A 144,179-nucleotide genomic window follows, 5' to 3' on the forward strand; every position below is an offset into this window, starting at 1 on the left:
CAGAGCCAAACACTTGGCCCCTATTCATCAGATGTGTACTCCATGTTGCATATCAACATACCAGGTAGAAAATATTTTGTACAATGTATCAGGCACTGATATGATTTTTTTTTTTTGTTAAGAAGTTAGAAAAAAATAGGTCTTTCCAAATTTCTTTAGTGACATAAGATTTGTATACCAGCAACTAAGGCAGCAGCTTAATGTCTAAAATGACTTCTGTGACCACGTTCATTTCTACGATGAAAACACTGCACACGTAAACAAAACGGACGTACATTAAGACAAAAAGCTAGGTTTAATGTTGACCATAGACATGAACAACTACCAAATGTTTCTCACTCAGCTGTATGTATTCCCTGAGGGCGGTGGTTTTTTGCAACAATATCATTATTTTGAGTCGTAATGAAGTCATTACCAACTGGGCGTGTCTATTGACAAGTCACGAATTACCTTTTCTCATGGTCTCCCATGCCCTAACTAAAAGTAAATAAACGTCTGTTCCAAAACAATCAATCAAGTTTTAAAAAAATGTTAACTTTCTCAAATAACTCCAACGTACTAATATCAGACTTAACAGAATTTACGAGGGGTAAATGTTTCAGCTGTACCATTTGTTTTTTTAAAAGCACTTTTTTTTAAAACAAAAAGTGTACATAGCTTCACATCGAACATCATATTCTGTAAAATGTTAAAATGTCATTAGTTCCCTACACTGGCTGCAATATAGCATAAACTACTGCAGCACTGTTAGCAAACCTTAATTCTTTCCTTTTATTTTTTTGTTCATCTGCAGTTAAGTTTTCAGTTTTCCATTCCTTCTATAAAGTTAGTTGTGCTAGACGTGCTAGTTTGTGTGGTCAGTTCATTCCTTTGGACTCTTGGCATGCGTCTCGCTTGCAGGTCGGTGCAGCCCCCTCTGTATGTGCGTGGTGAAGTCGTACTTGTCTACGCAGGTGTGCAGGCAGAGGCTGCACTGGAACGGGCCACTGTCGCCATGGCAGCTCATGTGCAGGGCATACATGACCTCGTCCAGGAAGACAATGCCACAGTGAGCACACTTGCTCGACAGCTCGTCCTGAGTGCCCCTCTCCACGTTCTGGGGTGGGGGACTAGCTGCTGCGGCTGTGGGCTCCACGCTGACTGCCTCCTCCTCCTCCTCCTCTTCCTCTCCCTTCTCTGCCATCGGCGGTGTTCGCTTCACAACAGGTGGGCTTTCCTTGGCAGCAGCCCCATTGGTAGTGGGGCCCGGTTTGGAATGTTTGATGGCCAGGTCCAGGGGAATATCGCTGTCTGGGCCTGGGGGAGGGAAATGCGGAGGCAGGCCGAAGGTAGGGTAAGGCACAAAGCTTTGGCAAGGATTGGGCAGGCCGGGAACGTGGCTAAGGTAGTGTGGGTTCCCTGGCACAGACATCTTGTACTTAGTCCAGAAGCGCAGCCAATCAGCTTCGCTTTGCAGGTCATTATGAAAGAAGGGAAGGCTAAAAAATGGATACTGGTACTTCTCGATGGGGCTGCCGGGTGGGGAGTAGCTGGACTGCTTGGATGGGCGCATGTACTTTTCTATCGGACTGCCCCGCTCCGAATTGCTCTTCCCTTCACTCGTCACAGCGACGCCCATCCCAACACCATTCCCTTCTGTCCCGCTGTCTTGGGGGCTCTTGTGCAAAGGAGGCATGCGCTTGTGGATCTCCAGCGTCTGGCTGACCAGGAAAGCATGGGTGGAGCGGGGGCTGGGGTGGCCTTTGCCTCCAGAAGAGCTGTAAGCCTCAAACTTGCCCATCGTTGGTTGGACGTCCCCCCGTGGCTGGGACTCAGGGCCAGGCTCTTCTGGTCGTCGCTCCAGTGGGCTACCGTTGACCTGCTCCTCAGCACTGACTCGCTGCTGTTTCGAGCTCACAGGCTCAGGCGGGATGGAATCTGGGTTGAGGCGCTTGCGTGTGCGTCTGCGTATGATCTGCTCCCCGTTGTTCTGCTTGATGATGTTCAGGGGCCTTGGAGTCTGGTGAAAAACAAAAGTTAGATTTTCAAACTGATCAGTCAAATTCTGAATGATTTACTTCATTTTACAAATAATGAATAAAATGTTTGCATAATTTGTCATCACAAATGGTTCTTCATTTATGATATTATTTGTTAAATAGGAAAATATTAAATATTGGTCCCTTTAAATGACATTGACATTTAAATACTGCAGTATGGACAGAAAAAAAACAAACGCAAATGCAAAATGAACCAACCGGAGATGCATCATTCAATGAAATGGAAAATAAAGAATGATCCGTAGCTCTATTCTTTTGGCCAAGTCCCCAGCAGAAGCAATCACAGACTGGCAGGCAGGGGTCAACTCTGATGGCTTGACCCACAGCTCTAGAAGCAAATGTGTTTGTCCTACTTCATCTCTGCTTGGATTCCAATACACGATAAGTGCAAGGTGTCAATGTCACAGCTAAACAGCAGATGCATAACAGTGAGACTTAGTGGATGCCCAGTATTCCAAGGACTTCTGCAACTGGTACCGAAGGATAAGACACTACCATAAACAAAATTTAATCAGAGACCTGATGAACCTCAGGACCTCAAGCAGAGGAACTGGGACTGCCCATTGACCTCCGTGAATACAGCGTATAAAATGTCAACACATCCATAGCATACTTTTCTAAGATTGTGAACCAATTTATTCATGATTCTCTTTATGATGCTTTAATAAACTGACTACATTGCCATATGACCTGCTAAATGCCGGAAAGATGGGGATGCAATTCACAGATTCAACCCCTGGACTGATTGCTTTCTTAATGCATTACAAATCAAATGGTTCCATAAGGACAGAAAGTCATAAATTACATAGCTTTTACTGTAGATGATTACATTATCTGATCAATTTAAACCTAGTTGTAAAGAAACATTGTAATATTGTTGAGAAACTTCAGAACACCTGGTTCATGTTGGTAAACAGGTTCTCTCTGACCTATTTGAAAGAAATTACACTGCTCAAAAGAAATATAAACTTTACTAGTGAAATTTTAGTGATTTGTATATACTAGCAACTTTGTTTTTACATCATTTAGGGAAAACACCTCAAAACAGCATCTGTACAACGAAGTACTGTGGTGGCAGCATCATGCTGTGGGGTTTCATATCATCAATAAGGACTGAGCATGTTGCTAAAACAGAACGAAGAACGGATGAAGCAAAGAAAATGAGGCCTTGGAGAAAGTTTACCTTTCAGCAGGACAATGATTCCAAGAAGAAGACCATAGTAATGCTGGAATGGCTCAAAATCAAAAAGGTTAATGTCCTTCAGTGGCCCAGTCAAAGTCCTCCCATCAAAAATCCCTATTTAGTATTTGACAACTGCAGTTCAGAAGCATCATACAACCAATCTAAACAACCTAGAGAAAAAACGAGCCAAAAATCCAGCTCAAATAGTGCGAAAACTTGGTTCATATTTACTCTAAAACATTTAAAACTGTTAATGCAGAAACAGGTTGCTCTAAAATGTTTGTGTGGGGTTTCAATATAAATGTAAACAGCATATTTCTTTTTTTTTTATCAATTTTTCTTAATTTACAAGACAAAATCAATCACCTCAGAGTTTCAGTGCATTGAAATAAAATATCACAAAGAAAAAAAAATTCAATTTACTCTTTGTGATCTGGTAAAATAAAGGAATTGGTCCAAATAATTTAGCAAAGCACTGCATACACACATGCATGTATGTGCACCTCTACCTATTCGCGATCTATCAGATATGAATAGGAAAAACAGACACCCTGCCCCTAACTCAGTTCGACGTGGGAAGAAACCCTCAGGAACCAATCTCCTTTGCAATGTAGGATCCTCCCAGACATATTTTCAAGGAAGGAAAACCAATCATTTTAAGAATTTAAAAAAAAAAAAAAAAAAAAAAAAAAAAAAAAAAAAAAAACAGAGCTCAGGTTGATAGGATTGAGGAGGAAAAAGCTTTGCAGTACAGAAGAGAAAGGCTTTTCAATACTACAGAGGGATTTATACAGAGTAGCACAGCAGTACAACAGCTAGCTCAACTGCCTCATCCACCCCCACCACCTTCTTTTGTTCTTCACCATCAGCGTCACAGGAGAAATAAAGAAAAGGGGGGGGGAAAAAAAAAAAAAAAAAAAAAAAAACTCTGGAAGGGAAAAAAAAAATGATGGTCCGATTCATATTCATCAACTGAGGGTTTAGAAATAAAGTTTTAGAAAGATCAATCTTACATTGTATTATTGGAACACTCAATTTTCTTTAATGAATACAGTGAAAATTACTCCTTAGCTGAGACCTTTGGGGAAGCAGCCAGAGTGGTCTTCCGAATGGAAGGAGGGTTGTTCTGGTGAAAATGGGACCAAAAAGTACGAGTGCCCTCTACTGCTGAATTCCTCCATTCCGAGGCTAACGGCTGTTGGATGCCTGTTCTAGTTGACGTCTCCTCGCAGGCCTCACCCGACCTCAGTCCACCTCCTCCACAGGCTCAGCCCAATACAGAGGAACGAACCAGAGACTTCACTCATTACAGAGACAACCACTCCATGAAGTGCAGCTAAGCTCTAGCACTAACTGCTCCAGCTGACAAAACAGCCTGGTATTCTTCAAAACATGCTACACAAACATCTTGAAAACAAGTAACGGCACCTGAGGGATCAGTATTAAAGCACACGGAGACCACGTTTATGTACCTGTGACACAGATAAACAGGAAACAAGAAGAAAAACAGGTTGAGAAATTGTATGCACTTTCCTTTTTGGCGTGAAAGCAGATATCACCAGTTCAGTTTCATAATCTGCACCACAGAGTGTAACTAAATCAACTGAGAAGCACTGAAGGCAACCAGTCATTAGATAAAACAAAAATCATCAAACAAACTGAGGCCAGTCCTCTACAGTGTCACATTCTTTGTCACTAACTCACCACATGTGAAGGTAATAACAGTAATTTTGCCACAGATGCAGCCTGTAAGAGGAACAAATTAGTGCCACCGAGGTGTGCGGAACTTACAAGACCAAGAGAACCACATAATGATTACTGCTACTTTTTTAAACTTACAGGTTGTGGATAAAAGGAATTTTAGAAGGTTAAGTAACACACCACAGTTGTCTTTCAAATATTAGCCTTTACATTCGGTGGAACATAAGGATGGCCTTTTTCATGGTACACGTAAATGTAACCTATGCTATGCAGTGCAGCATGGAGCAAAGCCCAAGTAGCAGAAACCCCAAGACAGTGGTATAGCACTGCAATACTGCAAGCAACGCTGCAAATTCATGCTGCACGCCAGCGGATGAGAGACACCGCCGAAAGAAAACCAGCTACTACTCGTGTTGTTCATAAACAGGATCTGACATTACTGCACAACAATTAACATTAAAATAAACTTTCTGCAGATTTTCTTCAGCAGATAATTGTCGACTACCGCCATAAACATTAACAATTCAAAAATTACAGAGCAAAAACTACAATAATGATTAGTGTTTTTGTTTGCAAAATGAAGGGAATTCATTCATTTGCTCTGGAAATAATGCACTCTCTGTTTATAGTACTTACTTGCATTAATGTGGTTACAGGGTTAGTAACCTTCCCTAAGGGTACAACAGCTACGCGTGACGTCTCAGAATCACTACACACATTTGTCTTGGCATTACTCATGTTCTTCAATGTTTACATAACAGTGCTCTCAGACAAACAGACAACAATTAAAAACTAAAAACTTTCAGTATTATGGCTTAGAATCTATTTTATAACTTATTGTATAATGATTTTACTACCATTACTGGTGTTCAGCTGATAAATGTAATGGTTAGAGCTGCCACCTTCTACTCAAAGGGCCTGGGTTCAAATCCTACCTCCTAGAATTGTAAGGCAAGGTATGTACTCTGTGTTGCTTGTATAAAATTATCCAGCTGTCTGAAGGGGTAAATCATGGCATGTACCTTAGCATTTCGAGGCATTTAGCTATGAATTTATAATCCACGTTGTACATTGCTTTGGAGAAGAGCATCTGCTAAATGAATAAATGTACTAAAAGATAATTACTACTTAACGGGTGCCTTTACTGAAGGCGACAATCTTTTGTGACCACACAACAACCAAACAAAGCAGCCCTGCACTACATGTAGCTGTATACCACAGTACAGAAGTGGCTACATTCACTATTGTACAGCACCGCAAGTAACAACAAAGCCCTCTCTATATTGTACTACCCTGGACTTGTAGGTCTGTACATTATTGATAATTACACTTCTATTAACACCTATACAAGACTATAAAATCTGATTAAGCAACTTGCTTGCTTTCATTTTATGGATGAACTTTCCATTTTTTGCAGTCGTCGATTTCCAGGATTCATTCACCTGAAGTCGCTCCCTACAGAGTATTCAGATGACAGGACACCTTACTGTCAACACTGTATAAACAGCACTTTGTAAAACTATAAAATAATTAGAAGTATAAAAATTAAAATGGCAAGACATATGTAGTATTGTAACGTCTGATGTCGAATGTTACAAAAAGGATCCCCAAGTTTACTTCTGAAGATAGGTATATTGAAGGCACTGGAAGTGTAGCAATGTCATTCTATTGATCAGAAAACACGGTATGGATATGTTCACATGTTGGCCATATGTCTGTCAACTCCTGCTTCTATGAGACAAAATCTGAGGGACATTTATTGCTGTACTGTGTTCTGGCATGAAAAATACAGGTCCTCACATAATGGACCAAACTCCATCAGTGTTTTTATGAGGTGCTATTATGAAAAGACTGTTTGTACAGCTTATAAGAACTACCCTTATAAGAAGTACAGGCATACAATATACTATCCTACAGACAAGGTATGAAGGATGAAGATCATTAGTCCACTTTTTGTGTAAAGTAGGTGAAAATTGCGCAAAAAAAGAATAAAAACTTGCAAAATCCAGTGATATCCCAAGTCTTACTGCTGCAACAGCAGTATCTTCTCCAGGAAGAGAAAACAAGAATAAGTGAATACTGTCAGAGACATGGCCATCATCAAAAAGAAATATTGTAAGTAAATAAATGAACTCTTTCTCCAAGACCTCTGTGACCCAGGAATCCACGTTTTTGTCTCAATTGTTAGCTGCTAGTAAAGCATGAAGTGTGTACAACCTGATGGTCTACTGCAGACACTCAAAAAACAAGACAAATGTACAAAAACCAAAAAGCGTAATGAGGTCAAGAAAATTACATTTCAAAAGTTAAAAAAAAAAAAAAAAAAAAATCTGTCCTAGTAGTTACTTGCACAGCATACCTGAGTGTTAACAGAATTTTACTGAAAAGATTAGAATTAATTGTGCGCGCATGAAGGAATAAAATAAGGATGTCCCTTTAATTCCTTTCTCCTGGATTTCCAGTATATTTAGTACACATTTTGGTCAGTTTTACCAGAACGCTTTATTGATCACAACTTCAGCCATGAACCACCTCAGTCTTTCCTTTCTTAGCAGAAGGAAATGAAAGTACTTTTTGCTCTTCGTTGCGGCCTATCTCTGTTCTCCAGGTGGTTTGAATGCTGAAAAGGGATCCTGTGGTTGAGCTGTCCGCAGCCCAGCTTGCCAGCCCGGCCACCCGGCTGCCCTTCGACCACACTGACTCAGGGAACCTCCTGTGTCATGTCTTTGCCACCCAAGCAGCGAGTTGGCCGCCACCCCTCCTCACCCAGCTTCCACGTTCCAAGGGGAGGGGGATTAGCAACTAAATCAAACAAACCCAATAAAAACTCAATGTAAGGATGCCATACGAACAAGATTACAATATTTACTCAAGACAGATAACGAAACAATGAAACTCTTTTGGTCTCCTAAGGTAATTCCTCACACATTGTTTTGCCTTTTCTATTTCACAGAACCTCAAATGAAAAGTGAGATGTCTTGGACAGATGTTTAAAGTGCCAACTTGGCAAATTCTACATAAATTTTCTAACTGAAATCTGAATTCAATTCTGAATGGTATATACAATAATAGCAGCCAATTTAAAAAAGGTAGGATTTCAGCTTTAAAAGGACACGGTCAAAATATTAATGCAAAATATCTTCAGATTTATGAATTTAATTCAATTTAAGAAAGAGCATATGTTTTTAGTCTTTTGCAGAGTTTAAAACAATTTAAAATAAAACTGCCCATTTACTCAACCCCGCTGTACTTTTAGTACAGCTAATATGGACTCACTGTACTTTTAGCTTTGCTGCAATGTTTTTCTCATGCCTAGACCACCGCCTAGAGGTTGCATGATATTACACATGGGACTTAAAAGCTTTAAAAACTAGGACTGGGGGTTGCTGTGTATATTGACGATAAAATTTTCTACTGAAACACTACAAAAGGCACTTTAGACAGACACTGTCTGGGACTCTGTGGACAGTCTGAGCTCCTGATTGGTGGGAAATCACCCAAACATGGGCAGCTATCCAGAGGGGGAGAGGGTAAGAGAGCAAGAGAGCTGGGCCACTAAATATCTGAAGACCGGAGCAAAGAACACGAGGGGTAATGAAACACACTCAAGCACCTCCACAACCTCACCTCCGTTATAAAATCAAGGGGGGAAAAATGAGAAAAGCATGGGGAATAACAGCCAAAGCCCCTTGTTTTTCGCTTACCGAGTGAAGCTTCTGGTACAGGCCACACGCATTGCATACATATCCACCGTTGGCGTTCTTCCTCCAGAGTGAAGTCTTTGTGGTGAGGCAGTTGGCACAGAACACTCCTGAGCCTCGACGTCTCTGAAACCGAGGAAGAAAGGGGTGGTGGAAGAGAGGGGGTGGGGAACAGGGCAAGACAGATTTCAAGATGAGCCATGTGTTCTTATCCAGGACTTCAGGAATAATTAACTGTTGGAAGCTGGCAGGCCCAGCAGTACCAGACCACTCTGTCCAGTAAGAAGGTCAGGTTCAAAGCTGATTTATAGAATCCTGCTGATTTTCATTATAATTAACCTAAGAGTGATTAATGAGCCTTGTAAGGTACCACTGAGTTTGAGATGACTCTGACTTCAGCCGTCCAGCTCAAACTTAAAGGTTTTCACCACTGGAAGGCAGGGGCGGCTGGCATTGCTGAAGGAACAAAAAAGTTGCTTTTTTTTTTTTCGCAACAGATTATATACTATACAACTGTTATGAACAAAACCGCAGATACAATTCTTGTATTTTAAAAAGCTTAAGAATAGATCTGAAGCATCAAGAACTTGAAGAACATTTAAACCTCCCCTCCCCCCAGTAGAGTGGCAACCTTAAGGCAGACCAACAAGTGAATTTTAAACAAACCATTCTTGACTTGGAGGGCTAAAACACTGAAGTGATCTAGATTATGGGTTGTAAAACGTTTGCCGTTATAGAATTTGCCTGATTTATTTAACTTCAGACGTCTGTGTACGAGCATGTTCTCCGTGCCAGAAAAATACAATGCTTATAATTGTACTCTGATACATTTAGAATGGAAAGCTTTCTGCAGACATAATTTTGGCTTCAAGGCCAGAACGCTTTCTTGGCAGGGAAAGGGCATTTGATTCATCGGGTGTTTCACAATGTATCAGTAAAAAGTTCTGGTGAGCAGCCAGTTCCCTATAGGGTAATTTTTCCATCCAGATGCAAGTAGTATCGGAGGCCACTCGTCAGCTAAACTAATTATGATCTTGCATTTGCTGATGCCTGCTCACTCTAACATTCGACATTGGCCATTAATCATTGATACAAGGAAAATGAAAGAATTGAAAAGAAATAAGAGACGGTAGCCTGCGCAGCCATAAAAACTCAAAATGACGGCAATAATTTAATGAGATTGGAGAAATGTTTTTAGTGAACTATCAGCAAGTGCAAAGTCGCTCTGACAATTGGCCTTTTCAGCTGCGAGCGCAATTGCACTCTGCACGGCTGATTGTGTCCCAGTCACCAGTGGGATAAACTCCAGGCTTTCCCTCACACAGCGTCCTGTCAGTCCTGCCGTTAAGAAACTGCCTCTCCACAGGTTTGTTTATTTACGAAAGTAATAATCCCTCTTCCAAAAGAAAAACACGAACAGTTTTCGTACTTCTTCCTTTAGTAAAACAAGCCGGTCTGAAAGCTATGCAGCTCAGCTCCCACTACAATAAATTAAAATAAAATTAATTACAAAACTCAGTGGTTCCTGTACATGTGCAAAAAAAAAAAGCATAGAGGAATATAGCTTGCTATGCTTGCTATGTAAGACTGTTTTTCCATCAACAGTCATAAAATGTGAAAATTGAAAATGTCCTATGGCTAATTGCAAATCACAGACACATTGAGGATGTTGAATGAAGTTCTTGGTGCAAACTTCTGTGAATCAGTCCATGCTGTGTTCAAAGCGACAAAGATGCAATGAGACAGATTCAGAGAAAGCATCTATCAGCAATATTTACTATTTACTAAAAGATGAGACTCCTCCCTTTGACTCCAGAGGCAAATCATTAACATATGTTTCAATAAATCACTGAAGTGATGCACACACTTTACAATACACACAAACAGCTGGAGACTGTAAAGGCTTAAAGGCTGAACACAATGGAATTAAGTTGTATTTGCCCCATTAAACAACCATTACATTATTAATATAGCTTGGAGAAATGCACTCTAGGTGTGCTGCGCTGCAAATAAGAGCTGTCTTAAGCAATATCTGTGCTTGAACTAAAAATAAAAAGAGGAAAAAGTGCACCTAGCATTCAGCTGGGGATTCACAAATAACCAAGAACAAACCTGCCACCACATGACTGTCTCTTTTGAAGTTAGATATTAATTTTACCCGGGAGGTTTTTTACCTTTTTCCTGTTGAAGCCAAAAAAACAGAAGCCAGAACTATTTGTAATAAAATATTATAGCTGCAGAACTGCTTGGCTAACTAATAACTAGCAGCACTCCTGTATTGTATAAGCCAGTGGGAGATAGAAACCTTTTCAAAAACAAATAGAGGTCCAATTATGGAACAATAAAACGAGGCTTATGGGCAAAAGGAAAGACCAGAATCAAAAAGCAAAAGCATTTTTATTCTTGCACACCAAATATACATCTTTTTTTCTATAACTGGGGGCCGCAGGTGGCTTAGTGGTTGGAGCTGCGGAATCGCCATCAAAGGTGCTGGGTTCAAATCAAGCTGCAGAAGCCTTGGTCAAGGTACACATCCCAAATTAAGCCAACTGATATTACCCAACTGAATAAATGGATACATCATGACAATTATCACCTCCTGTTGATATAACGCACACTCTCCATTGTTCTGAGAGATGTACGTCGCTTTGGAGAAAAGCGTCTGGTAAATTTACATTTACATTTATTCATTCAGCAAATGCTTTTTTCCAAAGCGACGTACGACTCAGAGAAAATACAATGTGTGCATTACATTAGGAGAAAGAGACATAGCTGCAGACATATGATTCTTAAGCAAACCTAGTACGTTTCTTTCCACTTTATGCACCGATGCTCATTGCACGACTAGGTGCAAAAACTCCGGATAGACTAATCCTGATCACACATATATAATAATAAATGAACAAATGTAAATTTTAAGCAGCTTACGATACAAGCCCAACACTAAGTTGTCTCTGACAAACATGTCGACTACAGATATATTTAATGGCCACATAATGTCAGAGTTTTACCTCACTATGTAATATGTATATTTATACATTTGTACACATTTGCCTCTATACATATGTAATCCAAAAGATTGGGATCTTCGGTTCTGCAGTATGGATCGAGGTAATCTTAGATCTACATGAAGCACTGAAACAAGCTGAGTGGAGAGGGGCTTGCTGAGTCCGTCTGCTTTTTTCTCCACTTAGTTCAAGTGTCAATTACACAGGAAGGCAAAGAAACAGTCCATTCCCGTCAAACAGCTCACATTCCCCGACTTCCTTTTCAATTATCAACTGGTCTGCTTTGCCATCTGTAAAAACTAATACATACCTTGCCAGGTTCTGGTTTTTTCAGCTCCATTAAAAGAGAGAGACAGAGAAGGAGGAAAATGTAACAAGCTGCCGGCTGCAGCTGCTCTTGGAAGCGGGGGGGGGGAGAGCAAAGAAAGCTCTGATTGTCTTTGTTTTCCCTAAGTGCAGCCCGATTTTTCTCCCCTGCCACGTATGTGTCAGCTCCAAGGTGATGTATCGTCTTTGCCAGAGTACAGGCCACTGCCAGACTGGGCCCCGCTCGTTCGCTGACCCGATTCAGTTCATCACTGTATCTCGTCCCTAAGTCGCTGCTACTGCAATCTAATATCCGTCACTATCCCGGCTAAGCGCGATGCATTATCCGCACAGGTCTGCGCAGCCACCGCAGCTGCCACGGCCGCCTCGCCCATCAGCTTTTCAACCACAAGGCCGTAGCTGAAACTGCCCAGCTTGGTGGGCTTCGTCATGCCCTGCCCCTCATCGTCACTGCCACCACAAGCCTGACCAACCAAATAAAACAAAGCGAGTCATGATGTACATAAATATTTCAAATTTCATCTCTCCGTGTACGACTTGTCAAATATCTCTTCTCCAGATTACTTCGTAAAGACCTTTGAGGCTCCGTTTCATTCCGACAGGATACTCGGTGAAGAGACTCAGAAACATGACTACAGGTACGTGGATAAAAATGAAACAGGTAAATGAACAGTTTAAGGAGCGAACAAGGCGCTGGCGTTTCCTGCAGCTTCAAGCAAAGTTCAGCAGTCCTGTGCACTACAAGCACGTTTTCCACGGATCCTCACTTTGTTTATGATACATTATTAATAGCTGTATTTGAGTGTGTGGGGAATCCTATTCATTCCATACTACTGTGAAAAAGCTAAGGTAATTAGAACAAGGACCTAATTACCTCTGTTTAACAAGTGGGTTCCCATGTTCTCCTAAACCCTTTAATTAGACCCGCTATTCCCAAGTGAGGGAGGTGTGTGATGCCATTATGACAGACCCCTCCCCAGCCCAATCTTCCCCATCTAAACACACAATTTGACTCTTTAAACAATGTGTGAGGTGTGCATATTTAAGGTCCTACACAACTGCTCTAAGCAAATACTAAATATTAATGCAGTTACTAAACCCCACTTTCTATGAAAGCTAAAATGGCAAAAGTCATGACCACATCAATAATGAAGAATATTCTCTTCTTGAGTGTGAAATCTGGATCAAGGTAGAGTGCGTCATGCAGTTTACCGTCTGCATGATGATCTGCATGATGATGATAAAAAGGTTAAGAGTATAAGAGCAGAAGCCAAGTCACTGAGCCTTTCAGCGAGAAGCTGCACTGACTGTCACATCCAAGACGACATTATTTTCAACACTTCTCTATCATACCCATGTGATTTGCCTAATGTACAACAGACCTCTAAACCACTGGTATTTTATCTACAACTGTGAGCTAAATTTTCTCTGTGTGCATCTATAGTAATATAAAAGTATATTTAAATTAAGCCTAAAAGAGGCATTTTTGTTAAACATCAACGTGGATTTAATATTTCATGAACAGATTAATTCTGGAACAGTTACTTGTCCAACTGGCAAAGTACAAATTCTTTTTTTATTGTTCTCCAGCTGCCACTTCTTGTTATCTGTGTAGCTATGGCAACAGCAATCTGCAGGATATATGACTCCGGGTCTTATTTTGTAAATTAAGGAGCATAAAATTAACTAGCTAAACCTTAGAAAACTTATAATCAGAATTTAACAAGGATTACAGAAAGCCATAACCTTTTCTGCAACGAGTAGCCAAATTAAAAAGGAAAGGGTGCCTTTGTGTATTTGTGCCTAAAGCTAACTTAAGATTTTAAATAAAAAATAAAAAAAAAAGACCATAACTAGGCAGAGTTGCAATAAAAGATCTGTAAAAGGTCCTTGAATGTGCTGATGTGTCCACAAGGACAAAGATGACAATTGTTCAAGCAACTATATTTTCTATAACACTATATGGAAGGGAAATCTGGACAATGAAGCAAGTACAATGAGAGTGAGGTTATCGCACTTCAGACACATCATGTCAAGTCTGGATTCTTTCAAAATGACAGTAACGCTTGGGAAGGCTGAAGGAAAAATGATGATGAACAGCAACCAGATGGACGGGCTTAATCACAGTAACAACGGACAGACCCCCTTCGACACTAAGGACACAAGTAGAGGACAGAAGTTTCTAGTTTTCTGCTTATGCGCTCACATTGACTCAACGGCATTTGTAAGCTCCTTGATGGTAATGTAAACTAGATGAGTCACCATATTTATTAGGCTGATCTATGCATTCATTAAACAACAGATTTATTTTATTCTTAAATGCTTGCTCAGTGTTATGGTACCTAGGAGGTCAGCAATGAGGTCATTATTATTATGATTATCATCCTCGATGGCAAAGTCAGCCAGCTTCTACCTCAATTGTGCCCATAAAGTTTTGAACAATGGCTTAAATGTGCCCTGTATGGCTCTTGCTAGCGAATTGCGAAAACACAACAGTAACACATTCTAAGTCGCTGAGGTGTACTCTTATTCGCCAACTTGCGTTGAATACATCTCCGCCGGACAACATGATTACATTCTTGGCTGGTAAATTATATGCTATTATATACACACATTGAACTAATCACATTAGTGCACCTATTAATACAAGAAAAATGGATAGGTTCAGGAGTTACAGAAGAAATGTAGTGGAGAAAATATACCACCTATATTTTAAGAATTTTACAGCTTCTCTGACATCACTGCAGAGCTGAAACGCCCGTTGTAAACTGCTGAAATTTATTTCAAGTGACCTCTCTACATGGTACAAATCACAAATGAGAGTTCAATTTCTAATCTATCTGGGATAAACCATCAAAAAGTTTTGCAGGTTGAAGTAACAGGATTACAGTTAATCTTTTTCCTGCTGAACTAGCGAATTTCCCTCACTTGTTAAATCTTGTCCACTCTCAGGTCCTCTGCCTTCCTTGCTTTGCGTTACTTTCCTAGGCCTGACGCTTGGGCCGCAGGGCACAACTCGGGCAAGAGCTCAACGGCCTGGGTGAAGGCACAACACCCCTTATGACATGAGGCTTGCGAAATGCGTCCATGCTGCAAGCTGAGGGGACCGGGGACCGCTGCACACTCAGCGGAGAGGCTTCAACACACAACACGCAGCTGGGAATCTGGGCCTGACCAAGTCTTTCTACGAAAACTGCAACATTAAGAAGTTGCACAGCAAACACATTCCAAAAGACTAAATCATTATACAGTTTTTTTTTTTTTTTAATGTAATTTTGAATAAGCTACAGTGACACAGAGTTACAAAAAGCGATCCGAACATGACAGAGTTTAATATAGTTTAACAAATGAATATTTAACTCTACTTTGCTTGCTATAATTGTGGGCTAAGCTAAAAGCAAGTAGTTCATCATTTGTAGTAATAAACATAGCCACTGAAATGAAATTACATTTAATTCATTTAATCAATCTACAAGCGCCCTTAAAATAAACAAACACATTTAATCAGCAACAGGGAAATTAGGTGAATCCCCGCTGACAAACTCAGTGTCGGAAATCCTTCTTCATCATTCAGGGTTCAACTCCTAAAATCTCTCAGTCCTCAGAAAACATCTGGTTACAATTCCAGACATATCGAACCATCAAGTCCCATCTTACGCCGAGGTTATCCTGGGTTTTCTTGAATCCAGTGCTTCTCAGTAAATTGCTGCTCTAATTGTATAATTTTGTTTGAAGAGTTTAATCCACTCTTCCAAGATTTATATTCTTCTCATTCTAAAATAGAAAACTTCAGAAGTCAAAACACATTATATAAAAGAGGAACAGTGCAAATCTGCATTGGCTCTCTGTAATTTGCTACTAACACAGTGTGTGGCGGTTCAGACCAGCACACAAAGCGCAGAACACAGCGATGCCAATCACAGTTCACAAAGTCCATGTTCAAAGCGACTGACGTGAAATTGCAGGACTAGAGAAGCTGCAATCCAACCTAAACACAGAACCGGACAACTTATTCTTATTGAAAGCGTTCTGGTGAACATGTTTTTACATTTGTTTGTGCTGCATTACCAGCATTTTCCCATGCCATTTCCCATCTTCAGATGACAGATGCAGTAAATGTTGCAAATCGATAATGCGTTCGCCTCGGCAGCTATGAATTAACTAAATACAGGGTGGATCAGAGCATTCCTGCTGCAGATTATGCAAAAGCTATTTCCCCACATCAGCAGTGTTTCACTGGGTTTAGGATTTAATGACCTTATTTGCAAGTAACTGAAGAAGTCTGGGCCACTTTATTCAGCAGGCCACACACTGAGAGCGTATTGTGAAAAAGTATTCAAATATTCTATTGCATCCAGGATAAAATGTTACTTGCAAAGTCTATTGATAAAATTAACTATTAATTAAGAGCACGGGTGAAAATTTTAAATAAATAAAAAAAAACGTACACAAATGCATTTCAAGTTGACTAAAAGCAGTTCCACACATTGGTCAAAAGAAAGACCATTACCACCACAGAGATGGGAATACCATGTTAATTGATAGGTACACTCCCGTTTTGACCGGTATCACAGAATTCAGTGCTCTTATTTTAGTTGGTAACTCTTTCGTTCAAAGTGTCTCTCGGTCTCAGTGTTTGTGATGTATGGAACAGTACAATTAGCTTTCGGATGATCAGCGACCCAGTTACGTACTGCTCTACTTCTAACCTAGAGATTCTCCCAAAAACAGCGGCAGAGCTTTGCGATGGCTCGTGTGGGTGTGCCTGCACATCTGTGTGTCTTGTGGGTCGCAGCACAGCTACCGCTCACCGTAAAACCGATTTTGTGACGAAAAGAGCGAGCCCTCCATGGGGGTTTGTGTCTCTGTCACTGGCGGGTTGCCTTGTGTTTCAACACTCTTGCAGCTAGCAGATCACACAAGGGGAAGGTAGGAGTGACGCAGGAGAGCACCTTGCAGGCAAAATAAAGACGTAACAGAGGGATCTCTCTCTGTCTCTTTCTCTGTCTTTCTCTGTCTCTCTCTCTCACACACACACACACACACACACACACACGAGTAAATGCAAAAAGCAATTTCCTTGATTTCTCCACACTACAGCTCTGCAAAGAAAAAGCACACTGCCCTAGCTGTGGGCACAACATGACCAACAAGAGTGCCACCATTTGCAGCACTGCATGCCACCCCCGAGGGTCCTGTCCATGGTAGTTTCCAGTTAGCCGGTCCCCAGGGAATCACCGCCAACAGGCCTGCTTTTGAACCAGTGCACAGCTGCTCAAAGCAGACAGCACAGAGCTCCTGGGGCTACGCAGAGGGACCCACCCGTGGTCCCAGACTGCACCACAGCATCAGCCTTTCAGTGCCAAAGCCAGCCTGGGTGCTCGCCTGTCGACAGATACCTCAGTTTGCCAAGTCTGGTCTGGTCTGTGGAGCAGGCGGGACATTTTTCCTCTAGCTGCTCTTGATGCGCTTTTAGACATAAACGGTGGGATGTACAAGCAGGGAATTCCTCATCACTCTGATTCTGAAACCATTCCTGAAAGTCCACACAATGCAGTATGAGCTCTTTATGCTTGCAGTTAGTTATCAGCAAGAGGAGAAAAAAGTTTGTGTCAAATCAGGGCTTTGCAATATTTTTATGATCCATTACCCCATGGCAAGTGAAGTAATTTGTCAACAGAAGCAAAATGCTCCTCTAAACTACATCAGGAGACCCAGAGAATCGCCAAAAGGTACACTGTAACATACTTTCATTTAATAGTCTCTGTTGTAATGTGCTGTGGAAAGGAGGACACAGAAATCTCAATTCAGTTCAGCCTGAAGGGAAAGGTACAGTTCCTACTTTTAAAATGTTTTCTTTTTCAATATACCTTATATGCTGCAGCAGCATTTGCTCACAGTATATACACAAACATACAAGGTGGTCCTCGACAATGAAAGGTACTGTGATAATCTTTCCATCTAGAAAAAAGTGCCTTTGAAATAATGTAAATATGGAATTTTTGTTCACACTTTAAACCTTAACTGCTTTAGCAGAAACACACCAATCACAAGTATTTCAAAAAGTTACAGTATTAGCACTATTAAATATGTGTGTAATTGTAATAATGCCATTTTTAATTACATAGGAATTTGACAGAGGTCACAATAAAGTGGACGTGCTGGAACAATGTTCTGGGTAGAGCTATTATCTAAACCTGAGAAATTCACAAACTGAGGACTGCAGTGGAACAAAACCACACAAATTTGTCTCGCTGGTCTCTCCAACAACAGTAAGGCTGTCGATGTCTTTCAGCAAACGAATCAAACCCACTGGGATCAATTCAGATTGATTGTTACATTACACAGAATAAATATGCAAGGAATCATAATACAAGCCCATTTGATACATGCAGTATTAGCCCTTCTATAGAACTGAGCCCTTCCAATAGGGGATCTCATTAAAAATACAAGGTGTTAAGGTTTTTAATAAATATTTTTTGATCAAATGGCATATAGATTGTTAGGAAATGAAAACAACATCTTGGCAAGTTAATAGTGAAGTGCCTGCATATTTTTTAGGTGCTGATGCTTTCTTGTGCAACTATTCCGCTTGTGAAGGTTAACAGTCTCGCTGGAACCACTTGAACCTCAGAATGCTGATGCTGGAAATCCTACCATGTTGCATTTAGCGGAATTACATATGAAACTCTAAGTAATTTGCACAAAGCCGGATATGAAACATTATTTGAACATTTCATCAGAGGCACAGAGAATTTCTTCTTTGTAGCCCCTTCTCACCCTGAAAGATGACAAGATGCCTTTAATGAGACCTCTGTCGATGGTGTTGGCTTCACACAGACAAAGCTGGCTCTCGACAGACACTGATCTTCCTTGCTTGAACTAAACCAAGCCTCTTAGAAGAAAAATGGACCTGTGGCCTGATGATCAGACTTCAGACCACAATTCAGGTCACACAAAAAGCATATGAAGAAAAGGCATTCAACAGTCTATAATGCTGTGAAAGTCTGAAGGACTCTGCATTGCTGCAGTGAAACTTACAAAATTGTAAGTTTTCTACAGCTGTAGCAAAGTTAAATACACAAAACTGTGGAGATGATTACAAACTGAGGCTAAAAAAATAGGTGTTTTAAAGTAGAAAAAGGCAAAAGATGATTTACATTACATTTACATATATTCATTTAGGAGACGCTTTTCTCCAAAGCGACGTACACCTAATAGAAAATACAACTGGTGTGTTACCTAAGCTGAGAGATAGACTTAGATGCAGACGTGTGATTAAGTTCTAAGATTTGTTGAGATCACACGGAAAACAAGTTGCACAAATTACATTTAAAGCTTTTTAATTAAAGGAGTATCAATCAAGAAAAATATGAGCACATTTTGCTGCCTGTTCCAATAAGACGGGAGATTCAGTTTACAGGGAGACCTGACCTAAACTCTATACTCATGGGGAAATTTTCACCTGAAAAGATTTACAAAGTGCTAAATTTGATAATAGGCTGTTCTTTATGTAACATGAAAAAAATACACACAAGCCTTAATCATTTCTGAAAAAACTGCCATATTAACATTACTTTGGACATACTACGGTACTAAGAAATTCGTTTTAATATGACCATGAATCTGTTTCAAAAATCTGCTGTTGCATTTCCGTGAGCCGTGTAAGCCCATAACACGATCTACAAAGGCTCTCCGTTCCGTATTCCTCCCCCGTGATCCTTAACCCTCCTTAAAGGATTGAGCACCAAGATAATCCAGAATTTACCTCCATCTATCTTTAGCGATTAACCGATTCGGTATTAACCTGGTGTGTTCTTGCTTGGACTGAAGCAAGCCTGAAAGTTTAATCTGCTTGGGAAGTTTGCCTAGGTAAAAAGCATCCCGGGGACACAGACAAACTGTTTGTTTAAAAAAACACACTATGGAATGCCTTACCTATGAATAAACAATTTGACTGCTACTGAACAGTTTTAATATTAAGAAAATTATTTCACTCACATCAAATTACACATTTACAATAAAAAGGCTGCATTGGCAGAAAACCAGAAACAGCAGGCAGCACCCAGCCTTGACCACTGAACTACAGCAGAAAGTTTGTCCTTCAAAGTAGAGGGTGGCAAGACTGGAATTTCTCCCGTATCAGGCTAATTTCTCATTGTACTTAATTTGCTTGATTATCTGGGTTTTCAGACAGATGGGTAATGAATGCCACTTTATTGTATTAAATCCTCAGTAAATGACTGCCATATGGAAAGAGCACTCGAGCTACAAAGCCATCGTTTCCAATATGAAAGACAAAGTGATGTATAACTTTAGTTCTGCATGACTTGTGCGCTGCCAAATGGCAAGCACACCCAATTAGATAAAATAAAAACACACAAAATCCATCCTGGAGGTGAACAAGTTGCTGAGCAGCATAAGTGAGACTGAGCTGTAGGACAGAACCATCGGGGCGACTCCGCCCGGGGAAGAGGAAGGAGCTGTGCGGCCGGCCGGGGTAAGGGAAACAGGCCGGGTTTCCGAAGCTGGTCCCAGGGCCTGCTCCGCAGTCATGCTCACCTCCGCCCCATTGACCTCCTCTACATGAATTTTCATGCCACTCGCCCCGCAGCTGTGCTAATGCAGGCATGCAGGCCAGGGAGACTCATCAGGAACAACAGGGAGGAAGGAAAGGTGATCTGCTCGAGGACTTCCCAAAAGTGTACGGAGGCTACAAAGTCAGCAGCTGCACGGGGGTATCACCCTGGAGTTTCAGACCACTAAAAAAAGCGATGTGTGAAGAAAACGGTAGATAAGATTTTGATTTATGTATATCAGTCTTCGCTAATAGTCTGTACAATTTTGGACAACCAGTTCCATCAAGGCTGTGGGTAGAACATTAGCTTAGACTAAATGTATACTTCATAGACCTCACAAAAACTACTGGTCATTACAGTGAATGTAACACTCATGTGACCATGATGTACTTTATTTCGCCATTTATTTCACAGTACTTGTAATCAAAGAATTGAAGCACATGCTTATGCTTCTGCGCTACATTTAAAAATCCCCACTGACCCTGCAAATCAAGGTATACACGAGCACCTAACATTTTTAAAATGCTTCACAATACAGTAATGAACGGAAGTCCACGAAGGCTACAACAGAGAGCAAACGGAGAAGCGGACGACACGGACTGATGAATGACTCACCCCTGCAGCATTAGTAATTAAGGGAATAAATTTTCAACAGCCGAAGTGCAGGGGAAAATGGCTGCCCTACAGCACGGTAAGACACACAATGCACGGCAGTTTTACACTGCCTTGTTAGTAGCTGCAGCAGCCCAATACCTTGTCTAAACACACAAACGCCACTGGTGCTTGCCATATGTGGCATGAGTATCAGTTGGGTGCAATAAGCAGTTAAAAGGAAGTGCTCATTTAAAGACCGCTTTTCCGTTGACTGCTGGACCCGACGAGCACCGCGGTAAGGCCTCGAGTGGAACGGGACTTAGGTGCAACAGGGTGGCGTCGCTCTTGGAAGCGCTATATTAGCGTGTTAACAGCATATATATGCAGAGAAAGCAGGAGGGCTGACTGGGATGTTCTGTACAAAAAAAAAAAAAAAAAAAAACGAGCATTAATAGAACATGTAGTACAGAGGCTTATTATGGATTCAATTTTGAGGTACGGTGAACTGGCTGGCCCTCCGTCTGCCCTCGGGCAAACTGAACAACCAGACTGTTTTCAATTTTCACAAACTAACATTTAAGGATACCCCCCTCAGTACAAGTTAAGCCTTGACCCCTTCAGCAGCCAAAAAACATGTTTTCTGCTGCCCTCCCCCTTTCCGACACAGTAGCTCCTTATTGACCCACGGTTCAAGAGCATGGTCTCGAGCCATTGTTAATTACAATCGACGACATTTAATTAAAGGTCCACACACAGGGCAACGAGCAGCAATAAACTGCACCGATGGCCAATGACGCTCAAAGAACACACTAAGTACTTCTTGCACAGGAAAGATGTGTGCAGTAATTTACTATTTGTGTGTGCGCACACACAAGGTACCTCTCTATATCTTCATTAGGGATTTGGGCTACATATTCTTCCATGCTAAACGCATCTTGTACAAAAGAGCCACCTCACTGAAGCAGTTCACCGAGTTGTGATAAATTCAACTACATTTTCAACTTGGTTTCTTAATACAGACCAATTATTTTTGTTAAAATTTGTACCTTATTTTCCATCAGCTGCAAACCACAATTCCAATTAGGAGGTCGTGTGAAAATTTCAATGAGACGCATGGAAACGTCCTGAAACGGCAACAACAGCTTGAAGTAACACAATATTTTGACATTTCAAAGTTAAACTAAGTAAACTACCAGCTTTACATTTAAGTAATTCAGAAAAGCTTTTGCATAAGCCTACCCAACTTAGAGAAAAAAATAATAAAACGCTTCCAAACAATGAGCTACGAACACAGAAGTGGAACACACGGATTTCTTCAAATAAGGTTTTTTAAAAAAAAAACTCCCAAGTATGGCGGCACTTCTTGCTGGCCGTTTGCGCCGGTTTCCAATAAGTAGATGAAAGACAGTCGTGTTCTGATGGTGTCTGACCTATGACCGCGGCCAGAACAGAAACATGCATTTCAAAGGAAAAATTGATCATACCGAGAGACTGGCAAAGTCATCCAGGTCTGACGGCACTAAAAGCGTATGCGGAAGGGCAAGTCACGTCGCTATTTCATTAGTACTCATACAATGGAAATTAATTGATGCTGGTGTATGTGCCTATTAAAATGCTTACCAATATGTAGAGGGGGGTTAAACGAATTAGAGGCAATCCATTAAATAAAACCAATTGCTTATTCATTCCCCTAAGTTAAATTAGGTTTGATTTCAGTGTCGCACAATATTAGCGTGTGTTAACAGAGTATCTTTTAAAGCTGTTTCAGTACTGGACAGCTGCACAATGTGAACCAACTGTGCTATCTGCTAATTCATTAAAGCCCTGTCTTTTCAAACTGTGTGCCATGCTTATCAGGAGAGAGACGGTAAAATGTACAGTATTTCACTACGGAATACTTTAAGGAATCGGGCAAAAGAACGGAGTCAATGATCGCCCATTTTCAAAATTTACCGGTTACATACATAACACTTCAAAATATTAAAGTTTTTGTAGCAAAGCCCACGAGAGAATCAACGGTCAGTTTTACGCTTCCTTTTAAAAAAAAGGAAAAAAAAGGAAAAAAAAAAAAAACCCGTGAGGATTTGGTGAACTTGCCGTGAAATACGAATAGAAGCACAGTGTGACAGGTGAACCAGTCTGGAACACGGAGACACCTGGGTGGACACGGCCACCAGAACTGACAGGCGTTTTACTGACACTCCCCTGGGAGAAACACGTGCAGCGAGGCACACACCGCTCTTCAAGTATCAGGCCTAATTCGAACGACAGAGCAAACCACGCTGATTTTGATGAAACGTAACACGTTACACTTTATGCAAGCTCCGGCCCTCCAGTTCTTCTGGTTGATGCAAACTCAAAGTCATTCCTGCAATTCTGATATGTCTGATTACAAGCAGATGATCAAAAGAACCACTGGTTTCACATTGGAAAGGATAAAAACCACTAACACACTAGACACTAGAGAAGCTGCAAGAACAGAAACCTCAGCAGCACTCCGGCACCTTAAGTTTAAGGCATTGAGAGTGTAGCCTTCATCTGAAGAGTATAATCCAACCGAGGGACATCACAGTCAGTCACTTTGGAGCCTGTTTCACAATTTACCTCAATGGTAGCAGTCATTCCATCTTCTTGCACCATGTTTACATTGATTTCTCAAACACAATACCCCACAACCCTGCCAATCTCATGACAATATTTCTTGTGGTGAAAATATTATCTATAATCTGCAGAATTGCATCCTGCTGTAATGCAACAGATTTATCAACATTTCAGTTAAACACTTGGTCAGTCAATACTGCTCCTTCTCCCATTTATTGGCAGTTTCTCCATATGGTGACAGTACCCCTTTATTCACTGCTTTCAATCTGCACAGCAGGAGGAAAAACATTGCAAGGAGGAAAGAAAAGGCTGCAAATCACACAAGGCTGTTACATGCTGCACAGGTTGTACACAGCAGGCCTGCTCAGTGTGACAATGAACCTCAAGACAATGACAATGAGCCTCACGGAACAAGAAAGGAGTTAGTTACTTAATGCTACGGCAATCTATTTGCATATATTTACTGATGATTTGTCCTATGGACCTTTTTTTAAGCAAACTAACACTTTTTACAGCTGTAGATGCAACCTGTAAAAAATTAAATACACTGGTCAACAATGAGCGGAGTGCTGTGAAAATTCATAATGCCTGCAATGTAGGTCATATTGGAAGCATAATGTGTCAAAAGGCATTATGAAGTGAGATATTATAAAACAGATATTCAACAGGTGGGGAGCTATTAAGTGTCCCAATTTCCTGCCCTCAGTGGCTTTCAGGCGCTATGCAAATTGAACCAAGCGGCCAACTCCACAAAGGCCCCAGCACAGACGACGATATCTCCGGACTTCGCGGCACACTATTCGATGTGGCCAGCAGAACAGAGCTTCGCAGAAGTAGCTTCGACCAACTACAACTCACACTCAGAAAAACAAAGCGAAGAGGCCCCTCGAGCCAAATCGACAACAAAGCAACACAAAAACAAACAAGAGTGTTAAAATGACCATGACTACAATATCTCAAAGAAACCCCACAATATTGGGACCTGAAGACCCCCTGCAGTCCTTCCCTGTTCTCTCAGCGCTCTCTCCCAATCTTCACACAAGCTGCCTCACACAAGTCAACTGTCTCCTTAAACAGAGGCAGCTGGTCCTCATTTTGTACGGGCACAGGGCTGTTACCCCTTACATGAGCCCTTGATGAAAACACAGCCTGCCTGTCACACTCCAAATCATTGTTACAACATGACATTATATGACTCTTGTCCCCAGTGGATATTTAATATGATGCCTGCAATGTCCCTGACCACACAAATGCCATCACAACCATAGCTGGTCATTGGATGGTATTCACACAAGACTTGCACCAGAGAAATGATTCAGCATAGACATTTTGACCAGGAGTATCGCCTATGATGCCTCTGTTGATCAACATGTGTAAAGTGGGCTCCGCCTTTGATGTACAGCACCTGCAAATCAATGTGGAAACTGCATGAAGCCTAATGCTTGTATTGTAAAATGAGGCAAGATCCTTTGACCTGCTGAGGTTTCACTTTGCTGTGTGTGTACCTCTGTGTACATCTGTGTGTACGTGTGTGAGCGTGCACCCAGCTCTGTGTTATAATAAACTCTTGACACCCACAGCTTCACAGTAGGGCCGCAAGGCAGATTTTTTACTCTTCCCTTATGCGCTGCCCATCAGCAAACTAACATAAAGGCAAAATTACTGAGCATTTCATGGGATTCTTAACTGTGCTGAGAAAAACAGGGATCTAATAAATGGAAGAAAAATGCAACGGAATCAACAAGCTTAATCTTGTTGACAAATTCTTCTTCTGCCATTGGTGCACAATGTTCTCGGACTCTGACGCAGAAAGGATGAAATCAATTTTCAATTGCCGGAGGCCACTGTCTTCATTGTGGAGATACAAGGGAAAAGATTTTTTAATTTTTTTTTTTTAAATCTGATTTACAGCAGTGACTGGACATTTATAACAACCCTAAAATGCCCCAAAGGTCTACATATTTATGAAATATCAAACAAATATAAACCTTCTGTAAAGTTCACAACACATACCAATTCTCTCACTCTAACAACTTTTAGATATTCAGGAGAATCTCAGTGCCTGAAATAAGCGTGACCCTAAATGCAAACCCGACATATTCCTACTCGACAAAAAAAAAAAAAAAAAAGAGGAAAAAGACTATAAAAGGGACAGGCAACAAAATGAAAAGATGGGTTATTGCTGCTACAACCAATGGGTTAGATGGAAGCTTGACAGCAGCTGGTCTACCCTGTATCAAACAGGGTAAAAACAAGTTGGAATTAATGCTACATTAATACAGCTCTGAGCTTGCAAGGAACAAGAAATACAGATCTGCGGCCCAAAAACCCAATATGTTTGTATTTCTCCCCTTTCAATGACCCTGAACAGTGTTGCTAGCACCCTATGCAATGAATGTGGAGTACACAAAGCTCTTCTGACACCATTGTCAAAACACTACACAAGCAGAGCTGTGTAAATCTCTTAAATGAGAATGAAAACAACAATTAGAGGCAGCTCATAAAATTAAATTTTTTGCCCAAATTCCATGCATGTAAAACTCCTTAAACAAAATGCCTAACATGTTGCAATCGTGCCCACAAGTGAACTAAAGGTTACTGACATTATGCGTGAAAGATAAATCAGATAAAAGAACTTATGATACACAAGGAGGTACACAATGAGAAGCAGAGCTGTAACAGAAACAGATAAGCAAGAGTTCAAGGGATTGTAGGAGGCTATTTTGGGACACGTAGCCTTCGTGAGCCGCGCTTCGTTCACAGCGACGTCTTTCAGAATGAAAAGTGCAGAAGAGTGGAGCAGGAGGGGAAATCCCTGGTAATTTTTTTTGTTTACTGTGTTTGTTTTTATTCCATGATTGCATCATGAGTCATTTATGAGGGTCTGTATTCTAAACCAACAGTTGCCTAAGTCCGGCTCTACTCTTGGAAACAAACAAACACCAACACAGCCGACAAGATGCTGATCTCCAGATCTTTCAACAGCTTTCATCACATTGTACAGCAGCCATGGAAATGGACTGCTGTTTACCAATTGAAAATCAAAGTTAAACTGTGTAACCATAATGTATCTGGTGAACAGGTACAATAAAATCTGTGCAGCGTTTTCCAAACCACCGCAAAGGAGTATTTTTTTTTTTCTTCAGGCTTTACACATAAAAAACCATGTACTTAGCCATATATGACGGTCACAAGCTTGTTAATAAGTATCCTTTAGTATGAATTTGTCTTTATTATTTTATAGTGCATGATTGCTTAATTGCCAATTCATTTAGCGAACTCTTCCCTTTGTCACAAACTAAGACCTTAAAAGGAATTCACAAGAGTAGCGAATTATCTAGAGTCATAAAAATGTAAAGGTGTATATTACCATAAATCTGTGTCTCAATGACATAACTCAACGGCTATCACATTGATTACTTTTATAAACTGAACCAGATGTCTTGGAGCTCATCTTTCCTGCACAGTCTATCATTCAACTACAACAAATCTATCCGTGTGTGTTATATTAGTGCAGACTTAAGGCATAAAATGATTATATTTCAGATTGTGCAATGCATATTTAACGGGCCACGGGCCAAAGGCAGGGCCGTGTGTGAATCTGTCTCTGTCTGGTGGAAGCCCAGCGTCTGGGGCTGTGGGCCAACACTTGACCAGAGAGCGGTCAATGCAAGCCAGGAAGAGGTAGGGGAAAGACACGCTCTGAAGGCCAGGCTGAAAGAAAGGCCCTTTTTTCTCTTGTCTGGGGACTGTATCTTACACAGGAAATGAACACAAGCTTTCTGTACACCATCCAGCTTCTGAATCAGCTGTTCCTCACACCCGGCACAGCTTCTCCATTTCGGCTTCTTAAAACCAGTAGTTTAAACCAAAAAATAAAAGATCTCACACTGCGGCCATCCCATTTCGGCCCCCATCTGACTGGCGCCCTGTGATCTCACTGTAGCTCAAGGAACAAAACAAAGTTGGACCATTGGGAAACATTTTGAGAACTAGTCTGCATTATGGAGCTTGCAGAGAATAAGGGGTTCCCTTCGCCTCACATCTCCAACATGGAAGGGGGCCAGAATTAGTAATAAAGTGCTAAGCAGAAGACAGGAAATACTGGAGAAGTCAAACTATGTTTTGACAATACTTATAACTTTTACAGTCAGGCCTGGCTGCACATCTGCACAGCATCAGGCCTTCCCCAGTCCTGGGAGAGGAAGCCATTTTAATCCTGGCACACAGCAGCTCCCACCAGATGTTATCACTTTGCCAACATCTTTTTTTCTCCGAAAGAACATAGCCCATATATGTATATATGTTCCATAACGTGTGTGCGTGTGAATGTACACACATACAGTGTTTTTTAAGGGAGGAAAAAAGGTAAGTGGGAGATTCTTACTTGCTAGGAGTAGTACTATAAATTAACAATATAAGTGTAATTGATTTAGCACGATGGGATGTGAGCAGAGTCCCACCCATGAAGCAAGACTCTGCCCTTTGGAAGCAGCAAACTGGACCGCAACTTTTGAGTCCAAAGCTTGAGAGGAAGCAGCCACGTCGGGTGGGCCGCAGAACACCGTGTTAAGCGTATTGATAATGCTGCATCTATGCGTACATGGATGACACCCAGCTGTCTGTGAAAATGCACAACCGTCCCCCAGGGGCCTTTGAAAAGAATGGAAACTCTTGCCTTACACATGGTCCTTTTTATACTTTTTAAAAAAAAAAAAAAAAAAAACATAAAGCAGATTCCAAATAACTACATAATGATTTGATTGAAGAAATGTCAATTTCAACCAAAAATTTACCTAATTAAAGCACTGTCTGTGCAACAATATCACAGGGTACCAAGGTATTTAGACAAATTTACACTACAGGTGTAAACTTAAACTCTGGTTATGATATAATGACAAAACAGAGGAAATATTTTTGCACCTATTAGACTATTAAAGCAACAGAAAGAAAAAAAGTTAATTAGATACAATTATCCGCAGGCTATGAAAGTAAAATGCATTGTTTTCGGCTCACAAGAAAAAGCACTTGTTAGTGTTCTGTGATAATAAGCTTTTATTAGCTAAGCGTGCCTAATTGTGGTAGACACAGTAGTACTGTTTAAGAATCTTTTGTTTATCCTTTTGAGCCATTATTCTCCATGCTACAGTAGATTTTAATCACAGTCCTACTTTAATTATAATAACATGCTGAATAGATTTTTTTTTGTTTTATCACATATAGATCAAGCCTACATTCACCTGGGAGTGATGTCAATTGTACTCAAGTATCGGCTGACTGATCTTGAATGCTCCTTCCACAAGGCAAACATCACCAATCTAAATTAACTCATGAAATATCAATATATAAGCAGTTGTTAGTTCAGTTGAAATGTTCCTTCCAACACCAAAGTGGGTCCTGGTCTGCAAAGACACACCGCAGTCATATAAGAGAGTCTACTGATGATCTCCCTCTACGACTCATGAGTAAGCAAAACGTTGAAAAAGGCTCAGGGTCAGTCACTGGTCGACCGTGGTGCAGGCACACTCCTCAAACCCCACTATGGTACGGCCATGGAGCCTCCAGGAAGTGAAGAACCTTTGCCTATGCACAAAGACTTAGTCGCACCAGACAAAAAGCAGGGCTTCCCCAGCGAGCGCCTGTGACGTGCTGTAAGATGAGCTGAAAGGAGACGGCGCGTTGCTGCCGAACAGTAGCATGAGCACTGCGAAATCAAAAGAGCCAAGACCTTTCCCTTATTTTTCCTGCATAGTTTCATAGAGTACTCACAAACCCTTCCTTTCCACTTTCTGGGCAGGCTCCCTTTTTTGTTGAGCCAGCTTGCACGTCATTTTTTTTTTTTTATTGATCATTTTCAACACTAACTTCTGCCTTTTCCTGACCATATGCACCATGTCACCGTTTCATTAAATGCCATACATTTTGTAGATCAATTTACCAGAGAACAAGTGTTTCATTACGTGAAAATGGAAAGCAGAAGCTCTGCCTGCCTTTGTGAGTGAGCCGTCAGCTAAACATGGCTAAACAAGTAGGAGTACTTGGGGTGGGGGGGGCTTTGAATAATGAAGGTTCCAGCATCCTGTATGCATTTGATCTTTTTCCATCAATGGGGTATGGGTATTTTTATTTAAAACAAAAAAAAAAAAAAAAAACTAAGTTGCATACAAGTTGACTGATCAATTGTTTTATAGAAGTAACGCGTCCCTGACTTTCCCCATATTAGCTTTAAAAGGGGGTACCATCCATAGCCTGTCCAGAACAGAAAAGCTGTTGACTGGCAGGGCTTTTCTCAGAAGCTGACTCGATGCTGAGTAACGGCACTACAGGCACACATGGGTCTTAGTGCCTCATTGCTTTACCAGTTTGCCCTCTCTGGAGGCATGCGATAAGGTGGACCACACAGTGATCCAGTAATCATCTGCAGCACTACTATTCCAGTCGGAGCGCAGCGGTGGCAGCATTTTCGCTGCTCACAGCCCCGGGATGCAATGCATTCTCAATGTAAATAAGAACGGAAGGGAAGAGAAAGGGAAGACAACGTCAAGTCACACATCCCCTTTATGAAACGATGCAGCTGTCAGACAGCCGCTCTACGCTACGACTTACAGCTGTGTACACGACTCCTGATAACTTACAACTATGTCGCACAGCTGTCCATAGCAAAGGTTCTAACCACATGTAGAACAAAGAGGGCCACCCACACATGGCACCAGTGCTCACAATTTACCTATTAAACATCATTTAAAGACATTCACCATTCTCTGCTGCTCCTTGGGCTGCCAGACCCATGTGAAAAGGCACAAAAAAGGAGTAATATTTGCATCTTGTACTTTGATAGAGACCAACAAAAGGAAGTGCATGAATCCATTTGCCTTCACTGACCTACAGGATTTACATCAGTCGCATTTATTTTGCAAGTAATGGAAAAAGTTGCATAAATCTGAGCTTCATCTTGGACATTCACCGGGTAGGTGGTTGTTTCCTAGACATTATGTATTTCCCCTCCTCCACCCACACAGTTAAGAAAAAGACACATGCTTCAAATATGGTCAAGCAGATCTAATTGCATACATAAATAATTCATATCTGATAACGATTTCCAAAGCATTCCAGAGCATCTGAATCCAGATGGAATGTGATAAGCTACAATTTAAAAAAAAAAAAAAATGTTCAAAATGTTTTTCCTTTGTTTTAACCTGCTCATTTCAGAAATACAACACTGGTTACAGGGATTTGCCGTGACGCTTTACACAAAACACATGTTGAATGCTGAATATAAAGGAACAGCTTTATCATCCCATCAATCTGGATGCTCCACGCTGTTCATATTTGGGAAGACCAGGACCAGGTGTGGGACATGGCATGCAAGTACATGCAGTAGATGTTAGACGTCCATTCATAATATATTTTAGTATTTCACTATGACTATATACCTATGCTCCTATAAAATCATAGCTAAACACACTAATCCAGATTAAAACTCCTGAACACAGGAAACTGATACCGCACAGCAATAAACTTCTGTTCTAGAGATATTTCATTAGTTTCTCTAGTAAACTGAGAAAAGATGCATAACTTTTACAACAAATAAGAATAGAATACAATGAATTTCAGCATAAATCAAGTGAACAGGTAACTGCTTTTGAATGTTTTGCATTCAATGACAATTAATGGCCTGATTGAAAGCATGCATGCAGATAAAAACCCAGAACTATATTTGAAATCAGCATTTTGCCTGAATTCAATTAATGTGCCATAGAGCATCACTGATCACTAAATTTGCAGCATTAAAGGATTTGCACATTCATACAAAACAATGGCTATTAAACTAGCCATATAAAATTAACAGTGGTCACAATCTACATTTCTTCCAAGTGCATTGAGAGAGAGACTGTCCACCCCCAGAGTGTAAAAACAAAGACACTGGGAGTAAAGAAAAAGTTCTAGGCAATACTGCTTTCTTGTAACACTACTTATACAGTTCTCCTTTCTAACATGTTCTCACAAGAAACTTGTGAAAGAACAGGCACCTCAGTGTGAAGATACAGGTTGCATTATGGAAGGGGAAATAATATTCATGTTTGTGGCTCCTTAGAGTGTAAATTCTTGTTGTTGTAGTCCTCTTTTCAAAGTGAAGAACTTTACAAAATGGTATAGATAATTGCTTAGAGGGAATGGTATCTCTTGACAGTAATGAATTCTTGGGGAGGTGGGTGTAAATGCTTCCACATTACGAAAAAAAAAAAAAGGCATGACCACTAGCTTCCCATTTCCTCTATTAACAATCTGAATGTTCGATTTTATTATTTTTTTTAGTGCATTAAGTCTGTGGCTTAAGAATAAAGCTGTAGTAGAGGAAGACAACTGGACCGCAGCTGGAGACCTTTCATGTACTGCACACTTAAATAACCTCCATTGTTCACCCTTTATCATGAAACCCCCAGCCTATAGAAGTGTTTTTTTTTTGCCATTTCAACCTCAGATTATATAAAACACTTAATATTAGCAGACTGGAAGTAATGCAGAAACTGTGTTATTCAATTACCACCTATGTGGATGCAGGTACACACATTTACTGTAAGAACATTAAGGCTCTCCTTGTAAAACTGTAATGTAGCCCAGAGCAGGGAAAGCTGTGTTTACAAATCTGAAAACTGCTGAACATTCCGGTCTGTGCTGCCGTAAAAAAGCGACAGTGAGTTTTATAAATGGCACATCCAGAACGCCCTACTTCATTCTCCTTTAACACCTCAGGATTGTCCTCCTGAACGGAATGGGCAGATTTTTGATTGAAGAGCTAAAAGAAACATGAGGGGGGGAAGTCAGCGCAAAGCTTTGTCTGGTAACCATTATCTGTGCTCTGTGACCACAGGCCCTTTCGACATTAATAAATTCCCCTGCAACTTAATGTCATCTGTGCACCAACCACTATTAGAGGGAAGCAGAAACACGTTTCCCAAGCTAATTGGACACAGGTAACCAAGCGTATGGCTGCGAGAGCAGAAGAGTACAATCTCACCGTAATGAATACGGCTTCAGCTTTTTGCTCAGCCATTACAGCAGGAGACTACAGTGAGATTGTGTTCCAGTGTCTGATAATCCGGCCTGTTGCCATGGAGCCTGCACAAAGCCAGGGGCAGCCTTGACAGCACCCATTACCTCGAGTTCCCTTATGTACACACAGGGGTTCAGAAAAATACACAAGATATTCTTTCATGTATCATCTATTCCATACAACGTACATACACAGAAAATGCATGTAGAGCGTATTTACACATATGCGTGCAGTTGTGTACTGTATGTACATGTATTTGTACAGTATGAACCTGCGCTGACCACAAAGAGCAGGAGGAGCAAAGGCTGCAGGAAGATGTGTGTGAGCTGGTGGGGAGGAGCAGGGGCAAGAGCTGCACACACCTCAAAGACAACTGTTGCTGCGAGTGCCAGTGGAAGTATGCCTGCTGACTCAGAGACTATGGTACAGAGGGAGACAATTTGGTATCGATTTGTCTGCTTATTTCAGGACTGCAATCACAGTTCACCCCCACCCCAGAGGAGGTCGGTACAAGGGGACAAAGTGGGCCAAGCCTGGGAAGCAGCTGTCTGAGGGGCATTAGTTAAACAAGGCCTCATGCACAGTAGCCTCATCAAATCCTGATCCAGTGGAAGCTAATCTCGATCCGCCTCTAACCCTGGGCACACTCGACCTGCCAAAGGATGACTCACTGACCTGAGGGGTATGGCAGGCACCTCATTAGAATTAATGAAACCCAATTCCCATCATTTCCAGCTAAATAATGCCTCTCGTCCTCTAGGTAAATGAGATGGCAATGAACGTTCGGCAGTACTATGATCAGCAGTGGCTCCCGTCCAGCTGTCGTAATGCTACAGATGTCATTATTAAATCGCATAAAACCTTTGTTTCTTGTACTGATTGTTATTTTTTTGTCAAGGAGAAACATCTCATAACTACAACTGTATAACGGTAGCACATACTTCAGTGAAATGCCTTTAGTTCCTTGGAAAGTAGAAATACATTTGTTGCTTTTGTCTGGTCTTTTCATTAAGTTCAGGAGGCATCTTTTAAATTCAGTCTTAGCAAGTGTTATTTACTGTTATGAGGACTAAGGTGAACACAGAATATTCTGTTTTTTTTTTTTTTTTAAATCATTTACTCATTTCAAGCAGGCCATGGCAACAAAGTACATTTAAAAAACACAGCTTAGATAAAGGCATAGATAAGGCACCTCTCTTGACTTGTCATGAGTGCAACTATCCATCCATAGTTTGCTCCAAGCGAAAGCAACAGGTGTGTAAGCCGCTGAGCATGGGGCAGAGACTTCTGTGTTCAGAAAGCTGACAAAGGGTAGCATGACTTCTAACTAATATCAAGGGACTTGTAAAAGTCTTACAGTCCCCTTTTCAGCTAGCATGACTGCTGCCAAAATTACTAATCAACCTGTAAGAGGGGAGTGCAGTCTTGTTCCATGAAGTCACGACTTAGTGTCAAGGGACATACCCACCAGTGAAAACTTCATTCCTTAGTGAGCCTAAGACTACAGCATTGCTTAATTTCCTTTATTTATTCATCTGACCATGTGGTCTTTCCCACATATTCTCAGACCATCCGTAATCTTTACTTCTGCACAGATTTCCTGCTCGAAAGCACATAATATAATTGAATTTTTAGTTATATCCCAGAGGATCCTTAGGAACTAAGAACCAAGGCACGTCAAATAATTATGAAATACAAATGCAGCATTAAACCAGACTTGATGAATAAATGAAAGCCATAACAGAACAGTATGTTTTAATATTTAAAAAAAACTCATACAGGAGAGATGGAGGGGGGAGTCAATCCTTATGTAGCATGGTTTGCTCCTTCTTAACAGAATTCATTATCGGGGCTTCCTTTATTGATTCTGGACTAAAGTCTTGAAAGAAAAAGAAACCTGGCAGACCACCACGGTTGATTCCCCCCACTACTACCCGCCAACACAAACAATGCTTATTCTGGGAGAAGCCCAATTCCTCCACTTTTTAGTCCACTCCATTTTTTTTTTTCCCCTGCTGGAATTACCACAGTTCCATTAACTTAAAATCCTTATGCACATCTGTGCCCTTGGATTTCTAGCACCATCGTACTCTAATCTTTGACGCACAAGCATTGCTCGGCCAAGAGGAGCAGCACCCAGGGCCCTGGCTCACATAGCCAAGTGCGCATGCATCCAGTGCCACCTTGGCAGAGAAAAGCACCGCACTTCTCCTAAAGTAATTTGCCTCTTCTGGCCCACTAAGCCATGGAGATATGAATTATTTCTTCCGGAGGAGGGGGAGAGATAATGAAACATAGATGCATCTTAAATAAAGTCCGAATGCAATCTAGATCGGATTAGATATAATCTCTTAATTTACTTGGCCTCTTTAAGAAAATATGCATTTCTTGATATCGACAGACAGATATAGCAAACATGCAGTGAAACCCCCGGGTTAATGCCCCAGTCTGCCGTTGACGTCAGCATCCGACCCCATTTGTTTTCCTATGGAAAACTCCTTATTAGCAAATCATTGCTCTGGTGGACAGGACAGGACGCCCTCAGATGGAGGTCCAAATCAAAGATCACATGGTTTTCCCCTGTTGTCATGACTTCCATTATTTATCTGGCATACATTTTAATCCTGGGGCATTAGGGAGCAATGTAATCTGTGCTGCTAAAAGATTTGAACAACAACAACCTGTTAGCTGTAGTAAGGGATTCCAAACTGGGACCTGGTCAGAACAGCATGCAGGATGTACGGTTGGCAAGAGTGTAAGTAGCTGAAAGACGTGACCAGAAAATGACAGCAACTCACAGACAGTAGGGAGCTTCCTAATCTTCAATCCTTTTTTGATTTAAAAAAAAAAAAAAAAAATGTATCCAAAACCATTTTTTATTTAGTCATGTTACGTTTTTCCTTTTCAGTAAGTCTATAACTGTTTAACATTTCCAATTAAACATTACGTATCAACTGCTTACTGAACACGATTAATATTTTTCCTTTAAAAATATAAGAGACTATGAAAGGGGGAACTGGGGTTTTACTAGTGTAAAAAAAAGCCAATGAGTAACCAGAAACGAGCAACCAGAAACTTGAACGATTGTTCCACCCACTTGGCGTACACACTGTTTGCAGTAGCCCTGACCTGTAAGTCAAACGTTATGAATAACGAGAAAGCACAACATCTGCTGCGATTAATAACCTGTTTGTAAAAACATACATGTGCCGAAATAGGATTTAATAAAAATGAAAATTAGTACCATGTTTAGAACCTTTGCACTCTCCAAGTCAACATGACAGCCTAAAAGAATGTAGAGGAATCAGTGCCCATTTGTTTGGGAATGACTTTTACAAGCTTTTCAAAACTTCTGGTTTTGGCTAGACATGGCAGCGCGACGTCGGTCATTCCAACATATTGTTTTTCTCTGGATTTCACAATACCTCTACCATAGGGTATGACCAATGAAACCACATTCATTATCACTGCTTTATTCTGTCAGCAGACCTTTAATCTGTTTGTTGGAGAGCAATTGGCACCACATGGTCTACATCCCTGCTGTTTCTCAGCCCCCCCACAATTCTTCAATTTTCACGAGGCAGAGTAATGTAACCAAACGGCACAATTTCAATGAAACCTACAAATTACCCTATCAGGTAATAAACATCACTAAATTACACATACTAATGTCATTTATGACTCAAAAACTGTCTCTCTATAATACATGCTGACACTGACTACCTATTTAAAATTTGCATTTCACTTCTCTTTGGAAAAGGAACAACACTGACGGCTACTGCCACACAATAGGTAGGTTTACACATTTAGGAATACAACTGAAAACTGACCATTCTTGACCATAAAAACTCATATCAGCCAAATAAAGCAACGAGAAACCGCAAAGTGACAAATGAGTCGTTTTCTCCAGCAGACGCTCAATGAGCTGTGTGGCTGTTGAGGACACAAGTAGATGCATCTGAACAAAACTTCTCTGTCAGTGTAAAGCTCACATTTAATGCGTTTAACATGCCATGTTTCAGACACAATAAAACGTTGTGTAAAAAATGTCAAACTTTCTTTTATGTGCAGCAAATCACAAACACATGCCATGTGCGTCTCGTTTGCTCCTGCTTATTCTCGTTATTTGCTTCAGACAAAGAGCTGGAAGGCGCATCTCGAGGCTGCTAGCGGCGTGGGTAACGAAGCCCAGGTGCCCCTCGTGTCGCGGCGACGCGGCCTCACTCACAGGGACGGCAGTGTCACGGACGGCCTAGGTTTCTATGGCAGCACCAATAAATTCCCTCGTCCCTGTATGGACGCCTCTTCTCCCATGGAGTTACAAAACAAAACACTGGGTTCGGATCAGCTGGGAGCCAATCGCCTCACAGCTAAGCCGCTAAATAGGACATAGTCTACGGCTAATGCACACATTCCTCCTCAAAAAACATCTTTTCATAACAATAACAAAGCTGCTTTTCCTTCTTTTTCAAGGCTCCGTGCCAAAAAAAGCAGAAAGTGAACAATACACGCAAATTTAGAGATGCTGAACCAAAAGACATGAGCCATAGCAGACCAAAAAATTAAAGAGGGGGGAAGAAAAAAAAAAAAAAAAAAAAAAAAAAAAACATGTATACACTTGGGGGTGAGGGAAATCAAGGATGAAGGTTGTGGACGAAGGTGTGGCCTAGAACAGCAAAGGATAAAAGGCTTAAACTTTTAGCAAAAAGAGAAATGTCAAAGCAGTGCAGCATTTTCCAAAAAAGTGATGTCAGGCTTCTTCAGGCATGGTGCCAATCTGCACAGACCAAAGGTCAATAACTGATCATCAACAACAACTTCTGAGCTTACTCGACAATCTGTAGCAGCCAAGTTCAGACAGCAGTCAGCACGGCAGTCAAAATGCCTTAAACAGAACGGCAAACATTGCAGTCTGCAAACCTTGAGCAGAACTGCACTATTCACTCTTGGCCAGCTGCAAATTAGAAACCAGCATTACACTCCTCCAACACAGGCTTGATATCGCCAATGGTTAACACTACAGCCTTTGAGTAGCGAGACCACCCACTGTCTGTCGTTGCAAATACTACACTGCTACTTGTGAAATCTGTGGACGAAAGGACTTTTTTTCTATTCGTCTTATGACAAATTTATGAGCAAAATCATATTTCACCCTCAATAAGGACCAACTGCCAAGAGAAGCCAGGCTAATTCTATGCTAACATCAGCACATACATTCAGAGCAGGCAATTATTCTTTCCATCAACAGTGTGGACTTAAACATCATACATTCAGCTAGAAAAGAGCAAGCCCTTTCAAAATAGATAGGTGTTTATATTAATGTCTGTTCCGTGCCCCTTGAAAAACACATACTGAAAACATTGGCCTTGTCAATTCCTGAAATCGCATTTAATCAGCATTCTGAAACCACAGTAAACTGTTTTGGGGTTTGCTTCCTCTCAAGCGGCAGAAAAACCTTGCAAACTGAACTGGGTTTCAAGCAGGAACAGTTGTTCCACTGTCTGCCTGTGAATAAATCTCCTCAGTAAATAGCTCCAAGGCTCTGCTAAGGAATATTGTATGGATCAAAGAATTCATGTCTTCCTGTATAAAACGACTAGGCCACAAGCTTGCTTGTTTGTCTAAAACAATTAAGCCTGGTATAAGAGGAGGTCCTGACAAATAGCTTGCAGCTGATATTGCTTTACAAAGTATCTGGATGGGGGGGGGGTAAAAGGGGGAGGGAGGTCCAAATTAATGATTGGTCAAGGTCCGAGACTCGTCTAATCTCGGCCAACTGCTCCCTAATTATGTAAGGTGCTGCCAATTTCAGCTGTCTAACAAATCAAGACCAGTGTGCATTACTCCTATGTTAAGGCCTGATTGAATCTGGTCATTATTTGGGCTGATCTCATTTTCACACATGGAACCAATATGCCGTCCAGATGTTCATTTGCAATTGGGCACTGAATACAACTACTCATCTACACGCAAGCCTGTTTTCTGGTCTGCGGAACTATAGACTCACACTCCACCTACTTGACAGCAGAAAGTAAGAAGTTAAATACAAGCCCGACAAACGTGAAGGAGGAAGCGGGGGGAAAAAAAGGAAAAAAAACACGATGGGCTGGTTATATTGCAGTCAGGGCAATGACTTGTGCAGCGTGGAATAGAAGGAGGACTTTCACAGCTAACTGCAGCAGCCGCTGTACTTTTACCATAGAGCAAACAGTCTTTGTTAGAGGAAAGAAAAATAATTTTCTTTAAAATAAATGCTTAAGTTGCAAGGGGAAAATGATTTTCCTCCTAAAATTTCCAACTCAAATAACTAAGTTTGGGTTAGTTAGCTCCAATTTTTAGGGCCACCAGTCTGTTTATGGAAGGGGCAAATGTAACTGCCAACAAAACAAACTTTTTCAAAAGAAGCTTTCAAAAGTGAGACTGTGCAACCACAGCTCAAGCACCACCTACCCACTGCACTCATTCAATTATTAACATCTACACGGAATCATTTAACAAATGGGGCTTCATCGAGAAAATGAGAAAGCCATGAAAACAGGATTTTTCAACCTTGTTAAAAGAGCTAAAAACTTCCAGCTCCACCATTTTAATCCATTAGGGAAGATGAATTGACTGCGTGAATGACACATTGCTCTTTGAAGAGCTGGAAACGACACGGTTTGGGAGTGACCAAGCCTCAGGCACTGGGAACGTGGGACACGGTGACTACAGACCACTGGGCCATTCAGTCGTTCTGTCCCGACAGGAAACAAAGCAAGCAGTGTGCATAACTCAGACCCATAATGCCAAAACATTGACCAATATTTACATTTCCATAATCTCCTAAGTTTCAACACAATTAACATTGAGCCACGTCAACAAGAGGACATGAATGAAAGAGGCCTAAATAATTGCACACTAAGGGCAGCAATGTTGTGCCAATTAAATTGGAAGAATTTCATTCCCCTCAAAACAGTGACGTGTAATTACAGTACATAAATAACCACAGTTCAAAAGAACCAGAAATTAGAACAAAGTCTGGAACACTAAGGTCATAGCTCTTATTCTGCTATGGCATCTTGTGACCCAAAGCATGCCTTACTTTAATTGTCCTTAGAAAGCTGCCCAACTTTAGACACAATGCAAAGTTTAATATCAGTGTCACCTATGTGCCTGGAACCATTTTTTATACAGTAATTTGGTGCTGGATTTGAAGCTAATTGAATTTAAATGAAAATCTTGCAAGCCGCAAGTAGACTCAATTAGAGACGGAACGAGGAATAGACAAAGAGACGGGTGTGCCAAGGTACGGTTTATTACCTCCAACCACTCATTGGGATTTTAAGCACATAACAGAGCATTACGAGTTTGGGCAGAACCAGGACTGGTCACAGGAAACGGGCCCAAGCTCAAGCAGGGCTAAGTCACCACCTGACAAAGAGTCCTTGTGAAGGATCTTTTCCATCCCGCCACCCATGCAGCCCTCTAACGCTGCGCCCTTGGCAGGCTGTCCGCCACAGCGGCCGTCATTTGCCAGCCGGTCATGGGTGTTGGTCGGCGACTGCACCAGTCACATTTCCCATCATTTAACAGACAAAAATAAACAAACATGTCCAGGAAATATTTTAAAACTGCTCACTGTACAGAACCTCCTCCTCAGTCAAACCAGCCAGTGAGGTCACTGTCGTCGTCCCAAGGCAAAGCAGCAGACAGGGGTGGCTACTGAACATTTTTTTCCCCTCTTTTTTTTGCTGCCCATAAAATGTGGCACTTTGTTATGAAATTCAGCTGCAGGTTGCGGAGGAAAGTTTTCCATCCTGTCTCCGCTCTTCAGCAGCAGGTCCATCAGTTTCACATGGACAAGTCCATGTGACTCCTCCACTTTTTCTACACTGAAGCCCTTCAGAAGTACCGCCCCACAGAAGACAGATGCTTTGCTGACAGACTCAAGCAGGTCTGCAGGATGCACCAAAACGGACAATAGCAAGCATACCCCCTACATCAGCTCACCGCTTGCCACTGTTCACTTCAAGACCAAAGGCCACGATTTTCCCATTATGACCAGCACAACTACACTGGCATATTAATGCATGTAGTAAAACAAAACCAAATTTTAGATTCTCTTCCTCACTGGCAGAATTGTTGTACCAGAGAGGGGATGGTACTGCTTAGGAAAAAAGAGCATGTAGCAGCCTGCTAGCCTTAATCCATTTATTCAAGTACAGACATATTACTAAGGAATGGTATGCGTAGAGTTCTGCCACCAGTCGGAATTTAAGCTGTGGGCCGATCTGGCCTCTTGGTGCTTTCATACTCAAGGAGAATTGATCAACTTAAATGAGATCTGCTCAAACCAGAGGGAGATGGGCACACCGATGGCTGATCAAAGAGTCCTGGAGGAGAAAGGGCACGGTAAGAGGTACGCCACCATCGCACCTATATTCACTGTTATGAGGGGACCAATTTGACCACTTCTGGCAAACCACCCTCCCCCACTTTATTTTAAATGCTGTTTAGCACCTCTTTAAATGGTGACTCAGTTCCTGAATGGAGGGAAGAGTACCACACAGGACTTTAAGCCATTGTGCGACATCAGCACAAAACATCGGAAAAGGCAGTGGGTCAAAAAGATTAACTTAAGGCCAAGTCTTCTTCCATGTACATCTTATTAAACCTGACTTTGGCGCTAAAGAAAAACAGTCCATCCAGATTTGGATGGACATTAAAAATAGCAGTCCTCAGTGATTAAGAGACATGGCTATCCTGGGAAAAGGCTAAGCCCAGAGGCTTAAATTTGTGTTTGCCAATGTCAGCTTCCTTCTAAGATTCAACAATTCAACAGTTCCCTAAGCCTTCACAACTCGGCACCCAAATGAACAAATCAAACCTCAGGCATCCACTTTATTACAATGACCACCCATCCAAAAAACCAATTCCTATTGGGTTCCTTTGTGTCTTTTGGTTCTATTTCATTGTTTCCCCTGAAAATTATACAAAGGCTTTATTGATCAAAAAGGGGGAAAAAAAAAAAAGAACGATATCAAACAAAGCAAGTCTGCTGAATTTTGCTAGCCGGGTGGGGGTAATCAGGGAAGAACAAATTAAAACCATCACAGTATGTGGTAAAAACGATCAAATGAAAACATTTTTTTTGGAGTCCACTGTCATTTGCACACAGGAATGCAGCTTGAGGCTTAAGCAGTCGAGGCTCATCGAGTTCAGCTGTGTAAGAGCCGTGCCGAACATAGCCGCGTGTACTCCAGGAGGCCGCATCACCACACAGAGGCCTGCTGAGAGAGGCCCGCACAGGAAACAAAGTCCTGCTGGGCAGGAGCTAGGTACAAGGCCAACCAGGTTCGCATGATATTACAAATGTCGAGGTAATTAGATCCAGCCACGGTAGACGTTTAGAATCTTCTGATCTGTATTGATGCCGTTTAATTATCATAGGTGGGGGGAACAAAAACTTGCAGGAGCTGGGTAATGAAAAATAAAAACCTGACAGATGCAGGAAACCAGTTACTAATATAAACATCCATATGCATATAGTTACGCAGCGACATAGACATTCTAAACATATTTCAATAGCAAAAGCCAAACGGCTCAAAATGCGTGTGCGTCTGTGCGCGAGCAATCTAGACCTTAAAATACTAAATTGACCCCATTTGTGTTTGTACACCAGGCTAAAAGGAGGAGCAATGAAAAACATTTTCAAAAGCAGCTCGACCAACTTACACTAAGGAAAACCTGTGACAGGTCTTACAGCGAACCGCTGAAAACTGTTCATGATGTGAATCTCTTAAGAGCGATGTGATTGGATCCAAAATTCTCAAAGCAGAAATTTCATTCAACTAAAGTTTTTGAAAAACAAAACTTTATTCGGTGGAATTAGTTAAAGACATTAAGTTAATGATTGTCAAAATGGTACAAGGATCCTTCTAGAACAAGGGTCGGCAGGCCTGGTCCTTACGTGCTACATAGTACATTGGTGCACAGTCTCGCTGAGCTTGTGACTCACGGCTGACTGATATTTTGACTGAATGTGTCACACGATTCAGTCATGTTCGACAACAAAATATTTAAGAAAAAAAATCCTGTAAATTACTATAAATCTATGAATAACTACACTAGTAGCGAAAAGGAGGCATTTTATGTGTTCCCTCCATAATACAACTTTAATGAATCATTTAATTTTTTATCTTTCTTAGAAGTATAACAATTGAGAACTGGGGCAGAGATCTAAACTCAAAACAATGTATCCCCAAACTGTTCAGATTATTTGCTTTAAGGCAATTAAACAATGACGACAAGTTCTCAAAACATTTTAAACAGCATGACAGCTTCAATCAAAATCTAAATAAAATGTAAATAATTAATAACTCACTCTGAACAAAGGCTCATCAGCACCTTAGGATTTCCAACAATGCAGCAGATAAAGGGAACACCAAGAGGAGAAAAAAAATGAAGCTGGAGTTACTAGGACCTCCTCGCAGTCAAGCTGGTGAATTTCTGCGTGCCTCAAAGCAAGTATGTGGCTCCCTATTCCCACCATGCCACCCTGGCCATCTGCAGCGTGGAAGCTAGGGAACTCAACTTACCCAAATTCCTCACTGGGAAGATGACTAGGGTTAATTAACCTACCTTTGGTTAATTAACCTTTCTGCTCATGATGACACCTATGGGGCATATACGTATATCGCGAAAAAAACACTACCAGCCGAAATGCCTGTCTGTCTTGGCTCCTCCTGAGACAGTCTGTGCGAAAAAACAATATATTCAACTGGATACATATGCTTTTTTTTTTTGCAAAATTTGTCATATGTGGTATGCTGTTTTGCATCTAGAAAGGGGAACCGCAGTTACTATCACTTGATGCACTAAGAAAAATGAACCTTGTAAGTTGCGTTGCGTTTAATTGCAGCAAATCCTACTGAGGAACACTGTTTATGACCTCGGCAGCAACGGTGGCTAGAAAAGCCACTAGGTTTACACACCAAAAGCAGCTACAATGCAACACTACTTAGACAAAGCAAGACAGCTATTCAAAATTCACAGTTTGCATTATTAAACATAACTAGAAGCTGCATGCTGAAGTGTAAACTATGGCAAATTCCACAAATGTAATTTCAGACCAGCCTAGAGCAGACATGTTGTTTGCTGCAGTCTTACTGAGGCGTAATTCATTTACATTATTTTATATATATATAAAAAAAAAAAAAATCCCCATATTCCTCACTTAGGTAAACTGACCAAAGAATAGTGAACAGTTATCTTGGTAAAAAAACTCTAATCACACAACATGCGTGTATTCAACCTCCTTTTGATGAACAAAATGGGATGATTGGATGAATGATTAATATATGGCAAAGATGTTTAGATGTCATTGAAAACAATTCTGAAATGGCGGCCTAGGTGTCATCAGGTGAAGAGAGACGGCGAAGCCCCTTACAGTGTCATTGTCCCCCCGCAAAAAAAAAAAAAAAAAGGGGGGGGGGGGGGCAATGCTAATTTAACTCAAGTACCAACTCATTGAAGGGCCTTGGAGCTAATCTCAAAATTGCAGGATCTAGCCCACCACTGTGTACCTCTTTGTTGACCCTTTTTTACACTCAAGTTCTCACCCGCTGGCAGGAACATTTTGTTCAACATATAATAAAACAAACGTGCTGGCGTTCCGTTCATACCCCTCGAATGGAAGTTTGCCGAGACCCAGGTTACAGTTTGCCAGCATGGGATGGGCCATCTCGCACCACTTTGTTGAACTGCGTGTGCCGTTGCCAAGGTGCTCCACTTTCAGACGCTTGTCTATTGATTTCCACACTCAACAATAGGGAGAGGGGGGGCACGGTGGTGCAGTGGGTTGGACTGGGTCCTGCTTTCCAGTGGGTCTGGGGTTCGAGACCCGCTTGGGGTGCCTTGCGGCGGACTGGCGTCCCGTCCTGGGTGTGTCCCCTCCCCCTCTAGCCTTACGCCCTGTGTTGCTGGGTTAGACTCCGGCTCCCCACGACCCCGTATTGGACAAGAGGTTTCAGATGATGATGACGACAATAGGGAGCATCAAAAAAATCAAAAAATACAGGATATACAAGTACACCATTATTTGATGGACTAAGCATGCCTGAAATACCTCAATGTAAAATGTGTAATTATATTTTTGTGATACAGACAGAAAATGGAAAGTAACATTTGTATACATTATTCCTAAAACTCATGAAACACCAATATTTTTATACATTAGCTTCATATGTTATTTAGCATATAGTCAGTAGCAAATAACCAGAAAAGCAGATACTGAAACAGGATACATCTTCCCCACTATGACTGACGGTGTGAACATGTAGATCCACCTTTACATATGTACAGTCACATATATTTACTAAGTTACATTTACTCTTATTCTTCTTGACAGAGTTTGAAAAATCTCACATTCTGGGAATATTAAGAAGTGTTAAATCCAAAGAGCATCCCCTCGGTCATTTGGTCATGAAACCGACCACAGCTTCACAAACTTCAGGGTAAGTATTGCTTCACAACTACCAATTACTGTCAACCAAATTACAAAAATAAACAAATACAGTTCTACCTAATAATCATAAAATGTCTGACAATCATTTTTGGGCTCTCCTTGTTGTTAGCGACAGAAAGGAAGAAATATCCTTCCTCCAAAACGCAAACTAGGGTACCACACCCTAGCAAGTGGAAAAAGGCTGACAGTAAAATTAAAAAAAAAAAAAAAAAAAAAAACCTGGCTGCCCGCAGAGGACTGCTTATGTGGTCACTGTTAGGCGGTAGAGGTCCAGACAGATAGGCCCTTTCTCAGCCACTGTAATAAATATGCAGGAACATCTACTTTAAAAAAGCAAAATCTCTTTTCCATATGGGTAACATCGAATGTTCCAACTCAGCAGTCCATCTTGAAAGGCGTATCGTATTATCAAAAGGCATGGTTGTATTCAAATGATATTTGTTTACATTAACAATACATGCATTTAAATGTTTTCACTTTCTTCCTATTATCTATGTATTTATAAAATCTTTAGATCTGTATTCATAATTTGTTTTCCAATTGTTGTTTTTACTACTCTCAAAATGCTGGTGGAACTGAAACTGGATTAAACTGGTACTTGGAAAGGCAATCCATCAGGAGGAGGTATGGAAAAAGTTACAAGGGTGAGGATGGTTAGAAAGGTGCAGACTGCCTTTCCTTACCATTCTGAGTGTGTGAGCAAACAGCTGGGCTTTGGTGGGGTCCGCCATCCCCCACAGGGAAAGCCAGCTGTGTCCCAGGAGACCTGGGTCCACAGACATGTGATGGGTGGAAGGGAGGAAAGCCACACTTTCACACCTGTCCCTTTGCATTCTCGCAATTTCCACAACTGTGTGGCAACAACAGGCCCCGGTCCATTCTAAAAGCATGTTAGTGAAGGTTTAAAAAAATTAATAAATAAATAAATAAAAGATGGGGGAGCAAGGTGGCACAGCAAGTAGCGCTGCGGTCTCACAGCTCCTGGGTGGTGCGAGAGGACGTGGGTTCAATCCCCGCTCAGTCTGTGTGAAGTTTGTATGTTCTCCCCGTGTCTGCGTGGGTTTCCTCCCACAGTCCAAAGACATGCTGTGCAGGTTCACCAATAGTGTATAAGTGACAGAGAGAGAGTGTGTTCCACTGATGTATGGATGAGTGAGCCAGTGTAAGTAGTGTATCTAGCAGTGTAAGTCACTGCGGTGAATAAAGCGTGTGAGCTCATAACACTACATAGAGTTCATTGGAAGTCGCTTTGGAGAAAAATGTCTGCAAAATAATTAAATGTTAATGTAAAAGGCCAGAATGTCACCCAAATCACCAAGCTGTGTACCTCCCCAGCATCATTCCTTGTGTAACACGAAGAACAAGCTAATTCAATTGTCACACTGTAAATCTGACAAAAAGTTATTTTTTTTACCAATCATTCAGTTACCAAAATTCAAGTTTAAAGGGTCACATGTTCCTGGAGTACAACTATATACCTGCCCTCCTATCATCAATATTTAAATCCAGCCATGAGAAAATTTGGTCTAGATACAAAAGCGGACCTCTGCAGCAGGCAGCTGCGTGCGTTGAATGGCGAGTAACAGGTTCTTGTTTATTTGCTCAAAATCCCCATTTCCTCTCGCAAAATAAGCACAATATAAGCCCGTCTTTTCATCACCTGACAGCAGGCGCCACACACATTGCTCGATCTCATTACAGGCTTTTTGTTAGGCCATTAAATTAAATATCAGTGTTGAACTCCTTTTGGCAATGTCAAAAAACAAGGTGCTGCACGCCTCCAAATCCCTCTCGCTACACTGCAGCTCTCAGACTAACAAGCGAGCAGCTTCTTCATTATCTCCTGCAGGAGAAAAGCCCAGCAGTCTCGCCTTTGCTCAGCAGCATGCTGTCTGCATGTGGACTCGAGTGAACTCAGGGAAGCACTGAGACATATGCGCTTGGACCATGAACTGATGAATACTGAAGGCGTGCATTCTACATCTGGGTCTTTTTCCATTGCAATGTGTCTGTTTTTTTTTTTTTTCTTTTTTCTTTTTAAAAAAATAAAAAAAAAAAAAAAGTGAAATCAGAACAATATTAAAATAAATATTTGCTTATTTTCCTGCCCCAATTATGGTATGAACTGTGACACGCTCAAAGCACAGCATGCGGCGCATGACATGCTGGAGGTCCTGGGGCGATGCAACCATTTTGCAGCAGACAATGTCCAAACCACTGACCCAGCAGAATGAAGGCAACAGAGCAGCTGTAACAAAAGCAGAAGCAACAAAACAATTACACGGCGAACAAAGTGATTTTTTTTCCCCCCTTTATTTTTACATTAGTAACACAAGCAAAAATGAGGACATTTTCAGAAAGCAGCAAAAGAACAAGTAGCTGCTAGGAGTAGGTGTTAAAGAGAGTTTGATAGCATTGACAGAAACACAGAGGCTGAACCCTGGCCAAGGGCACTGCCACCCAGCAGACTAGTGCACTTTATCAAGATTTCCAATGGGTCCCCAGACCACCACCACTGGGGAGGAAGCTTCGTCGGGGTATCTAAATGAACAGTTTGCATCAAGAGCGGTGGTGGTGATGGTGCTGTTGCAGGGCGGAGGGAGGGAAAACCCTCTTGTATACAAAGGTGATCAAATATACTGCTACTGGGGACTACTGTCAAACCTTGGGAATCATCCATGTTTAACTCTACAGTAGTCTGTGGGGGGCAACTCTCCATCAGGGACATGGGTCACAACCAGGAGAACAAGGCGGCAGAAGGTAAGAAACACAGGGTATGAAGTGAGTAATGGAGGTTTGCTTCCAAGCTGTTCCCAACAAACACGTTCAGAGGTCGTCCCTGACTTATGACGGCCATCCCATAAACCCGATTATGTTTGATTCGGTCATAACATCTACCTGCAAACGTTTCATCTGACGTACGACATCAGCAAGCTGTGCTGCTGCAGAGCAGTCATACTCAGTTTAGTGTGTCTATAAAATAGAACACAATTTCTGATTCACAAAATGTTTTGTTGTAATTCCTATCATTTTTGTTTAATAATGGATAGTAAGTCAAAAAAGTGAGTATATTGCAAATATAACACTCAACTGTATTTATGCATAATTATTCTACAGCAATATTTAAGCATAAAAACGGTGTAAAATTTTGAAAAGTGAGAAAATATAGCAAATCCTTACTATATAAGGGAGCACTGACGTCTCTTTATCTTTTTTTATATACCCTTATGGTTTACATAATATAGTACAAGGCTACGTATCTGTGACTCTTGATAAACATGACTTGCAAAGTGGTTGCCAGAACAGAACCCTGTTACAAGTTCAGGACCACCTGAAACATAAGGTTGGTTGGAAGGCAAACAAAATCAATTCTAGTTCATCTCACTCCGCTCTCAAACATCCAGACATGGGTGCTCACAGTAACATTAGCATATCTGTGCAAATAATCCTTGGTGTCGGTGCTAAGCGCAGCTGACCTCGAGAAAGAAAGCTACACCTACACTCGGCGGCAGAACCATCTTTCAGGTGAGTAGGTGGAGCGAGAGCCGAGTGATTACGATGCCTCCTGTCTGTGAGCTGCACTTTCATTGCAAGTTTCTCCCCTCTGGATTATCCTTATTTTACAGAGGAATTATTTATCACAAATGACAGTTCAGATATTTTCCTTTATGCTTGCAGGAAATTGTCTGGAGAATCCAACAAAAATGTGTGCAGAATGGCCTGGAGCAGGATTCTGTTAAAGGTTCAAAAACATTTGCATCGCCTCCCTGCTTCATTCCTGAAAGTTCAGCGTTGCACACCGCATCCCCTAATCCCCAACTTCTGCTAAAGTTTCAAAAGTGAACACAAGCACAATTGAAACAAAGCACCCGAACACATTTTAGGTGTGTTTTCAAGGCACTCACAGCATTAAATGTCTGATCAATTTCAGACAAACAAGAGGTCCAAAAATAAGACAGACACACGTGCATGCATGCATGCATGCGTGCGCACGCACACACACACGCACACAACTACTGAAGCAGCCTGTTTTACGAACCCAAAGGATGTCTCTATGGGCAGGGAGCATTCCTGATGATAAACACAGTGAAACGCTCACTTTAATAAGGCCTGAAACCAAATAATTTGGAGAGCTGCCATGTGTCCACTGATCCAGAGAGAAGATACAGCACCCCGGATGAGACAAAGCTATGACAAAGACATGTTCTTAATAACAAAGATAAACACCCGTCTCTACGACCGATTTGAACATGTTCAGGAAAGAAAAATGACCTAAAGTTGACTTAAACTTTGAGCACAAAAGGCAGCAGCCAACAGGATTCCAGATGTACAGGTGTCATTTTGCAATTACCAACTGCATGGATTCCAAGTAACAATGGTGTCTGTGCCCGAACTGACATCGCACCGGGTCTATTCTCCAGAAGGACCAGGAACGCGAGAACGACGGAAGGTGAGCCACACACAGGATGCCCTGGAGGAACCTACTCATCTGGCAATGAGAAGGTCACGCCTTAATCCAACAGCAACAGGATTTTTACAGCAGTCTTCACTAAACATGTGATCAGTGGGGGTGCCCTGACCCAGGGACTTCTGACATCTGTACACAGTGTCACAGAGGCCCAGACCCCCAACCCCCAATGCTTTGCTTCTGGAATACCTATTACCGTAAAATCAGCATTAAGGGAAAGGATTTTTTTTTTTTTTTTTCTTTTTTAAATCACTGAAGTGCACTGAAAATAAAAAAAGTCCATAAATTATTCTTTTAAAGAACTCTCCTCAGGGGGTGTGTGAAACTTTTCTTGTGCCCAGAAGTAGAATTTGTTACATTATATGAGGAACTCTCTGTGCGCTTGAGGAGACAGGCCCCAGAGAATCCACTGACTCACGGCAAATTCAAACCACAACCTTTAAAACGTTAGACAGGAACACCAAAAAAAAAAAAAAAAAAAAACCAACGCAGAAAGGCGTGCTGACGTTTAGTAGCCTGAAACTGAGAAATAGCTTTGCATGAAGAATCCAAAAGCCGCAGATTGCACACTGGACTTTCATGTTTATCTGTAGACCTCTCCCCTGCTTTGCCTACTTTTTATTTATTTATTATTTTCTCACCGTGACTCACAGGCTGAGTCTTGGAAACTTCAAAAATATTGTGACGAAGGACATAGAAACCATCAGAATCCGCCTGTATCTTAATAAGCTGCAGTGTCTCAGAGTCTGATTCAACATTTCCTGAAGGTTATAATACAACCTCCACCCCCACCCAAACGTCACACACTGGCTGACACGCCTTAGATAATGACTAAACCACACACTTGACCACGCCTGTCCCCGAAGCTTGCCAGTGTCTCCCTAAAATGCCTGGGAACCAGAAAGAAAAAATGCCTACAACAACTTTAGAACTCAGATGCACAGAAAATGCACGCAAGCGACTTCTTTGATAGACACACACTGACTTTGACTGTGGCATATTGCACAAAAAAAACCTGCTGCTCTCAGACGACTTGGCTTTAACACACAGAAGTGTACTTTGAGAAAAGAAAGGTCCAAGCGCTCACGGTCTTGTGTTTCCAGTCTAATTTCAGCATTACTATGATTTACATTGAAGACATAAAGGGAAATTGTTACTGATGCTTTGTATGGGGAACCAACATAGATTTTCCATAAGAAGGAAACACTGAAATTGTATAAATCTCCAAATCAGCAGCTTGTCAGAGAATACATAAGCACTACTAAATAATTTCAAAATGGCCATTTCAAAGTTAAACTTTTCAAAATAAGCCATTGGAATTAAAACCATGAGTTGTTGTGAAGCATTTCCTTTTCCTTCCCAAATTCTGACATTAGAATTCAAAAACTGAATATTTGTCTCTCCATCATAAATACAAACAGAAAGAAGCACAAATACAAACAGAAAGAAGCACAAATGCAAGTGCAAATAAAAATGCACCTGAAACCACCAGCAAATCCCAAACCCTAATCTGATGACCCCTTGCACGTGATCCGTATGAACACTCCCTCCCATCTGATTGAGAACACAAATATTCATTTCTGTTGACCCCTTTGTACCTCCTCCCACTCAAACTTTGGCAGCTAACCTGTACGTCCATGACCTATTAAAATAAAAAAAGGGAAAATAAAAACGGAGACCTTGGTGCTCTTTCGCTGCAGGTGAAAGGTGCATACCAGAAGATCCTATAAATGTAAAGGCAAACTGAGGTCAAGCAACAGCCTGAGTGATCTGATGGAGCTGACAGATATGGTTGGTTTAATTTTTTCCCAGTGATGCAATCCAGTCCCATACACTGCAAAACCATCAACGCAACATTCACGACTCTAAATATAACCAATAGGCACCTGGCAAACAGTTTCGTTTACTGTTACTCTACAGTATAATATCCGCATTAACAAGGATTGTGGCTGACTGTCGCAGCCTAAGTCCAGGGAGTCCAAATTCCTAATGGACTTTGACAGGACACCTGCAAGAATGGTCCTGCTATATCTAAAGGAAGCTCAAACTATCAGACATCCAGGTGTCAACATCACAGAAGGGTCATCGATCTTTTAATAGGGCTTCCTGACAAAATAAAGACAAAAGCTTTCAAAATACAGTGATTCACATAACGCAAGGATTCTCCATTGAGCGTGGCTATAACCAGTGAAATGTGAAAATTCGTGCCTTCAGCTCCAGGAACACTGGGAATAATACCACAAAACCTGGTTTAGACTGGCAAAGTCCTCAACAACCCATGTCCACAGCACAGCTGAGCCTCATTAAGGCAATGCTGGGGACATGCTGAGTGCAGGTAGGAAAGACCATTTGAGAGGGCTCTCTCCCAAAGACTACAGTGAACATGAGTTTGAAAAGACCATATTCTTTTGGATATGCTAAATGCTGATGGTGTTTGAAATGCTCATCTCTCAGCTAATAAGGTGAACACTAGTGGGAAAGGCTTGCGTGTTACTCAAGTTACCTTCAGATACGACATCTTCCATAAAAAAACAGTACTTCTACTCACCAAAACAAATTGCCATCAAAAGATAAAGTAAATAGCACATAAATAGTAAACAATGTGCCCGTCTTCAATGGACTGGTGCAATGTTAAACTCGAGGAACAAAATGGCACTGACAGCTCCTTACCCGTAGAAGCGACTGAGACTCTTCCTTGTTGGACTTGCTGTCCGTGTTGGAGGAATACTGCTGTGCCAGCTGGTTGGACTTGTCTGCTGCGCTGGGATGTGCCCCTTGCAGGAAGCCCTTAGTGTCTGCACCCAAGCCAAACACCAGGCTGGGGGAATCCCTGAGCATGGTGGTCTTCTGCTGCTGAGGCTCCTGAGAGGCCGCCACAGCGTTGAGCAGGCCCAGCGCACCCTGGCTGTACTGTGATGGACTGCCCCTCAGGATATCCACCGCACGGTCTTTAGGGACCCACACTAAGCCCCCTGTCGCTTCCCCCCAGCACTTCTCCCTGAGCACCTCTTTCTCATCAAGCGCCTCCCGTTTTACACCCTCTGCCCCGACACTCAGCTCCGCCGGTCTGGCTTCGGGGGGTACCAGACTGTACAGCTTCAGGTCACCTTTGCTCTCCTCTTTGACGGTGACATTGGAGGGGGCAGCACATCCATTGGCAGGGGAGGGGGAGGAGTCGGGAGGGTCCTGGCAGTGCGCGGAGTTGAAGTGCTCCAGCAGGGCCGCGGTGTCGGTGGCAGTGAAGCTACAGTGGCGACACAGGCAGCAGCTGTGGACCCTCCTGTTGGGGGGGGAGAAAAAGTGGGCGGTTACTTCTGTGGTCTGTCTTCCAGTCTTAAAACAGGTAAATGTGTTCCACACACACATGCGTGACACACTTATGAAGTACACCAATTTTGTGCACACGATAGGTATAGAATTCAGTACATCAAAGCCTTACTTCACACTCAACTTGAGGAGCACACAGACATTTTTAGCGATTTTCCTTAAACAACCTAACAGGTACACTGAGCTGAGAAATCCATCATATTATTTGACTTAGAAATTCACTTATTACAGTTCAGGTCAACTACCAAAACAAAAAGAAAAATAAATGACTAATGGATTGAATAAGGATGCTAAGAGAGCTGTCCCAGGAAACAAAGGATTGTGTTTTTTTTTTTTTTTTTTTGTAAAGCAACTGTCATGTCACCTTGAAGAGGCCTCTGCAACCAAAAAGCCCTGTCTGGCCACCAGTCCCTCTTGAGGACACAGTTGACAGACGCTTGAAATCAGATGTAGTAAATGCCAGCAGAATGCATTAGTAAAGCAGACATATGAAGGACTTTCACAAACACAGCTCTTTTACTGGTACCAGCAGCACTGCTCAGATATGTGACATGACGTGTGTGTAACCACAAGAATAAGGGCCTTGAGTATTCTGCCATGGCAGGGGTTTGCGTCATTTTCTCTTCCACATTGCTAAACGAGCAAAGACAACTTCCACATTTTAATTATAACCCTAAGACTATCAATGCTAGGTTTGAGACACTCAGCATGAAGGACAAATGTCCATTGCATGTAACTTAGTACTTTTATGAAAAACTGGAGTTTGACATTTTTTCAAAATGTCAATATTAAAAATATTTTAGCTACACCTACACTATAACGAGATTTTACATAGTGTGTAAATAAACATCTTCTAGGGCCTCAATATGACTGACATTGCTTACCGCTAATCTTGGAGACATGCCTTGCATAACTAACAGGAGAAGAAAAATATTCTTCTGAAATAAACATATATCAGTGAGCATAATGTGCTTTTTCAAACTAATTCTAGCTACACGATAGTGTAGAGAACGCAGTATTAGTGTCTTTGTATGCATGGAAACCTGCACAGGACCGAAGCTAGAATTTTCTCCCATTTACATCTCATGCAAGAGGCTAGAAGACTGGAGATTTGCTTTAGACGGATAGACTTAAGACAATTACAGAAGGTGGGTCGGACAATGCCACCCAAATTCCACTGAATTAAAGAATAATTTCCACGGCAGAGGGGCTGCTGTTCCAATTCAACTCTAAAAAATGTCTCATTCAGAAATCACTGTGAAATCAAAATCCCAAAGGTCAGGAGAGTTTGGCTGAGCACTGCTAAATACAGATGTGCTGCACATCTTATAAATCTAAAGTCATCAATATTCCTCATGTCATGCAGACAACCTTAAAAATTCAAGTCCTATTAATGATTTTAACACATTTTTAAATGCATCTAAACATGTAGGCACAAGTGCATTTTCAGAAGCAAGAAAACTTCATACTGTGATGTTGTAAAGTCACAGCCATGAAAGATGATTCCTGTGACATGCACGCAGGGAACACAATCCACCCTGGGAACACTCAAGCAGTCAGGTACTAATGGAATTGATCGATTAACTTTATTTAATGCTGTACACAAGGGTGCTGGTCAGATATCTAATATATTTATTAGCTTAGAGGCCTTTTTTAGTTTTGAAAAAAGAAACTGTTCACCAGAACAACCAGACTGAAGTCTTGATTGATGTTTCATAGACAGAGAACTCCACTTTGTGAATGCGATGTAGAGCTTGTTCAGCAGACAAGCCTGTTACTTTCTTCAGCTGTCTTACAAAGTGCTGACCTATGAGATGCAATATGTCACTGTCCCTTTTCAATGGGCAAGCTTGTGGTGACCCAGGTGCGAGGTGGTACAACAGGCATAATGGAGCAGCTCCGCAATTTGACTGCAATTACTCTGCAACTCCTATTTCTTTACAGGAGGAAGAAATTACTTTTCACTAGTTAACAGTGTTCTCCTAAATCCGTAAGAACCAGGGCTTGGGACCGCAAGCCAAGGAGGAAACAGCATCAAAGCAACCTCCTTGGAGAAGCGAGATGTGCAGCACTGCTGTAGGCAGCCAGTGTGCGCCTCCAAACGGGTTTCTCAGCAACGCACAAGTCGAAGCAGCGACGTGCACATTTTGTTCACAAAGCAGCGTCCAGCTCAAATCCCTCCTAGCAGTTCCACAATGTGCTGCAACCAGCTGACAGATCGCCATCCACACTGAGTCCACCTACAGGCATGCCTGAGCACACACATATACAAACACACATGCCATCAAGTCTCCAGCCCTGGACATATCAGCATCGGTTTCATCACTCACCACGCAGATGGCTCGTCGGTTACATTTGGACCGACCCTCTGTGTGTACACGCCATTCCACTTACAGACATAATACATTAAAACTCTGCTTTGGCCTGAAAACAGACATCATTACATACAAATTCAATTACAACTCCATGAGAAGGAGTGGAAACTGAGCAACTTGAGACAGAGCAGTTATTTTTAGTGGTGTATTGCACAGTTACTGCGAGCGATGCGGACCTGGGCTTCCTGGAAGGGGCAAGTCACGGCATCTCTGCAGTCTTTCACTTATCATTAGTGTTATAGACCAGCAGACAAACAGGGCCTTTCTTTTCCCTCCAATATCAGAGCAGAGAATGCAAAAAAAAAGCTTCCCAACTTCAGCTGACCTCACAAATGGGAAGGCAAATATTTCTGCAGAAGCTGCAATTGTGGAACCATTATTTTTACAATAAGGCCTCATCCATATGTAAACTGATCAGTACATTCACACAAGCACATGTACAGTATATATACACAATTCTTTTTTGTGCACATGTATTTCAAAACTGAATTTCACTACCTTAGAACAGGAAAAAGGAGTAGCCAACAGCAAAAACGTTTCGGCAAAAAGGTTAAATGGTCTTAATTCTGCAATCGTCAGGACAGGGATATAAAAAATTTAAGATGCAGCAGATGTTAGAAGCTTTTTTTTTTTTTTTTTTTTATTTGTTCCATGCATCTGTTTTCTTCAGGAGACAACTTAAAAGCAATTTTCTAACAGCACAATGAATTTTTGATGTGCCTAATTTAAACGTTTATTTTGAACATAAAAGTGGGCCACGGCCGTTTTCAGGATCTGTCATTCACACTGGTTTCACTGCCGTGGCTCGGAGATGGACGTGGGTGGGGATCAAGCCACGCTCATTCTGCCGGAGGCTTCTCCTTCATATCAACACTGACTGGATGAAGCCACAAGTTCAGAGATTTCATGTTCAAAAAAAAAAAAAAAACAAAAAAAAAACAAGAAAACTGCAAGAGGAGTATCCACAGTATAGAAAACAACTTTTGACATGTAATCAAAACTGAAACATCAAAGAAAGAAGAAATTACATATTAGCATGGTATTTAACTGAAAATGAGAGTCCCAGAAACAGTGGACTTTGGCCAAGTGCCACGACAAAAAGTTACATGCAACAATCTGTGCTATTAATTCCCTCACATGCGGATGTCAGGTGGCACACACTTTGACACACGCGCACATCCATCCACCTACAGGGCTGCCAATCGAGTGGAACAATTCCACAATGTCCAAGGTGAGACGGAGCGTCGCCAGCCAGCTAACATCTGCCCTGATCGGCGCCTTTTTCCGCAGTAATGAATGCTGGGCGGTTAGTGGAAGACCAAGCGCGAGCTCTGTCGTCGTGGAGGGAAGCTGGCGAGTAGCGGAGGAGACGTGCTAAGGAGGAACACAGACTTGGAGGAGAACCAGCCGGGAGCAATACGCTGCAGACCTGCCTTGAACCGCGTTCATCGATCCGCCCACTGTCTGGTCACCAGAGGTTCTTCCAGTAAATTAGGTGGCTGTGTGTCTGTTAACGGGAGCTGCTGTGAGCGCTTAAACACACCATCAGAACAAGCTCCATCTTTTTCCCCTCCAACATACAGAATAGTCATTACAATGCTGGAGATCACATTTAAGACTTTCACACAATCCTGATAATTTCTTCCAGGTGATTATATTCATACTTTCATGTTGATGGTAAATATTGATGTTTGGAAACGCGTCCTGCGTTTGACCCATACGTATGTCAACGACAGTACTGAACAGTTCAAATCAGTAGTCTGAAGCAGAATTCCTCATGCGCTGCTAAATGTGCTCAGCACCAATATTTACCGACAGGCCACCATCCTCGAGCCCCGTGAATTGCCTCAGCAAGTCAAACGTGTCCATTTTACGTCAGGGAAGAAATGGAAATCACAGCACATCGCGAAACAGTAACAAAGAGGTCCCGCGTGAGGGCAGGCAATGGTCTGGTCATGTGCCTGTTTGTCCCGTCTTTGAGGTGTAGGCAAGCGAGGACGCTGAACAGCTGGGAGAAAGTGGAAGGGCAGCTCTGAATCAGTGCAGTGACAGTAAATGGCACGCACACTGTGAAACCACCTCAGGCCAAAATGTCACCTGGCTTTGAGGACCCTGACAGCAAAAACCTGCAGGACAACGGCAGTGGATGAGCCACCTTATACAAACAGGGCATTCCCCCCTTGTCCCTGCAGGCTGCACCAGTTATGGACACCTGCAACCCAACACCCTGCGTCTGATTTATTGCGACCATTCAGCAACCTGAAAGAGAAGCGGGTAGACTGGCTGGGGGGGAGGGTTAGTCAACCAGCACAGCAAAGCAGGAGGTAACGACGACACTGTCGGGGCCCGTTCACATCCAGGGGGCCCGCAGACAATCCCATAAATCCATCCCCATGCAATCCTATTACTCTGCTTCAAATCGGAGCGGTTTGTGTCCAGGCTCCCAGGAGCTGCCACCGCCCCCAGGAAGGCTGCTTCCTCAGGGGCCAACGGCAGCTCTCAGTTTCTAGTCTCTCGCCCCTCCGTGCGTCGGTGCATGGTGCCAGAACATAAAAAGTTCCTTATTCAGCAGTCAGCGTGATAACAGGGCTGGAAACAGACCCGCTCGGATTCCACCACCTGTGTAAATAAAAGCTCCCGGGCGGGACCGATGAAGGACGTTGAGCATTACATCCTTCCGTGTGTATGCTTGTGTGTTGTGCGCACGCGTAACGTTACATCGTGCAGACCCCGCCCTGCTTTTCATGTGCTTCTGCGCAACACAGGGTACAATGTTATACAAATGAAGCAGCAGCCAGATGCCTTCCTGAGTGACATCAGGAAACACGAAACACCGCAGACTCATTTGCGTAACAATGGGGGAAAAAACCTCAGACGCACTAAGGTGGCACACATTCCTGAAGGAGAATCAAGCACAGAAACGCCCTCATCGCTCTCAGTAGAAAAGAAGAAACACAGTAAAGCTGATATGACGAAGACGCAGGGCTGCATAATATTTGACTGTTACATGTGAAAGCGCCTTATATCCTTTTCACCCATTTCTGACTGCATACAGTGACAGCTGAGACAAAATCAAGTCAGAAACGGCATGGCAACACCCCTTAAACAAGGAAGTTACGCTGTTTCGGTATTTAGAACCTGTGCACTGCCAATTTTCAAAAAAATAACAGCAAAACAAACAAGATGGGGTCTGACTCTTGACCGTGTTGTAAGCAAGCCCGCTTTATATCGATGTAAAGTGCACTCACTGACTGAACCACGTATGTGGGGAAAAGTTGAGATATTAACTCGGACTAAGGTGCATTAAGACACAGTACGATGCATCACATATAAAAGTCAACTCAACTTGACTCTTCTGTTCTATTTCTTGGTCATTTAAGTAAAAATGTGCTCCAAAAAGAACGCAAGCACAACAGAGACACTTCAGCTACTGAGTATTTTGGTCAACACTTACATCATTCATAAAGTTTAGAATACAAACAAGCTGTTGCCATGGAACAAGTCAAGACATTGCTGAAACCGGAACTTTGGTGCCTAAAATAAATACCTTTTTTCCTGAATTCTGACAGGTAACATCATTCACCCTACATTTATTCACTGAAAAGTCCTCAACTTCTCCGGAGTCCATTTTACATTTTTTTTATGCAAAGTGAGCCTCTTATTAACATTAAGCTGAGTCAGTTTCACATCTTATGCTGAACCTTCTGCCAAACTCAGACAGGGGGCTCTTGATCTGCCATCAATATTAAACCACCCCCAGACCTCACATTTCCCAAAGCTAAAAAAAAAGAAACATACAAATGCCCTTTACGTTACACCTTTTTTTAATCATTCTGTACTTTATTCCACAGAGCCCAAATACATTTCTTTTGATGAAACATGCTATATGATCAAGAGGGTCTGATGTCACTATACACTGCCTTCTTTATTCAAACTGGCCGCTACAGTAAAGCAGACTTTTTCTACTATTAAAGCATCAGAGCTATAACTGTAATCAAGTCATATTATCCTAGTCATTACAAAGGCCACTTGGCCAGGATATCAGGCACAAAGCCATTGTGCTACATAAGCAATTCACTTGATAATGTAGGTAAGCTTGAGAAAGAATTTTGTGATAGACCAAGCAAACAGTACTAAACATTGTATATGACTTAATTGTGAATTTACAGGAAGTTATTCGAGTAATATATACTTCCAAAAAACTGTGGTATCAACCTAACTGTGCTTCAAAAATCGTGTAGCTGTATGTAAAGCTCTTTGTGGTGAAATGCACTTCTGCTTTGTACATTGCTTTGGAAAAAAAAGGCCTACCAAATTTACATGCTGAAAATGTTCACATTATGGCTCAAACTGTCCGTACATAAGAACACGCTAGGGATTTTCTAGGGATCGTTACCTGTAGTGACGAAAGATCTCCTCTTCCACCTCAGTGACAAAGTCACACTTTCTACACGCATGCTCCCTGTGCTCCCTGGTTTGGGTGGCACTCGCCTCCGCTTCAGCTCCTGCAGCATCTTCCTCTGGTTTCGCTTCAAGCACCACATGGGAGCTGTGAGCGCTGTCGTAGTGCTGGAGGAGAGCGTCAATGTCAACGTCGGCGAAGGGGCACTGGTCACACAGGTGCTGGACCGCGGGCCTGGCCGCAGGGGGAAGCTGCAGCTGCAGCAGGGCACAGTGTGAGCAGCTGCCCTTGCGGCAAGCGAAGGGGAAAGAGATCTCCCCCAAGTGCTTCTCTGGGCTGCAAAGGCCACGTGGGCAGAAGGGGCAATGCTTGATGGTGCACTTGTGGATGCTGTGAGCCTGCTGGTAGTGGCGCAGCAGGGGTCCCACCACGATCACATCTGCCCCGTGGCTCATGGAATAACGGAAGTCACAGAACTGACAGTTGTAGCTGGTGACCACCGTCTCCAGGTCGCTCACACCAGCTTTGCTCAGGAGGTCTTTCCTCTTTGAGGCCAGATCCTCATCACCGTGGCCAGGGCTCTCCACACCATCACTGATGCCTGCCTGGCTATGCTTCTTCCCATAATGCTCTAGAAGAGAGAGCGAGCTGGATGCCTCGCAGCTGAAGCTGCAGTACTTACACCAGTAGTACCCCGTGCTGCCAGTGGCCGTCCCGCCACCGTTATCTCCAGAGTTTTGACCAGGAGAATCCAGAGGCTGGATGATGACCGAGTAACCTGCAATGGAGTCATCCTCTGCTCGGACGGCCACACGGTCGGGCCACTTCCCCAGCTCAACCACATGAGCAGGCCCACGAGAGAGGAAGCTCACCCTGCCAGGAGTCCCATTCTTGTCCAAAACCTTTGCGTCTGGGGTTGCTGAGGGAGGGTGTGTCTTCATCTTGTTGGGATGCGTGGCCAGGAAGTGTTGCTCAAGCTCAGAGGAAGAGCTGCCAATGTAAGTGAAGTTGCAGAACTTGCAGCGGAAGTACTTTGTGTTCCCTTGACAATCCGGTGTTTTCCGCCCAATACCAATGAAGGTGCCACCCAGCGTGACCTGCCACAAACGGACATAACAAGAAGTTTCATCATCTGTCACTGAGGTGCCAGGAAAATACCTTGAAGCATGCTTTAAAATTTATTTGCAATGACACTTTAACAAAAGAAATCTACATTAGAGCAAATTAGGTTCACTTCACAACATAAATTCCAGACTCAATATTTCAAATTCATCTAATGAATCTGTGAAGTTGGGAGTGTGGGGAATTCTCTTCAAGAGACAAGCAGAAAAGGCAATAAATGCTTAAACAAAGCAGACAATAACAATGTACTGCATGCAGAAGATGTACTGTCAGAAATTAATGAACAACAGAAGCACAAAATTAAAGTGTTTTACTACTGAAGTCTTTTTTATATATATATATAAATAAATAAAGTGATACCAAGGGACCTAGGTAAAGACAACACCCATAACAGTTAAGAGTCAGCTTTTCAACTTTAACGGAGCAGTAAAACGTCTGTTAGAAGTCCAAACAGCTTAAAAGAAAAGGGGTAATCTTTGGGTGCCATCTTATAAATACGATGGGAACATGTTCACCTCTCTCTCAGACGTGTTTACGTAAGGAACTAAATCAATCCACCTGTGCAAACAGTGTAAATCCCAGCTGTATCTGAGTGCTTCTCAAACACCAAGGGATGAGGAGTCTTCACCCACAGTTACCTGACAAATGAGCACAAGCAAGGTGCGAGGGCCTTGGATATCGGTGAACTGTATACATTTGACGGATCAAAGTCAGGACCACATTTGACTGAAAGTGGAATCCAGAATCGTTCACATCAGAACAAACGCAACTTGGAAAAACTTGCTTTTCAAAGATTTTTTTTCTTTTTTTTAAATAACTCATATGCTGCTTTCTGCTGTTCTTAAAGCAGCCAACAAAGTTTCAAGGAAAAAAAATAGAATTAAAAGACCACTAAAAGACATTGTGGAAGAGTGTCAGTCACCTAGTTAGTAAGTGAAAGCAACTATTTTTCTTAAAGAAAATGGCAACTCAACAAAAAAGCTGAAAAATTTAACTGAAGAGAAATAATATAGCATTAAAAATTTTGAGTGCCATCAAACTGATGTTTAATTTTGGCGACCACATTGGCAGAGCACTTTGAGAAAGGTCTGTCCTCCATTTGTGCCCTTAGTATTGAAAGATAAGCACAGTCATCTGGTTGCTGGACATCATCCTTTTCCTTAAACTTTCATAAGCATTATAGTTAAGAATATCTCAGCTCTGCCCGCTGCTCATCTTCAGTATACAGTATCTCCTGACTGCAGGACACCTTACTATGGATCACTGATGAAAACACAAAAGTTGTCAAATTCTTTTATTATCAATACTAAAATTTGCTGCTGTGCCAGTTGTCATGATTTTTATTTTCTTCAGACTTAATCCTCTTTCTTTCTCTGCTTTAAATTCTGAGGATTTTAAGGTCTTTACCCACTGTTAGTGTGGTATCATTGTGTCAAGCTATAAATATCCAGAGCAAAAATTCATCTTAACATTTTTACGGATGCATTTTTACAACATAAGCAAGTACATTAGAAATTACATAAAAATGTTTAAAAAAAAAACTTTCTTGGAATTAGTGTTTTAAAAACTGCTTTCAATGTGTGTGACAAACAGGTTTCAAATTTAATATGTATTTTACAGTACAACATATTACTGATCAAATGAACAGTGCTGAAAATGCTCAAAATGTACTCACATTTATGCGAAAAAAAAATGCTGTCTTATTAGTGAAGAGTTCTGAATCTTATTAAACTGATGACCTGCACATTGTAGCTCAAATCCTAGATGTTGACCTGAGTGACCTAAAGAGCATATGAGGCGATAACCCATCACAGTTCCCTTGTTATAATATCTCCTTATCAGGAACTACAGGTATAGCAAGTTGCATATAATTAGCAGGGTGTGAGCAGTATGAAATGTATACCCAACATGTCTGAAAGAGTAGGAAGCATTATGTTTCAACACAGATCAAGTCCCTTCATTTAAAAAATTATGATTCATTGCATTAAATTCCACGATTAATTCATTGTATTAAATTCCACGATTAATTCTACGTGGAAGAGTCAAACTCAAGGCTTATATTCATGCAGATTTTATACATTTGTATATTTCATTGCATTTATATTTCAGGATGAATCAGAATATGTGCGTTACAAAGAAACCCCATCATATAAGTGTGCTTTAACAGAAAAAAAATTTTCTTGCGTTTATTAATTCTTCAGTCTTCCAGTGTTTCCGTAAACCTCTGCATTTATCTCTTTCACCTATGCGCCACCACCCTTTCTGTGGTGAGCCATGTAAGCCTATCAGCTACACAGTTTAACTACACTATATGACAAGACACTATAAAATCCCTCAGCTGTTGTAATAAGGCCTTCATACAATCAGAAGATACTGTAGCTTTGTGTGTCTGGGGGGGGGGGAAAAATGGTATTCACTGTACCACCTAGAAAAACAAACATTGAAGATCAACTAATAAAAATAAAGCTCATTAATTGACTTAAAAAAAGCAAAAGGCATAAATGAAACTTTCAAAAAATATTTATCATATTATTGTAAGCATTTCCTTGAGTACAAAACCAGACTCCTTAATTGGGGGGGGTACGAAATTATGTGGTGGGATAAACAATGAAATGGCCCTGTAGCATATTTAAAAAAAAAAGTGCCAGATCCTCCTTATTTTCAAGTAATACTGGAGTTAAATACGCCACTTGAATTTTAAACATGGCTGTTGAATTCAAGAGCAAACCACACAGAAAACTGTGCCGACAAACTCATCCAACATCTGGTCATTACCTCCTATTTGAAATAAATTGAGTTGCTGTTTTCAGTAGATGCTCTATGACTGTCTCCTCCCCCAGCTTTCACCGGGTAATAACAAATCAGTTTTCAGTTTCAACGCACAAAAATTTTCACCTCATTCAAGCAAAAAAGTGCAATTAACAATCATATTTTCGAAACATTTTACAAGTTCTGACCCTATATAACAACATCTCGTAATACTCTGGTAAATGTAGGACATTTTCTTTGGTGTATTGCTAGTATATAGCTATTTTAAGTAGCTGTCAAAATAATCCAATAGTCTTTAACTCATTTCTGTTTTAGTAGCTGAAAAAATTTTACATATAAAGCAAACCATAATACTGACATCTGATGTGCAATAGCATGGCCTGAACTTAAAGTTTGTAACATCCTCGATATCTACTATTGCAAACGCGTAGTTAAATCACTTTGAAAATAACAACTCTTTCAGGGAAATTAATTGTAATACTTCAACAAAACATTTATACAGCTAAAGATTTACAGCTGACATTTTTTTTTCCCATACCACCCATCAAAAAATGCACTGTCTTGAAGTGGGATGAAAACTATGGGCTACAATAAAGCACTCAGAAAGCAGGATTTGCCAAATTCCCACAAAGACATACAATGCTGCATAAATGAGTACTTTAACCTGTTCCAGTATCCCCTGAACACCCAAGACTAAAAGGGTGCATGTATAAATGTGCAGAAGTGTACACAGAGAGGACTGGAAAGAGGCACATGTAGTAGCATGAACAGGAGAAAGACTTTAAAAAGGGATGAAATGGGTGTGTACAGCAAAGCCAGTGTCTGTGCAAACTACACTCTGCTCCTCTTCATGTCTCTCAGTAATGGCATGGAGCCTTAAGGATAACCAGCATAATCATCATTACAAAAATCTATCAAAATTCCAGGTGCTTTCACCAGTTCATTCTACACTGCACGACCTCCCTGCACAAGATTAAGGCTTTTTCATTTGTCTTTTGGTCCACCTGCCTCTCAGGGACAAATTAATGAATAGAAATGCAATTTAAAAAATATCAGAAACTCAGATAAACAATGCAGTGACTGCTATACATTTTATTTACCAACAAGAAGTTCTAAAACCAAAGAACTGACTTCCTTCCCAAAAAGAATTGACATGGCAGCACATTTACTCGAAGTTCAAAAGCTGGGAACCCTCTTACATATTGCAAATGAATTGATTTTGTCCATTAAAAACACAACGTTTATAATGTAATACTGCAAGCGAGAGAGCTTTCTGGAAAAGGATTAGAGTATTGATTGAGGAGCGCTGGAGTAATGCATCTGTGCCGTAAATGCACGGAGGGCCCTGTCGAGCAGTTAGCCGCTCATGTTGGAACCACACAATGACTCATCCCAAGTGGAATAGGCCTGGATTCCTGACAGAGCCAGGCTTACTGGGCGGACAAAGAGCCTTTTGCCTTGACGTCAGTCCCAGGGGTTCTGAAGAGATTAGCAGGCCTTTGCATCAACGGACGGTTTTAGGCGTGAACGTATGGCACTCAGCCTCGAGAAGGGGCTGTGGTGAAGGTGGTGGTGCATCATTAAGGGTCGGGACGGCAGCGGAGGGTTTAAATTCTCCTGTAGGCCCCTGTACTTCTCTTTTCTCTCACTCCAACAGCCACTGCTGCTGCAGAAGGCAGAAATGGATTCAAAGAGCAGTACGATGGTGTCAAATGTCGCAGAATATGAAAAGAAAAAGGCAGAAGGTTTCCAAGATATGGCTTTTGATGGAAAGATGTCACTGGGGCATAAACAGAGAAGATGAGCAAGTAAGAAAAAGAATATAAACCTTAAACCCCTCCCTAGACTCACTTTCAAGACTGACAGACACATTTCTACTTGCTTCGGAGGCTGCATTTTCCTTTTTCAAACTCTTAATGCCACCTCTATACTAAATAACGTTTTCTATATTTCATAATAATGCTTTTCTAAAAATTTTACTTGACAAAATTTAACTGAATAAAACTTAGACAAAATTAAGTGGGAAGCTGTTGAGCATGTACTTAGGATACTTATGATCAATGTACAGCCGTCAATCTGAAATCTTTTTAAAAAATACAGATGAAATTTGTGCAGTTTAACTGACCTAGAGACTCTCACCACAGCCGCTGCTTTACAAGTGATTAAAGTGCATCACTACAATCAATAGCTTGCTTCACCAGAGTCACAGAGGCACATTTACGTTGCTAACATGATTTAAAGACGACCTCAGAGATCTCTGCTCAGCATACCTTTAGGAGCTTCGTACGGATCAATATACTATAAAATAAAGCGTATAAGAGCCAAAAAGTACTAAAGGTTAAATACACCCAGCAATCAATACAACCTAAACATATTTTCAAAAATCCAAAAAACTGCCACAATCTGTTTCTTCATGGAGGAAGAAGGTAAATAAACTTTCAGAAGCTGAACAGTGTTAATACTGGTTCAGCGTTGAATTAAATCAAGCCTATACTAATAGGAAGATGTTTTGTTCTTATGTAGCCATTCTTGAAAAGTAAGGTTTTACCATCTATAAGCAACAAAAGAGAAATTACAAAATTCTGAAAAACTAATGCATAAATCCAATTCCCTAATTCCCTAAGACAGCTCTACTTTAAAACTACTTATTATTATTACTTATTAGTAAATGTCTAATAAACTTCACTCAGTACATTCAAGTCAGTTCCATTTATTTTTTATAGTAAATCATTCTAATAAATTAGTGTGTGGACCAGTTTGTCCAGTAAAGCTGAACAAAGTTTTCCCAAACCTCCTTATACATCTAATTGGAGACAAAACTGTCCCAACATTTACTTGACCGCACTTGGGAGAATCTCTGTGCCAAATCACATGACCTTCAGTTTTAGTCTTTAGCCCACGTACATGTTTTCCTCTATCCAAAGTGACCATCACATTTTGCCCCATTACCTGCTCACGGAATGTGGTTTCAATCTACTTCAACCTACGCAAGTCCAAAAAATGACAGACAAAAAAAGACATGGCGAAGCGTGCCAGTCACTTTGATAAGATTGGCTTTTAAGACACTGGGCACTGGAACAGTGTGGAGCAGAGGGGCGATAACCGATTGGCACACGTTAGTAGGCTGTTTGTGCCAGGCTTCAGAGTGGGAAACACAACTGCCTCTGCTTGCACAGGTGCTTGAGTGGCTGTTTCTGGAGACACAGTATATTTCATGGGTGGCTGAGGAATGCAGTTACCTGCACATCGTAGGTACCATTGACCAGCATGGGCCTGGGAGCACCCGTGTCTTGCAGCACCCCAGGAAGGATGCCTTGAGTGTGCAGACGGGGTATTTCTTTGGTGTGGGCCTGAGCCGAGAACTGCACCATGTTATGCAGCGCCAGGATTTTAGTGTCCAGCTCCACATCCTGCCTTGTGCGGTTGTGCAGGCCCAAGTGATACTTGCGGAAGTGTTTGATCAGGTCCGTGGGGTCGTTGCCATAGTAACCATACCCACAGATGTTGCACTTGAAGTCCTGCAGCTTGGGGGATGAGGGCGGGCGTGCGCCATGGTCCACGGAGGGCGAAGTTGAGGTGTCGCCAGTGCCCTCGCTGTTCCTGCACAGATGAAGGAACTGAGAGGGCATCCTGGGCCTTTCCGCAGCCACCTCGGTGACGGAAGCCACAGCCGAAGGCACCGAGGGGCTGTCAGGGGCCTCCCTGTCCTCTCCATTGCTGGCACAGCCCTGACCAGCAACACCACCAGCACTGTCTGCATGAGCACCCGGCGAGCATCGTAGCCCCTCCCCATTGTCCCTGCCTGTTCCGCTCTCCCCTGGGTCGCCGGCCAGGCTGCTGGCCCGGCCCTCGCACTCATCTGCTTCCGATCTCGCCGGAGACTCCGGCCTGTCGCAGACTCCCCCGGCAGCTGGGGATGAGAGCGCCAGCATATTTCTGTCCGTCACCTCATCACGGGGGAAGGACGGAACATTTCCTCCCTTCTTGTGGCTTTCATAATTGGAGCCAGGCCGCTCGCTCCCTGCCGCCACGCTTTTCAAGTCTCTTTTGATGGCGGGAGAGGGCTTCGAGACAAGCGCGTACTGATCCTCCTCCCTGTCTGGCACCAGCGCACCATCGCTCTGGCTCGGCTCCTCTTGCATGTGAGTCGCACCGAGGTCCCGACTTCGACTCCCTCTCTGCGCTCCCACGTCCTCGCTCTCGGCACCTGTGGTCTCCGCAGACAATACTTCTCCTGCCTCCTCCTCAGCACCAAAGCTTCTCAAAGGGGGATTCTTTTTTCGGACCATATCTGCCACAGCAAAAAGAAGGAAAAGTAAATGCAAAGCACATCACGACACGACACAGAAAAGAGAGAGGAATGGTAATTGCTGGTTACAGCAACGCATGAATGAAAAAAGGGGGTGTTCATTTCAATTTATAGTCCACCATCTTCAAAACTGGCCTAAACATCCTGTTCAAAGAAAAACCTGCTTAAAAAGAGAAAATGCCCCACATGCAATAATCCATGTACTCCGAACACTCAAATGCCACGCTGCAAATTGGTTACCTCAAAACTAGTTTTATCAATCAACTAACTTTACAAACAACACAGCAGAGTGCGTACGACAAACATAATGGTTCTCAGTATCCGAAAGAGTAAATGCTCCATATTCTAATGGAGAGTTTCAGCTGTATTATGCAAGTGTTAAATGCCATTATGCAAGTGTTAAATCAAAGGCAAAAAACAATCATGATTCTAGTGTTATTACTCAAATCTGCACAGGACTGTCTTTTCTTCAAAGCTTGATGGATCTGTTGTAAAAATCTCAAATTAGAGTTACAAAACAGATTAACAGCAAGGACTCCGTATCAGCAACTGAAAGTCCTGAGATGATTCAATGTTCCAGTATGACTTTACTAAAAAGTGACAAATCAAATAATTACAGAGAAAGTGTTATTTACGACAGTGAATTGCATCAACTGTAAAAATACATAACATGCGATATCAATTTGTTTCCAACAATAACGCCTTTAAGGCAGCTTTATACAAATTTAATTTCTACCATAAGCTAAAAAATAAATCCACAGGCATTTCTAGGCCCACTGTCACTGCACTGAAAAAAGACTTGACATTTGAGACAGCCACCAATAGGACAAAGTCAACAATATAAGCAAAAGCAGGTCAGTTTGTTTTCAAACAAACATTTCCTTTTGTTAAATGTGTGTCAAACGACAGTAGTCCCTTCACTTTAAAGAGACTGAATTAATTTGCTTCATTTTAATCTCATTTCATTTTTAGCACAATGCAGTTAACTACTCAGGGAAAAACAGTATCGATCTGTAAAAACTGTCATTAAAAAAAATTAAAAATTCTCTGGAATACATGACACATGTGGCAAAGGTTTCTCACATTTGCCACTGTTGCTGGTTATCTAAATTACATATGACCAGGAGCGTATAGGGACTTGTTCTTTGTGGTCCGAAACCGAGAGACTGTGACAATCAGAGGATCTTGTTAAAGTGCAGATCAATCAGTGCACAAAACCCTTTTCATCCTTTGCTACAGAAGCCCTAATTAGAATACAGAATGATATAAGCAATTTTACCAGAACCCATCAGAGACTAAGCTGCCTGCTACTGTAAATCTTGTAACTGAAATTGAAGGTATCAACTCCGATTATGAATTTTCCAGCATTGCTAGCACTGGTCCTGAGAGTCCACAGGTTTGTGAAAGCAGGCAAAGTAAAACACGACCTCGAAACCAGATGCCGAATGCCTAAGAGCTCTAGCTGGGCAGTTGAGGCATTCGTGCTCAAACGCATCTTTGTGTCTCGCATTGGAATGGCAGAGGTCCTCCTCTGCATGGAGAAACATGAGCTGCGCAGTTTTCACCATCATTAAACGGTCACCGCCTGCTGCAGCATATCATATCTGAGACCAGCCCCGACCACAACATGCAGCCTTCAGGTAAGTGCTCTCCAGTCACAGGATCCGCTCCTTAATTAAAAATAAGAGCGGCACAGTCTCGGGTTTAAAAAGTTGCCATCACTTCTGCCACCGAGCACGGAGGAAAAGTTAAATACTGAAACAAAGTCCGTCATTCCCGAAAAAACTGAAAAACCGCACAGAGCTTGTACTTAACTTTCCACAACTCTCCAGAAGCAGACCGTAGTATTCTCTTTATAATTACTGAGCAACAGTCAACTGAAAACACTTGAGCTGATGCAGTGTGAAGGCGGACCTGGCCGATGAGAGTGACCCCAAAGCAAATTCATCCCTGGCAGCTTCTAGTCCCTTAGGGGTTTGAAACAGCAGTATTCTTAATAAAGAAAAAAAAAAATATGCATTTATAAAATAGTTTTAAACTGAGCCAAAAAAAATTAAAGAAAATAAGGGACAAAGGAACAGGTAATACACACCCACACAAAAAGCCAAATGGCACTGCTTTCAAGCATCTAAGACTTAAAATGGGTTCAAATGTAGCAGTATAATAAATACTAATAGCAAAGAAAAAACTAAGAAGTAGATCCTAAACTCCTCCACAAAACAACAAATGGGGTTTATATTTTTCAATAAACTTGGTATTAAAGAAAAATCCATTCAATCTCTAAAACTGCAATTCTGAGGAAAAAACATATTTCTCATTACATAACTTCCACCAGGAATTGAGTGTTTATTAACCCATGTTAAAAAAGTTTATGATGTATACTAAGTTTCACAAAGCTTTTTACCAAGTTAGGACAAATGTGAGGAAAGACAATAGCATATTCCTGACTAATTTAAAAAAAAAACTGCAATTATACATATATTGAAAAATTATTTTAAAACCTTCAAGTGAATGAGCAAGACGTTACAATGTCAGTGCGCTGTCAAAAGACGACAAACTGCTCTCATAGCTGGAAGCCATTCTCCGTGCTCCTGTCCCAATCAATTCAAATCACTATTTTGCCACCACCCCTCCCTTCTTTTTATTGCTGCATTCCTTTTCCATTATTGTGTTAATTTAGGAACTTACTTAATAAAATATACTGTGCTTTTGAAATGGACAGGACAATCAATTTCCTTAATGAAAGCTCATGGAGACTTGGGGAGGGGTGGTAAGCCAACTCAACACCACTTTGGACCTACATACAGAACAGGACAAACTGTGCCAGTTTATTCTTAAGTGCCCCACGCTTCTAGTGCAGTTTAACATCGCCCAGTTATTGAAACACGCATACTGTTCATTGGCAGCCACAGATCGACCTTCCTCCCCATGTCTCCTCCTTTCCCATGAAAGGAGACACTATCAAAGTTCCCCCAGACAAGTCACATCATTCGTATCAGCAAATAACCAACCACTTGAAGAAAAATATATAAAGAGAACAGGTCTCTCTCTTGTGCACACACAGAAAGACTGGTAACCAAGTGGCCACTTATAGGTCCAGCAGTCTTAAACTGGAAGGGAGGTAATACCTCAACATCTCTTCCCATGACCAAAATATTCTGAGGGCCTTTTCATCAATAAATAAAGATGACAGGAATAAAGAAAGACATTTGGTGGATTACTTTCAGATAAAAATATGCAGGGGCTGCACTGAACCCAGCATTCAGAACGATCTGTTTGGCCACAACCTTCAGCACAGTGGAAGAGGAGGCTTAATCATCACGGCCATCTGTCAAACTGTTCGTCGGCAAAAAAGCAGAAGCTGCACACAATGAATGCATAATGACGGCATAACCCCGACCACAACCTAAAATGTACGTGACTCAATAGCAGTGAAGACCTGTAACCCCACAACATTTCAAAGGTCATCAGTAGACATTTTAAATTAATAACATTACGAAACAAAATCAATAATGGAGTATGATGTTTTCATTCTATCTGAATTTCACCTCGAATCCAGGCTAACGGTACTGAAACCGTAAGCTAATTTACAAGGTCAAACTGATTCAAATTCTTGCTTATTCAATGTCAAACTAAGAGACACAATTTCATTACTCCCCTGCCTACACTTCTCAGCAGAGCAAATCTTAACTCTTTTCAATATGCAGGAGACCCAAATGGGAAAAGCCACTCATTCCATAACCGTACAACGTTAATGGAGTTTTTAGTAGCCAGGTAATTCTAATCAGAAATGGCTCTAACCCAACTCCATGCTTAAGATAAAATGCAGTATGGAATGAACCATACTGTTTGTGTTTCACCATTTAAATTTTTTTTAAAAATTGACATGTGTTAAGGATTTGCTGAGCACATTTTTATCCACTATTGTTTATAAATGTCTTTTTTCCCTTTAAGTTCGGATTTTTGTTTGCACTTTATTTTATTGTTTATGTCTGGGAATGGAATGTAAACTGTATTTAAGAGATAAAATGTGGTTAAAATAACAGAATGCCCTAACTTAGTTTCAGTGTTACTCTGTGAAGGGGCATGTAGGAAGGCAGCAGGTACCTCAACGATTAAGAACACAGATGCAAATTCTAAGTTCAAGACCCAGAAGGAACCCAGCTACTGTATCCTTAAGTACTTAACCTGAACTCCACCAGTAAAATATCAAGCTTTGGACATGGGCAACTTAGAAAACCAATTCAGATGAGTGTCAGCTAAGCAACTAGACAAAATAATTATCAAAAGGAAATGTGTGAAAAGGAAAACTGAATAATGTTTAGTGGATGTGGGACTGCTGTACCCTCTAAGAAAGCAAAACCATAACAGACTAAAGTAAAAACACATGAACACAAAGGAGGTTACATTTTGTATTGGAAGCAAATATATGGCCACTTCATTTTCCATTAAACCCAAAAAGTGGTAACTATTCCACGCATTGCCAGACAACCAAGACATGCAACTGGAAGCATCCCATAGAGCCTCATAAAATGTGTGGGAGGGGACAAAACAGTCAATTGCTCTTCAGAGGAGGGTAGAATGTTTATTAAAACTACATTACCCGGATGACCCCTAATAATTCAGCCACACATATATGCTACACTGTGGGGGTTTCTGCCTCTCCAACAAACGTGCCCCATCCCCCTATACCCTGTGATCAGCCAGGCAGAGAATTGAGCTCCCAGAATCCACCAGCAATGGTGTGGCACATCTCACTTTCTTTGTTTGCCACGTTTAAATGGGTTGCCATGATGAAAGGAAATACAGCTAATCCCAATCTCTTTCCCGCTTAACCAAGAGCAAATGAAAAGCCCTGGCAACAGTCAGAATTAATGATGTCCAACTGAATGATACAAAGTGTGAATATAAAAAGGGGGAAACTTATGGCAAACCAGTATGCATATACTTTTTACATTTAGCTTTACACTGACAGCTCAAAAAATATGAACACTAAGTAAACAAGTGCAAATTAAGTCAAAATTTAAAAAAAAAAAAAAAAAACGACTCACGAAGAGCACAGCTTCCTCAGCTAAAATACACACAGAGTCTGCCACAGACCAGTCTATAGAGCATACCATGCATATGCAGTCATGTCTAAGTCAGAGGTCCTTTATATACAATTTTTTTTGCGCTTTTTTTTTTTATTTAAAAAAAGCCATTTGTGATGTCACCAATACAAGCTGTGCAGCCAAAGAAGACAAATAGGTGGTCCACAATCTGTCTTCCTCTGGCACTTAATCCCATTTGTAGCATTAAAAATAAATCACAATATTGTCTGAGGGGTAGTGTTACAATGGCACGGAAGTCCTATGAAAAACACACACGTCTGCTCTAAGATTAACTATCCATAATGAATTACCATTAGATAAATGTCAAGAGAATTAAATCAAGCAGCAAGGAAATTCCAGCCAGTATGAAGACCATTCTTACCAAAAGGGTAAAGAAGCAAATTTATTTCTACCTGACTAGATGTACAAAAATAATCAACATAACGGCTTAACAGGATTCTTATTACAAGAACCAATTTTGGTCTTTCTTGTAGAATACTTGTATTGAAAAGGTTTTTTATTGTTAGTGTAGAATAGGATTATTCAGAGATGAAAACTACATCAATTCAGACACACAGAAAAATGGTATGTGAAGAATTATATGCAAAGAAGTAACAACACAAACTCTTAATACCATAACAAATTACTTGCAATGGGTAGTAAGTACATCAGTAAAGCAAGTAATATTTAACAAGGACTAAACACTATACAATGTAATGTTACTCTGCCAGTTTAAAACAGATGTTTGGAAAAAACAGGGGAGGAATTAAAAAAATACATATACCCATTTCTGATGGGTATGATTTCTACCACAACAAAATGGGCTAAGAATAAGAAGCACCATCCCCATCTTAGGCAGCCAGCCTTCTTAGCGGACTTTCTCTCACATCTGTAGAAAGAAGTGAACCGAAAAACTTTTCCCTCCCCAAGAAAGTTCATGAAATGCTGTCTTCTTCTCATTAAACAAAATTTAAGCCAAAAAAAAAAAAATCAGAATTGAATTGCTGTTAGCAAAAACAGCAAAATGACATGAAGACCTGGTAAATTAGATGCAAGGTTTCTAATGGCCAGTATATCTCACATGAAAATATTACAGAAATTAAAGAAAAATACCTTTGACATGACTTATATACATCATTTTCACCACCACTAGAATTTTCTTTCTTAAAATTATTTTCCAGCTTTCCAATATGTTCTGTATATACTGTATCAATGAATATATACAGCAGCAGGCCTTAAATCAAAGTAGTTTGAACAAATTAAAGCCTTACCATCAGTGAGCAAAGCATTAACTTTGTGCATGACATAATGAAGTGCATTATGTAATAATTTAAAGGTGTGATGTGACAGAGGACCCAAATCCACACTTTATTAATGTAGCTGGAAAATCATCATGTCATTTTCCTTAGAATGAGACACAGTTGTTCATATTGTTTTCAGCAAATCTGCTTCAGTGTGTGAAGAACAAAGTCATTTTACCCTAAGTTTCAGCAATGACAAATTTAAAATCTATTACCTGTCCTACTTATGAATTCCCCATAAAAACAGGGAATTTAACTTATTGCAAAACAGAACAGAGAAATGTATATGAATGACAACTAAGATCATTTTGACTTTTAAAAAAGTTGATATGTGAAAAAAAATTTAAAAATATATCTTGGTACTTGAGAAGCTCCACCTTTAGATGTAAACAAACAGAGACGAGTGTTTGTATCGAGACAAAAATAACTCACCTCTTTACTCGACATTCCAAAGAAGCTAGATTTCTTAAAGTTAGAAAAAGAGAGAAAAAAAGGATATCGAACAGCATGCTAATCTCCTGCAGTCCAAGGAAAAAAGTCTACTGATGCTACAACACAGGGGCCTTTGAAGAAGATCTGGATTTGGGGGAAAGCTGTCAATGTGCACATGTTAAAGAATGCCAAAGGAGAAAACTCCCAAAATTCCACAAAACTTCAGATTAACCTGGATGTCAGCCATGTGGCCCAAAGAACATGAGAAAACCTGAAAGACAGGAGAGCTTCCCTTTGGAAGGAATGCAACGCAACCTCCCCAGAGACACAGCCACTTCCTGGGATTTAGCAAAAATTAGTGCAGGTAATACCAAGCAAAATATTATGTTTACATCACAGTTTACATGTTTTCCTTCTTAAAACATTGCTCTTACAAATTATTGTTAGGTAAACTGATATGAGTTAGAAACACCAAAAGCAATGCTATGAACTTAAAAAGTATGTGGACTCAGGTACTCAGCAGTATATTTTCACAGCTCCATGTATATATTTTAATTAGAAAATAGAGCAAACTTTTCCAGAAAGGAAATACATTCTAAAATATTGCTCACATACTTGAAATTAAATGTAAGAAAATTATTTCTTCAATGAGGGTAAAGCAATATCACATATACTGTAGATTAATACAAATCAGTTCAACTTGGTCATGGAAAACCTTTCATTCTACTACCTCCTTCTTTCTCGATCACCTGGAATCATCTTAGCCATGTATTTACTGACTGAACGACTGCTCTTGCATGGGCACTGGTCTCACAACTTTGATTAAATCGCCTATCGAGGAAAGGCTCAAAAGCATTTGTGGAAGAACTGCAACTCTCGACAACCCAGACTCCTTATTATTACATTGTGAAAAGCCCTTAGAATGGATGACTACAGAGCAAGTGCTTTGTAATACAGAAATGACGGGCGCAATTTCAGATGACGCGTGTATCCCTTTCACCTGTGGCTGATTGCAAAACGAACCCCGATCTTCATGTTTCTCTGCTCTTTCTCCCCGCTGCCCCCTCCAACACCCCCACGGGAGAATCCTGTCAGAGTGACCTGCCCTCGTTGCACTCAATCAGCCCACGTTGGAACCGGAGACAACGGAGAACAACTGCCTTCCGCTGCACTTCCTGTGATCACAGGCCGAGCAGAGAATGTACAGAGGCAAGGATAACAGGCCCAGAGAGAACTCCGATAAGGGGTTCCTGTGAACACGACCAGGAGATTCTGCGAACCAGCCTCTGGCACGAAGGGCAAAATTGCCCCAAAGAAAAATCCAGTGCAACTTCAGTCAACTTAAGAGCAGGGTGAGAAACACCAGTTTCCATCTCTTGTCTACTAGAGCCCTCGTTATTAATACCCTTGAGTCCTCCACCCTGGATTCCGCTGTGTTCTTTTTAATCCCTGTGCCCCTCCCCCTCTACTCACTTATCATACCTGATTAAACCTTCCAAGGCCTGCCGCTACTATTCATCGCTCAAGAGGGCCACTCGGGGGGGGGGGGGGGGGGGGGGGTGGACCTTAGTTTGTATCAAAAAATGCTGTGCAGACCAAACCAAAGCAGTTTGGCCTTTTTTTTTTTCCTGTTGCGGTGACAACTGCATTTTTAGAAACGCCATTACTTTCCTTTATTAATTTCAAGGAAAGAGGACCGTTTTTCTGCGTGTGTGTAAAATCCAATGGCTCACGCAATGCTCCGGGCTCGCTGCACTCCTAAAAATATAAGACATTGAGCAACAGGAAAGGGCAGACGTGCAAGGAGCCCTCAGCTCATTGCAACAGCATTCACAAGGCTGCAGTGAGATTAGAGATCACTTCTGCTGTGCGCACAGATTAGTAGTCCCTGGAACACATCTGAATCGTGGCCTTCACAGGTTATTGAGAACGTTGACAGAAAGTTTACCTCAGCAGAACAGTTCTTGTTCTGTAACACTACCGAATTCCTTCCTCCCCCAATCCATGCACCGCACCCCCAGTGACAAAGGATTTCAGGCAGTCAACGTAGCCTATGGCAGGACTATAGATTTAATTTCCTTTCTCCTACTTGATAATTGAAATTATTATTATTATTATTATTATTATGAGAGCTTCATGACTGCCTCCCTCGCCAGTGTCCTGCCCTGAAGGACAGCAATAATGGCTGATTGCAAAAAGCCTGAAACCACCCAAAGTCATTTCAGATTTCCTCAATATATTTAGACTCAAGTTTCCTGAGTTTCTTACATTGGAAAGAAAACACTCTGAAGCAGAAACTGTAATGGTACTGAAATAAGTCAAAAGTACAACTGATTTCTAGTCACCATACACGAAATCACTTTGACTTCCTTTAATTTTCATAAAATGCAAAGCAAACCCTGTGAGCTACAGTGTGAAACCCAAATAAAACCACAGTCTGTACACAGAACATTTCCCCTCTAAATGAAGTTGCACATTATTGCGACATGACAGTATTGCTTTAGAGAAGCGTGACTTGAACCTTCCACAGCGAGCTTCCATTCTGTGCTGAGAGCTGAGATGAATATACGGGCTCTTGTGAGCAAACAAAGCTATCTAGAAGCCGTAAGCGAATCTAGCCTTGAGAACCCACAGCAGAAGGCCATCAGATAAGGTTCATCCAGATGCACTGTACAAAAACCATAATGTACAAAATACCACAACATGAAGACTGTTCCAGCACGTGAAGTTTTTGAAGATTAAGTGTAAAAACTACAAGAGGATCTTTTTACAAAGTGTCTTAATCCACAGTGTCACTCCACCTATAGAAGAGAAAACTACATTTTAAGAACACAAGAACTTACACCTATACAACACATACTAATGAAAGATAATTTAAAACATATACCCGTGAACTCACGTTACACTACTTTAACTTTACTTCGCATATATTGATCTTTCTAAAGGATTCGGGGAAGACTGGTACATCTGGCAGTTTCACGGCAGGTTTGATTTTGTTGCTTTCTTTTATAATCTTCAAATATTTGCACATTTTATGGCACACAGCTTTTAGACAATACTTCAGACCGTAACAGATTTCAAGTTATCACTTGTAATTTTTCCACTTGTGGTTTCCTGTCCGTTAGTATATGGGCTGGGTAAGGTATAACCAAAACAGTAATAATAAAGACCAAGTTGTTGGTCTATAAAGCTACTAGCACCAGGCAGTTGGTTTACAATCCTTAAGGTTTGCAAAACCAACACTGCAGAATATGAACAGTAAAGCAGCAGTTGAATTATCATTATTATAAAAGGCAGCTACGTTTAAGTAATAACACTAACACTGCTATGATTCCACATCAGTGGGAGTACAGTCAAGATGCTAAGAGTTCAGCCTCACCTCACACAACAATTGCTTCATCCACGTGTCTGCAAGAGGGAGATTTGAATGATTTCGAACTCTACGTTGTTCCGTTTGCAGGCCCCCCCTTCAAAATCCATCCCCACCGCAGATCTTAATCAGCACGAAGATGCTACTGCACTGGGCAACTCAGAATGACTAACTTGGCATTTAAAACCAGAACGGTGTGCCAGGAGCTACTGTTTACCTTCGTTGTTTGTTCAAAAAGATGCAGTTATGAAAAAGGCTCATTTTTTTTTTTTTTTTATTTATTCATTGGGGGGGTGCGGTGGCACAGTGGGTTGGACTGGATCCTGCTCTCCAGTGGGTCTGGGGTTTGAGTCCCGCTTGGGGTGCCTTGCGACGGACTGGCGTCCCGTCCTGGGTGTGTCCCCTCCCCCTCCGGCCTTACGCCCTGTGTTGCCGAGTTAGGCTCCGGTTCCCCGCGACACCGTATGGAACAAGCAGTTCAGGAGGTGTGTGTGTGTGTGTGTGTGTGTGTGTGTGTATTTATTAATTTAGCTGACGCCTTTCAGGTAAACAACTTACAATATGACCTCTGTATATTAAGCTAATAAGAATGATTTACCCATTTACACAGCTGGGTAATTTTATTGTATAAATTCAAGTATATTTAGAGTACTACAATAAAAGCAGAGGTTTGAACCCAAATGCTTCTGACAATAAGGCAATGGCTATAACTATTACATCAGCAACCCTTTGTCTTATGAAAAGATTTATTTACATAGTGCATCACATATTAGACTCAAAATGTGCCCTCTTGCCAAAACTGTTGACCTCTTATGAAGTCTATCTTCATCAGTGAGTTTTGTGGTTGACTTAGTCTTTTTGCAAATGAGGAAGTCACATTTTTCAATGAGCTGCTACATACAGACCAAATGACAGAAAATGTAAGGGTTGCTGAGAATTTAACCAGAGGGACTATGCAGGCTGAAAGAGCACAAATTAAACAACTTTAAACTGGACATTTGTCAATCACTGTTCATAATGCATAAGTTTATAATTACAACACTTAAGCAAAACCATGATTGGGCAAGCTGGAATCTTTTTTTTTTTTTTTTTTTTAAAATACAGTTTCCTGCAGTGAAAATTTTTCAGGCATTCACTGCAACCAAAAGTTGATTTGAAATGTTTTCTCTTTAATATTTTGAAAATAATGTCATCTTTCTTTGGCTTTACTATCAGATTAAAGGCACAAAAACTTAAAAAAATTCAGTAAATACTTCAGAATGTGTTACTCCAAAATTATGCAAGTTATACAGCAACTTCCTAGTCAGAACTCATCTATTGAAACACAATGTCCCTTGTTCACCATCCTCCCTCTGCTTTGGTCTCAGCACAGGTTTTATGACTCAATTCACTCATATACAGGCAAGCACTGACTCATCAAAACAAGAACAGCATCAAAAAGTGAAATCCTACCACCCACACAATAACTTAGTCATCCCAAAAGCAACCTCCTTAAAATGGTGTGCAGTAGTTTATCCGAGTAAACACTGGTCAAAACATGAGAAAAGGGACATTGATGTATCATACCTGAAAACTGCAGGACAATCAAGGGTAATTCATAAGCAAAAAGGAGGCAAACAACAGGAGCAGAAGAAAGAAATGGGGGCAATTCTTGATGCAATAACCACTAAAAAGAAGGCCATTCGCCTCAATATGAATACATATTGAGAGAAGGAAGGCATGCACAAGATAATGCTGCCACCACAAAGATTAAAGGTTTTATTGTTCCCTAGCCGTGCCTGTGTATAGACTCGGGAAAATCTAGAGCCAGAAAGGTGGCATCCTGCCAGTTACCCTTAGCTGTACATTGAGATTAACAATGACTACGCCAAATCAGAAAGTTAAAAGTATGTGGACAAGGGCAGGATGATGGGGGGTTCCTGTCACTTCAAGATTCCTTCCAGCTCATTGTTTGTTCCTAACTTTTCTGTAGTCCAGTTGTCACCTTAAATCTCACTTCTCAGTTGGTGCTGGCAGCAAACTGTTTCAATGCTAAAAGTGCTTGGCCGGGTTTTTCAGCAGCGCAGTGACTCGGACAACTGCTGGATGTATAAATAATACCAGTATCAGATAAGTCCTGCAGGAAGTCTATAAACATTTACATTTTCTTTCAAGTAGTGTTTATAGATATTTTATCTCCTATCGCGGAGTTCAGAGCGTGGTGAAGAGAGGCACAGGAGGAATTCAAACGGGTGGTGAATCAGGGCCACAGAGCTGACAACGGTGCAGCCCGTTTGACCATAATAGGTGCTGAGGGCGCCGTGGAACACTGCCACACGCCCAACCTTCATTCTGTCCACAGGAATGCCTGAAGAATTATGTGAAGGTACTGGTGGGGGAATGGAGATGGGATGGGAGCGAAAGACAAAACACAGTCCAGCACCCTCAATCCCTCACCTCACTCATGAAAGAAAAAAAAAAAAAAAAAAAAGGCAGCGGGCCAGGATGTACATAGAAGTAAAACTCCATTCTGACACCAAAGAAGGCACTGAACCCCCTGCCCTTGGACCTACTTCTCCCAGCACCACTGCTTACCACCTAAGCCCTTAGCTCCAATCAACACCTAGTGCACTCTCTCGACATCTGTCTGTCATCAAGTTTGAATGAAGAGTTCATGACCAAGAGTTTTAATTTACATTTCAATCTTTTACTTTGTATGCAAATGGTAAACTATTAAAATATTTCATCTCATTTATCACATATTCATATGTAAATTAAGGTCCAAATATCTACATATTGTCCTAAAGAGGAAAAACAATCCCACATATATTTACATTTATTCATTTAGCCGACGCATTTCTCTAAAGCAACTCGCAATGTTAAGATACTTACAGTGATTCACCCATTTATACAGGTGGATAGTTCTTACTGGAGTAATTTAAGTGTAAGTATCTTGACACAAGGGCACTACTGCAGTAGGTAGGATTTAAACCTCTGAATTTCTGATGCGAACGTGGCAGCCCTAACCACTATGCTACTAGCAGCCTCATAAAAATACACACACGTATATGTATAGACACAAACTTCAGTAAAATACAAAAAACCTAAATGCTTTTTTACATCTAACAAAGCCCAAAATGTTGAAGACAGAAAAAGACAAAACATTACGCTAAAAGAGGAAGGGGATCACTACTCTGGTGTCCATCACTATCTATATACGTCTTTCATGAAGACCCAAACGAGTTGCAAAGCTGCCGCACAATTTTCTCTACATATTCCAGAATAATCCTCAAACAAAGGAATCCAAACAATAGCTGAGTTCATACATACACTTTTCAAGCGCATAACAATCTGTCAATCTGTGAATTTGGGTGGTTTCATTTAAATCACACAAATAACATGGTGTAGCTCTTTACCTTGTTCCTAATCTTGTAAAATGCTTTCGATTAATAAAAGTACATGTATTTAGTGAGATTAATAAACACAATAATAAACAATATTTCAACCTTAGGAATTTACACTGAAGACATGTGCAAAGAGAAGGAACATATTCTGCACCTTAAACAGTATACAGTGGGCATTTGATGTACAGGGCAAAATGGCAAACTTTTACCTGCCACAGGAGATGGCTATAATGTTGTGATTAACTGCACTGCCCTCATAACTATATACCTGAAGGGTTAAATAACAGAAGAAAAACTCTTGATGTACCTGTCAATTCAACAATTTTGAACACATTAAAAAGAGAACTTAATTTCATGACTAAAGCGTGAGCAAAGATGTTTAAAAAGGATGTGCACTAAAAACCTATATTTCTGAGTCTCATAAAAACCACGATGAGTCCTGTGCAACAAATGAGAGTTACAGAAATGATAAAACAGAACTATTTTCTTGTAAAGGTATTTTTGTGCTCATTTCAAAGTCCCAAAGGGGCTTTCTGTATGGGTTGGTATTTGAGGTGTTAAATTTGCCCATGAAGTGATGAAGTGAGATATGAAACCTCTGCAGAGTTCTGCAGGCCTGAGCTGTAGGATGAAATCTCAGAGTAGGTTCTCAAAACTAAGCACATCAGAGCAGAAATACTTTGAGCCACTGCCTCTGGAAGCCAGCATGAATGGTTGGTACGGATAAACGTGTCAATGAACAATGCAGAAACCTTGGATTGGTCCTGAAAGGCCAACTGTTTATACATCCAAAAGTACGAGTTGGTAGGAACAGAGAAAAGCGTACAATTGCTGCATCACCCAAAAGGTATTTCAACAGCTATCCATCGTCCATTTCATTTTCTAGAAATATCAGCTGTACCTCCAAATAACACTCAGTTCATTGGAACAGGAAGGTGCAATTTCCTCGAACAGTAGTGGTTTTACTAATTTAAACCTCTGGAACCAAACAAACAGCATAAACAGAAGGTTAGCAACAGAGTCTGATGTGGTCTCAAAGTTGTTGTGAGGAAAAGATTAATTTTCATTACAAAATTTATAATATTCAATGACACAAAGCTGAAATACACATACTGTTCTGCTCTAGTATTCTGGAGCAATGTGGGTTTTTTTTATTTATTTTTTAATCAAGTCTACTTTTGAATAGGCAGTTGGAAAATACATATATTCAAGCCGCTTAAGATGTTGATGAAGAGGCTGATTAATGTCACTTGGCTTTTTAAAATAAACAACTCCTCAGTGTGGTACATTTAACATCGCTCTTTAATTTAAGAAGTTTTACTTTGTTTTTGCAGCTTCTCTACAGCACCATGCTGAAAATGCTCCCACCCTCTGCCCCCCGAAACCCACACACACTTTCCCCCTTTTCTGGGGCCTTTTCTCGACCATATGGTGCAGGTCTTGCGGAAACAATCTACTAAAAACAACAGCCTCGTACTTAACCATTTCTTTTTTAACACTACAGGGGAATGAACTGCTTCTTTGTTTGTGTTCTGTGAGCAGTCTTGCAATTTCTTGTTCTCCATCTAATTAGATTAGTTCAGGGGCAACTGCAGTAAGGTGTACTGTAAGGAGAAAAGCAAGTGCAATCCACCTAGCCTGACATACTTCCTCTCGTACATCCTGGTTTGTTCAGGTCTCAAACTGTATTCCTTCATACTCAAGATGATGTCTGTCAGGTAACAGCCCATAGGGCAAGAAAACATGGAAAAACAGTGAATATTGAGAAACTAAACACTTGGGATTATGGTTTTTTTCAGTACTCATTAGGTTAAACTAAAATGAAACATTATCATGAAGGGCTATGTACAGTGCGGGAGGCCAACATCAAACCTGTGTATGCCTCAGGACTTTTCAGCATTCCACTATAAGACCCAAAGGTGGTGGGTTCAAATCTCACCTCTGGCTGTAGCACCCTTCAGCAAGGTACTTACCCTAAAACTGCTCCAGTAAAAATGACCCAGCTGTACAAATGGGAAAATAATTATAGGTAGATTAACACTGTAAATCACTTTGGAGAAAAGCATCAGCTAAATAAATAAATGTAAGAGACAGCAACTGCCACTACAGTGGGAAAACACAATCTTCACAAGTTTATGGAATAAATGTAAACCATGCACAAAGCAATGAGAATTCAGTGATTATTATTAAAGATGGATTTTTTTAACAGTCTCACTAGTTAGTATAAAAAAAATTAGGGACTAATCCGAATCAACACGCATCTGGGTCAAACATGAAATCAAAGAGCCTTAAAACTGCAAAGCTATATATGGTTCTCAGCACCTTTATTAATGGCAGTTACAGTGCGTGCCATTTCCTCTGCACGTTGAGGTGACAAACCTAAATTCCACCTCTAAACATCTCATGTCCCACTTATGAGTAACCGTTCATGAACGTGCAAAATCTGAAGTGCAAGGCTGCAGTGCAACCTTTAAAGATAACTACGTATGTCACCATGCAAAACTGAAGCACTCCTGTTGACTCACCATTATTGAAAAACACATACTACATCTTTATGACAATTTATAAATTCCACTGAAACTGGAAGTAATTTTATTTTTCCTTGTGTCCCAGTAGTTCTTTCACTTGTTTGGGTAATGAAATTTACCTAATTGAATGAACAGGAAAAACGTGTCGGTTCACTCAATTTTTCCACGTCACACTAGCTATAACTCCACTACTTTCAAAGGTAGAGGAAAAAGTGTAGCTCAGCACAAACCCCTAAATTCAATGGATGGAATTTTTTCATACAGTTCCTATGAAAAAAAGTAACACAAAAGTATAGCACATCTTGAAAAAATCTTTAAATACAGCATCATAAAGTACACATTTTAGCTCATTTGCACTTCAGCAAAACAAGACCTTTTTTTTGCATTGTACAGTGAAATGGATTCGTTGTATATCAGTTGAGTATCAGTACAAGTTTCCAACGTGTGGTTGCGGCAGCCTGGCAAAAACCTGAAGTAGGGCTTCTTGCAAAGAGCTGGCGGAAAGCAAGAAACTCCGCAATCGTGCCTCGGAGCCCTAGCGGGTTAATTCCACTGTCTCTGGATATTTGTCTACATATGTCCCAGGACGGACAGAAAACATCAGCCATAAACGCTGCACAACCTTGGGTATGGCAATTCATTTTCTACAGAAGTAGGGTCAGCCTTCCATATGTTTAACATTACATAAATCCTCAAAGAGCAAGAACCTTTTAAGATATTTTTCTGTGGTGTTAATGAGAAAACCCCAACCGCCGATTATGGTATATTTAATATGCATGTCCACACAGTTAAAAGTAATGACAATAAAAAAGCTAGAAGGCCACAAACACAGTCTGTACTTTAGTAATTTTTAACTTCTGGTGAGATCGCTAGATTTCCTGTGATAATTCATTAAAGTGAAAGAAATACAAAAGTGTAACAAAAAAAAAAAAAACTGCTTGCACTATAGCCAATTTCTTTCAAATACCAACGTTTTATGTTCTACAACTGTTTGATCAAGGTACTCCGGACCCTGAACATACATTTCAAATAAAATCCAAAAAAACAATGAAAGTAAACTATAATCACCATACATGCAAAAGCAAATAAAATCTCTGATTACCATAACAGAACATAGAATTTCTATTGATTTTCATTTAATACATGGAACAACAGAATTAAGTCAATAAAAGACTGAAGTCACTAAATGCATCAGAACTAAACTGATGCAGAGGTTACCTGACAGATGGGTGTTGTCAATTTCAATAATTATCCACCAAGGTGAATCACAAAAAATATAATCTGAGCATCTATTTCCTATTCACAAGCACACAACCCCCCCCACATTCTTTCACTTTGAGTTTTAAATATGATGAGGCTCACATAGGCAACGGAGGAACTTTCGATACTCTCTACAGTACATCTCACGGAAACAATTTCTCAATGGAAGGATGTCATAAGAAACAAACAAGAAAAAAAATTAATGTTCAGATAATCTAAAAAGGAAGGGAATCTCTAACAAGTGAATTGGATTACACCAGAAATCATTTGATGCATGCGAACAGGGGAATTACCACCAACTCCTTGTGTGAAAATTACTACAGAAAGTCGGAAGACACGGAAATTAAAATCAATAAAAAGACCTTTCTATAAATTACTTGAGCATATAGCTATAGCAGAGACATTCCATTTCCTGATTAACACGAAGCAATCAGCACCAGTCACTTAGATGAAGAAATGTGTTAGGCATTAGACAGTGAGGCTTTACAGATAATATAATTGTAGCACAAGTTAAAAATGTGAATGCCATACCACAATACACGTATTAGTACTCTAAGAAACAAACTGCATACATTCTATGTATCAGTCACGAGAAGAGAACAAAACATAGTATTGCAAAATATAATTGCATTTCTTCTGCCAGTAAATTAAAGACACGCACATCCACTGATAGTTTTCTTCGGTAACAATTCCTGGAGAAGTGGTTTCTTAAGCCGGTCCAAGGTCTAAAACTCTCAAGTGGATTTTTAAACAATGCCTTCATCTATGCACATACCAGATTTCAGTTAATTCCTGTATTTTTGATTAACCTGTATTTGGGTGCTTTCTTCACTTTTTTCCCACAGCTAACATGGGTATGAAGAGGCCAGGGGTTCAACAGATGCTCAATAAAGAAAGTGCTTCCAACTTCAACTGCATCCAATATTTAAGAAAAAAAATAAGCACACATTTTAAAAAAAAAAAAAAGCAAAATACTAACACACACTGTAGCCAGGAAGACTAACAGGTAAACCTTGGTACATTTCATATGTATACATTTTGAACAGTATGTCAGGGTGTATATAAGGTGTATACAGTCACTTGACCCAGCAGCATAATCAGGTTTCAGATTTATGAATGAGTACAGCAACAGGACTATCCTCAGACAAATAAAGAAGCAGATAAATACAAAGATAAGTACTTTTCTCCCCACTCTCATCTTGGAAGTGGGCTGTTGAACCTGTGTTTGTAGTGCTATGGTCAATATTGTACCCATTCAACCAGCCTGAGCCCACAGGTAGGAGGAATGAGCACATGACAGAAGGGAAAGGAGATTTAAAAAACCAACACACTCAAAGACTGAAAAAAAAATTGTCAGAAAAGTACATGAGGTGACTCATCTGAGCTTGTGGAGAGCAGATTGGTATGGGGGACAGATTGTGACAGCACACTTTTTGACACCCCACAGCAGAACTGCCTAAGAGACAGGGACCTGAAACTGGGGGAACAGGGTGAGCACAGAGGAACACACACAAAACTGAAAATAAATGGAAAAGTTGGCCTCACACACCACAATGTATATTTATCAGCCTGAAGGAAAAGGAAGGGGGCGTTCACGTGGGAGGGCAGAGGTTTGAAAGGAGGGAATAGGGGGAGCAATTCATACAGAAAAAGTCTATTTTATGTATCTGATACTCAGTTTTTTTTTCCCCTTCTGCAGTTGTATTCTGTATGAGAAGAACCATCTTATCTAAACCCACGCACAATCCCTGAAAGTACCCCTGAAAGCTTTCCAAACAGCACTGCTGAGGCTCACAGGAACAAAACCACTTTCAGCACCCTGAAATATAAAAATAATGACATGTTCATGGTAAAGGGGTGGGGATGCTGCCCTACCAGTAACATTAAGAAATAATGGAACAGAAGGCTGTTGAGAATGCAGAAACACCTGTTCTATTATACTTGTTTGAATCCAACACCCCAGAAGGTCACATGGTGGAAAAACAAATAAATTACAAGTAAATATACTTTACCTCATATGCGTTACACAACAACCAAATCCACCAAACTTTAGCCAACTCTCCTGGGACAATCCCTGGGTGCAAAACATGACACAAAAGACCAAGTCTAACAGAGCAGCGGAAACAGAGCAGGACCAAGGCTTGGTGTAGATGTTCGGATTAACTTGCAACGAATCCCGACACATTGCACTTTGTGGTTCGAGACAAACAAACCACTGCCCTGCGGCTCATCTGTGTACCAAATGCCTACAGACACTAACAAGAACTGTGAAGAACTTTGCTCATAAACAATTTAACATACAGTACATAAAAAGTTACATGTAAGAAAAGCTCAATCGTAATTTCCCAGTATGCAATAAGAACGGTATTAACCAACGAAGACAGGGGTTTGGTGCAATTTACTCATAACCACAACTGAAGAGACCCTTTCCATCAAAACACCAACTTAATGATTTTACTTTATGAAATCTTGAGAGACGATAAAACTAATACCAACGGATTTAAAAAATGTCTGGGCCTGAAGTATGTACCTGGTACCTTAATAGTCAGTGAACAGAAAGGCTACTTCCGCTATTCTTTAATGTACAAATATTTATTCAGAAAAGACAATACACTCCTGAAACAAATAATCTAATAAGCCTTTTTCACTCAAAGACTCAAATGTTAAGATGCAAACCACAACTGCTATGGGGTTTTCATTGTCATTTTCCTAGATAGCCTTCCTTTTCTGGCTTTGTGTAGGGCTGTTATAATTGAGGAGACGACCTCTATAAAAACATACTGCATCAATAAAATTTGCGATGAAGAATTCCTCCTATTGAGTCTATCAGATAGCAGCCATCTGCAAAAAGACAATAAGGAGACTTTGGTCGAATACTGCATCACTATGCAAGACAGGATTTAAATAACATTTGAAAACAAAAATAACTACATAAATCAGGGCTTTTTTCCCCAATCAGTCCCATTTTCCAAAATTCAGGGGTAAAAAAAAAAAATGCTGGCAAGAATGAATCCAAAGCGTTAGAAAAAAGTTTAAGCATACCAGTTACTACTGTCTGCTTCATCAAAGAAAACCATGGCAGTACATCACTTGATTAAATTATGTTTTTTGCACTCTGGGACAGAAGTTACCTGTGAAGTTGTCCATCTTAAACTACACTGGATTTTCACATACATACGTGAATCTCTTGTCGTAGGTTACTACAAAGTAAAAATATGTAATATTTGTTAGAACGGTTTTAAGATTTAAACCTTCTACCTTATACTGTTCAGAAAAAGAATGAAAATACCATGCAAATTCAACCAAAATGTTAAAGTTTCTTAAGTCAAAGTCATTAAATAAAGTACTCTGATATTAATACTCATTACTGAAGAGTGTAACAAAGAATGAAAAGCTTTCTAGAACTCAAAATTCAATTCAGTTCACAATTACTAAAAATGATAACTTCATCTGATGCAGATTTGCAAGTACCTTAAATATAGCTGTACTGACCTATGAACCTGTTTACACTGATCAGAGAAAAATGATGAAACAAATGCCAGAACCCTACCCAAGTAAGTTTTTTTTTAATGCAAAACTGTGTACTGTACTACTGAAGAAATAAGTCATTATATTATGTTATGCCATACTTAGGATCCCAGTTTCCATATCGCATATCTGTTTATACTGCACAGCAAGGTATCAAAGTAATTTATATTTCAATTGATTTTGTTTTTTTTTTTTTTTTGTTAGCACAAATCTTCACTGAAGGTTCAGCCCATTATTATTTCCTAGGCACCACCAATGTTAGCATTTTTTTTTATCATGCATTTCTTAAATTTCCGCTTACCTTAAGGCACTGTGGTTGAGCTGAAGCTGTGCATTTTTACCCAAGACAGTTGCTTAATAAGCACAGATTTCAGGACAGCACAAAAATCCAAAGAGACTTCTCAGACTCGAAAGTCGGTCCTTTCAATTCAGAGATTCTAATTTCAAACATTGTAACAAAAAAATCTTCCAACTTTGGCAGCTCCAAAAGAAAATTCTATAGAACTTTTTTTTGAGGTGACCCAATTCACTTCACCTACCGTGATGGATCTGGCGCTAAGAGCAAAGTAAGAAGTCGTCGGGCCTCAGTGTGACTAAAAGTTATTCCAAAAGAAGTTGTGCAAACTCCAAAGCCATCTCTAACAAATGCGGGCCCCCCCACTGATGCTTTCTCCCGGCGCTGAAATCCAAATTAACGTGTCAGCCGTAAAGTTTCAGCCACACGGGCCCATGTGCAGCCATGCTGAGGGGTTGTGCGGTCCCTGCGTTTACACCACCACACCTAACATTGAGTCAAAGCTTTCAAACACACACAATCATCCTGATGCCAAACGCGTTCCTTTTTCCAACACGACAACATATGACCCTCCTTGTATTCTGCAAAACCAATTTCTTCTCGCCTATTACCCTCCCCCAGCCACCTAAAGAAAAGTTTTTCTTCAAAGTACACTGAAAAATACATTCACAACAATGCCTTGGCTCCCCTGAAAATTAACTTCACCACGGACATTGTTCAATTCTTGTTATGGATTTATGATATGATCCAGCAAAAGATGTAGATCGTTGAAACCAGCCAACGAATAGAAACAAGAAGAAGCTGTTAGGCTTCAAACACAACTGCCATGCTGTATGTGAGAAAGTAAAGCGATATGAGATAGGTTCACACATCAGTGTAGGCAGGTGCCTCTTTACTGTACCGTACCCCGGTTTTCTCCAAATGATGCCCAGCCACGTCATTCACAGACTCCTGAGGGACAACAACACCGGGCTTTCGAGGCCACAGCACCTTCTCATTTCCAGACACTGCATGTCACCTCTCTTCACTTTACAGGAAACGCTACAGCTCTGTCTCAACTGGAACCAACGTGGGAATTTTGTCTCGTATTTTTTGTCGTAATAATCAGGCAGGCAAAACCACTACAGCAAAATATGGCTGAGAAAGTCTGCGCAGACAACTTCAAAGCCACTTAAAGTTTCCATCCGTAGACAAACTGCCCGCCTCAGGACCCAATATTATGAAACAACTCAACTCTGCATGTTTTGAAAGTCTTCCTGAATTTCTAAAGCCTCGAAATTTTGTTGAGGAAGATGATGTTTAATCACATTTTCTGCTCACTGCACATTACCTCAAGGCTCAAAAGAACATGTGTGAAGGTGCGAGTCACTTTCAGAAACCAACTTAAAAACATTAAAGTGCAAGACACAGATAGAGATATGTTACACTTTATTACCTTCTTTAAGGTGCTGGCTGAGGTGGAATTATAAAAATAAGCAAACTTGCAAGGGCACCAACAAGTAGTAAGTGAGCCGTTGTACTTGTGTTCGGTCACGCGCCAACAAACTTGAGCACAACTACCGCATCGCCTCAGACTGAGCGCCTGTCACGTTTCACCACAAAAAGAGCAGGCAAACGGGCGAAAGAGCTCAACAGGTCACCTTAAAATACATTCACGGTGTGTTTATGAGCATAAATGCGTTCTTTCTGTCCGCCTCGTTGATGCAGAGCAGTCAAAAAAAGCTCAATGAACAGTGTCCGTTACATGGAAACTTTCCGAGAGCCACCACCAAACTTGACCCGCACGATAACCTTCAAAGTGCTTGATGAATTACACACAGAGAGAGCAACTCGCAATGTTAACGTTAAACACAGAAAGCTGCCTCAAGAAGCTCCGAGAAACGTTAAATACATTTACGCCGCCTAATCTGTGCGGAACATCAAACTTTTAAAACAAGTCAAAGTTTGTCAGGAGTTCGTAGGAACATCGTTTCCGTAATGCTTCGTGGGTCACAAAAAAAGTTTACTAGTTTATTTTTTTAATGCAGGCTATTATTTTTGTCTTTCAAACAACCGACCCCCATTGACTGAAACGCCGTGTTTTAAAAAAAAAAAAAAAAAAAGAACCGCGCGCTCAGTCAGTCACGTTTTTAAAACGGATCGCGACAATTATCAATATAATACATGTCCCATATTTCGATCGTTTACATATTTTCAGCGCGAATGTTTTCTGACGGGCGAGGATCGTTTAAAAAAGGATTTAAGAAAAGGGAAAGGAGGAGGGAAAAAAGTAAGGCACAAACCTACTGGAAATCATGTTTTTCTTCCTTGTCGCTTTTAAGGCTCCTGCTTTGCGAGCAAGTAGCCAATTTCAATTTCTCAAAGCGTTTGACCCAACAGAACCTAAAAACGCCGTGTGAAACCCGAGAAGCTGCTCTTTCTCCCTCCTCGCCCCCCTCTCCTCCATAGCGAAGTAGAAAAGCTCCGAACTGGTGGAGAAGGCGAAGCCCCCGTAGCTCTCCCAGCATTACATAACATTTAGCTGCTAACAGAAGACGAGCGTCCGGCAACTGCTAGAAATTCACATCACATTGTTCGCTGCCTTCCTCGCAGAAAACCTCCATTGATTCCTCGCCTTTTTCTCCCCCTCCTTACCTGTTGATTAAATTGTAATAGTCTTTGCAGTCTGAAAGATGGTGGAGCTTTGGCGTAAGCCATGAACCGTCTTTGTGTTGTTTGTTTGTTGATCTCGGGGTATTATTTCTTTTTTGTTACAGGGGATTTTAAATTTCGGTTCTCTCTCCCTGTGCAAGTGGAATCGGGGTGACTGTGGTTGATGCTAAAAAACGCGCCTGTGCATTGGAAATAATAATAAAAAGAAAAACAGACGGTTAGTTTTGCAGTCAGCTCAGTTCTTTATCAGAAATGTTATCGCTTGTCAGGACCTCAGACTCCAGGCATTACGTCAGTTTCAAGACACCAACACTATTAATATCAAGAAGCCCTTTGCAGAGGAAAGCGCCACCCTTAGACCGCGCGCTCTTAAAGGGACAGTGCAGGACACCAGAGTAGAGTAGAGTCGGGCACAGCAGAGCACAGCAGAGCACAGCACTGCGCAGCACAGGGCCCGCGCGCGCAGCCCAGGGGCTAGTGCTGAGGAGGAGGAGGAGGAGGAGGCGCGGTGGGGTCGCAGGTTCATGTGTCACATCCAAAACAATGAGCTCTAATATGACAGGTTTTCATACAAAGTCTGCTTTGCTACATTAACTGCACTGACTTCTTCTGCAGCTCCACATGATAAAATAATGTACAGTATTGCTATGTTAAAAACACAATTTTCCTACGTAAAACAACTTTTTCAGTATATCCTAAAAAAAAATCAAAGTTCATGTAAACATTCTCCAACTTTCTGATACTGTTTTAGAGTTCCTCTTCTACAGTATACATACAATTTTTTTACTGCATCTTATAAAATGGGTATCTGAATGAAAAAAAAGTCACCCCTTCTCAAACTAGTATGAAAACGGCACTGGTGTGGACTTTTTGCCAGTTGTGTCACAAAATTTTTACTGTTTTTAACTAATAAATTTTAACCAAACTTTAATGAACTTTAACACCTTTGTAACAACCTTTAAGGTGTTTTGTTTTATATTGCATTTGTTCATTTTTTAATTCTTTTAAAATTTTTTGAAAAACAATAGCCTATTTTAATTGCTTTTGCACCAGCAACTAAAAGGAATTATTTGTGTATACCTTATGGGATGTCCTTATTAAACACTATTTAAAAATGAATAATAAAAATGTTTTGCTGTCCTGCCTAATTTTAGCCAGTCTTTCACAGTTACTCCTTTTCATCTTAAATCAATTTCTTCCATTGCAGTTACTGTGCAGTATTAAGTCTTTCTTTCTGAACTTCTTAACTGACTTCATGCGCTGAAACAAACGAAGGGGGTGTCCAAATTCTCCAGCTTTATAAAGTATAACTTCTCAGTATGGGGCTGAAAAATGACTTTCCCTCCCTTTTTCTTTTACCACATTATTAGAAGGCTACGTTTAAAAAGATACAGTCATCTGTGTTTTTTCCAGTTTAAACATTTTTTTCTTTTCTTTTAGGGTACGCAGTAGAATATTACTTTCAATCCTAAAATGAAGCAATGTGAATAATTGCAGATATCAAAAACTTATTTTTTAAATTATCGCTGATAAATTATGCATGATTTTTTTCACTTCAGAAATACACTTTAATGAATACCATGATGATACAAATAAAATAATCATTACGGTTATTAATGTTAGTCTGTAAATTATTTATGCTTGTTAGCATGAAAAAAATATTAAAAGTCTATATGCATACATATTTTTGAGTTGCCCTTTCACCTTTGACACAAATTAATAAACATTTAAGAATAATTTATTTAGTATTTATGAATGCATGTTCATTGCTTCAGATTTGTGTGTATTGGTAATAAATATATTATGGCTCTTTTGTTGTCCATGAGAACTTTATGAAATACATGTCATTTTATAACAATAAAAGTGAGTCCCATACTGCGGGATGACTGCATATAAAAATAGATATTTTTCTCACTGGAAAGTTGGGGAAGGACAAAACTTCATTTACTAGTACTCTGTAGTGACCAAACAATAGTTTATATCAATATAGAGATGAATTCACATTACAGTGGTTTTGTCACCACGTACTATTGACGATGATATTTAAAATATGTAGAGTTCTTTGCAATGTTCCAAAATTTACCATTTAAATGAAATAGAGCATGTGATATTATTAGGTTATTTATATATAGAATGCAGGAAAAAGAAGAAAACCCTAGACTTTCTGATTATCTTCTAGTACATACAATACATTTTTTTAATTTTACATGTTAATGATAAGAGGATGATTAAATGTAACCCTGTTTGCATTCTTCTTACATATAACAACGTGTTGTGAATGCACCTTAAAAAGTTTGAGACATGATTGTTTTGTTTGGAAAATGGATGAAAAGTGGAATAATTTGGTTAATTCTCACATCACCACCAAGCAAAAGCCAAACCTTGCCTGTCTCTACCATAGAATAAATCAGCATGATGGCCTCACCTGCAGAACACCCACTGGCTATTTCTAATGAGGTATGGTCTGAGTAATACAACTTTCCTTGAGCATGTGTTTTTACTGGCAGAATGTCAGGCTATATTTCAAAGCAATTTTTCATGCCTTTATAATAGGAATCGTGCCGAGCAGATGGTTTTGTTGCAGTCGGCAGTACAGTATTCGAAATAATCACGCTGCGGGGTCTACACTGCACACCCCAAGGGGCACAGCTAACGTCCCCCCGTGCACCTCTGACTGATCTCACGCTAGAACTCCTTCGGTACCCCACGTCCCCGGGTAAAAATTTAGTGTCACTTTAACTAACTAACTACAATTCGACACCATATCCTAACATTACTTTCCCCCAAAAATGCTGCTTGTTAAGAGTAACTCTCCAGAAAAAAAATCTCACAAAACAAGAAGTGTGAGACGTGGGTGTGTCCAAAAATGGTTTGGGAGGCTTTTCTTTAAGAGCAATTATACAGCAGAATAGCCGTTGTTTCCTAACATAGATTGACAGTGCCAATTACATGGAGGCTGCGTGAAGGCCAGCATTGCTTGCCCAGTATGGCCATGACCTAACGCGAGCCTCACAATGCACTCTGTTCCCCCATCAACCATTTCTTATTCAGAAGATTCATCATATTATATTTTAGCTTCAAAACTGTTGTATTTCTCAACACATGAAAATAATTTAGGATCCCAGCTGAGGAGTAAACTGGCTGGACAAGCAATCCCACTGAAATTAACTCAAGAATAGAAACGAAGAACAGTGGAATACCCAAACTAGTCATTTCGATAATATTGCCTGTATTCAGCAAAGTTTTACGTTGCCTCTCTGTTTTAGATAAAAGCTACAGTGAGTTCAGGCTGTGATTTTGCAGAGTTTCCTGCAGAATCACAATTCATATTCAATTTAATCTAATAATGTACAAGCTATCAGCAAAACCAAAACGACCATTTCTGAAATAAAGAACTGCGTCTCTCAGGAAGAACAATACACCCTGATTATAGACTACCATGTCTGTAAAAATCATAAGCTACGTTCATAGAAGAAGAATGCGTCTCATAATGTAAAAGTAAATTATCATCTGATACATAGTACTTGTCAGCAAAGCAGTGTATTGTTCTATTAGAGGGCACTAAGACATAAAATGTTTAATAAAAACTTCTTATGCTGAAGTTACAAAATCATATGGAGTGTATTCATGTGAAATCCTTGCAGTAAAACCGATTTCAGCTATAACTTCTGCCACTATAGAGCTCATGCTGTTCTTACATTGCAAGTCATTTTAAACAAAGTGCACCTAACAGTCTGGCAGAAATATGCATGTAACTGGATTATTTTAATTATTTTAACTGTAATAATAGTCATGTTTGCAATGGTACAATAATATTAATTTTTAACTGAAAATATCTTATATTAAAATCTTTATTTAAACAGTGTGCCAGCACACCAAATACCTTCACAGCTGTATTCACTGATGTAAATAGTGGGGAGTCTAGCATTTCCTGGGAAATCCATATGCAAAAGAATTCATGTTTTGATTTCAATTTTATCTGGATTTCCACCACTGCCGACTTTTTACTACAAAAATAATATAAATGTTCAGTTGTTAAAGATTACTTTCAGCTATTTCAGCTGCTGGTATCAAAGTCCATAAGATTATGGCAAGTTAAAGGGTTTATACAAAGTATCTGTGACTTTTTTTAATTTTATGTTGATTTTACTAAGATATAAATATATAAATGAAACTCTGTTCTATTTCTGGTCAGCTTTTGAACTGAGCACAAAAAGGAAAGAAAAACAACAAACACTCTCCTGGATGACCTGTACCACTGACTACTGGGAATCTGTGCGCTGTTACAGAGTTGCCCAGACAAAGCGATGGGTCCATGAAAAGAGTAGATGCAAAAAACCTTGCGATGTGTGACGAGCCTGGAAAAGACAGAAGAGTTAAGTCTGAAAAGAGGGTGGGTCGTACTTCACGCAAACCTCAGCAGAAGAGAAAACAAGATATTTCCATTTTTCCCACTAGTGGAGGTCCTGGTGGAAAGAGGACAAGAACAAGAAAAAGAACTGTCGAAATGTTCAAGGAAAAATACATATCTTGTGACTTTAAACTGTACACTGGCTCAAAAGCAGACTAGTATCCAATCTGCGCATGGTTCGAACTGTTTGCATTTAAAGCCGTATCTTTGTTTAGTTGGTCGCACTTAATAACACTATGTGTTGCCAGCAGTTTCCCCAAATGTTTTCAATTTTTCCTGCCAGTCTTAGGGCGGCAGTGAAGATGTGAGTGAGATGTAGGCGTGTTTTTATCAAAACCAGCACTGCCCTCTATTTCTGAGATTGGTCCGTAAAAAACAAAGGCCACATTCTTTTTGTCTATTATTGATTCAAGATATTTAGAATTTGGAGGGGTTTTTTTAATTTTATATTTACGTTCAAACCTTTTCCAGGCTGACTGTCACCCAAATTTAATGGGACGGCTTCCTATCATTTGCCATTCCATTTTTTTTTCCCTCCGTGTGTTATTTCTGGCTGAGCCCCTGGACTCGGCAACTGGCTCAGACCAGGTTAGTGTCATATGCACCCTTGTAAACAGTCTAGACCTGAAAATCAAATATTCCACACTAATAAGATCCCTAAGACCTCGCAGCTGCCGAAAGTTTTCACTCAAAGGCGAATATATAGTAATTCCGAGGTGAAATCACCCAGTCTGACATGTAAAAATAACTATAACTGCTGTTAGTCCTAAGACATATGATAATTATTATAACAAAAGGATTATGTTTGTAAACTACTCAATTTTTCCATCAGAAACTGACTTTCTCATCTGCAATCCCATGTGAACAGACCATATTGTCAACATTAGTTTTGCCTAAGCTTGACTTATTGGTTCAAGACTGAGCTTTAACATCTGCCAATGGTGGCTGGGAGCTCATCAGCAGAGGGGCACAAGTGCCTTTGGGCTAGATGTTGCATAAACATCTCCTGCAGACTTGTCAAGGACCTGCAGGATGAAGGTCGCGGTGGAGAGCGATGCACGGATACACTAGTCGCCACCAGCCCTTCTGTTCGGCTCTGCAGGACTCGCAGTGCGTGATGAGAACGACCACGCCGGCCTTGGCTAAGTATGGGAAGCACTGTGAAAAAAACTTGTCAACTGAATTGATTAAAATTCTGCCGAAAAGCAATTTATGGTCATTTTAATTTGGAAAACTTAGCTGCCTATGTAATTTATAGCAACACACAAGACAAAATCATGATGGTGTTAATACATCAGCCTAAGGTTTTTGTTTAAGTTAGGAATTTTCTGTTTTTTATTTTTCAGTTGTTTCTGTGTTTGTTACTAAGACAAAATGAAATTAGACCAGAAGTCTCCCTTCTGCAAAAAGATCTACAAAAACAAATCATTATTGTAATACAACTATTGCAAGACTACGTGCTTTTGGCCTTTTTGATTTCATTTTATGTCGAATTTGACAAAAGTCAGAGAACCACATTCTCACATGAAAAACATAAATGTCTTTGATTTCATGCCCTCTAAGTCTGCATTCCTTTAAAGATCTACCGCACTGTTTAATTTAGACAACGCTGGCCTTTGTGATTTTTCCCTGGAAAAAAGCTCTAATCGTGCTCCGAGCAGAATTTAAAACAGCGTTAGAACAAAGGTAATGCGGCATTATGCAGAATTAAGCTCTATAATCTCTGTTCCAGGGAAATGGCACAGAGGAATTGTGTATCAGGGAGACCACTCTGGCTGACACCTGCGAAGACGTATCTGGACTTTATCATCACTTATTTACTCACCATTAGTGTGGTAAAGCAGTGTCTTTTTGCGGGCTGCAAAGTGACAAAACAACATGCTAAAGGGAGATTTGTTCTAATATTTCTCACAATTCCTATGTTAAAACTACATGACATGACTGCAGCGCCTGTTCCTCTCTTTACAAGGTGATCAAGGATCTTGCTAAAAGATGCTATTTCAACTTTGCCATAAAACTTCCTTAAGCAGATGCTTACATGTTGAAATGCCACTGACAGCAAGCTCTGTGTGAGCCTTATGAGAAAGAGCAGCAAATTACTCAACAGTAGGTTGCACATGAGGACTGTGGCTCTTGAAACCGGTTCTAAATTAATATGCCTGAATAAAGACATAGTTACATCAGTCCATAATAAATAGTTGTGAATCATGGTATGCTCCATATTAAGAATACTGTCATTCTTATCAGGGTACATAGTATTTGTTCAAGGTAAAATATGTACTATTAAACAATGACACTCAACTCATTTATTCAGAAGTTCGAAAGAAAGCGGAAATAAGTACTGCAAAGTGCAATGTAAACAACACCTGCAAAACACTGCGTACAATATAGAGGAACATTACAATGATTGGGGAATTATTTAGGCGGGCCAGATTCCAAACGTTCCAGCTCCATTTCCTGTGAGCTATGGAATTGTATACGCAGAACAAATTTGATTCGTACAAATGGGCAGTTTTCAGATTTAATGTTTGCTTCATCCATGCAGCTCAAATGGAACTGAGGAGTGGAAAACTGCAAACTTTGTGAGGGTAACTCTTTAAGGCCATAGTTTTACCATTCATTCTCGCTGTGAAGCACAAAATAAGCTGAGATCAGGGCCAAATGGAGCCAATTTTATACTTCAGTAAAAATCTTTTAAAACTCTACAGTGCTTTTTCTTCTATCACAAAAACAAAAAAAAAAAGAAAGGAATTCACCTTCACCGTTTCATCACGATGAACGAAACCATTGTGTGTTTAGGAAGCAAAGTCAGCAACCTTTTAAAATCTGACAGAAATCTCTCTCATGCAAGAAATGATAAAATGAATGCCACAGTGAAGCCAGCCATGAGAAACCCCTACCTAGACAGACAGGAGCAGAGCCTGTATTCTTGAGCGTTGTGCATAAAGGAGAGCAAAATCCCAGACTGTGTCACATTGCCAGGTCATTTTCATTCATTCGCACGCTTACTTGACTGGGTCAATTAAAAGGAAAGACAAAAATGTGATGATGACTGGCACTGTTTAACAGAAAGAGTAACTGGCACAACTACAGTAGCAGACTAAGCAGAACAAAAAATGCCAAATATTTGCCAATGTCATCCTTGTAAGAACAGGACCAATTAAATTTGAACCATTTTCAGTCAAACACAATATTTAAATACACACACACACACACACACTGTCTGAAACCGCTTGTCCCAAGGAGGGTCACGGAGAACTGGAGCCTAACCTGACAATAGAGGGTGCAAAACTGGAGAAGCAGCAGGTTGGACCAGGTCCTGCTCTCCGGTGGGTCTGGGGTTGAGTCCCTCTTGGGGTGCCTTGCGATTGACTGGCATCCCGTCCTGGGTGTGTCCCCTCCTTCTCCAGTTTTGCACCCTTTATTGTCAGGTTAGGCTCCAGTTCTCCGTGACCCTCCTTGGGACAAGCGGTTCAGAAATGTGTGTGTGTAAACTGACTTTAAAAGTGTCACCTCACTAAGCGTGACCAATCAAAGCCACTTTCTTGGGTAAGTGGTATCCAGCAGAGTTTGGAATATTTTGAACGACTTAAGAAACAATGTTATTCTAAATAGGGTGCGGTGGTGCAGTAGGTTGGACCGGGTCCTGCTCTCCGGTGGGTCTGGGGTTCGAGTCCCGCTTGGGGTGCCTTGCAGCGGACTGGCGTCCCGTCCTGGGTGTGTCCCCTCCCTCTCCGGCCTTACGCCCTGAGTTGCCGGCTAGGCTCCGGTTCCCCGCGACCCCGTATGGGACAAGCGGTTCAGAAAGTGTGTGTGTGTGTGTGTGTATTATTCCAAATATAACTATTTGTTACGAATATTGTTATTCAAATGCATTACTAATATATAAGTTTAATGCTTTTTTCTAAAGTGTCTGACAACATAATTGGAAATGAGACAATATACACCCCGCCCAGAATTGGTAAGCAGTCAGTTAGCCCTTTTTCTTTTTTGAATAGTGTAATGGTGTCTTTTTCATGGTGCAACACTGATCCTCAAATGTGCATCTTGGTTCTTAGGGTTAAAAAAAAAAAACGAACGGCTGATGTCTCAGAGTCACAGAGAAGGGTAAGAGCGGAGGCCTTGAACAGCATCTGCAACATAGACCAGTACTGCAGTTTAGGCCTGCGCTTTGAAATGATCCTCTCTACCTCTCCATGATGCCACTAACCCTCAATGCCACCGGATGTGTGTAAATCCTCAGGCTCCCTGAGATACAGAAGTCGTTTGCCATCAGTGTCCACACTGGCCTCCCAGCAGCATGTTCTGTGACAGAGTGGCGCTCCATTATAGCAGCATGGCAGGTCCAAAATCACATTCCCTAAGATGAGGGATGAATTTCCAATATATCACAGACTATTAAAACATCTACAACCATTTTATACAGAAAGACACATTAAAACAAAAAAAAAAAAATAACTTTTTTACATTCAAGTTTTTTTCTGGCACATCACAGTTTCAATCCATTAGTAAATGAATGCGTAAAATTGCAAATTTACAAGTTCTTGGGTTCATGACATTAAAAGAAGTTATCAACTCAATGTCATACTGCTTTAAAAAGTATTGCTTCATAAAGAGGTATAAGGTCTAGCAAATTCAGAGTGAAACGATAACGACGTCTGCAATGAGATGCAGTCAGGTATCCCAGAATAACCGGTCAATGACAAAAGCAGAGTGTGCTGAGACAGTGGGTTGAAATGCACTTTCTATACATCAAAACGACTTGTGTTAAAACAATGTATCATGAAAATAACTAATAAATATGCATTTTAAAATACATAGAATCCATAATAACACTAACTGTGTTACGGTATCTCATGCATTTGATCTCTTCTAAGGTGACATAATAGTATTCAAAAATTCACAAGTCACTTCTTCCATGAACAAAGTGCATCCTATTTCTCTTGTGCAAAATTCTAGACAAAAAGGGATGATTTTAAACGATAAAGCTTTAAAGCTGCGAGAGGTTAAACTGAACTCTCATCCCTCCAATCAATCAGATCCTGCTAATTAGAAGTTATGTAATGAAACTATTAGATTGGTGTCCATGCACTTTTTTTTTAACCCTTTTCAATTTACACGGTTGAAATGAAATTTACTGCAGTAATGAAGTGAAACACCCTGAGAATTTACAGCTAATTCCCAGGTCAGTTTCCCTTAATTATTAGGTGAGCCTGAAAAAAAGCTCAATATTTAATTATTAAATGTAATTTATTTACTCTTCTGACCCATATTCTATGTGACAGGTTTTAAGGTTACCACAAAGCACCATTTCCTGAAGCCTGGTACACATGTACTGTAAGTTAATGGATTAATTAACCTTGGATGATAATTAATTTCTCCAGTTATCAGAAAAGTTACCCTTAAGGGCTATTCTGGTTTTATATACGAGTGATTTGTGAATTACCGTTAGAGAAGGCTACATGTTAACGAGCTGGTGATTTAGCTGTGACCTACATAAGGGACCAGACACTTTTTTAAGGACCAAAGCTGGCGAGTCATTGTTATACAGCATCACATCTCTTAAGGCCAGTTTTCAGAGTCTACAACAAGAAGAAACAGAGGGACAGGGGAATAACAGAGCCCTGAGCCATGATTATGAATAAACCATTGACTCAAAAATGTTCTCATTATAGGAAGACCTATCTTAATAAGATGCACAGACAGATGCTTTGAGCTATTGCGGAATAGCAAGGAGGCAAACATGCCCTTTATACACATGGTACGCATAAAAGCCATTGAACGTATGTTTCTGCAACTTATATGCTGGCCACCTTGACGGAGAGAGCCTTATTCTTCTTCTCTGATGCATTTATGGAGACCGTCTCAGGATTTAAATCCATAAATAAAGAAAGCTAACGGATCTCAAGTAAATTCCCAGGATCCATGCTGTACTCCTTGAGCTCAGAAGTATCATTTCTGACCACATCACCCACAAGATGACACACAACAGCACAGCCCCCTTTGCCCTCTGGGAAAATGACCAGTGGGACAATGGTGAGGACACTGTGCAGTACGCTGAAGTCTGGATGGCGGAGGCGATCACGTTTTTTCCGTGATCGCAAACATTCTCACTGAACACAATGCAAAGTGCTGAGGAGCCAGATCAGCAGGTGAGGTCTCATACTTCACCAGGTTAATGATGCAGGTGTTAAAATCTGATAAAATATATGGCCCTGGGCTGTAATCTATCTTTCTGTTTTTGTTATTCATATGCATGCAAAAAAGGTTACCGTAAATAATTTGAGAGCGCATCACAGTGAATAAAGAGATTAAAAATAAATTAGCCAAAATTTGCAAAGATAAATTAAATTCCTATATTTTAGTCTATTTCTTTTTAATCTGAAAATACAGTATCCTTTGTCTGAAAAACAGAAAGAACACCTGCAAATGACAATATAATATATATTGGTTCCCTCAAGGGTGAAAAGGTTCCTCTGTTTTATTTTAAAGAAACTGGTTTAGGATATACAATATAATATTGAAAATGTGCATTATTGCCACCTTTCCGCATTGAGAGTGATGGCTGTTGCATACAGCGCCCAAAATTCCAATAACCCTCAACAATGTGACCAACACTTTCTCATAGTTCTGAAACTGATATCACAGCTATGCTAAAAAGATTAAAGATTAGAGCCGTGCCTCTTATTTTTTGACTTTCCCTTTGGGAGTAACGTTACCATTAGCAGTGAACTACAATTACTGACCAAAGAGCCTTCAAAGATCTACAGTTGACAGACAGTAAGGCTATAGCCGCCGGGACTGTTCAGTAGCAGTGAAGGATCGCAGCTGCTTGCCGTACTTCGTAGGGTAGTTCATGGGCCTTCTGAAATGTTTTGTTCCCTGTAGGTCATCAGAAAGCAAAAGGCATTTTGGGCCCCGTGAAAATCCCCCTGCTGCATACTATTGTTTCGGTTTAACATAATGTCCTTGAGGTACCATTAGTGCAACTGTGGAAAAAAAAGAAGAATGGAGGAGTTGGTTTGGTTGTTTCAGCGATTCTTCACCAACTCGCGTCTACACAGGCACATTCTCCTTTTTTGTTATCCACCAGAAAAATAAGATTATAAACATTTGTAGCACACGTTTATTCTTATTTTAAATATATTAGAGACGTGCAGCGACTGAGACCTGATTATTTTCTAATCATGTTTCTCTCGCAATGTGTCCATTAATAAATCCAAGTCAACTCTAACTTCCGAGAAGATCACGACATGCCTTTCCCCTGTTCGCACGTACCGTATATCGAAATGCTACATTTCCTGCTGCAAAGCATTTGGGCTCTGTGGAAAACCAGCTGCTCGCAGGTGCCTGACAGCACATAGCAGTAGCTTTACACAGCGGGCAGCTGAGATACCCTCACCAATTTGTACCATCTCTTGCTGAAGTAACACCAGGAGGCTCACAGTCATGTGTAGCATTCCTACAACCCACTGACATTGATCTGACCATGATTCATATAAAATATATTTAATTATATTTTTGATTTTCACTGTTTTGCTTCTGTAATTATCCATATTCTTGCAGTGAAGTGCTGGGTTCTAATATTAAAGCTGGGATAAATCTGCATTACATCTCCCTCTTGGTGAGGTTTTGGTCAGAGACAGAGCTGTTTTGGGGAAATTAACAGGAGTTATCCTGGAGGTAGAAGGCGGACTGGCATTAAGAATGGTCGAGCTTAAAAAGACGAGATCGAGAAATCGGATGACCTGCTCTGTTCGAAGGGATATTACCATCCATGAAGACGACTATGGGGCAGTGTTAAGGCTGCACATTGTCAACTATAAATGCATGAGTCACAAAAAGAAAGATGAGCTCTACGGAGTCTGCTTAGAAGCCATTCTATTTGGGGGACAGAAGACAAAAAAATAGTTGTTTATGAACAGCCCACTCATTTTCTGGTTTGTTTTGTTTGGGAAGTAGACAGAGGAAAAACTGAATATGACTATTTTTTAAAAAAAACAGCAGCCAGTAGGTTTGTTTGAAGGCTGAAGAGAGTCAGGCTTTGCTGAAGTGCAGAACGGGGAAGACTAAAACGTCGACATCCGGAGAAACATCTCGGAGCAGGTTAGTTGGATTTCAAATTTATAGGTATGTAAGCAGCTGCTGAACGAGTAGAGGTTAGTTTTTTGTGGACTGGGAAAATGTTGAAGAATGCAGTTATGCCATTATTTTAGGAAATTAATATTACTGAAATGATTAAAATTCTTAAAAATAGTACAGGAATTAGACAACATTGATGCAACATTGACAGGACACATATTCCTTATTTCTGTACTGTAGTATTTCATGAAACTTATAATACATGAACAGGAAAGAACAGAAAGAAAACAGCTTTATAATATAAATATGTATTTTATACTATTTATTCTACATATTTTTTAAAAAAACTTGTTCTCATCATAAAGGTTTGACAACTAAAATTTAATACTATGGATGAGTATTGAGACTTGAAGGAAGCAATAACTTTTCATGACATCTTGTGATGCTAAATCTTCATTTAACATTAGCTCAACTGAAATTTATTTAACTGTTCATATAACACCCAGACGAAATTGAACGTACGATTCCTTTTTAAATCAGGAGAATAAATATTGAACTATGTCAAAGCAAAAAATTGGGCTTTTAAGGACCAAAACTGCTACGGCCTTTTTGTGGTCTTTTTTAAATTATTCTACACAGAACAGAGCTTTTGCAAAGCAGTGAGTTGTAAAATGTCTACTTTTCTTGTCTTGTCCTGTTTACGAAGCAAATATGTAGCTGCGTAAATATGACTATCCATACCTACAATTTGCGGTATTTTATTATACTCAAGTCAACAACTTTATAAGGGCTCTGGAATGAGGAAAAACCCTTTATTGTACTTTCAGTATTTGTAAGTTGACTTTGAACTTTCACATTAGTTGCTCATTACAGAGTTTTGTCAAACCATAACATGCACATTGGGAGCTGTTAATTTTGGCTAAATCTCTTGTGTTGTGAAATATGGCTGCAGTGTCTCTTACACTTTTACCACAATTTGTGTAAAATAAAATGTTTAAAGAACTAGCAGAACCTCCAACTCATTACACAGAAATTAAGCCGTGAAGGCTTAATTAATTAAGCCATCAATATCTTCACTGGCCTTACATTATCGATAACGTAATTGCTTTACTGCTTGACCATTTCTGGAACATAAGTGGTGCTGTTTTTTTTTTTTTTTTTTTTTCTCCCTCTCCATGTGAAACCAGCTGCCACCAAGCCCCAAGTGACAATCAGGAACTCTTCCTATTAACCATCTACTACAAAATAACTGTTTTTACTGGTTTATGACTCAACTTAGAATCAAATTGAGGACTTTTTGTTATTATGTCTGGATTTTTTTTCAGGTAAAATCAGCAGGAGTGTGATGGAGAGAAGCAGAAAAGAACTCCTCCAAGGTCACACAGTGGTGTGGCAAGGAATCCAGTGACTCCTAAGCATATAGAGACAGCCATGGGATTTCACTAGGAGATACATGAGATCATGCAATATTTGTGAGCGCTGATTAGTCATCCACTTGAATTGCAATGAGGCATGTAGAGGCATGTGGAAAGGATCCTTGTGTGTGAAAGGGGATTAGGAATAAAAGCGCTGACAGCATTACCATACATCTACGTACAAAAAAAAAAAAAATCACCTGGTAGGTATACTGACAGACACAAACACATATGGAGTCTGCTCCTGTTTTCCATTAACATTTAGCTAAATCCCTTTATACAGGCATTTCTCTATTGTTCCCAGACTCAGTAACAGGATTTCAGCTTCTGGAACAGCAGGTAACATGGCGGTTAGGGCTCTCCCCTTCTAATCTCAAGGTTGCTGGTTTGAATCCTCACTCCTGCTGCAGCACCGTTGGTCAAGGAATATATTCTGAATTAACGGAGTCAGCATACACTGTGTATAAAATGAGTAAATTATTGTAAATTTAATTATCTACCGCTATAGACTGCTTTCAACAAAAGTGCTAACTAAAAAAAAGTTGATAATAATCTGACAAATAAATAACCCGTATTACATGGGTGGCTCATTATATAGCCTTTGCATTTATTCATTTCCACAATAATCACCTTGAGGAAGGGCTTTTTTTTTTTTTCTATTCCCACATAGTGCCAGTTAAAATCCTTGAAAGACACTGAGTGTGACCTAGGGGAGCTTCACTCCTGGCGGTGAGCTGTGGCAAGTCACAGAAACTGCAGTTAATGGCCTGCTTAGCTTTGCTCTGCCGAGCAGAGCACTTCAGAGCTCCAGCAGAGAACAGAGCAAACAAACAGGGGTATGGGGACAAGATGAGGAACAGACAGAGAACGTATGGAAATGCACGGATACAAGGCAAAATGGTCTTCCCAAGACAAAAACATACATTTTTCCTGTTCGCCATCTTTCATAAAAGTGTCAAGCTGCTTAACAGTGAGCGGTAATATTTTAAATGCCAACAGCAATTTTCAGGGATACATCCCAAGCTTTTGAAAACCATACCTCCTTGGAAATTACTTAGACAGCGAAAACAACAGAAATTTTTTTCTCTGAAATGAATATGAATATAAATTATTAATATTGTATATCAATGATTCCACAGCAGAGCATGCTATCTGAGGTCCGAGCATATGTGAAGAGTCTTTCCTTTGCCTCCCTCATGCCTGTAGAGTTATTGTTTATATTACCTACCTGCCAGGGTATTTTTTACTATATTCCCAAACTGCTTAAAGTACACAATCTACAGGAGTTTCTTCATATAAGAGACAGAGTCAGAAAGTGCTGTAAAGACTTTTCTCAAAAACGGCCCTAATAAATGCAAAACGATAAACGCACAGCCTCAGGTGCCTATGTGGAGCCGCCTCTCTCTTGCCGAGCCCATTTTAGCCCTGGGTCCGGGGATATGCAGCTCTCAGACAGCTGCTTGTTTGTCTCTGTGACTTTCCGATGGTTTGTTCCTGTTCTCGCGCCTTCCCCGGGAATCGCCTTTGGTCTCTCAATTTTTCATCTCTCACCTCGTTCTTTTTCCATTCCTCCACCCACACAAACAACTTTCTATGACTATTTCAAGATGATGGTGAGGATCAGAGACTGCATAGTGTAGAATGACTCTCCTTTGCTGGCTTTTTCCTTTTCCTGTTCTCTCATTTTTGCCACAGTCTGCTGTGAATGACTGGCTCTCATCATGAGCGTTGACCTCTTATCCAGGTGATGTGCTGGGCATTCAGTTTTCAGTCATTGGTAATGTCAGGAAACATCCCCCGGAGGCCTTTCGGATGCACTGAGCCTGAATATCTCTTATTGCTGTAATTGAAAAGGGTTCTCCTGGCTTCATCCCATTCATGCAGGTCTGAGAAAATTCCTTTGTTCCTTGAGCCATCAATTAGCCATAGGACTTCAACTTGAAAGTAGAAGGATTTATATGATATATCACTCTCTCCCTCTCTTTTGCTGGTATCTAGATTGAATAGCAATTGGAAAAAACACAACCAATTTTCCAGAGACAGCAACATAGAGAAATATCACATACCCTCCGTAAATGCCAGTGACTGAGCATGAAATGGTATGAATCCAGTATGAATCACACCCTGTCTAAGGGGAAAGAGACTGTCATTACTTATATTATATACAATATATATCGCACAAGTAAAGTGATCAGTAAAGGATCCTCCATGTGGACATCATGAATCACAATCAGCTTATGTTACAAATGCAGCAATTATGTGATGTATTTCAGGAATTTATTGCTCTTATTGCAAAGGTCGTTTCTGTGTTTTTAAAACTATGCTGTTGTGCTTAAACCAAACTCTACTGCCTCAGCCAATTGTTAATTGGAATAGCCATATTCTTTAATCACATCAGTCACTTCACAAAGTTTTAGTTTGTTTCTGCATGTTTAGGAAATGTTATTTCAAATTAATTTGCTATCATACACAGCAGCTTTGGAGCTTCATATATTGCATTGTCCTGATATTCATTTTGTTGACGGTTGGTGGCAGATGAATCAATCCTTGACTAGAAGCGGAGCCTCTCAAGGAAGCTAACTTATCTCTTCTGTGCCTCACCAAGTTCCAAAAAATGCAAAAGGCGTGTTTTGTTTGAGTGTTGTGGGTTGTTACGTGATAATCTCAGACAATGGCCCCAGAATCAGAAGACCCACCAGCCATGCCACGCACTGTGAAACATTTAACAGGACTAATTAAACAGAGCAGAAGGACACGAAGGAAACCTCAGCGAAGGCATCAAAAGGGCATGTTCAAAGTAAGAACATAAACGGTCTGGAGGGGAATGTCCACAAATGAAAAGAAACAAAGCAACAACAACGAAACGCAATATTTTCCCACAAATTCCGCCCCACTTAGGCTCCACACAATGCAGATGGTCACCACCACTTCTATTCCCAGCTAATGTCTTTCACAGTGCCCTTCATTGCATGTCTTTGAACCTGCATTGTTCAGCTGTCAGGCCGCAAGCTTCATGCAAAGACTGGAAAACCCTAAACTGACTGAAGTTTCTGTGGTCACTCTGTCTGACCAAGAAGTTCCCATTTTAGATTTAGGACTGGGCTGACTCAAACTTGGCACAGCCTTCAAGCCACAACTTTCCAGCCCTAGGCGACAGCACTGACCACTACATCTTATGGTCAGTCGTGGCAGCATTGATGGCAGTAATTTGGTGACCAACTGGACTGCTGAACATACAATCCCTGCTGTAATAATTACAGTACTGCAAGTTGTAGAGATCTGAAAGATGATACAGTTATAAAGGTTAAAATACAGAAGATAGTTTTAGTGTTGGGTTTTTTTACTGCAGGCGGTAACTCACCCCACTCTTTGCACTTGTTTCCAGTGGTGTAAATGAGATTTATATACCTAAAGAAAGTAGCATGCAGGGAGCACATTGTGTAAATTGAGATTTACAGAGCAAAGTAATAAATCAGAATTAATGCCAGACGATGCTGGTAAATTTGCTCTAGAAAAATATATTATTTGCAGATATGTTTTTTGCACTCTGTTTTGTTTCTCTGCAATAGCAGAATAGGAAACCTCACACAATAGGTCTCACACAATTGTGCAATGACTTATCTGGAATCAGGTATTTAAATGGAGCAGGCTGAAAGGGTATGTCTGATGTCCTTGGCATTACCTGCTCTGGGCCCTTTTCATCATAACAGGAGCTCATCTGGCTTGACTTGTCAAGGCAATATTTGAGCAATTTAGAGCCTGTCTAACCTGAGGTGGTGTTGTGCTTCTAAGCCAACGGCAGAGATACAGGGCTTAAGAAGCAGCTAACAGGTCAACTCCCTCTTTTGATCGTGGAACCACAAACAAGAACTTACAGGGTGTGGTACCAGCAAACACTACCATGTGAAATACAAACAATGAAAAAACATATTTTTATATGCAGTAGATATAAATAACCATGAAGTGAGTGGAAGAAGGCTCATAGTGTGCTCTACTGTGACACAATGCAGTGAATCCAAAGAGGACAAAGTCTTGGCCATGGATCAAACACATGTAGCATGTAGAATGCAGCAATGATAAGCAGGAGTCCTAACTCAAGGGCATGAACACACCAAAGCAGAGGCCGGGTTTAAACTGTCTGAACTAGGCTGTATTTCAGTCATCAGCAAGGCAACGCCCTCCACACCAAGGGTGTGGTGCTTGTATTGTCAAGGCAGAGAGGCCTTTCATCACACAGAAGGCATAGAGCCTCTCAGCTAGGATCATTGCAAGTAGCAAAGAACAGGATGGCAAAGATCTACGCCTCTCATCACTGTATATATACACACACACACACACACACACACAGTCTGACCAAGATTTGAAAACTTTGGCAAAGAAAGTGTGTTGTAGTACATCACTATCATTTGGTAAGATGTTTTAACATAACAGACAATTACACATTACTCTACCTTGAGCAACAGGAACAATCTGGATAAGCTGTGTTACCAAATAAAAGCTAACACCCATCACGTGTTGCTTGAAGTCATCACCAACAAAATGTCTGACCTCATGTACAGCACCAAGTCTTTGTGGGTTATGCTACACACCCAGCACAGGACTGTGGGCAGACACTATCATCATCTAGTGGCAACTAAATAAAAGGAAAGAAAGGACCAGAAAGCAAAAGCCACTGAAATAAAACAGACTATCCCAAAGGAGGACAGACTCATAGTCTTTGCACGTATCCCTAATAGAAGGTGCTGTCCCACAGCTGTTTTATACTGGCAATATTATAAAAGTAGCAATAACCTAGAACAAGGGGGGAAAATAAAGGCTTCGTGAAAATTGCTTGGAAATGGTCTCAAAGTTGCCCTGCATTTCAAAAAAATATTTGGGGAAAAACAGGGAGAGATCTTTAGGTTGCCCAGTACCCCAGTGACTCTCTGAGTAGATGGATATTGAATGAAGTGTTAGTGTCAGTACTAATGCACACATATTTTAAATAATCACAGTTAAGAGACCTTACATTACGTAAATACCAGAAGTTATCTTCATTCATTCATTCATTCATTGACTCATTTAAGTAAGTCAGACCCTGCACTAACAACAGCATGGCATTGTACATCACTGTGAGACTGTGTGCCGAGCGATCCATCAATACTAATTACGCTCATTATGAAATGCGGCTTGACTGCATGGCTAGGGACACCCTCAGGAAACTGCTAAGCCACTGTGGGCCACCATATGGGATGGAATAGCCAGATAAGTGGCACACGTTAAGGCTCTGTAGGCTGCTGTATGTTAAAATGGCTCCGTGACTCGGATCTCCTCCTGGGCAGTCAGCACCATATGTGGCAAAGTCATCAATCATGAAAATGAATTCATCAGATATAGAAGTCTACAGCTTGCAGGGGCAAACTTGTTCGCAACACATGGTACTACATGGTACTTCTGGTTACCAATTTTCTAGACCAAAATTGTGTATTTTAATGCCTTTTTATATTTAACTTTTGCTATATATTAGAGCAGGGGGGCACGGTGGCGCAGTGGGTTGGACCGGGTCCTGCTCTCCAGTGGGTCTGGGGTACGGGTCCCGCTTGGGGTGCCTTGCAACAGACTGGCGTCCCGTCCTGGGTGTGTCCCCTCCCGCTCCGGCCTTACGCCCTGTGTTGCCGGGTAGGCTCTGGTTCCCTGCGACCCCGTATGGGACAAGCGGTTCAGAAAATGTGGGTGTGTATATATATTAGTTCATTTTATCAGAAATTTTGGTTGCTATGTAATCTTTGCAGAGTATTCAAAATGTCCAAAGACACAAGACAATGATATGTTGTTTTAAACTTCCATTATAACAAAAATGTTAAATTAGAGAAAATAGTGCACTATTATATGAATTGAGTCTAAATCCTTCATAAATAAAATAAAATAGTAGTACACAGAAATGAATGGATTTGAAACGTTTTATTCCTATTACTGTACGTTTTGGATTGTTTCATCCAACTAGAACAAAAACAGAGTGATTATTAATTTGTGACTACACTTTTTTTTATCCTGAATTAAATAATTATTGATGTATAAGTACAAAAATGTACTGACAGATGATACATGTGTGAATGCAACATAAACACAGAGCAGCCACGCTATTTTTAATAGTATTGTTAAAAATACATGCAGAGCACACATGTTTTCTGCTGTGGTTTCATATAGAATTATTTGCAATGATAAAATAGCAAAATAAGAAGATATTCTGATGTAGGTCAAAAAAAATTATTACATATACAAAAATGTTACATCCCATAGTGAAGAAACGCTAAACTTTCCCGTGCTCTGTAAATGTAACTCATTTTTTTTTTTAGCTGTCTTGCACTTCCCAGTGCCTGGTTACTCAGGACTAATCCATCATGTCTGAACAGGGACCATTTACATCATGTTTAATTTGTACTCTGTATCAACCACAGTATCAGCATAGGATGACCCATTTATGCTTTGGAACAGCCACTTTATTTGTGAAACCAATAGTTCCATCCTGCAGGAAAATACAACGGCATTTTGACATGTCTACAACAGTGATATAGTTCATACTAAATCATCATGAAAGCTTTCATTTTCTTGAAATTGTTTTATCAAAGATGGGATTCACTTCTTTATTTCTGGGTATCCAAGACGGTTACTTCTAGTGACCTCTTAATTCAAAGTACCTTTAAAGTGCATAGAAAAAAACACCGTGAAGCTTGGAAAATATTAAGTAATTCTATAATTCTGATGACACACATTTCTTGCTTGTCCATCAAACGTTCATTGGAACTAATGTGTCTTGGTATTGAAACATACTGGGTGGGGTCTCTTCTGTTTACTTTCACTTTTTCAAAAGCACAGTTACACCACACAGGAATACACTACAAGTTTGCACCATGACATTCAACGCATTTCAAGACAGAAGTCTCGGGAGGGCACTAGTTCAGGGGTTAGCTGTATCGATCTTTGGCTGCACCAAAACCGGAGGGCAAACTCAACTCTTTATTCCAAGTTTATAAGGCTGTCTTGATTGATTTGTTTTACTAGAGGTCTATTTCTTCTACCCAAGAGGGAGCCTGCAATCAAAACTGGTTTTGTAATTTGTGGTTTGAGCCTGGGTCTATGTTTTGATTTGATCTGTGTTTTTGTCTCCATTTTAGATGAGTCCACAGTACTTTGAATCAGCTTTACAATGCAACTGATCTGCAGTACAGCAGGCATTAAATGTTTGAGTAACTGAATGCATAATGTGTAATAATACTGAATGTGGAAGCGTAGTACGTAGAAGTGGCATACACAAACGCATGTTTACAAAGTATTTTGTGTAATCTTCCAAGGCATTTCCTTTTCACTGCAACGCCACTGGTTCCAAGAGGATTAAACAATTTCAAACCACATTCATGTGCACAAAAGAATGAAAAAGTGGGTTCAGTATCTGTTGAAGAAAAATTAATCACGCATATACCATGAAAGTAGAAGCCACACCGCGGATATTTATGCAAAAACCTCTGTTGCAGAAATAACCGATGGCAGAGTTTGTTGGAAAATGTGTTTGTTGATTGTGAAATAATCTGCTGCAGGTGAAGCGGCAAATTTTCAGGCCCTTAAACATCTATCATATGCACTGTAACCGCCAGTGGACCCACCCCTTCTGCCTCAACTTCAGATTTTCTACAAGCAATCATTTTCCATCTGAAAACCTAAACGAACCATTCCAAGCTGCAAAAAAACAACCAGCATTCTGAGGCTCTTGGCACTATCAATAAACAACGAAAAACATCATGATGATGTCTGATATATGAAATACATCTGGCATTCACTGAAGTCTAAGAATCAGTTGGAGAGGTCTTTAAAAATGAATAACTATGTTACACTACACACTTGCCGCACATTAATATCAATGTTTTACATGACGTACACGTAGACAGATACGTACATGTGCCTTTGTCCAGTTACAGGTCTAAAACCGTTGCCAAAGATACACCCTGATAACAACTTAGAACTTCACTATCGCAAAAGAGTACTTATTTATTCAGCGGCATAACAATATAGTTTGACATTAAATAATGAAATTAAAATTATTTAATACATTTATTTATATTCAGAAACCCTTTCTCCAGTACAGTGTCACTGTGGTCCACAGACAGTTCCATATTTATTTTGAAAAAATTTTTTGAGTGTTGCATTTGCTGTTGCAAAAATCCTGTCAAAGTGAAGTCCGTCCACTTCATGCTCGCTGTAGCTGCCCCCTTGTCCGTTGCATTTTCCCCATTGACACCCTTGCCTGCCTAGCACCGAGAATGACATTGGCTGCTGCAACGTGAGTGCACACGCTAACAATTCTCACACCTCACAGTCTGGATTCCCAGATGCCAACATCACTCACCTGTCCTTCAGCTTTGAGGATTTTTTTCCCTCCACACGCAAGAAATGATCTTCTGCCAACTTAGAGCTTTCACAATAAGTTCCTTCACTAGGACATTAGAAGTAGGTTTGCATTAGTTTAAAGGTATGAAATACTGGGAGAGATTTGTAGGTATTTTCAGTCATTCCTTCATTTATTTATTCACCGTTAGTAAAGGTTTCTCCAATTTAGGGTCGCAGTGGTCACAGGAAGAACACAATGTAAGGCAGAGACACACACTGATAGGACTGCAGCCCATATTATGGATTTAAATACAATGTGGGTGTGTATAATTTATTGAAATATTGTGCTATGTCATTTATTTAAACATAGTCCTACATAAGTATTCTCCTGAACCCTCACTCCAATAAAGGTAAAACCTATCAAAAAATCCAAAATATCAGGTACAATTCATCATTTGACTAACTTGTGCAACCAGAAATGAATAATCTAAGTAGAGTTTCCAGAAAGTAACAGTTATTTAAAGACATTGTTCATCTTAGCTTCCTCACCTGTTTGCAATTCAAGGTCCTCCTCCAATGCCCTCCTCTCATCAACATTTCTGGAACTTCACTGTTGCTTTATCCAAGTAATCAATTGGCATTACATATAAATTATCTATTCAACAGCATATGATTCACATCATTCTAGTGTTTCCCATTTTGAACAAGTAACAGCATGAGTCAGAGTTTGAACTAAATAAATTGGAATTCCAAAGCATGAATGGTCGAAACAACCATAAGTACTCTAGAATTACTGGTCAGGTTAAAAAAGACAGAAATAGATTTTAGTTGATACTGAACAAATGTAGTGTCTACGATATCAAGATGATTGTACAATCAAGAAAGCAAAATGGTTTTCATATGCTAAGGTGTAGTCTTACATCTGGTGATATAACTCCACATTACCTACATTTCTTATTGACTGTTGCTTGCTGATTATAAGGTTTCACACAATGCCTGGGCATGGACATTACTGGACCTCATTTTGGCCCAAGGGTACAACCAGTAATCAGCTGGAAGCAGCACTAGATCCCACTGATTGAGTGATAAATTTGCTTTAAATACATGCAATGACTTATCTGGATATGACTGTGCCACGAAAGAATCAGTTTACGCTGAATGACACACAAACCCATATGGCATCTTCACTGCTGAGAGACTCAGTCTTAAGATCTTAAATGGGATCTGCTTTCAGACATGTCCATCACTCACTAGTTCTGAGAGCAGTTATGTTGGAACTGTAACCATGTCATTTGGTTTTTACCCCCTGGGATAATAACACTGCTGTTGCTTTCATCTAATTTACTCTTACAACTTTCCAACCACCATCCCAATGATTTGATTTAATGTGAGCGAAGCTGGGTATTAAACCCAGTTCTCACACATATAGAAATAAGACACTGTAATGTGTATTTTGCAATATGAAGAATATTTTAAAATATTTATGTGCCTTTTAGAAATCTTTATTGATGAAATGCTGGCTTTTAACATTACAATTTATTGTAATTTCAATAAGGAAATCTCTGTGACCTTGTGTTTTTAGGAAATGGATGTGATTTTGTACACAACTCACTAAAATAGCATGTGAATCATTACCATTTCAAACATATTTTTGTCTCATTTTTATAAACTATTTATAATACTATACCTCTTTAACACAAGGGAGTTGGGAATCTGTCAGTTAAATAAATAGTTATAGATAAACAGATATTCAATGAGTGTCCACATATCAGAATCAGTGGTTCTGTATTTTATATTTGATGTCTTTTGAAAATGCGCATCTAACTAACACAGAAGCATCTGAATTTCAATACATCATAAATTACTCACGTTGACCTTTGAAAAACAACTCATTTGATCTGTTACTGTGAACCTCTGTCAGGTCAGAACAGACTAAATAAATGTGCAGCCAAAATAATATCAAAATATTACATATTTAATATATCTCTGGCCAAAAAGGAAAATAAATCTGGACATTATCATGATGCAAAATTCTGTCGTCAGGCCAGAGTACTTGCTGAAAACTGTTTACAGAGAACTGCATTTCATTTTTGTTCTGTAGCTGATTGCACTGTGTTGAATGAACCCTAAATCAAAGTCCCCCATGTAAGATTGCACCCTACCGTTTCAATATCAGCCCTTACGAACCACGATTGCATTTCTACAGAGAAGCTGGTGCAAACAATCTGGCAACAAAGGAAAGCACTGCTAAATAGTTCGAACTTCTTTTCACGAAATTCCAGTTACTGAAAGGCCAATCTAAATGATGAAATAATGAATAACAAATACATTTGCTGGACAAAATGTAAGAAGATTGGACTATATAATTACAAAATGGAGAAGACTGCACACACATTCATGTTTTACATACCCATTCATATTTTCTTATTTGCCATAAACAGAAAACTGCTTAAATATTGCCGTAAATGACAAAGAACATCAATACCCAAGGGGATATTGCAGATATCGCTTCATTACCCATGTCTAACATAGCTGACCTTCGCCTTCCAGACATCCAGCTCCATCAAAGAGTCACTTCAAGTTATGGCAATACAGTGACGATCGTTTCTGTGCTCACAAAGATTGCGATCCACTGTAACGACACCCTAATTGCATTATCTTAAAAACAGCCGAACGGGCCGGTTTCCATACAAGAAAGTATTTTGTGTCTTGCACTGTTTATTGTATCTCGCTGAAGTTCCAGAGAAGCACATTCAGAATTCCATACAGCATGTAGCTTACCCGCTCGGGATTACTTCAGGTTCTGATTGTAGGAATGAAATAGAAATGAAATAAGATTGAATAAATAAATAACATACAGGGCATATGATTTGAGGCCCATTTGATTAAGAGCACAATTCCAAGCATTTTCAGGAACTGTCATCAAGTTCATTCATCTGTGTGCAGTTGCTGGGCCCACCATCGCAAACATTCACAATAACAATGCCAATGTGGCTTCCACATAAAAGAGCAGAAAAAAAAAGGAGAAAAACGATTCCGAAAGCCTTGAATTACAGGCGCGGGCTAAACTGATTGTGCAGAGATTCAAAGGAAACTGGAGACCGAGCTTCATCTTTAACTTATTATATTTCCATGAAGAAAAGCCACATTTTTGGATGTCAGAATATCGCTCTGACATTTGCCTCTGCCTGTATTTACACTGTAGACTCTCCTACAAATGTTTCAGACAAAGTTTTTTTGCACGTAAAGCTTAAGCAGCCACTAAATAAAATCAAAATATTTCACACACACACACACACACACACACACACACATACACACACTTAAGTAGTAGAGAGAGACAGATTTGTCTTCTGCAGCAATTTACGGGGTGTTTGTTTCAGACTTGCTTTATTATGTATTTGAATTTTAGGAAAAAAAATCAAGTTCTCTTTCAGGTTAGATCACAGGTGAATTCATCCCAGAGATGATAAAACATTATTTATTTATCAGCTTTGACAGACTGCTTGTGGCAAGATGTTTCATGCTGGTAAAATTTTCAAAGAAGAGAAAAGATCAGTCCCTTTTTGCATTAATAAATGGTGCAGATATATGTTTCGCAGGCTGCAGGAAATTTTACACATGATCTAGTGCCACCAGACCAAAGATGCAGCTGCAGGGAGAACAGAACACACCATTAGCTCCGAGAGCCTTGCTTATAATGGTTTCATAACTAAAATGGCTAATTGGTGCCATTAACACCTAACAGGACTCAACATCTGCCATCTGAAAAGAACTGTGGTGAATTAGGGCTGCAAGAAGGGGGCTTTAAAAAAAAAAAAAAAATTCTGCACCTAGGATTTGCCATATTAATTTCCTCTGATTACCTAACTGGCAGACAGATCTGAAAGTAAACTTTAAACGGAAGGATATAAAAACTACAGTTATATTTTGAGATGTTATTTTCATATGAAAAAATACATACATTTGAGGTTCACCAAACTTCTATTTTTATTCACCCAGCACTTCTTTTATCTCAAGACATTATCATTCTGAACAACCATAAAGAATGTTACTTAAAATGTTTTCTCAATGACTTTTGGTTTTGATGATCAGAGCTGCCTTCACAAAAAGTTTCATCCTATCTGCGTTTGAGGGACAAACAGTTCAGCACCTAAACAAGACACACAAGGTCTGTCAGATCAAAAATCCTAAAGCTGAGCACATGATCCCACTTTAAAGTACAGAAAAGCATTCTTGCCTTATTCCCAAATGCTTGAATGAGTGACAGCATTATGATCATAACAAAAAACCTCAATTTTTCAGAAATAGGAGATGAGAGGTTAATGCATATGGACTCTCAACACAGGGAAAAGGGACTGAATATAAGCACGAACGGTGCACCTTTACCACTTTGCTGCCTGATATATTTAATGCTTTATCCAAATAAAATTGGGATGAAAATAAAGGCATCCCTTTTTCCTTGCCTCTGGCACAGTCACCGATGGGGCACCTATGGTTCAAAAGCCGTTTCTCATTGAGATATGTATTGTGCATCTCTATGATTTACTAGAACTGTCTTCTTCTGACATTCTCACTATCATGTGTCTTTGGACAATTCAGAACTAACTCAGTATAAAAATAATATGTAAAACTTAAATTTGTTCACTTTGTCCCCAGAGTGGCCTTTGTTTTGTACATTTGAGGGGAGTATTTAGACTCAGCTGCTCCAGGAAAACAATTCTTTTGCAAATTTCATTTCTTTCTTGGTGACTCTAGAAAAACATCAGCAAAGTGAGAAAATAAATATTAATGAGTGAAAATAAAGGAGTGAACATCCAAAAATATAACGTCTTCCAGAACATGGGATTATAACCACAAATGCATTACAGTTGCTATACTGACATACTAAAAATGCACGTTGTCTCGTCACAGCTTTCTTTATAGCAAAAAAAAACAACAAAGTATCATAAACAATCTATCATTTTCAGTAAGGCTCTGTTGTCTGTACATTCAGTGCATTATAGTAACAACTGTAAGGACACTTCACTGGTGTTCACAAGCAAAACTCCTTTTCATTTTACTGTGGCTCAGTCATGGTACACATGAAAGAGCTGAAAGCTGTAACTGAGCGTTTTTGCTCTTGGCCATGATTTTGCATGTAGAGTTAATCTCCTTTCTTTTTAAATTTGTATAATTATTTGGAAAATGTCTTGGAAATACTTGTGTAAATTTACATGAGCAGTCCGGTAAATAAATCAATAATAGCAGAGCATTGTTCAAAATGGAAACTGCAGGAGAGCCATTTAGCTCCACTGGACATCTTTATACAATTACATGCAATTAATTCCAAAATAATGAAGGACAGAGCCTGAGGGAAGCTTGAAATTCAGGAAGAGTGTGAAATTAACAGGAAATGCCAAGTATTCTAAACAGAACAAAAAACAGTGTTTTGACTGCAAAAGGACTCATTTTACTTAAAACTTCACATTCACAGTGCCAGAGAAAACAATTTCGTGAGCAGCTGAGTGCAACACTTGTAGATCTGTGACAGGCAATATTACAGAGAGATTTTAACAGTGCAGCAATTCTGCATTTAATTATGCAAATTAAGAAATTAGATCATCCTTTGTGTTGGAGAGATTTCAACCCCTGGTCCAGCAGAAGAAAAATAATCGATTTACCTCACATTTGTCTGATATTCATGCATCTTTCATCTACTGTATATTGCCAGTTCTGCTATGCACACTGAGAGGCTACATGTTATTCACCCTCTGTTATAAATCCATTTGTCTTTGAGCCTTAAGACATTTCAGTTAAAAATGCAAAAAAAAAACCGAGCATATCTCTTATAAGCCAGATGTTTCATATTCACGTGTTTTCCTAAAAAACATAGTCCTCAGTTTCTTTAAAGAAGTCTGTTAGATTTTTTTTTTATTGAAACATCAGGTAAGTAAAAAAAAAAAAAAAATCACCAGATGGTCAGTTGCATACTGAGTATGATTGATAACATTTATGTTGATTCTTGAGCTCGACTCCATTTCACAATGTAGCAATAAACGCAACGAGATGTGTAGTTACAGTATACGCTCCAATTAATGTGGAGCAAATGGAGAACGAGGAAATGCAAACCAAATTTACTTCGGCTAAATGTTTAATGTGTCTCTCCTGAATGAGATTACGGATTGCATTTAATCTGTTTTGTCGCATGTTTCTATTCCAAGGGCTCACAAATTAAAGACTATGTTACAAACAACCAACTTGAACAAAACTTTTCAAACTTATGTGTGAAATGTGCATCCTGTCTTACTGTGGAAGTTCCTCAAAGCAGAACTGGCTGCTGTTTCAGCTTTGGTTCATTTCTAGCATTTCCCACACGTTGCCAAGGGAAGAACAATGCAGACACTGGTGAGTGTTTACATGCGCCTGTCTAGTTCATGACCGCTGAGATTTCAATTCTGCACTTCTGGCCCATCAAACCCCTCAGCGAAAACACATGCCACCAGGTATGGGCAGGCAACGTATCTGCAGAGAACCGAAAGTCGTGCAAATCAAGCCAACTTAGACTCATGTCCGGCAGCAGAGAATGCCAAACAGCTAAAAGCTTATTTTCAGAAACTGCTTCACTGTTGCAAAACAAAAATCGGGGAAACTGGAGAGCGCAGATGGATCAGCGTGAAGTGCAGAGGATCAGTGTAGAATGCAAGAACATGCGAATACACACGAGCGCTGCGATACTGGGTAACGCATCCTGCGGGGCCCCCGTGGGACGCTACTTTTACAGCTCTTGAAGCCATAACAATCTATATTGGAGAAACCCCACTTAAACAGCAGGCTGAGCAGATTCTGCCTGCCCTTGCAGTCTACACAGTGGAGTCCACCCCTGCACTTATTAAATAATAATATCAAAGACATACAGTATTGATAGGTTTCCAGAATGGTCACAGGCAAGAAGCTGGAGGTCAGAGAGCACCCCATTATTCATACTCTGTGTCATCTCCCCGGTAAGAGAGTGACTGATTGCTGTTGTTCCAGCCGCACCAGAACACGTGAGGAGAATGGCTCTGGAGTGGGAGTTGCCAGTTGATAGAGTGTCTCTTAGCGGTGTCTCGCTGCTGCCGCAACGACAACCCAGCATGTTGATGGTCGGCGTCGTGTTGTCATTCCTGCTCTCCCTCTGACCTCTCCGTGACCCCCACCCTTTTGCTTCAGATTTATATATTCTCATTCATCCATCCAGTATGGCCTAGCCTGTGTTGACAAAACCCCTTTCAAGTGTAGGCATCTCGTAGCGTGGCCGCCCTGTAACATCTGGGGTCCTCTTGCAATGGCTAAAAACAAAGCTAGCCATTTGTAAGCTGAGATGGCAACGCTGAATTTACGGGGCGGCCGGGGGGCAGGGGAGGGTACGCAGCGCAGTGACAATATCTAAAAGAGACAAAACTACAGCCAGACCATACACGTCTTATTCCTTGAGCATTAAAGCACATCAGAAGGTATAAAACTGAGTGACAGCAAAGGCAGTCTGTGACCCAGCTGAAACTATCGTTTATTCTAAGCAATCTTACCAGACATTCCGTTTTAACATTTTCTGCCTGTCCGTGGTCGTAGCGGTTGGCCGAGGGCTACGGGACACAGAGGGGTTAACACATTTCACCTGTATGGGACTTCAGGGAGCACTACGCATCCAACATTCCCAGCCCTGCAGCAGACATTGATGTAGGAGAGAATCTGCGAAGCCTGGAAAATATACTACCCCTGCTCTACCTACAGTTCACTCAACAAAAAAACTATTGTCTCGAGTCCTTAAACACAATTCCAGATATCACTGTGTTCTGAAGTTCCCTCCACTGCGGTATTAATTTTCGGGACCAGGTCTGCCCTTATCGTCTGCGCCGACTGTACAGCCGTGGTGTTTATGGCGACTCCTCCACAGGAACAAGCTCTTCTGCTGGCACTTTGCAATAAGATATGTGCTTGACTGGGACAGGGCCAAGAGGAGTTTACGGATTGTTATATTGCTCACTTGCTCTGGAAAGTCAGTAGGAGTGGACATTTAATCGGCCCCAACACGGAGGCCACGGAGTCGCTCCACTTAGCGGCCTTTATCATCTGGTTAACTTTGTGGGAAGGGTATCGGATTCATTTGAAATGCCCGTATGCCTACGTAGCACACTGAGGATATTCGCAGACGTCACACCTCACGTGTTGGGTCAATGTGCTTCCTCTCTGTTTTTTTCCCTCAACCAGTGGCAAGTTGCAACAAACCTTGCTAGTGCCAAGGGTGTTTATTAAAGTGCCAAGTAAGTAGGAAACTAAAACTACACAGAATATTTAGAAATATCCACAAAAACTTCACATTTCCCATCAGCAGCACAAACCACATACATCTATACCTCTTCTTCTCTAGAGAGCAAAAAGAGTCCTTTAAATAGAGAGCAATTCTTCCTTTAGAAAGAACTGAAACATTTTCACCAAAAAGGGTATCAATGATACTGACAGGAACTCAGTAAAATGGTCATCTACAGCTGTTCAGTTACAATCAAGCATGAATACTATCTTCCTTTACCTTACACTTTGTCATTTTCCTAACATACAATAGTTAACCAAAACCAGTTCATGGCAGACCATTTCCATCCACTGAGGATGGGCCACCGTAGAGCAGGCCTCATGTAAGACCACCTAAAACCTTACATGGGTCTTCTGCCAATTATAAATACGATTCTGTTAGGTAAGTGATGTTTTAGTGAAACACAAACATAACATGTATAACAGACATACCAGGGAGGGTTGAGTGTATATGTTGTACACTGTATTTGTGTGTGTTGAATGTTTGTGTATGATATGAAGAATATATATTAGTGTTATTATTATTATGTTGGTAGAACTGTTAGTCATCTTGATCTGTCATGGATCTAAAGTATTAACAGCGTCGAACAGCGGGGTCTTTTTTAAAATTTACGTTTTGCAATTTTTACCGTGTCCTCTGGTTTCTTTCTCTGTCCTAGGATTTCTTAACATCTTGGCCTGCATCCCATGCTTCCGTACAAGACCCAGGGGTCAATAGCATTAAATTTGCACGAGTGTCCAGTCTCACGCTAACCCTTCACGTATTCTACCACATCCTACCACCACTGACAGGTCCCTGACCATGATAATCTATGTCTAGTATGATGGCAAAATAAAGTGCTGTACAGAAAAATAAACAAATGAAAATGTGCCATCCATCATAACATGTTCAGCCATGCACACCGTACCCAGAGGAAATATGTACCTCCTATATTCCCATTCTCTTTGCACACAAACAATGACTGATTAGATCCATCCAGAAATTTTAATGTCCCACTGCTATACAGATATTCATGATTCATTCTTTTAGTATCTGTCAAGTATAACTTGGAAAACAATTAAATTTTGATACAGCTACAGAGATCACTTACAGAGATGGAACACATCCATCCCGGACAGGTGCCTTGTATAAAGGGATAAGAAGCGAAAGAAAGCACTGTGGAAGTTTTCATCACAACGTTCTTATAACCCTTTCCTAGCAATTCCTGGTGAGTTTTATGCGCATCAAACCCATGTTACACCCTTCCAACCTTTCCCTTGTATGTTTGGAAAACAATTTAAAATGTATTTTACACACTTCAAGTCTTCACTATGAAGGAATTCAGTGCAACAGCCAGTAATGGCAGTTACAACTGAAGGTCACAGAGAAGCAAATTGTAATCCGAAGTCTTAGTCAAGGGCAGGAAGCTAAGACAGTGCACATCTGCCACTGAAATTCACACCTGCAAAGTTTAAAGAGCACCATCAGCACTATTATCTTTATGGAAATAAGGAGCTTAAGGGGATTCTGGCCCACATGACATTAAAATCGTGTTCTAAAATCTCAGTCATGGAGATCATTTTATATATTTACACTTAGATTTATTCATTTAGCAGACGCTTTTGTCCAAAGCGACATACATCTCAGCAAAAGTACAATTATGCATTACATTAAGAGAAACAGACATAGCTGCAGACATGACTCTCAAGCAAACCCAGTTTGTTACCTACCACTTGATGCACCGATGTTCATCGCTCAAGTAGGTGCATAAAACACAGGATAGACAAATCCTGATACCCTCCTACTTTTTTTTTTTTTTAATATTATAAGATACACAAACCATCACATACAATGCTGTAGTAGCAGATGAATAAAGGCTTATCCGGAGATGCTCATGAAGTTATGGTGCATGAACATTTTCACCGTACATGAGCTGGAGAGATCTTCAGAGATCTCTATATACGTGCTAATTCTATTCAATTTCGTCATTTAACACACACACACACACACACACACACATTTTCAGAACCACTTGTCCCATACGGGGTCGCGGGGAACCGGAGCCTAACCCGGTAACACAGGGCGTAGGGCCAGAGGGGGAGGGGACACACCCAGGACGGGACGCCAGTCCGCCGCAAGGCACCCCAAGCGGGACTCGAACCCCAGACCCACCGGAAAGCAGGACTGTGGTCCAACCCACTGCGCCACCCCACCCCACCCCACCCCACCCCACCCCCCTCTCATCATTTAATAATTATATGAAAAAGAGGATGTAACTGAAACAGACCGAAAATCTTTGTTCAGTCAATATAATATTTAAAAATATAGTCAGTATTCACATACTGCATGTTTCTATGTATAAGCTACATATACCATAATTATATAAATTTACAAAGTAGTCCTCATATGATCATGCCAGGATGCTGAAACATAACCATAGACACATACCGCTAATGGTATGCGTTACTTTAACTTCAGAGTACAAAAATGTGATGATTATTTTTTAAGATCTATTACAATACCTTACTTCAGTTCATGTCACAGAATGTTATGACAATACTCTACCAGTCTGGACAAACTGACTTACCTGGTGTTCCGTTCCCACGGGGTTTTTCATGGCACAAATGTAAAAATGTATCTCCTTGTTAATATGTTAATTACAATGAGGGACAAAAAGAGCTTCTAAAGGACAAGGTACTGCTTAGCACTGGAACAGTCACATCCAATGGCTCTCTGACAGTTATGCTTGTATGTCTTACTAATTTAGATAAAGGAGATAAAATAATTATTTCCATTCTATCACCCTTACGCCATTCTTCTGATAGATGGAGCAATTCTTTTTTTAACAAATGAAATTTTTCTCATTTTCTCATTAGTTAATAGTTTTGCTTTTCCTGCATGCATGTCAAACGCTTAATCCTTTTCAAATAATGAGATGTCTAACCTTTGCCAATTGTCTCCGTCTGAAGTCTCAGTCAATTAATTTAGAGAAGTGCGGGCAGCAGCGCACACACCTGACGAGTCCTCTGCCCTGGACTGTCACACGGCTTACAAATCCCCGCTGCCTGTCACAGCTCGGCGGCAAAGCCCAGCTTTAGCATGTGAAAGGTGGCGGAGGCTGAGACGGAGGAAAGAATAGGGACCTAATAAGGCTGGCATTTGTATGCACTCATGTATAATATCGCTAAATTGCTCTACCCCTGCTATCCCAATTTAGCATCCGATTTGTCTTTCGTTTTAAAACGCACCACCTATCCAAACGTCAATTCAACGACACAAAGAAGTCTGCAGGCCAATGAAATTAAAGACCAAAAAAAAATGTACATTGAAATCACAAAAAAAAACTTTGGTTAATGTGACAGCCATTAGATGTTGGTTATGGTTCTGTTGGTGTTTGTCATTATGGTCTCTTTGAAAACTGCGGCTTTTATCACCAAACTACATGCAAGCACAAATTGTGTTGAAATGGTTTGTTTATTTTCTGTCATTCTGTGTGGCCTTTGCAAGGCACCAAACTTCAACCGGTCGTTACTTCTAACGCATTACAAGACTCTCTCGCATTGCAATTGTTATTTGTTCCTGCATCAAGGATTTGTTCATAAAAAGAATTCTCATCAACAGAACTCATTAATACAATTAATTTCAATAGGAAAAAGATTATGCACTCCTGAGCCTCAAAATTTGCACACATTTTTTTCCACCAAACATGTAAACTTACTGCGTCATCGTTAAATCACTGAGAAAACCTCATTCAAAACTAAGTCCAGCTTATCAGAACTACTTTAAATCCAGGTTTATGATCCACAGGTTCAGAACTGATTACATTTAACACATTCATGCTCCCGTTTTTCTTTAGCCTGAGCACTTCTCCCACTTGATACTCACCTTACAATTGTTTTCTCTTTTTATGTTGTCTCATTCTGCTGTTTGTATGTGGCACAATGGAACAGCTGGTTCCTCAACTCCTGATTGTGTGGAGTCTGTATCTTCTCTCCGTGTTCACATGGCTTGTATGCCCTGCAATGGAGAGCTGTTCTGTCCTGGGTGCACTATGCCTTGGACTCAGTGCTTCTGCGATAGGGTCTGGTGGATCCTCAACATCACAAAAGTGATTCTGACTTAAAATGTTTTCTCTTGCATTTCCCAAATGTGGTACATGCATGAATTTTACAGAACAAATGATATTTTCTCATAATTCAGAATTCTTGTAAAACATATTCACATTTTGTAAACCCTTGAGCTAGGTACGAAGTTGCTCCAGTAAAAAGTAGCCCAGCTTTTTAATGAGTAAAAAACTGTAGGTAGCATAAAACTGTATGTTGTTTTGAAGAAAAATGTAACAGTAATGACAATCTAAAAAGTAACGCTAAACTTTCTGCATTGTAATAGAGTCAGTACTCTGACTACCTTAATATCTTTACAGGCCTTGTCCATCTATATTCATTCATTTAGTAGACTCTTCCGCAGATCAACTTACAAGTTAAGAGTACACAGATACATTAAGTACATTATAATAAAATAACAGCACATAAACATGATAAAAAAGATACAGCAGGTATAACCCCCTAAATTCATCGTCAGACCACTTAATATCTATCTGTCACTTAATAGCACTTGAGTAGCTTAGAAGAGAGCTCATCCTAGTGCTCATACTGCATATATTAATCATATATCAATAAAGAAACATCATAACAGAGTTACACATAAAGTAAATCAACAGTGACAAGCAATGCATAGCTTTAGATAAGTGCTTGAGTGGATACACAGTATGCAAATTAATTTGTTGCTCAGGCAATACTCTTATGCAATATGACTTACAGCATTTGATCCAATTATATAATGGCATATTTTACTGCAGTAATTCAGGGTAAGGACCTTGCTCGATAGTACTGTAGTGGTAGAAGGGCCAGAACAAGAATCAAGGTTCAAGTCCTTTTCGTTAACCGCTACACTTCCCTGTGGCCCAGATTATGTACAGTATGTGAACTTTGTTATGTGATCCAATAGGATATGACTTCAACATATGGAGGCGAGATGCTGCCTGGAGATGTTCTGAGGCTGTTCTTGAAGAGTTGATGGTATTCAGCAGTTCTCTTAAACTCCAGTAGAATATGGTATATTTATTAATTACTTTTCAAACATTTTATAAACAAAAACGTGCCTATGCTATCAATGTAAGACCACAAAAAATGCTGAACAACAGTGAATGGCATCGACTTTAGTGCTATAAAGGGATTATCACATACTGCTAGAGATGCAGTAGGAGAATTACATGGCATTAGAATCTATTTCAGACATCAGTCAAGAATTGTTTTACTAGCGGGTGCTTCTTTCTGAAAGTAATTTACATGTGCCTATTTCAGACGGCCTGTCAAGTTTAATTTGAGCATTTAAACAAATCAATGAAATCGTACAGCAAAGCTTTTTTAACAAAGCAGTTCTATGAAGAACCTCAGTGCTGGTTAATCGAATCTGTGTCAGTGTCATTTTAAAGTCCCTTTATTTCAACCCTACTCCCCCCCAGATGTTATTCTGAATTTTGCAATGTGATGAGGGAAAGGCAATGCTGCAGTGCTAGAACTTTGATCTCATCAGATGTTGGAAAGTGCATGATTTGTGCAGATGTTGCATCAATGATCTGGAGACACTGATATTCATCAGGCTGTCAGCCACAGTTTAAGGCATCAAAAACAACTCAGGTACAGTATTTCATTCCCCAAGTCAAATCCCCAAGGTCTCCTGCATCTTTCATGCTCTCCACTGAGACTGAAAAGCCAGTTAGGACCAGGTACTAACAAAGTCATCAAAATGAATTTATTAAAAGTGCAGGACATTTCTAATTCTGTGTAATCAGAGCTGGAAGTGGTTATTGACCAGATCACTTTAACAAAACAAACCTATCCAAATAAGTATGAATATTGGGATCATCATAAAGACACGTGATCTGACATCCTTGCAGATACAATGAATAAACATGGTATGAATTACTTTTTTAAATATGCTAGGCTAAACACTGACTTTGAATGTAAGAAAGGAAAATATTGTGATCAGAAATCCTTAAATTTAATTTTATTCAATGTATCAGAGATGGCCATTGTGCATGAATTACAGGTAATAGACTATTTTATGCATCTTTGCCAAATATACAGTCAAGGTCACATTAACAAGTTATAAGAACATTTCTTCAAATAAACTGAATACATTATGATCAAAATGACTAGCACAAAAATCACGGCGTCTCAATTATTACTTCATCAGTAGCTTTTATTAAATAAGTGTGTTACCCTCTGGAAAACACTGGTGGATAAATAAGTATGAGCCATATAGAAACTGTTGCATGCATTAATCGTGCACTGGGATCTTCAGCAATGCTACTACAGAAGCCTCCAGGAAACTCTTGGCCTACTTGGAGAAATACCATTGCCCCTTGATGGCACTCTGAGATCTCAGTTGCTTTGGGTTAAACATCTCCCACCTCCTCCACCCACCACTGAGTGAGATGAAAGAAATGTGCAATCTCTGTCGTTTATGTTTTCTAAACCCCTAGCAACGCATGGACCTCTCTGACAATGTGCTTTCGTATTACAGCCTTTCCCACCAACATGCAGAGGAGGGAAATCAGAGAGGGGAGCTCTTCAGTCCCACAACTCAAAGAAGAAAGCAAGTGTTTTTCAAAGACTTAATGCCCATGTGAAACTTGCCAAAACAGTTATTGTTACTGAAATAAAAAATACCTTTCCACCTTTGGCTCAGAAGCCTGACGTAACCCTTAATGTACGTATGTAAGCCATGGGAGCCCTGGCTTTTCAGGCAGGAGGCACATCAACCATGGACATGAAAGGGTACATCTGGGCTACGCTTTGTCTCATCACTTCACAGCTTGGAGACAACAAGACACAAAACCTACATGTCTCTTTCCACATTAAAACCAAAATGCCACAAAGGAACAGCAAAGGATTAAAAACTGGACTGAAAGACTGGATTTAGCCATCATTATATTAAATTAAAAGATGTATACACTGCATGTTCACCTTACAAACATAACTGCAAATCAATAAAAGCTGAATAATACACAGGGTCTCCACTTTTATTGGGTTAGGTTATATAAAAACCTCAGAGAAAGCCATAAAAACACACCATTAAATAAATTTTTAAAAATACATTATCAATCAATTGCTTGTTCACTGCAGGGTTTGAGAGGTCTGCTGTATCCCAGAAGAACAGGGCATAAGGCAGAGTACACCCTGGATATGATGACTTCTACACTGCAATGTAAAAATTTTATTATTTTTTATTAACCTCAAACTACATCGAAAACGTAAAATTTTAAAATGACGGAAAATAAAAATGTCATCTCCACATAAAAGTATTCTGTGCCACCGACCGTTCCAAAAAGCATGTCCAGTGTTCATCAGTTTCTGGCCAACTACTAACTTCCTCATGCACGCAATCTATAAAAGCATTATAATTTATTTACATGTACGGTCATGTAAAAGTCTTGACTATAGCTAGAGTAAATCAAAATAACTTGTAAGACTCATTGCAACATTGCTGCTAACTGATACTCAGTAACACCAAGACACAAGATCTAAACACTATGAAAGAGAGTTGAGTGAAGGTATTCCTGCACTCCTACTTTATTTCTATTCCCTGTGAGTGCGTTTTGCTGCCAACTAACAGCTGCATGTGGAAATGCAGGTAACTTTCTTTTCACAGCAGATAAACAAGTTAGTAAATAGAAGAGGAAAGAAAATGCAATTAAAAATCTATAAACACACTGGAGAAATGTTTGAATCTCCAAAAATTCATAATCGAAATGTCCCTAACATGAGGAATCATTGTAGTTTCAAAACAGCCAAATGAAGAAGCCTGAGGACTATTCAACAGTAGCCTTAGGTGTAATTTTTTCATAAGTGAAACACTGAACAACCCAAACAAATTTAAAGTGTTTGTGAATTTAATCAACTTAACAGGGGTTTCATACAATCTTTTGTTTTATTTAGTTGTTACTGATAAACTGCACTGATAGTATAGCTTACGGTGTACATCATGTTGGACTGCAACATTACTACATAAAGAATAAGAGTAAACAATAATAATGAACAATTTGACACCTGAAATGAAAGCGGTGCCCCCACATTTCAGTTGCATTAAAAATGTACAGCCTTGTTCTCATTTTCTAGATCAGATTCACATTCATGACATTTCATTCAGGAGAAAAGCAGGAAAATACAGATAAGTTGAAACCTAATATCGAGAAGAGAAAAATGTGGAATCTGCTTACCACACGAGGGAACTGGATTCATGCCTAGTGTCATAGGCCTGTGTTCTGAATGTACTTTCACTTAATACCTGGATTTTTTCAGTTAACATGACAAACCAACCAATGTCAACAACTGCTTGTCCCGAGAGGGGTCGCGGCAAGGCGGAGGCCATCCCAGAGACACAGGGTGCAAGGCTGAAGGGAGAGGGGACACACCATGGATGGGATGCCAATCCATCGCAAGGCACCCCAAGCAGGACTCGAACCCCGAACTTGCCACACAGCGGGCATCAGTTAACATAGTTTAAGCCAAATCTTTCCATTTTCATATGACCATCAATTTTGCTTTCTGTTATAGAATGCATTGACATAGTGGGGGGAAAACAATCTGAAAGTACAAGTATTGCTCAAAGACCGAATGAACACCTACCGTAACGAATACACTTTAGGAGAGCAAAATGTGACAGTAGCAGAAAAAGAAACGTCTCAGGTCTTCAGACCTCCAGTGTGCTAAAAAAATAAAAAGAATCAGTTTAACTGCATGACGGGAGTTTCATGCGAAGAATCCATGTTTTCAGAAGGTAGTCGGCACTACTTTGATCCTCAGATGAACTCCTGTAAAGTCAGAATCGAGCGGGAGGAAAAACAGGAACCCAGCAGAGCAGTGACAAGAGATAAATCAGTTAAATTAATGCGCTGCTACTGAAAGGTCTTTAATCAAAGAAGAAAAGTGCATTTCCAATCACCACCCCAGGATGTTTATAGACCTGCTCGCTCTCTCCTCATAATCTCTGGAACTACAGTTTTACACAAACTTTCTGGTGGGTCCTCATCTATCTGTGGAAGGAAAAGGTTTTAGGAAAGTGACAGCCACTCAAGAACACACCGCTCGATGCTCTTACGAGAGCTGGTGAAGGCATTGGGACAGCATGCGAGCGCACGGCGTGGCCTAATGGATCAGCCTGCAGCCAAGTTCACACAAGTAGCACTGCTTTCACTTTCAGTTTCCTGCTCACAAAGCTGCCAACGATTCAGCAGCAAACAGAGGCAACAGTGGATGGATAACAGTGCTCTGCAGTCCTCTCTGAAGTGGCAGGACTGTCCCTCTTTGAAATGTGCCATTCTATTTGATCACACAGATGAGAAAACTGGTGGATATAAGCTATGCCATTTTATTTTTATTTTTTTTTTAAGTTTTCTTATTTCAGCTGTGTTGCATAAGCAATGCTTTTATTCTGATTTTCCTGAATGGCAGGAAACACACTGAATACACATTCAGTGTGACCTGCTGCATACCAGCCTAGAGTTAGGAACCATACGTAATACATGAACTCTACAGTAAAAGCAGAAAATGTGCTCTCCGCCGATGAGACGGTAGAGAAGTTGATCAAGTTTCAGCGATTTAGAGAGAGAGATGCACAAACTGAATGACATATTCTTTTCAACGCCGTGCAAAAAAATGTTCAATAGTGTGAGGGATGCAATTGGAGAGAACTGAAATTCTTCTCAAGTATTCCTTCTGTCACACATTCCCCATCAGGCCCAGATCTGATAGGAAATGTTCCTGTTTGAGAGTCACACCAGGATCAACAACTGTCACTCAAGCATGTACATTTTTGTTATTTAACATTAAAACTCAATTCACATAAATAAACTGAAAGGTTTTCAGAGAAGGAATGACTGGAAGAGGACAAGAAACATCCTATGAGCGACTAAAAACAAAAATTCTGTATAAGTGACTTTTTTCACATCTATGATACTGTATTCCAGCTGCACTGACGCAGCACACAGGACAATGAGCGGCCCGTAAGAGGCATGGCAAACCGAGTACGGGACTCACGCACACAGCGAAGACACTGTTGGCCACATCTGCTAAGAGCAGGGCTCACAAACTACTCCACCTACTACAAACCTGCCCTTAATAACAATCTACAAAATGCGATTAATAATACACAAACTCTTACATTTCAACAATTACTCTGTATTTATGCTTAATTACTGGTGGAAAGTGGGATTTCTGATTTTATTGTACAATAATTATTTCATGGAATAAATTATAAGTAAACTCTTTTGCTTTATCTGTTCATAAATCAACCAATTTGGCCGCTTCAGGCTTTTAACCACTTCTTTTAAATATGTATAAACCAAGGAGTCTGACATTTTGCTACTTTAGCATTTTAGCATGCTAGAGATGCACCACATACAGTCATGACTTGCAACTGCTTGTGAAATAATGGTATGTGTGACATTTCACTTATTTGCTTTGATTTGGTTTTGTCACTGAGTTACTACAGGTATTAAGATGTATTGGACATTTCAGAGACAAAGATGTGATCTATGTTCAGTGTGGTGTTCCCTGGTAACTCCATACATTTTGCTTTATCTGCATACAGTACATGACATCATTTATCACCAGACTCCTAATGAAGTCACATTTAGCAACACAGCTCAAGCCCAACCCAGTCACAGGCCTTCCTTTGCAATAAATTTTACAGCTTAACTGTCTAAAACACGCCTTAGCAAAAATCTGGATTATTTGCATATTTTAGGGTTAGGATTCCTCTTCCAAAGTTACTTCCTTGTAAAAAGTTAAGGGTGTGGATTATTAAATATAGTAGAAAATTATTATATTAATCAACACACAAAATAGTAGTACACACACACATTTTCTGAACCGCTTGTCCCATACGGGGTCGCGGGGAACCGGAGCCTACCCGGTAACACAGGGCGTAAGGCCGGAGGGGGAGGGGACACACCCAGGACGGGACGCCAGTCCATCGCAAGGCACCCCAAGCGGGACTCGAACCCCAGACCCACCGGAGAGCAGGACCGTGGTCCAACCCACTGCACCACCGCACCCCCGAAATAGTAGTACTGTTATTTAAAAAAAAATTGGTAGGAGGGTATCAGGATTTGTCTATCCTGTGTTTTTATGCACCTGCTCGAACGACGAACCTCAGTGTAGCAAGTGGTAGGTAACAAACTAGGTTTACTTGTGTCACACGTCTGCAACTATGTCTCTTTCTCTTAATATAATGCATAAGTCGTACTTTTAATGAGTTGTACGTTGCTTTGGACAAAAGCGTCTGCTAAATGAATAAGTGTAAATGTAATGTCATAGTAATGATGTTTAAAATAATGGAAAGCGCGATATGAATTTAAACATTAGAAAAAAGTTCTATAACGAAACACTATTAGATCGTCAACAGCTGCTTGGCCCAAGCAGGGTCGCGGTGAGCCGAGCCCTGCCCGGTAACACAGAGCGCAAGGCCGAAGGGGGAGGGACACACCCAGGACGGTACGCCAGTCTCTCACAAGGCACCTCAAGCAGGGCTCAAACCCCAGACCCACCACACAGCAGGCACCGGTTGAACCTGCCGCACCACCATGCCCCCATTGGTACATCCATCCATAATCAATAACCAGGGCTGTAGTGGTCTGGAGCTTCAGAAGCACGGGGTGTGAGGCATGTACATGCAAAAAATAAGGTCAACATGGAGGGTTCAGACTTCAGCCAGATTCGAACCTAAATCCAAATCCACGGTCCAGGAACTGTGAGGCCATAGTGTCACCCGCAGCAGATTTTACAATTTATGCATTATCTTTCATTATTATGATCTCCATTTTCCTAGGCAATAAATAAAAACTATATCATAATACCAGTTAGGTGTGATCTTTGGTTTCTGTATGAAGTCAATTACAGTGATCTAAACGCAGTCACTTATGTACACATAAACAGTGCATTCTGCTCTTTAGGCATAGGTATTAAGCATCTGTGTCCTGCTCACAATTAGCACTGCCACTTCCATACCTCTAACTTGGTGTAATTGAACATTACTGATATCAATGAACACTCACACATGCATCCCTTTTAGAAATTTTCTAATGATTAAAACCAGCCACTTCTCATTATATTCAGACTGCATTTCAAAACACTGCAGATCTATAGCTGCATAAGGCCTGTAAAATATTTTTTTTAAAAAAGTTTCTATTAGTGCACATTTAGAATAACTATATTTGGGAAATGGAAACATCTGTGTTTTTTAAAAAAAAAAAAAAAAAAAAAAAAAACTGCTCCAGCTAGCATCAGCGGTATTGATATCAATTTACTGATGCTTAGCAACCTTCTGCATGATGATAAGCAATGCCTATCCCCCAGAATTGCCAGACTAGTCTTCAGATCTATCAGAAAAATGCTAGCCAAGGGAATTAAGAGCTGGCACTGTGTCAGAATAAACTCCTAAAAATTTCATTGCATCCTTTTAATGGCATGAAAGCACCACAGGGTATGAAATAAAGTACAGGAAAGGTAAGCTGGTGTCAATACAAAAGACGAGTCAAGTCCACAAACCAGAGAAGTGAGCGCAAATCTCACAGTAAACATCAAGCATCCTTTCACCCCTCTCCTCTTTCATTAGGACTGCGAAACCGTGGCACATGAGTTAATTGCATTTTCATGTCGTTGGGCCACCACAAAACAAGCATGATACATATGAACACGGGTCTACTGCGAATGGGTGAAAGGTGGATTTTGCGCGTCGGCTCGGGCTGCCTGAAAACAGCTCCATATATCATCTCTTGTTAGTGATACCCAGCTGTCTCTAAATGATTCAGATGGATTTGAAATATGAGAGCCAGCTGGGCTGAACAGTGAAGCACCAAATAACTACGGAAGGAAATGATGCAGGAAAGAGCCTCAACTAAACACATCCTCGGCAGCTACTTTTCAACTGAATTTTAGGGTGGCTTTGAATATACTTTACTTTGCTTTGCATTTCAATTTTTTTTATGTGGCTTGTTCTGATTTCTTAAAATGCCAGTGCTCAGTTTCTAGTTTGGGTTCTTTACCACCGCGTCACATAATATTAAAATACTTTACTGTCAGCTACTCTGTCGACAAATGGAATAAGAACACAAAAAATTACATCACCGCAAATTAAACTTTTTAAAATATAAAACAACTTTTGAAAGAGAAAATTTTACATATAGATTTCTTCATAAATCTTTTTTCGTAATGTATAAAAGCTCCAAATGGTGACTGGGAAGACCTTGGAAAGAATTTCGTTCATTCTAGTTTTCATGAAAACATTACTGAAATAGTTTAGCAGCGTGAGAGAATGTTGCCATCGTGGAATAAGGGATCGACGTGTTTCACCTGATCGCATAAAGTGGCTTCATTTTCCTTGACTACTGAATGACCATAAAAAGCAATGATGGTACCTGAAGACTCTGTTATGTACCATTACAGTTCCCACAGTTTTACTGAGCTTCTACTTGATCGTTATTCTTCTTTATTGATGCATTATTTTACTTGTTCCATATATGCTCCCATGATTTGGCACTGTTGCCATTGTTACAAATAATTAAGCAGCTTCTCAAAAAATTTCATACTTGCAGAAAAAAAAAAAAAAAAAAAAAAAACATACTGGTAAGCATCGCATGAAACAAATAACCAGAACAATGAAATGAATCATTTTTTTTTTACAAATAACTGTAGAAATGTGAGGATTTAAAAAAAAAAAAAAAAAAAAAAAAACAAAGCAACTTACATCCTTTGGGCTGCTTAGTCATGACATGCAGTGGATGAATGTGTGTTCAGATTTTTACGTGGCGCTAATCAGACACTTTCACAAGTTCTTGGTAAATGCACTCTGTCTAATAATTTGCTCTGGTTACAATCACAACAGAACACTTTTTGCAAACCAACTGTGGTAACGCTGCTTTCCGAAGCACTGATGGGAAAAGAACACCCTTATTTATTCGCTATTGTTTCCAGACAATAACCCATATGAAAGATAAGAAAAATTTTGAAAACACATCATTAGCACATTTGGATCGAATTTGAAAACACATACATCAAAGTTTGAGCCGAAGAGGAACACATTCTGATAGCAGAGTCCAAAACCATCTGAGGGAGTGTGTGATGTTCCTCCCAGTATTAATCACACAATTACAAGCTGAACTACAGATGGCATGGTCATGTACAGCACAAATAAGATACATATGCCACGGGACACATGCAGCCGCTGCCTCAGAGACAGAGAAAAAGCATATTTCTGGTCATGAAGACAATCAGAATGAAAACAAAGTACTGCGTGGTTGAATGGAGATCCATTGTCCATATTGTGACAAGTCATCTCTGCCTCAGTTGTGTTATTGTGTGCGACACAATGCAATAGACTGTCCTCTGTACATATCATTGACCTTTTTTCCGTGTGTACTAAAGGTATACGTTTCAGAATGTTTCACATATCCACGTGTGAATATTCTTTTGCAGTTGCCCTTCAACTAAGTGCAATGAAACATAAGGTCTCTCACATCGTTTGTTTACTGTAACCCCCGTCCACATTTACTGTACTGTGCGGACCAGTTCTGGTTTCGGTCCAACAGACTTTAGAGAATTCATTGCCTTCACCACCCGATTTACACCCAAAACGACTGGTGAGGTCAATTCTTTCCATAACAAACTTCAATAAAGAAATAAGATGAAGTATAGCGAACGTGCAGCCATTAAAGTCCTGGAGGAGCGAAAACAGCCACATTTCCTACCGTAGCACATTCAAAGGAATTAAGGTTTTCTTTGCATGCACGTTTACATATGTTCTCATAAACACACAGACTCATAAATGTTGTATCTTACATTGCATGCAACAAGTCTTTCTCTCAGAAGTAATCAGTTTCGGTCCCAAGACGGTGATGTTTCGACCCTCAAAACAAGCACGATAAGAGACTTGTGTGGATGTACATCCTCCTTGGCCTGTGGGCCGCCTGTAAACCAAAGCATCTCAGGCACATATTATACACAGCACTTTAATTATTAATAAACACAAAATATAGAGCAGGCAAAAAAATAATAAAGCTTGCAGGCCGCCGGTCCGTCAGAAGCATTATTATTCTTCCACGTTACCGCGGTGCTTCCAGCGACTGGTTTCACACACTTTCACAGACTGCCTGTGCGACTTCACCGAAATCGGCACAGCCATGCATGAAACCTCCAACAGATTGCTATGCATAAGTGCATATAAATTATTCACAGATCTAAATACTGACTCATGAAGCCAAGCAAATTTAACCGATGCGACTCTTTTTCAGGCGTACACATAAATACGTGCACGCAAACACTAGGATGCGTATTCTGCAACAAGAAAAGACAAATTAAAAAACGATATAATAAACCGAAGCGGTAAAAGCTAGACACCTTTTTCAAATCAGACAAAATTTCCTATTAGCGCAGCATTGGGGGCAACATCACAGCATGTACAGTAATGCAACTTTCAAACCCAGTTTGTTTATTTCAAAGTCCTACATTTAATGTATTTTGATCCTGGTTTAAAGTAAAGGATCAATCTATTACCCTTCTTTTGAAGCAGACACTGTGGTAATGGATTACAGCAGAGCATATGGTGTAATGTATTTCAGTTTCTCCAACGCTTCTGACAACGAGCCACATGAAAGGTTAATTTTCAAACTGAAAACAGAGGGGATCCAGTGTAAATGCTGTCCGGTTGAAGTGAAGTAAAGTACATTTTTTGGACGAAGAGGGTGTGAGGTTTGTCCCACAGGTCTCTTATCCCACTGTTACAGTTGGAGCACAACCTTCAATTAAAGAGCCAGAAATGTTCAGTTATCTCTCAGTACCACCAAATGATAATGAATAATTGGAGCAGGAGAACGTTCTAAACCTAAATGGGATCTGAAGGTAGGCCGATTAGTTGCTTTGTTTGTAATACTCTGGTATGCATTTCACACTGTCATAATCTGTTATTAACGTGGAGATATTTCAAGGAAAAACTTTGCATTTGGATAAATTTTCAATTATAAAGCCATTTGTCAGTTTCAGCTTTAAAAGTTATTGCACAAATTGCACCATAGTAACATTTTCTTGTAAGGTTACAGCTGTTAGTCCTGCATAGTATGGCTCTGGGCAAAAATAAGAATTTGCAGGAAATTTTTCAGGACAGGTGAGACAGGAAAAGATACCATACCACAGCTAAACACGTCCATTGGTGAGGTCTTCACCGAACCCTTCCAGATTCCCGGCGAATAAAGGACACATGTACAGCTGATGGGTGGAGACCCCTCTGATGTTATCTACACGTCAGCCATGTTACTAGTATAGAGAACAATTTTTAATAAAGAGCAACAATCACAAAAATAAGTCCTAATGATTCATAATTGTGCACTTTTTATATGTCACTGATATTCTCACAGTGAAAATAGGTCTTTGCTGAACAAAGAAATGCTCCATTTTCATAAACATTTACCACCGCATTATATTTTACAAGCCTTCTCCATTTATTGCAGCTTAGCAACACTACAAACGATACTGTCCGGAGGGAAATGCAGAAAAGTTTTTCTTGTGCTTAGCCCCTATTGTTATTTAGCATATAAGACAAAAAATGAAATTATGCAAAAATATTCATTAATTACACATACCAATTATTTTTACCGCAGCCTTTGTAGATGTATTCAAAAGTAAAGTAGGACTATGAACACAAATGGCTAACTTTGATCCCAGCAAAAACATTTTTGGGTGCGAGCCATCATTCCTGAACGGATACTGTCAGAGATAGCTTATCGTATTTGACTGTGAGAATAATGTAATTGCAGTTTGTTGTGGCAACCTCCTGTCCTCCGAGCATTCAATTCCACACGATCACTTCCGCAGTTCTCATCGAAGATGGCACGGCGTGCCGATCCCCACGTGGCTCCGCACCCCACCTGGAGCACGCCAGTCCTACCGAACCTGTCCGACTAACTTACCACGCCAGCGAATGCCATAGTTACAGCAGCCGTGACTTGCCTTTTATCCGCAGCTACGCTTGTCGCGGCCCACAGACGTGACAAGTTACTCGTGCGACACCTGGGTAACCCAGGCTGTGCAAAAAGGGAAGAATGTGAATCGCGTCTGTACCTCTCATAGCCTGTGGTGTACTACTGTAGCATGACACAACAAAACTGGTCAAACGCATCCTCACCACTGACACACATTTGGTATTTTACCCAAAAAATGGGTAAAGCAGTCAAGAGCAGAGGTTGTCTCATGAGTTGTTACCTTCTTCCATTTCAAATACTGTTGAGCAGTCACTGAACAGATGAATGAAATCAGTGTCTCCACATATTTATCTCATATTGCCAACAATGATTATTATCTGCGGTTGTGTCTTCATTGCTATTAATGTTATTGTGCACCAGTGATATCAGCACTGAGAAATGAAGTCACATGCATCCATCTGACAAGCAAAATGATAACAGTGATAATGTGTGTCTAATGTGGTAAAGTATTACTTTTGACAGACACTGATATGGAGTGGGAAACTGTGATTCACCACGATCACGGTGCTGAAACTCAAATATATTGCTTTAAGGGCCATGATGCTGGAAGTGTTCTGTAGGCTTTATTAGCATTCTCACGACCGCCTTCATTATTGAGTGCGATTTAAGTCTATGTTTCACTTTCACAATAGAAGTAGTGTTTAATTTCTATTAAATTATTTGCTGCTTGTTGCCTGTCGGAGTAGTTGCTGCAGAAGAAAAAAAAAACAGAAAAGGTTGACTTTGAGGGGCCTTACAAACAGGTAATTTTCAACAAAACACTGATTCTCTGCATAAACAAAATCATTTGGGTTACTTCTAACTGCTTTAAGCAAATGCAATGTTTTCGTTATTTTTTAAAGCATTAATACATTTGTGTGTTTTAATTTGTGCAAATTGATAGTTATCTCGCTGAGGAGCGTTATCTGCTGTTTATTCCTACAAACTCAGGAAAAAGAAAAAAAAAGCAATAAAATAGCAGTTTCCAAATACAAGCTTTTACGTCATTGTTTAAAATTTCGACCGAAACTGGACATTCTGGAATAATAACTTCATTTCAGAATTATAGGGATTACTTGGCAGAGCAAGTTAAAGAACCCTAAAAGAACAATACATCAAGGGATGAAAAAAGGTTAATGAAACCCCGAGATGATGCATTAGCAGCGCTGAAACAAGGGTTTAATAGCTAGCGCTGGCATACAGTAAAATATGGATATGGTGCAGAGTCCTACAGCAGGCCCAGTTCAGTTTAATTGCAGGACTTGGCAGCCGTCTGTGCAGGTCACACGGCCGTGGCTCTGCTCTTCATGCTTTGTCATTCCTGGCCTGCTCTGTAAAATCAGCTCTCAGTGTTTTATTTATCTTCCCTAATTACATCTTCCAAATGTAAATTAGTTGATGTGAGGGCAGTTCCCCCAAAGAGAAAGAACATGTCAAAGCTGAAAGTCAAAAGGCTTCATAACCTTCCTCTCGATGAAAAGTACAAAGGCAGCATTCTGATGTACATTAAATAACCATAAAAAAAAACACAAGCGGGGAATTTGTACCCGTGGTTTTTTTGTTCATTTAGCATCATGTGTTTGTCTTCTGCGCATCACTTTGCAAAGTGTCTAATCAGCCCGAGTTCTCTGCGGCCTTGGGGCACACCAACCAGAGTGAGTCACCAGCACATTCTCTACTTGTGCAGAGTACCAGTGGAACGTACACCTGCGCAACACCTGAACAGGGCAGATGATCTCCCCCCCAAACTTTAACCTTGTCAAATTTTAGCAAGGAGGAAAAAAAAAAAACAAACTCATTTCCACTAAGCGTACTCAAAATTTTGACTGGATCTGGATATCAGCCTTGCTATATGTAATGTGGTAAAAGTAATGAATCACACTACTCATGAGGTTTAACCAAAAGCAAAAGAGGCCAGGAAATGCCTGTGTTCGCAGCTGTTTGCAGAGTGTGTCCTCTGCCACATCTGCACGAAGCAACGTCTCGGTACGCTGTCCTGGAGATGCACTTCTCATGCCCGGAGAGGCACTGTATGTACTGAACGGCTCTTAATATACGGCACTGTCGGCTCTGTTGGGGCTGGACTTGAATAAATTTATGCAAATTATTTGGCAATAGCAGGAGAAAAAGACAAAGAAACTGACTTGCAGAAACATGCTGTCAGATCTGCACTTCGATCAGTCCTTCTAAACGAAAAACTGTGAAGGACTGCCGCTCACAACTCATGCAACCCTGGATTTTAAAGTCATGAAAATGTCCTATGTTACTGAGCTGTATTTAGTACGGCAGAACATTTAGCAAAATAAAAGTACATGAGGGCAAAAAACATGGAATATGTGCACTGGCATTATCATCTTGTAATGAACGCACAGAAGGGCACATGTATTCCTTTTAATACACTCAGCCTACAAAAACAGACCATTTTCACAGTTTTATGCTCAGTTTTACAGGTTTTATGTTGATTTTACATGATCATTAAAATTATTCTTTTAAGCTTGTTTCACCCAATACTCAGATCAGAGCTTGAAAAGTTATTCAAGCAGTTTTTGTTTACCCCCACCAATCATAAAATGTAGGTTTTCTTTTTCACAGTTAATTCAACACATAACTGCACTGAAAATTTATATATATAGTTTTTTTAGAAAGCTAATCCATCCATCATCATTAACCACTTGTCCCAAGTGGGTTTATGGCAAGCAGGAGCCTAACCCGGCAACACAGGGCGCAAAGCCAAAGGGGGAGGAGACACACCCAGGACAGGATGCCAATCCATTGCTAGGCACCCCAAGTAGGACTCGAACCTCAGGCCTGCCACACTGCAGGCACCAGCTGAGTCCGCCGCACCCCCCCCTTAGAAGACTAATAATTTGAAAAAAATACCGAGTTTCATGATGACATGTAACTGAAAAGTTCAAAAGCCTATGAATCTCTAAGTACTACTCTGACTTATAATCAACCTATATTTATCTTAGAAACATTATTCCAAATATTAATCAAAAGTGTGTATCTGCCATAGTGGTAGTAATATAACATGATATCACTGGTCTACGCCCACAGTGATACATATGGTTACAGTTGATAATATCATCATCTGTTAATATCCAGATGTTATTAAAATAATTTACTTGGTGACCCTTTTCATTTTTCTCAAGTGACAGACTTGAAAAACATCAAATTATACTTCAAAGAACAATAAGTGCACTTTCTGGGAAAGGACTGTTATCCAGTAGGGTCTCACACCGTCTTGTCAATTGTCCGTCTCGAACGTAGGGAATTTAGCGTTAATCTACAGGATGCCTTTGCTGTGTTATGTAACATAAAAGGCTGATGCACGGCAGAAATGGTGTTTCAGAGAAGGTACACTTGTACCGCCAAGGTGTAAGTTGGAAGACGCAGAACAGAAAAATAAAAGTAAAATCTAGGTGACGGTCTTCGAAAGAAAATCCTCCACATGCCCGCATTAAGTGAGCGACATGCTCAGGTTGGATTTTTGATAAAGATATCCTTTTTCCACTCTTTTAGACACCATCACCAGGGCTGAACGAACACCAGTCAGGAGACAACTCATGCAAAGGCGAGTATTTAACTGGAATCCGATCTTTATCATACTTCACATTTCAATACATATTTTAAGAGCTAAAATACGTGAACTGTATAAAACGTGCCAGTCTAATCAACACAATTTACAGAAATACATGTTCGCCAAGAGTACAACAGACCTTTATTTAGTAAAAGTCTCTGCTTCTTGCACTGATCCAATGCCTTTCGTTTTTATTTTTCATTTTAATAACTGTATATGTGGTCTTGCGGTGCGCAGACTGATTTTGTAATGGTCTGGGGCGGAACACTTCCTGGACACATGGGACCAAGTAGAACTCTGTGGAAAATATCTCTTGCATTTTCAATGCTCTTGGTGAAGTGGTGCCAAATGCAAATTCAAAAAAGGCACCAACTGTGTGACTCTGTGAGGCAGTGTGTCTGCGCTTTCCTCGTGCGATGCCTTTCAACGGGGAACACACAACTAAGGAGCAAGTTGCAAAGGCTGGAAACGGCTCTGAAACAGTGTCTCGAAAGCCTTATTTCACACTTCGGCCCAGAATGTTAAACATCGAGGTCTGCTGCCAACCCCCAGCCTCCCCTCTATCGCGCAGACTGGCTAAAATAGGCAAGGCATGGAAGTCATTTCCCTTCTAGGTACTCCAGTGTTTCTGTCCAGACTCAACAAAGTCATGAAATATCATTAACATCTGATTCAGGAACGTCTGACAACCACGTCTTTGTTCCCTGCTGCAGACGGAGGGGAGCTGAACCGCATTACCATATCGCCAATATAATTACACCTATTAGACTGAGGAATATAGGATTTGTTTCAGTTTTTTTTTTTTTTTTTTTTTGCCCTTATTTGCCGAGAGAAATGGTGTGTGAATATGTCTATTGTATTCATTTCATTTTCGTAAGTGGCGTGGCATAATGGTACATAAACATTACCTCACCTTAACTAGGAGCAGAAATCGTTCTAAGCAAAATAGACTAGTTAACTTAATGGCCCGTACAATCAGGTCTTTGTGTTTTTTTTTCCTGTGAGAGAAAAATGGTACCATCTTTCTAAAGTCAGAAATGA

The 144,179-nt window shown here is 40.3% G+C and overlaps 1 protein-coding gene across 3 annotated transcripts; it reads right to left on the bottom strand.

Annotated features, from left to right (window-relative positions):
* Window positions 1-695: 695 nt before the first annotated feature.
* trps1 (trichorhinophalangeal syndrome I) lies at window positions 696-92,199 on the bottom strand. Of its 3 annotated transcripts, none has more exons than XM_018731955.2 (6): window positions 91,539-91,645; window positions 66,996-68,047; window positions 59,860-60,962; window positions 52,432-53,041; window positions 8,628-8,750; window positions 696-1,999 (listed from the first exon to the last, which is right to left on the bottom strand). In XM_018731955.2, exons 1-6 carry the CDS (start codon window positions 91,546-91,548, stop codon window positions 863-865), a joined length of 4,035 nt encoding a protein of 1,344 aa, XP_018587471.1. In that variant the 5' UTR covers window positions 91,549-91,645; the 3' UTR covers window positions 696-862. The 3 variants fall into 3 exon arrangements, with proteins under 3 accessions (XP_018587471.1, XP_018587473.1, XP_018587472.1); XM_018731957.2 differs by having other exon boundaries at window positions 91,535-91,645; XM_018731956.2 differs by lacking the exon at window positions 91,539-91,645 and adding an exon at window positions 91,887-92,199 and having other exon boundaries at window positions 697-1,999.
* Window positions 92,200-144,179: the final 51,980 nt, after the last annotated feature.

This window comes from Scleropages formosus, chromosome 23, assembly GCF_900964775.1.
Source record: "Scleropages formosus chromosome 23, fSclFor1.1, whole genome shotgun sequence".
NCBI classification, from domain to species: domain Eukaryota; kingdom Metazoa; phylum Chordata; class Actinopteri; order Osteoglossiformes; family Osteoglossidae; genus Scleropages; species Scleropages formosus.

Excerpts from the sequence above, each read along its gene's own strand:
- trps1 (XM_018731955.2), bottom strand. Across the intron at positions 60,963-66,995 it reads ATGGTACCTACGATGTGCAG|GTCACGCTGGGTGGCACCTT; the intron begins GTAACTGCATTC and ends CGTTTGTGGCAG. Across the intron at positions 2,000-8,627 it reads TGTACCAGAAGCTTCACTCG|ACTCCAAGGCCCCTGAACAT; the intron begins GTAAGCGAAAAA and ends GTTTTTCACCAG.